Source organism: Panicum virgatum, chromosome 3N, assembly GCF_016808335.1.
Source record: "Panicum virgatum strain AP13 chromosome 3N, P.virgatum_v5, whole genome shotgun sequence".
Lineage (NCBI taxonomy): Eukaryota > Viridiplantae > Streptophyta > Magnoliopsida > Poales > Poaceae > Panicum > Panicum virgatum.
The window spans coordinates 11,838,812-11,974,247 of NC_053147.1; the positions used below are offsets into that span (position 1 = coordinate 11,838,812).

General features: G+C 47.6%; 10 protein-coding genes and 3 pseudogenes across 17 annotated transcripts; 7 read left to right on the forward strand and 6 right to left on the reverse strand.

Moving 5' to 3' along the window:
* Window positions 1-19,741: 19,741 nt before the first annotated feature.
* On the forward strand, window positions 19,742-22,456 carry LOC120664295. The gene is made up of 4 exons (XM_039943449.1): window positions 19,742-20,523; window positions 21,400-21,555; window positions 21,642-21,825; window positions 21,992-22,456. Exons 1-3 carry the CDS (start codon window positions 19,780-19,782, stop codon window positions 21,666-21,668), a joined length of 927 nt encoding a protein of 308 aa, XP_039799383.1. The 5' UTR covers window positions 19,742-19,779; the 3' UTR covers window positions 21,669-21,825; window positions 21,992-22,456.
* A 559-nt stretch (window positions 22,457-23,015) lies between these two features.
* On the reverse strand, window positions 23,016-31,552 carry LOC120664296 (MAR-binding filament-like protein 1). Of its 3 annotated transcripts, none has more exons than XM_039943451.1 (3): window positions 31,066-31,552; window positions 25,725-25,921; window positions 23,016-25,113 (listed from the first exon to the last, which is right to left on the reverse strand). In XM_039943451.1, the coding sequence occupies exons 1-3, from the start codon at window positions 31,352-31,354 to the stop codon at window positions 23,338-23,340; spliced, it is 2,262 nt and encodes a 753-aa protein (XP_039799385.1). In that variant the 5' UTR covers window positions 31,355-31,552; the 3' UTR covers window positions 23,016-23,337. The 3 variants fall into 3 exon arrangements, with proteins under 3 accessions (XP_039799385.1, XP_039799384.1, XP_039799386.1); XM_039943450.1 differs by having other exon boundaries at window positions 25,725-25,930; XM_039943452.1 differs by having other exon boundaries at window positions 25,725-25,926; window positions 31,066-31,182.
* Window positions 31,553-32,321: 769 nt separating this feature from the next.
* Window positions 32,322-34,702, reverse strand: LOC120664297 (FCS-Like Zinc finger 8-like). Of its 2 annotated transcripts, XM_039943453.1 has the most exons (3): window positions 34,487-34,702; window positions 33,262-34,174; window positions 32,322-32,911 (listed from the first exon to the last, which is right to left on the reverse strand). In XM_039943453.1, the coding sequence occupies exons 2-3, from the start codon at window positions 34,158-34,160 to the stop codon at window positions 32,731-32,733; spliced, it is 1,080 nt and encodes a 359-aa protein (XP_039799387.1). In that variant the 5' UTR covers window positions 34,161-34,174; window positions 34,487-34,702; the 3' UTR covers window positions 32,322-32,730. The 2 variants fall into 2 exon arrangements, with proteins under 2 accessions (XP_039799387.1, XP_039799388.1); XM_039943454.1 differs by having other exon boundaries at window positions 33,262-34,702.
* Window positions 34,703-40,403: 5,701 nt separating this feature from the next.
* Window positions 40,404-42,303, forward strand: LOC120667358. Its single transcript, XM_039947449.1, has 3 exons — window positions 40,404-40,574; window positions 41,613-41,664; window positions 41,790-42,303. The coding sequence occupies exons 1-3, from the start codon at window positions 40,460-40,462 to the stop codon at window positions 41,947-41,949; spliced, it is 327 nt and encodes a 108-aa protein (XP_039803383.1). The 5' UTR covers window positions 40,404-40,459; the 3' UTR covers window positions 41,950-42,303.
* Window positions 42,304-45,750: 3,447 nt separating this feature from the next.
* LOC120664298 (heat shock 70 kDa protein 15-like) lies at window positions 45,751-51,082 on the reverse strand. Its single transcript, XM_039943455.1, has 10 exons — window positions 50,888-51,082; window positions 49,312-50,539; window positions 48,533-48,742; window positions 48,311-48,406; window positions 47,999-48,220; window positions 47,494-47,688; window positions 47,269-47,415; window positions 47,018-47,167; window positions 46,708-46,838; window positions 45,751-46,381 (listed from the first exon to the last, which is right to left on the reverse strand). The coding sequence occupies exons 2-10, from the start codon at window positions 50,479-50,481 to the stop codon at window positions 46,150-46,152; spliced, it is 2,553 nt and encodes an 850-aa protein (XP_039799389.1). The 5' UTR covers window positions 50,482-50,539; window positions 50,888-51,082; the 3' UTR covers window positions 45,751-46,149.
* Window positions 51,083-70,754: 19,672 nt separating this feature from the next.
* LOC120668111 lies at window positions 70,755-71,424 on the forward strand. The gene is made up of 2 exons (XM_039948046.1): window positions 70,755-71,204; window positions 71,300-71,424. Exons 1-2 carry the CDS (start codon window positions 70,844-70,846, stop codon window positions 71,422-71,424), a joined length of 486 nt encoding a protein of 161 aa, XP_039803980.1. The 5' UTR covers window positions 70,755-70,843.
* Window positions 71,425-76,794: 5,370 nt separating this feature from the next.
* Window positions 76,795-81,991, forward strand: LOC120664299 (heat shock 70 kDa protein 15-like). Its single transcript, XM_039943456.1, has 10 exons — window positions 76,795-77,040; window positions 77,197-78,424; window positions 78,974-79,183; window positions 79,311-79,406; window positions 79,510-79,728; window positions 80,028-80,222; window positions 80,301-80,447; window positions 80,549-80,698; window positions 80,878-81,008; window positions 81,337-81,991. Exons 2-10 carry the CDS (start codon window positions 77,255-77,257, stop codon window positions 81,566-81,568), a joined length of 2,550 nt encoding a protein of 849 aa, XP_039799390.1. The 5' UTR covers window positions 76,795-77,040; window positions 77,197-77,254; the 3' UTR covers window positions 81,569-81,991.
* Window positions 81,992-83,366: 1,375 nt separating this feature from the next.
* Window positions 83,367-87,235, forward strand: LOC120664301 (annotated as a pseudogene).
* A 3,071-nt stretch (window positions 87,236-90,306) lies between these two features.
* LOC120664302 lies at window positions 90,307-92,302 on the forward strand (annotated as a pseudogene).
* Window positions 91,963-94,530, reverse strand: LOC120664303 (60S ribosomal protein L18a-like protein). The gene is made up of 5 exons (XM_039943457.1): window positions 94,308-94,530; window positions 93,044-93,211; window positions 92,725-92,857; window positions 92,536-92,653; window positions 91,963-92,408 (listed from the first exon to the last, which is right to left on the reverse strand). The coding sequence occupies exons 2-5, from the start codon at window positions 93,051-93,053 to the stop codon at window positions 92,316-92,318; spliced, it is 354 nt and encodes a 117-aa protein (XP_039799391.1). The 5' UTR covers window positions 93,054-93,211; window positions 94,308-94,530; the 3' UTR covers window positions 91,963-92,315.
* A 1,023-nt stretch (window positions 94,531-95,553) lies between these two features.
* Window positions 95,554-96,930, forward strand: LOC120664306. The gene has a single exon (XM_039943463.1). It carries the CDS (start codon window positions 95,985-95,987, stop codon window positions 96,552-96,554), a length of 570 nt encoding a protein of 189 aa, XP_039799397.1. The 5' UTR covers window positions 95,554-95,984; the 3' UTR covers window positions 96,555-96,930.
* A 90-nt stretch (window positions 96,931-97,020) lies between these two features.
* LOC120664304 lies at window positions 97,021-99,639 on the reverse strand. Of its 5 annotated transcripts, XM_039943462.1 has the most exons (4): window positions 99,095-99,227; window positions 98,392-98,518; window positions 97,843-98,271; window positions 97,021-97,754 (listed from the first exon to the last, which is right to left on the reverse strand). In XM_039943462.1, exons 3-4 carry the CDS (start codon window positions 98,224-98,226, stop codon window positions 97,161-97,163), a joined length of 978 nt encoding a protein of 325 aa, XP_039799396.1. In that variant the 5' UTR covers window positions 98,227-98,271; window positions 98,392-98,518; window positions 99,095-99,227; the 3' UTR covers window positions 97,021-97,160. The 5 variants fall into 5 exon arrangements, with proteins under 5 accessions (XP_039799396.1, XP_039799392.1, XP_039799393.1 ...); XM_039943458.1 differs by lacking the exon at window positions 98,392-98,518 and having other exon boundaries at window positions 99,095-99,639; XM_039943459.1 differs by having other exon boundaries at window positions 97,843-98,602; window positions 99,095-99,233.
* Window positions 99,640-118,463: 18,824 nt separating this feature from the next.
* Window positions 118,464-120,082, reverse strand: LOC120664307 (annotated as a pseudogene).
* Window positions 120,083-135,436: the final 15,354 nt, after the last annotated feature.

Genomic DNA, 135,436 nt, shown 5'->3' on the forward strand with positions numbered 1-135,436 from the left:
ACATAGAGGACTGGGTCAGAGTGTTCTACGCCACAGCCTGGATCGCTCCCGAGCGCAGAGCAGTACACTTCGTGTTTGGAGGCCAGGTCTTTGGTCTGTCCAGGGCGACTATAGCAGGGATTCTCGGAGTTGACCTGGTTGACGTCTCCCTGCATGAGATGGTTTACGGAGATGCAGATCCACCGCGCAGGGCCATGATTGGCGGGATTGCACCTTCTCACGAGGCGATCTCTTAGTGCTTCCGCCAGCCGTTCCCTGCCTCCTACGCCAGAGTTCCCAGCCTGCTGACCCCAGAGGCATACGCAGTACACATTGCACTCCGGAGGACTTTGCTACCGAGGAGTGGCTACCCAGAGGGGTTTACAGGTCTGCAGCAGCTCCTGCTTCTACACATCCTCACTCACGAGCCGTTTGACATAGTTGATTTTATTCTGGCTGAGATAGAGGATGTGATCACAGACGGGATCGGTGTGGTGCGACAGTTTCCCTATGCACACTGGATCAGCTATATATGTTCTATGATTGTGCCAGCAGAGTCACCCATCAGCGCTCCTTACCGTCACGATGAGGCTCCCCGGTTCCCAGTTTACCGACCGACAGCACCATAGGATCGGAGGAGGGGCAGACAGGCAGAGAGAGCTGCCATGGCACAGCTATCACCAGAGGCACAGGCCCGAGTGGCACAGGAGGATGAGGCACTGCTAGCTGCCGAGGCCCAGCTTCCCGGAGGAGATGATGAGATACATTGGTCTGAGCTTGAGTCAGACTCCTCCGAGGACGTCGAGTACTTCCCTGCAGCAGCCCCAGCTAGTCACGACCACGAGGCAGGGGGGTCCAGAGAGCCAGCCCCAGAGTCAGCCGCTGCTGCTACAGTCTCTGAGTCCAAGGTGTCTCAGCCGTCCGAGCTCACCGCACTTCTACAGCAGCTCGTGACTCAGCAGAGAGAGGACCGGCTTGCACAGGAGGAGGCCAGGAGAGCCCATGAGGCTCAGCTTGCTGCTATACAGAGGGAGGCCGCCCGAGAGCGGGCTGCGACCGAGGAGCGTTTTGTCGGGCTTATTGACAGAGTCTCTCAGAGGACAGACGCTCAGTTCCAGCAGATGCAGCAGGGCATGATGGCGATGTTCGGGATGATCTCACAGCTTTACTCTCACACCGGACTCGCCCCGCAGCAGCCAGGACAGCCAGGCCTTCAGGGCGTTGGAGCACCTCAGCTTGCAGCCACCCCAGCTCCAGCCCCTACTGCAGCTCCAGCTACCTCAGCGACACCGGAGACCATGTTCTCGATGTCCGCACTACTTGGGTCTGCCGGTCGTCCACTCTTCTCACCACTGCCAGCGACTTCACTCTTCTAGGACTCTCCTTCGGCAGTCCAGTCAGTCGCCCTCCCTGTTGTACCACAGATACTACCTTCAGGGGGAGGGGGAGAGGGTTCTTTGCTTCAGCAGTTGACACAGCCGGCAGCCTCAGCACTTACTTCAGATGTTGACACATCTTCTGCTGAGCCGGTTACTACTTCCACGGACCCTCTTCCAGGCAGTGCCAGCATGAGAGCCTCGACGACAGCTACACCTCCAGTCAGTTCAGATCCAGCAGGCAGTTCTGACCAGCAGCTCCCGTCTGTCACCGAGGGTACACCGTCCGACGACGACGACCTGGACCGCTTCCTCGCCGTGCCGCGACAGCCGGATCAGTAGCTCGCCTTTTTGGTGCTTTGACGCCAAAGGGGGAGAGAGTCAGGGGGAGTTGGAGGAGTCAGGGGGAGGGTAGAGTTAGAGAGAGCTCGTAGTTATCAGGACTTTGATATTTTTGTATCACATTTGGTGTTAGTTCATGGATATGTATATTTGTCATTTGAGTATGCTGTGGTTTGAGACATATCTATGGATTTTGTTTGAGCCGTTGAGCTCTTTGGTCCTTTTTCGAGTTTGCTTGTATTTATCTTGCTTTATCTTTATCGCTCTCTCGTTATTTATGTTTATGTTGTCATCAATCACCAAAAAGGGGGAGATTGTAAGCATCTAGGCCCTCAAGGTATGTTTCGGTGATTAATGACAACCATTATTATGACTAATGAGTTTGTGCAGCTTAATAGATCATTATCGCTCATTTGGTCATATGTCAAAAGAGGCCCCTCAATTTCATTATTCAAAAAGGCGATCTCGTATTCAACTCAAGATTATTACAAGACTAAGGATCTTTCTAGTACTAAGTGTCACAAGGTTGAGAAGGACACTTAGATTAGTATAGGTTTTATAGTTTTGTAGATGTCGCACTATTAAGAGGGGTTAAGGCCAAGTAACTTGAGCATGGACATGATCTTTCAAAAATGGATGCACACTATGGTCACTCAGGTTTCAAGAAGTTCAAATAAGTGTTTTTCAAATTATATCTCAAGAATATTTGGATTTCAATCAAGACTCAAATCAGAAAAGGCAAAATCAGGAAAAAGTCTATACACCGGTTTAACCGACGCTCTCATTTTTCTATACGTCGGTTAAACGAAGTCAGCAGAGTCTGGACAAGTCAATACACCGGTTAAACCGACATGTTTGAATTTAACGTCGGTGCATTAGTCCAGAGTTGGTTTTTCCAGGGTGTTTCAAGTTCTATACACCGGTTAAACCGACGATGTTTGAATCAAGACGTCGGTGCAATTGACCAGTGAGATGGTTTTTCAAAGGATTTCAGAAGTTGTACTCACCGGTTAAACCGACGATATGTTTGTGTTAACGTCGGTGCAGTTGTCCAGAGACTTGGTATTTCAGCTGATCAGTGGACAACTACACTCACCGGTTAAACCGATGATACGTCGGTTAATCTGCCCAAATTGTAACGGCTAGTTTTCAGAAGGGGCAGTTTACATTCATCGGTTAAACCGACGATGACTATTGGAGGTACGTCGGATTAACCGGCGCTACGCAGTTTTCTGGCAGCTTTTTCTCCAACGGCTCTATCCGTGTGAGTTGCCTATATATACCCCTCCAATGTGTCATTTTGCTACTCTTGACACCAGGAAACATCCAAACACTCATACTATAGTCAAGAGCCACCTTGAGCTTCATCATTCACATATTTGTTCTTTCAATCAATCAAGAAGCAAGACTAAGGACTTGAGTAGAGAGAAGCTTGTGTGCATCTGTTCTTGGTGACCGGTTCTTGCTCAAGTGAAGGCCCTAGCTTGTTACTCTTGGTGATTGGCATCACCTAGGCGATCTTGGTGATCGAGGTGTTTCTCGCGGAGCTTGCCAAGGATTGTGGGAGCCCGGAGAAGAAGATTGTACGTGGCTTGAGCTCCACCACGCCGGGATGGTGAACGGAGACTCTTAGTGAGCGCCCAAGTCTCGGTGACATGGGAGGTGACAAGACTCTTAGTGAGTGTCACAACGTGGATTAGGGGTGTGTGCCAACACATCGACACCACGGGAAAAAATCCGGTTGTCTCTTGCACTCTCACTCTTTTCAAGCACTTACTTTCATGCAATCTTTCATGTGCTTGACCTTAGAGATCATAGCTTAGCTCTACCTTGCTTAGTTTCATATCTTTATTAGCTTGTGTAGTTTGCTTTGTTTAGCCGGTTGGTGAATTGAGCCTTACTAGCTTTGCATAGGTTAAGGTTGTTTTAACTTCCTTAGAAATTTGAAAAAGGCCCAATTCACCCCCCTCTTGGTCCATCGATCCTTACACAAGTCACCTGACGCGGGCCATTTCGGCATCCCGGACTCCCGGTCAACTCACACCTCCGAGACTCACCCAAGTCCCTGATAACCAAGTCGGTGCGAGAAATCCCTCTCCTCGCACCTCAACTGCTATCCAAGCAGGAAAGTAGACTAGAGGGAGATAGAAAAGTATCAAGTCACTCTAACTAATGGTAGTAACAGAAGAGTAGGAAAGTACATGACCGAGTACACAGCTATACGTATAATTTTCACCCTGCAGGGGTTGTACACCTGTACCCACTCGCCCCGTCGCCAGTCAGCAGACAACTCCGACTGACTCCGAGGCACCGGTCTACTGAGAACAAGAACTAGCAGCCATGGCACCATCCTGCTTTCCCGGGTTTGGGCGCGTTCTCTCGCAAGAGGTCGCCCCGGGACTGTGAAGCCATCTAGAATAGGATTCCCAGGTATCCCGCGAATCGGGGAACGTCAGGTCCACACCTGCTTCCCCTGCACTGATACTACATCCGCCTACAGGCTTGGCACCATGCTTACTAGCCTCGGACCGGATCCACCCGCATAATGGATAAGTGGTGTGCACGCTCACAAAGTCCCACTAATCATAGTTACACCAACCGGTTCCTTATATGCCGGTTCTAGCAGTAATAAAGCGATAGCAGTTCTAGCAAGCAATGCCTAATAGGTAATCAAATCATAGATGGGCATGAACCTGAGACTTCTCGTAGTCGTCCTAGATCTTCGGAGTCTTCTCGTAGTCCGGGACGTCCTCCTAGGTCCTCTGGGCGTCCGGGGCGTCGATCAGCTCCTCCTCGCTAAGGGCCTATTCGTAATTACGAATTACTAAGGGGGCCAAAGTGCAAAAGTGCACAAAAGTATCCAAATAAGATCCAAATCACACCAAAACCTACTCTAATGGGTAGATCATGATTTTAGAAGAATTATGAAACTGGTTTCATAATTTTCGGAGCTCCGGTTGATTTATTAAGAATTTTTGAAGCTTAAAACAATTTCTGGAATTAAATAAAGGTTTTCGGAAGAACAAAAACACAGAGTGCGACACGTGGCAGCACCAGGGAGTGCCACGTGTCCTGCTGACGTCAGCATGGGGTCAGCAACTGCTGACGTCATCATGACGTCAACGTTGACTTAGTCAACTGGTCAACGTCCAGGTTAGTGGGTCCCACCGGTCAGTCTCACAGGAGACACTGACATGTGGGGCCCGCGTGTCAGGTCCGGGTAAAAGAAAAAGAGAAAGGGCAAAGGGGTGTAAACAGGCTCGAAGAGGTTAGCGGGCTGGCTCAAAGGCCCAACAACGGCTCGGCTCGGTCTACGGGATGGTTTCATGGGTCGGCTCGGATCTAAGGCCGGCTTGGGTCGGATGTCTGGCTTGGCCCGCGACGGAGCAGGCCGGCTCAGGGGTGCAAGCTCCTGGTGGATTGGGCCGTCGGTGGGTCCGGCCCATCTCTTCCTTCCTTCTTCTTCTTTTCTTTGCTTCTCCTCTTTGGTCTGGCAGGCCGGCTCCCTTGGCCGGGCCGGCTCGGTCATATTCTCTCCCTTCTTGCTTCATCTCGCCGGCGAGCTGACTCGACGGGGTAGGGCAGGGGCACGCAGACAAGGGCGGTACGGAGGTCCAGCTGCGGTGAAGAAAGGGGCAAGGGCTAGGTCGGGGCTAAGCGGCTTGGCTTGGCGCGGTCAAGGCTAGTGCGCGCGGGGCAAGGCCCGGCTGCACCAGTGCGCGCGTCCGCGCGCGGCGCGCGCATGGCGTGGCCGCGACAGCGGCGGACGACGAGCGGCACAGCGGTTTCATGTGCGCGGCGTGTGCTCAGGTCAGGGGCTCGGTGCTAGGCTAGCTGAGGGTCGGGTGGCGCGCACATGCGCGGGTTTCTGGCTTCCAGAACCGCGACATGGCCATGGCGAGCGTGCTCGGCACGGCGGTGCAGGGGTAGAGCGGCGGTAGGTTTACAGCTACGACAGCGGCGATGGGCCCCTGCAACGCGCACACAAAAGGGACTGGGGTGGTTCTAGGGGTTGGCTACGAATAGCTCATCGGCATGTCGCCGGCAGCTCACAGAGAAGGGCGAGGTCTGAGCGGTGGGGGCCTTCCGAGCTGGGTCAAGGAAGACAAGGGCGACGCCGTGGCGAGGCGCTGCTGTGTCGGGTCGGTGCTGTGCAGGCAGAGCCGGAACGTTAGCGTAGTCGTCCGTGGGCGTCGGCGCGACGTGGACGTTCCTGGCAGCGACGGTGTTCCTCCTCTCCCTTGACTCCCAGCACGACAGTGCTAGCTCGCTGGCGGCGTGCTCAATGGCGGCGTGCTCCCGGTGGTGGCGGTTCTCGGTAGCAGCTCTTGCTCATGCTCGGCTCCGGGCACAGCTGCGGCGCCCTCCTCCTTCGCGGGTCCTGGCAAGGGGCGGCGGCGGCAGCAACACCCCTCCTGGTTCCTCGGCGACGTCGGCACCGGGCTTCGGTGCCAGCGGCAAAAGACACCGGCAGCTTCCTCTTTTCCTCCTCCTTCTTCTCCCTTCTCTCCTCTATTCCTCCCTTTCTTGGCTGTCTTCCTCTCTGTTCTGCTTGTGGCGGCGGCAAAAGGGGAGAAATTCCCCACGGCTAGGGTTTGTGGTGGCCGCGGCGGGGGTTTTATAGGGGGCGCTAGGGCTTGTGCTCCACGGTGGGCCCGGACGCCGAGGAGAACGGCACGGATGGGACGGCTCGGCGTGGGGCGATGTGGGGGCCATCCAAGGCTTCCGCGGCGGGGCTTGGCGCGCAAGGCAAGGGGGACAGGGCAGCACGCTTCACGGCGGGCATCACGGTGTCTGCTGGCGTGGCGGGCGAGGCCGTTGCCCCTCCTTGGCGCGGAGCGAAGGCACGGCGCGGGCAGGTGGAGCGGAGCAGGGCGGCGTCGTCACGCGGAGGAGAAGAACAGAGGGAAGAGAAAGCTGCCGGTGGGGACGGCTCGTCAGCGGCACAGGTGAAAGGGGAGCGGGCGGCGCTGGATGGTTTGGGCCGCGCGGGCGCTTCTGCGCGCACGCGCGAGGTGGGCCGAGCGAAGGCGGTCGGAGCAGGCCAGCCGAGCGGGGTGACGAGCAGGCCGTGAGCGCAGGTTGGGCCGGCGGGAGGTGAGCGGGGCAGGCCGGGGTAACGGGCTTGGGCAGGAGGGTTAGCAGGCCGATCGGGCTGTGCGATGGCGCTGGTTGGGCTAGGTTTGTTAGAGGTTAGGGGTTAGAGGGGTTTTAGCCCAAGTTAGTTGTTAGCATTTGGATTTCATTTGAATGGCCAAATTCAAATGAATTCCCACCCACTTTCAAACAAAATAAGAATAAACTCACTTAAATTCCGATAAACATGGTAGATCCAAGAAGAGCCAAATAACTCCAAATATATCACACTAGCATTAGTGTCCTTACTTCAAACAAAGTTTTTAATTTACTAGGAATTTGAGGTGGAAAAGATGTCAACCTTATATTATTTCTAGCTATTATCACTAGCACACAAAAAGTTTTTGAAATTTCACATTTTTGGAGAATATAACATTCCGTAAAAATACGGGATGTTACAGACCTCCCACGCAGACATCGGCTGGGATCGGCCGATGGCCGCATGTAGCACGTCGGAGGTGTCAACGAGTGCAGCCTCTTCCTGCAATCCAGCTTCGTGAATAGACTGGGCTTCAACATGGATTAGGCTAGTGACCCCATCTCAGCTTGACCCTTGAGTGCCCAATTATCATTGAATTTGGCCAAATTTATGATATAAGCCTGGCTAAGTGGACTCCTTTACCGTGGGCTTCTTCTGACATTTGGCCTACCAATACTGGTCAAATTCTGGCGATAACACATACCCCCCAAGTTTGGCCAAATATGACAGAATCTTCTAAGCGCCAGCCGTAAACCAAATAAGAACATCATCTCCTCAAATTGTCTTCTCATGCCACTAATGGTCTTGCCCCCCGAGCCGATAGATCGGCTATTAGCCAACTGACTTTGTGACCGATTGCTTGAACTGGCCTCACGCCTTCCTCGACCAATCTCAATGTTGTTGCAGACCGGTCCTAGTTTTCATATTCCATGGATGGCACTGACTAATGTGATCATCCTCGTGCTTCATCGGCTCAGCATCAACACACACGGCCTCTCCTGCAAAACAATCACTTGCCGAACCGACGCTACAAAGATCATTGTGAATCGACTAAAAGCTGATGAATCATATTCGGCTAGCCAAACAGTCCACATAAACCAAACCATCATCATTGATAAAAATTTCTTCCCCCCACAAAAATATGCTATGTCATGCAAAGAGTGAGTGTGAGCCTCCAGGTATGTCTCAAAGCATTTACAAGTGCTAGCATGTATATACAGTGAGGGTATAGCATAAAGACACCGCATAGAAAAGCTCAAAAGAATATATCTATATTAGAACATGAGCAAGCAATTTTTAGGATTTTCAAAATAAAAAGCATCACCACTTAGCCCAACCAACTAGTACATTAAAGCATGACAAGCAAAAACCAGCAAGTACCTACACCAGTGAGCTCTTTTCGATACAAGGATCTTTTAACAAGCTTGATTACTCATGCCCTCAGGTCTTGCAGGTTAAAACATATTGCATTTGAAACTCAAACAAGCCTTTTGTTCTGTGCCAGGGGTTATTTGCTTATCAGGCCACTTCTTACCAACCAATGCTAAGCCTAGGTCCGTTGAACCATCAGAAGCTTAAAGCAAGTTTTGGTCATTCACATCCTAGTCCAAGTTCATGCTAAAAGTGCAATAGCAAGCAGTATCGAACTAGATCAGTGAGGGCATGGACATCATTCAGATTTTAATGTAATTTAGCACAAGATTATCATATAAGCATTGATACTCGAGCTGCATAAATGATTCCAAGAAAAGGATATAGCTACCAGGCATGTACAAGATAGTAAAAGCAAAGTCAGCCTACACATACTAGTAGCCAAGTAAAGCGGTGACCATATTTTAGATTTTCAAAAGAATAAAAGCCATGCTCGGTATCGGATATTCAACATATTCAAATGAGCCTAACCACACATGGTCACCAGCATCCACACCTCAAAATATAAACACGAAACACAAGTAGAAGCTACTAAGCATACAAGGAAGCTAGTGCAAGTGATAAACGCATATACTGTATGATGATGCAATGGTGGGTTTGAATATTACCAATCAAATTGGTTGTTGACGAGCCGATGGTTAAAATCCCGCCTGGTCTGTACTTGCCGTAATGCATTCTCATCACAACTATCGGCTGTTAGAAAGCCGAACATCTAAAGTCCAATCAGCACATCGCAATCGTCGAGAGCTCTTCAAATGCTTTGTCGACATGGATGAAGTAACCGATGTTGATCATGCGCCTGTTGCCGATGACGCTTTGGTGGTGGCAACGGCGGCCGCTGATCCTGATGAAGCAGAGGGTGTCGATGTGGCGAGGAAGGAGCACGTTGACGTTGTGGCGAAGGTGTTTGCTGGCGAGGTGGTGAACAGGCGCGGTACAGGAGCTCGAACACCGATGGCTTGTCATGCCGCCCTCTGGGAGCAGAACACTGTGGGCAATCGTCGGGGGTCAGGAGCCTTTCCATACTTTGGTTCCAGCAGAAGTGGAAGAACGGGCACTCCCAGTGCACCCTGATTCTTCCGTCATCCTGACGGGTGCGCTCCTCATCGTGGTGCCGCTCACGGTGGGGGCGTTCTTCTGAAGGCACGGATAGATCCATTCCGCAAAGAGCCGATTCAGGATCGCCGACAAGTTTGATCCCCCCAGTGCGGGTCCATGCGTAGTTCTTGAGGACTCGCTCTGCCAGGTCTGTCATGACCTAGTCATACCTCCACCAGTGCTCGCCTGTGAGGTCCTCCAGCATTGGCGGACCCAATCTTCTCTTAGGGATGAAGGCTTCCTTGTCTTCCTTGTCGGCCTTGGAACCAGGCAGCTTCGTAGGCATGGTGTCGATCGTACGTGCCGCCGTCGAGGTCTGGCTATCAGATCGGCGTGCCAGAATGTGTTTATTCTATGAGGCCAGTGGATAAGACCAGCCTCAACCCATTTTTTTCGCTTCGATCTGATCACAGTCTTCCAGTGCAATCCCTGAGATCGGCTTTTGTCCTTCCGCGTCCCAGGCGTTCATGTCTGCGAGCGAAACCTCGCTGGAGTCATCTGCACATACCACCTCCACTTCGTCACCATCCCATTGAACCAAACACTGGTGCATTGTGGAAGGAACACAATAATTGGCGTGAATCCAATCCCTCCCAAGCAGCACTGTGTACGTACTCTTACTGTTGACGATGAAGAACGAGGTTGGGACGGTCTTGCGGCCAACTGTCAACTCCACATTGAGGACGCCCTTTTCCTCCGACGGCTGCCCGTTGAAATCATTGAGCATTATGTTGGTCTTGATAAAGTCAGCAGCAGAACGACCCAATTAGCGCAGCACTGAATACGGCATCAAATTGACTGTGGCGCCAGTGTCGACCAACATCCTGTTCACAGGCTTACCATCGATGAGACCCTTGAGATATAACCCCTTCAGGTGCTTGTAGCTTTTCTCCTTGGGCTTCTCAAAGATGATCGGCTGTGGGCCAAGATCCAGCTGCGCGACGGCCAGCTCCTCCGGATGAGGTGCTCGAAATTCCGACGGGAGCACAAATACCATATTCACATCAGCCGACGGTTTCTCATCGGCTTTTAAATGCTTGGGACGCCACTCCCTCCTTGGAGGGTGCCTTGCCACTCTTTGCGGGCACCTGACTTGCCCCGTGAGATCCGGGCGCGCCTTCCTCAATATGTCAAGGTACCTTGCTTCCGCCTCTTCGAGATTGCGTAAGCGCTGCACTCTGCGCTTCTGCGAGCGACTGAGTCCGTCAGGACACCATCGTGGACGATGATACTTATCCTCCCCTTCGAGCTCAAGATCATCCCTGGATGGCCGCTCAACATGGTCGTCATGACGCGCTTTGGGCCCCAAGCGCCGGAACACCGACGTCTCGCCTGACTGGCGTCCCCGAGGCCTGCACTCCAGGCAATCATCGATAGTAGGCAATCGGCTCATGCCAGAATTCCAACAGTACCTGAAGAACGGGCAATGCCAGTGGTCGCGTATAGCCTGGCGCCTCCCCAACGTTCTCCCCGTGCGATGCTCGTACTCCTCCTCTTCCGATTCATACCGGCGACGCAGCTTGTACCGATACTCGTATTTTTCAAGAAGCCGAGTGGAAGCTGGGAGTTGATTCCGGATGTGACGCACTTGTTCTTCAGTAATATGTTGCTGCTCCAACTCGTCTTCATCCTGGGGCCGTTTGCCAGAATCGGCCTCTTTCCTCTGCTCGTCACGGCGGCGTACAGGTCCCACCATGTTAATCTGGAACGCAAAATTCTGGCCCTCAGGTCTAAGATCTGACAAATCCACCACGTTAGCCTGTGGGAACGGTTGACTGTCAACCTTCATCGTGTGTTGGGCCAGAATTAATCGGCCTTGCTCAATAGCGTATTGGATCTGCCGACGCAGCTCCTTGCAGTCATTCGTGGCATGGGTGAACGAGTGGTTCCACTTGCAGTACGGCCTCCCCCGCAGCTCTTGCGTCGTTGGCAGCTTGTGATTCTCTGGGAGCTTCAACTGCTTTTCTTTGAGCAGTAGATCGAATGTCTGCTCTGCCTTGGCCACGTCAAAGTCAAAACCCTTCACAAGCCCCTTCTGTTTGACCCACTTACACGGGACGGGGTTTGCTCCCGGGTCCACTCTGCCACAGCCACTTCTTGTTCCCCGCTAGAATCATCAGAATCATCTGCTTGGGCCATATTCACATGGCGCTTGAATTTTTCCTGGTACAACTCAGGGTGATAATGTTCATACATCGTGAGCTTCTGCACCATGTGTGCCAGAGATGTGAATTCCAACTGAAAAGTTAGATCCTTGATCGGCTTAGCGAGCCCCAGAACTGCCAAATCGACTGCCTCCTTTTCTGTGATGCGCGATGAGTAGCATCGATTCTTAACCTCTCTGAAGCGTTGTACGTACTCCGACACACTTTCCCCTCGCTTCTGCTTGACTTGGGCAGGGTCGGCAATCCCGGCTTCAGCAGTCTCTGAGTGATACTGGGTGTGGAACTGATTTTCCAGCTGCCTCCAAGTGCGGATCGAATCTGGGGCCAATGACGTGTACCTTCCAAAAGCTGAGCCCATGAGAGACTGGCAGAAGAACCGGACCCTCAGAGGATCCGATACTGAAATCATCCCAAGCTGTGTTAGGTATCGGCTCACATGCTCGATGGAGCTGGCCCCTTCTGACCCGGTGAACTTGGTGAACTCCGGGAGCCGATACTTGGGTGGCAACATGATCAAGTCGTAGTCGCTTGGGTACGGCTTGGAATAGCCGATCGCCTTTCTCTTGGGCAGAATGCCGAACTGGTCCCTTAGTATTGCGCTGATCTGCTCCACACTAAGAACTCCTGGGGCCGAGGGCTCAGCAGTCGGCCCAGTAGCGTACTTCGCTAGCCATGCTTGTTTCTCTGCATCTGCCCCTGAAGCTCCTGTACTCACCAGCTGTCCCGCGCGTGTTGGGTTGATGTTGTCAGGTATGTACACGCACGTGTAGCCGTGCGGGATCTCCTTAGGCGGCTCGCTCGGGAACTGGCCCTCCCCGGGACCACCGCCGATCTTGTAGACGACGTAGATCGGCGAAGTCTGTGGTCCTGGAGTTGTGAGCGAGTATGGCATTGGTGGCCTAGACTGAAGTGGGGCTTCTCCCCTGTGACTCCCCAGGATTGGTCCTGATGGGGAGTACTGGTTCTTGATCACCACCTGGACGACACGATGTGCCACACGCTCGAGCTCGTTCACCAGGCTTTCTGAGTGCCGATGAAGCGAGTGAGCCACCATGTAGTTCATCTCCTGGCACAGGGCTCTGGTGCGCTCCTCTGACAGTACGGACAAGTCAACGTTGTTGAGAGCACCTTCGGGTGAGAACCCCTTCTACCTGATGCCGTGGCTGCGGGTCCTCTCGAAAGAGCCGATGAGATCGGCTTCGAACTGAGCTTTGACCTCATCATACTTCTGCTGGTGTTCGGGGGTCAGCTCTTCATACGTGACAGGGTTGGTGGCCGGCGGAACCGGCGCTTGGTTCTGAGGTCCAGTCATCACGGCGGTGGACGTTGTTGCTGATGAAGGTCCCACTGGGCGTGCCAGAATGTGTTGTCGGTCAAAACCCACCGGCGAGTAGCGACAGGCAACACGAAGAGCCGGGAGGCTGCGGGGGCGCTGGCCGGCACCGGTCCCTCGGTCAACGTCCCAGATCCTGGCACACGCCGACGCTTCCGGAGATGCAGGGCGTGCCACCTGACCTATACCCGATCAGGAAGGTGCGAACGTGCTTTCGACGATTTTCCTGCATGCACAAACATGTGTAAACATTAGTCCGAGCCGTGGTCGGCTCCCCGGTACGACTCTTGCATTGGCTTTAAAGAGCCGATCGAGTCCCGGTGTCAGATCAGATTTGCATATGCGGATATTAATAGATAAAGCAAATAACTGCAAAAACTGCTTCAATTAGATCTAGCTAATCCAATCCACGACGGTAAAAGCTTCACTGCTAGATCGGAACATCCTACATGTAGTTAGGCCTAACGAGCGTAATAGATAACCAAACCTTAACCAGAATAGAGGTTTAAGAATAAGAGAAAGCCGATTCCCGGATTAATCCCTATTAAGATCAAGGCAAAGCATCTAATACGTCGCCGGATCGTCCAACCCGTTTGCAAGGCCTAACCTAGCAGATATTAAGCCGATTCTTAAGTATAAGAACAAATCATAATAGATTAGATCTACTAGATAGAAAAGAAGCAGTGTGTTATCTCTACGCGACTAACTCTATGCAACAAGAATTAGCGTAAGATTAATACATGATCACGCAGAGATAACATGATATTCGTAGATGATAAACAACAAGAGCATGATAAATCTACTAAAGGTCATACTACGAACATCAGGATAACTAGCACTACTCGCCATAAAAAACGCTTCAGTACGAGTAATACCAAGGTAAAAACAAGAACAATGCTGCCCTGATCACAAGAAGTGATCAGGACAGCATGACGCTTACTTGGATGAAACCCTAGGATTAGGGGTGGCGGTGCGCCGAGAATTGTTGTTGCGAGACGTGATGATGTTCTCCTTTTTTCATTAAATGAATAGGTACATATTTATAGTTTAGATGACTTGACCCATAAGGCAAACTCTAACTAACAAAAGGAAACAAAATATAATATCTAAATAACTAACTAAATCTGGACTCCTGCCTTCCATCAATCTAGATCTTCATGAACCTTCCAGATATCAGCCGAAACAATCGTGGCAGATCTTATTGTTTCGGCAATCCCCGTCGACTCCGAACTGTATCTTGACGTGCCCTGCTGTGGGGTCGGGCGAGGCAGACCTCCCGCGCATACGTCGGCTGGGATCGGCCGATGGCCGCATGTAGCACGTCGGAGGTGTCAACGAGTGCAGCCTCTTCCTGCAATGCAGCTTCGTGAATAGACTGGGCTTCAACATGGATTAGGTCCGTGACCCCATCCCAGCTTCACCCTTGAGTGCCCAATTATCATTATATTTGGCCAAACTTATGATATAAGCCTGGCTAAATGGACTCCTTTACCGTAGTCTTCTTCTGACATTTGGCCTACCAATCCTGTTCAAATTCTGGCGATAACAGTATGTAATTGGTTTTTTTTCAACTGTATTTAATGTTTTATGAATGTGCCCGAAAATTCGATGTAATAGGTACTGCGCAAATTTTTTTGGAACTAAACGCAGCCTATAGAGAAGAACAAAGTGAGGTAGGAAAGTGCAGCATCCGCTGCCCTAGCCCCCCTCCATCTGCGGACAAGTGTGTGCATGCAAAAGCTCTTTAAAAAATCGGAAGGCCACTAGTTTATGCGAAAGGCGCGCGCGCACGAGCCCGCCGGAGTGCACGGCCGTGCGTGTCACCAGCTCGCGGCCGAGCCGATGGTGGCCACTGCCGCCCATGATTGACTGTGGCTTCCTAATTCCGGAATGTTCACATGCCACATTGCGTGTGCACTGCAACAACCGCGAGAGAGAGGACCGAGGAGGAGAGGGGAGATGAGATCTCTTCGGAATTGCATCTGCTATTAGCGCTACAGTAGAAGAGATAGGGCCAGGAGGAAAAACTTCCGGATCCTGATCGATCGTAGACGATGATGTCCTTTTGAGTGATTTCTGCCGTGTTTGGTTACCATTCTGAAATTTTTTTTACAAAAAAACAAATGCATACATAGAATACTAAATGAATTTTATTTGTAAAATTTTTTCATGAATGAGTGTAATTCTTCGAGATAAATCTAATGAGTCAAGTTCTACCAGGATTTGCTACAGTGATACTACAGCAACCGCTCCTAATTATCCTCCAATCATACTGTCAAATGTCTTATTAGCTAGAGCACACGCTACAGTGCCATAATTATGAAAATTATTTTGTAATTAGACTTCTTTTAATACCACTAACTAGTGGTCAAAAGGCAAAAAGTTTTCACTCTCTAACCAAATACGGCCTTCATCGTGGAAGGATCGCACAGGGTGAGTACGGTTGCAGCACGGGGATCGGAGGGAGCCCCAATGCCCCATAGAACGGAAGCCGTTTCTCCGCGGACGGGAAGGGGAGGCTGCCGGTGGGCCAGCCTTCTGCCGGCCTAACCTGAAGTCCTGACCCGGGTTATTCTGCCTATGTACATCGCCATTCAACGCCGCCTAATTGACTCCAGCTAATTCATCGAATCCGCGTACGAGAATTCACCCGAATACGAATGTGCTTTCACCAACCGTACTTTGGCATGACGCCCTGGCCATTTCACCTCTGTTAGTATTTTTTTTTCTTTCAACCTTTCCTTTTAAAATTGTTTTTTCCTACATGGAGTCGAAATTCAAATGTCATGGCGATGTTGAAAAGAATTCATTCCTGCAAATGGTTTCATCGTGTGTCTATTTATGGAAAATGTTTTTTAAGAGGGTAAAACTGTAAAATATACTCTCTTTTCCTTTTTTTTAAAGATAATGTATTTTCCACCGGGACGACCCTAAAAAATATTGTTGTTTCACCTTGGAAGCAAAGCTAGCGACATGTGTCGTGGCAGGATTGATGATGCCTCCTTGTGCAGAGACTGACAGTGGCGTGCGAGTCAGAGAGGGCGTGACGATCAGAGGAATTTAAGGATCAGGTCGCCTCCCTCGAATAACTGGCGTTATTTAATTAGTAGCATTGTATCCTAGTACCACGGCAGGACTATGTGCTGGTCGTTAATAGGTCTTCTTGTTTAGTTGCAGGTTGTAAAATTTTTGAAAGAGTATTTTTCTATATTTGAAATACTAAATATAGACTACTCACAAAATAAATTACAGAATTTATCTGTAAATCGCGAGACGAATTTAATGAGCCTAATTAATCTGTCATCAGAGGTTGTTTACTATAGCATTACTGTAGCAATTTAGCACATAATTACGGCCTAATTAGGTTTATTAGATTCGTATCGCGGTTTACAGGTAAACTGTGCAATGCATTTTTTATTTCGTCTAGATTTAAGTCTCCATGCAGGTGTCGGAAAAAAAATTTGGAATTTTGAATTTTGCAACTAAACAAAGAGTAAATAGATAAATACTCATGAAATTGCACATGATAGATAAAGAAACCTGTGCAGTGAAATTGCAAGTTTCACACATGCTTTCCACTATTTTTGCGTCGTGCCAGCCGAACAGGAACAGCCATGCCAGTCTTGGCTTTGGATTGGAGCCTCGCCATCTGAGCCAATCCCAGGTGGACCGTCGTGTTTGCCCAAAGAGCAAAGCTTTCATTTTCGGAGAGACTGGCTCACCATGTCACACGCGACGACCGTGTAGCTGGAGAAAGAGAAAGCACGTGCAATGTAATGTATACCTGCGTCGGTTTAGGACAGTTTGGTAAAAAGTTGCATTCAAATCTTGTCGGTGAAGCCTGTTCATCACTTGCAGAGCACTGCTGAGGCCATGCGTGCTTCCCCGCCCGGCCCCTGAAGATCAAGGATGCGTCGTCGCTCGTCGCTGTCTTGCATTCGTGACCAACCAAAAACAGTACCATGTGTCCATGTATATTGGAAGGCTGCACTGTTTTCAGTGTTTCATTATTTTATTTGTTGAAGTAGATTGAAGAATCTACTTTGTTATTTCGTTTAAGAACCTATTAAATGTTTTTAAATCTAGTCAATCCAAGAATTTTTTTATATATAACTGTTAGACTAAATGATATATTAAAAATAAGAAGTTTCAGATATCTTTAGCGCAAGCGGTTCCAGTTCCAAAGGCTGAACACCAGTTAGCCATTAGCTATACTCTACCACTGGACGCATTTCCTTTTCAGTATCAGCGAGCGACCATTTCAGGGCCGGGCCTGTTTAGTTCCCAAAAATTTTCAAGCCGTCACATCAAATTTTTGGACACATGCATGAAGCATTAAATATAGTTTAGAAAAATAACTAATTGCACAATTTAGTTGAAAATGATGAGATGAATTTTTTGAGCCTAATTAGTACATGATTGGACACTAATTACCAAATAAAAACAAAAGTGCTACAATAGCTGAAACCTAAAAAATTTCACGAACTAAACATGCCCTCAGTGTTCTGCCGCGATAGCATTTTGCTTGCACGCTTTCAGTGTATGCAAAGAGCGATGAGCTTTGTATGCTACACGCACTCTTGCTAGCTAGTATCATCACATCTCTGCCGATCTGCATCTAGAGAGTAGAGACCTATGTAAATACGGACAAACAAAAAAATTGTTATAGGGTGGCATTTATTTGTTCGATGATATATTTAATGGATGACTGGTTATGCATGCATGCCAATCCACGGTTTGTTTGTTACTGACGGCGAAGAAGTGCGTGAGTGCTTCCAGAACTGGCCATAACGTGCGTAGCTTTCCCAGTTGCCGCACAGCTAGAGCTAGCGGCTAGCAGTTCGTTCGCTTGGTGCGCGCAGCTGGAGGGCACGAACGGCGCGTCGTGCGCGTACGGCGTACGCGCGCGCGCGCGCCCTGGCCACACGAGATGGATGGATCGATGGATGGAGGTTGGAAAAAGGAGCGGCCAAGATCTCAAACCGTCACGCGTCGACTACTATCCACGGCCGAGATCTCGTGTCGTTGCGCACCAGATTGGCAGATTGACAGCGATCTCCTGATCGATCGATTCCCCTGCAGCATCTTGTTCGTTACGGGTGTCGCCATCCTCCGATCCTAGCTCAGCTGCTGGCCTGCTGCCATCTGCATGCGCGCTGCTTCCGGCGTGCGTGCGTTGCTGCTGCGCACGCTGCCTCTGCCTTTGATCACAGCAAGGGCCTGGCGGGTTTCCGGTTGCTCGTTGGGCACGTTAGTTGTTGCCAGTTGACCGCTGCAACGGCGACATCAATGAACGAAACATCGTGGCATGGCGTCCAAGGAACATACTCCTAGCGTACGCTGATCGATCGGCCAGGTGGTCTGACCCAACCCAACCCAACCTTAACCCAACCCAGGTGAGCGAGCGAGGGAGGAAGAAGAAGAAGAAGAAGGTGTTGTGGGGCCACAGTTCGTTACGTGCTTTTGTGGGGGCGTGTACCTGCATGGCCTTTTTATCAGCAAGCACATGTGCGAAGGTTGGTTGCGCCAGCGCGCCACCGGTGCGGCGGCTAGCTATCTATTTCCGCTTCCGCCACACACCTGCTGCCGTAGCCGTAGCACGCAGGGCGGCAACCACCGGGCCATCTCTGCGGCACCAGGTTGCGGTGGGATAGAGGGCGCATGGCACGTTAGGCGTGCGCCGAACTCTGCCTGCGCGCCACTTGCGCGGCGTGCCCTGGTAGGGGTCGGCCCGTATATGGGCAGGTAGGAGGAGCGGAGTGGAGTATAATATCCAGGTGCGTCCAAAGCCGTCGCGGTCAGGCCCTGGATCGTGCGGCGGCGATCGAGCCGGCGACAACCACCACCATGGGCATGGCACCAAGCGAAACACCCCACCGCCACCGGTACTTGTGTGCAGGGTTCAGCGAAAGCCCGTGAACCAAACCGTCATGCACTCGGACAGACGGATGAACCGGTGTTTTTTAGCTTTTGTTTTTTTTTGAAAAGCCTAGCTTTTGGGTTTTCAGTTTGACTTTCAAAATTGATCATTTTTATTGACTGTTATTGATAATTATGGGTATCAGACTCTTAACACGATATATGTTTGATTCGATGATGCCAAACTCCAATTTGTCATTCCTGCAAAGATTTTTGTTTGAGGCTCAGTTGGAGGCTCTTGTATCATTGTCCAACAATGTTATTCACGGAGCCTAAGGGCTAAGGCTGAGTGGGGCTGAATTGCGAATGGGCCAGATGATTACATGGGCTGTTGAAGTGGGCTTTGCGAGCTGGACCATGATGATATATGTACGTGTACGTGCCCCCCGGGAAATCCTATATATCTTTCGGAATTTTTTTTTCTATCTTCCACTGTTTGAGATTCGTGCAAACCCTCTCATCTATTCGATCTCCTCATCCCTAATCTTCTTCCTCCTTCTTCCTCACCCTGCACCGCCGCCGCCGCCCCCCGATCCGCCCACTGCGCGCGCCGCCCCGCCCGCTGCTGCCGCTCCCGCGCGCTGCACGCGCGTGCTGCCACGCGCTGCGGCTGCTGCTCCTGCTGCGTGCCTGCTGCCACGCGCCGCTGCGCCTGCTGATGCTGCGCGCACTGCTGCTGCTACGCAGGCTGCCGCGCGCTGCCGCTGCTACTCCTGTCGTTGCGCGTCGCTGCCGCGCACGCTGCTGCCAGAGAAAAAATGTCAAGCTCACCGGAGAAGAAATCTGTTCAATATTTTTATTTTAGTATTGTCAACATTTTATGTTTCCAATTTCAATGTTTTGTCCTTACAGTTTCAACATTTTAAAAAAAATGTTGAATATGTTTAACAAAATGTTGAGTTAATTTTATTGAAATGTTGAACATATTTGTAACAGATAATTAAGTTAAAGTGAGTTTTAAAGATAATTGAGTTAATTACGGGAGCCCCATTTCTCAAGGCGGGAAGGATTACTCCTGTGATGATGTTGATATGTGGATCCATGCCGCTATCAAAGCGTAGAGCCCGCGTCATCCAGCTCGTCGGGCATCCAGAGGACGAATGCTACACTCATTTCCTGCGCGTCAACATTGTGTCCTGCCACCTCAAAGTCCTGATGCTATCGGAATCGTGGTTGAATGACAGGACGCTAAGACAGCTCTCTACTCGGTGCCCTTCTTTGGAAGTCCTGGATCTCAAAGAGTGCTGTCTGGAAGGCCGTGAGATATCATCTGCCTCGCTCAGGAGCTTAACCATTGACAAATGCATGATTAAAGAGGGTCTCACCATTGCTGCTCCAAACCTTGTATCGCTGCGCTGCGTCAAGCCGTACCACCAAGCTCCCTTGTTCCAGAAAATGGGATCAATTGCCACGGCTACTATCGTGCTTGATGACTCTTTCTTGCATGTTGATTATAAACACAAGTGTGAATCCATCCACAGTTCTCCACCACATGATGAAGGCAGTGACAGTGACTGTTCACCTGAAGATGATCCTCGCTACTGTAGTGATTCCTGTAGTGATGCAAGTACTTGTCAATACAGTGAGGTCCTAACTTATAGCGAGGATGAACAGGGCCAAGATCACTGCAAATGCAATTACGGCCCATATTGGATCCGTCGTGGCTCTGGTCGTCAAAACAGATATGAAATTTTAGGTGGCCACAATGCTCTTGGCAGCCTATCAAATGCTACAAGTTTGGAGCTATTAGGTGATGCTGGGGAGGTATAACTAAGAATCTTGTGCTGACATCCCCCCACCCCCACCCCACCCCACTATATATGTTATGTGATCCTTTTCCTTAAAACCCTCTAGTATGATGGTTGTTTTGCATTCTAGTATCAATATCGGCTCAATTGACTTGAGTACAAACAAACCTAATCAGGAGAACAGTTCTAGTTTGTTTTCCTGTTATCAAGTATTGTAAAACTAAACTGACTGAATACTTTAATTTTGTAACAGCATTGTTTTCCATTCTTTGATTATATTTTGCAAAACTTAAATTTACCGCCAAAGCTATCATAGAAGTCTAACTTGTATAGTATAGTAAGTTTCAGATAACCAAACATTCAGGGGTTAATATTCTTAGGATCTACAAGTCCAACCCTGTCTCTCTTGAGGTCGCTTGACAATATATTCTCATGAGTCATATACAGATACTGGAGGCTCACTCAGTAGGGCCCTTCTGCATTCATGTGACTCATGGGGACATGTTATCAGGTGGTCTGGTGTGCAGAGTGGTTTAGCTCCTTAACAAATTTCAACACACCTAAAATTCAGGCTAAAACTAAAGATGGATTCCATATTTTATGATTGAATCAAACCATTGCTGCATTTTTTAAGCAAAAGAGGTGGTGAGGAAATAAATTTTAATGGTGAGGTTACATTTTTTTCGTAACCATTGCTGCATTTTTTTTGGTTGTTAACATATATTATCCATAGCTTTTACCTTTTTTACATATCATTAAACTATTCTCAAGACAATGTCGCGTGCTCCTTTACCTGTTTACTTCCCCAAAAAGGTTGTTTATTCATGTGCTGTTATTATTCTTCTCTACGCACTGATCGAATTCACTTGTATGTTCCTTGTTCCATATGAAGGTGATTCTGAACAGGGAACTGAAAACATGCCCAGTTTTTAGCAATCTGAAGACATTGTCCCTTGGTGAATGGTGTATGACTGCTCACTTTGATTCTTTAGTTTCCTTCCTACAGCATTCCCCTAATCTGGAGAGGCTTTTTCTTGAACTTAAAATGGTATGTATACGGAAACATCCTGTGAATATTTCTTGATGTGGTTTTGTTTTTATGTTCCATTAATAGTGTTCTTTTTCTGCAAAAAGTATGACGATCCCGATGAGGAAATGTAAGACAACTGGCTAGTGGGAAGATCATTTGCTTGTACACACCTTAAAATGGTGAAAATCAAATGTTCGGAGTATGAAACAAGAGTCCATTTGTTGGCAGAGTTGTTCAGGTCCAATGGTGTATCTTCTGAGAAAATATACGTCCGTAAGCAGAGCACCTGTGAGTCATATATTCTCTTCATACTCTTACCATCAGGCATTTTCCAATGTCATTCAGTCCTACTATTACTATTTTGGTTACATGGCAATGCTATTCTGTTTACTTGAAGTTCTTTTCTATTTATAATCGGGGTCGATAAACTCATGTTTTCCAACGTTTACACCAGGCCACTACATCAAACCATTTTAGAATGAAGATAGAGGGAGTTTGCCATGCCGGAACTGCTGTTCTTGAATGTGATGGTCACGTTTATCATTGTGGGCAAGGAAGTACGTTTTTTGTGCCACACTGACGGACGAAATGCCAGCAGATCTGTTATGGATGGCCGTACCTCTTTATTAATGGAATGATTCATGTAAGAAACAAATGGGATATAATAGTAGCTAAAGGTTTTAGTTTGTGGACTTGTGGTGATTGCAGACTTGCAGTAAGAAATAGTGGACTTGTACAACAGGCTTTTGTGCTGTTTTAGTTTGTGTTATGTTTGGAGCATTGCCGGTGTCCGAGAAGCTTGCAGCGTGATTGTAACACTTTGTGTCTGGGGATGGTAGCAGGGAGCACTCAGCTGCCCGTTAGACTACTACTCATACCGTAAATCTGAACCTCGAAGTAACATGCATTGTGGTCTGAATTCAGGTGGATAATTTGGACCGAATACATATATATATATATATATATATATATATATATTTCGATCATCAATATTTACACCTGTACTCGTTCAGAAAAGTAAACAAGTCCAAGTGCGAGAGAGAAAAAAAAAACCGTCACGGGAATTTACAATTACAAGATAGGGAGGAAAAAATAAAAGCAGAGAGACTTGGCAAAAGGAAACAATCAAGGGCGAAGGCACTGATCAGGTAACGGGCAGCAAACTTCTCGGCACACAAGCTCTGCCGGTGCTCTGGGCCCACCTTGTTTCCTAGTACAAACCAAATAACTGAATAAGCACAGCAACCAAATAACTGACATCCCGCGCAAATGCCCAGCAGAGGCTGTTGAGAAGCCAACAGGCTTGGTCCCAATATTTCACTAATCACACCGAGTACTGAGCTCAGGAGTCAGGAGAATGTGGATTTTGTTCCAATGAAATATGGTATATGATGCCAGATATCAAAAGAATAAAATGCATTGGTATGTAATGCTGAACAAACAGATGTCTGGTACAACTTGGCCAGTATGAAAGGACATCATGAACCATAGATTCGTGATTAATGAAGCCATCTAGGAACCAAACCGCCAATTTTATTTCACGAGAGATGAACAACAGCTCTGTACACAGACTAACGTACATTCTCAGTTCTAGCTCACCGTATGGAACTACATCAATGTTCTCTCTTTCAGTAGGTTTACAACAAAAGAGCCGGCAGCACCTAAGATAGCGAGTACTGTAGAAGAGGTCTCTTGACATTACCATTTGAAAGATGGAAGTTAGAATGGTTGTTCTGATAAGGTTACTAAATAGATGAAATGAAAGAATGATAAATCTTGCTTTTGGCATTCAGATAATGCTCATGCCCCTGGTCTTCCTTTTCTCCTCCTATAAATCCGTTTAGGCGAACGAGCTACAGCACCAGCACTGTTGGTATTTTGAACACGATCGTTCACAGGTTGCTCTTTTAGAGGTTGACTGGAATTTGGTGCTGCACCTGTTTCCAGAATGACTTCTGTATTCTCAGGCCCACTTGTACTAATCTGCCTCCTCAAACGCAATATCTCACCTTTTGCCGTGGCCAATTCATCTTCAAGCTTTTTAGACCTCATTTCAAAACTCTCCCTCTCGGTCCCAAGCCTTCTGATGGCATTCTGAGCATCTTCCGTATTTTCCTGAGCTTGAACTGTACTCTTCTTTTGCTCCTCAAGAGCCTTCGATAGCATCTCTTTCTCTTCTTTAATAGCAGAAACCTTAGAATTGGTGGTTTCCAGCTGATTAGACAGAGATAGTGTACTCTGATTCACCTCATTCAGTGATCTAGTGGCCTCATCCAAGTCAACTTGAAGAGCTTTTCTTGCTTCAGACTCTATTGCTGATTGTTTCACCAAAAACTCAAGCTCCCTACTTAGAGTAGCATTGATTTTACGTTCTTTAACTAGCTCATTCGTCGTGGACTCTAGCTTCTTATATGCATCCAACAGTTCTTTATTAAGGTCACTATGTGCTTCTGAAACAGAAACTAATTGGTTAGAGATGACTTCAAGTTCTTCTTGTGACCTTTTAAGTACCCCCCTGACTGATGCCAGTTCATCTGAGAGGGTTGCAGAAACTGACTCTGCCTCTTCTACCTTTTTAGCCAGAGCCTGTCTCGCTTCACTGGCCTCATCTGTTAATTTTGAAATCTGGGTCATCAAGTCCTGATTTGATCTCTTTACTTCATCAAGATCTTCAGTGAGTTTAAACACTTCATTTGTGGAATCTCTTAGTGCCTCTTCAGTGGAATGAACAAGGTCTGACAAACTTTTCCTGGCAACAACTTCATTATCTAGCATCGTTCTGGTGGTGTCCAATTCATTGTTTAACTCGGCTATTCTAGTTCTGTCTTTACTAGAGTCACTCAATGCAGCCGAAAGTTTCTCTTCAAGCTGACTGAGCTTATCATTTTTCTCAAACAATAGTTCTGAATCGAGAGATGCCCTCTCTTCAGAAGCAGTTTTCAGGTCCATATACTGACTCGTTAGTACACTTATTTTTTCTTCCGCCTCACCTTTTTCAGTGCATAATGTTTGAACTTTCTCGTTCAATGAGTCAATTAATGATGCCTTTGATTTAAGATCATCTTTATCTGTAAGAATATCTTTCTCCAGCTGCTTTATTTGAGAATTTGCCTGTTCTAGGTTCTCTTTAGCTTGACTGTAGATCGCACTGAGGTTCTGGTAGTCCTTTTCCTTGGCAGAGAGTGATGAACTGAGCTCCCTGATGTGTTCATCCTTGCCATTTGCCTCTTGGCTAAGCAGATTTATCTTGTCGTGCAAGATATCAAGCAGTTCCATCTTTTCATTCAACTTGCCTTCAGACATATGTTTGTCCTCCTCTGCTTCTGCAATAGTCCTCTTAAGTCGATCTATTTCAAGGTTAAGCTGCTCTACTAGCTCCTTTTCCCTTTGAACTTCCTCAGTTAAAGATGCTACAGTTCTTCTAGATGAAGCCAACTTATCTTGGAGCAAGGCTTCCTCATCCTGGAACTTTCTAGCTTGTTTCTTCAGTTCTGCTTGTTCATCCAATATTCTTTTCTCATAGTTTTCCCTAAGCATAGACATTGCTGCCTCATTTTCAACCAATTTGGTCTCCATCTGGGAACAGAATATTAGATTTGTTAAATGCAAGCCCTATATTTTTTTAGCCTTGATCAGATTATCTCATTACCATAGAATAAACAACAGAAGCTGCTTGTTTTTTTAGCCTAAGAGAACTATATATTTTCTGCAAAACACTTAGAAGAAAAGTCTTGCATGATAACACCTATGAAGACATGCATATCAGAGGTGCTAAATAAAGTCAAATACTAAATGTTCAACCATTTTAAGATTAATTCTGAGAAAAGAATTCAGGCAAGTTGATCAACTAAAAATCTAATGGCATGTCTCGTAAATTAGCATCGCAATCCCAATATTTCCAAGGAATATGACAAATTGAATAACTGATTGCACAGTGGACCAGCTTTTGTGACTAAAGAAAGAATTACTAGCTTGCAGCTCTTAGTTCATCCTTTGATATGATTGTGATATGTCACAAGGTAAAAATAAATGTAGGGTGGAAAAAAGTACTAGATAGCAAAACCTAGTAGTTCCTTTGGCGCAATTTCAGTTCTGTGCATATGAAATTTAGTGCAAAAATTCTGAAGCAATAAGCAGTGGTAAAAATATAATTTCACAAACATTATTAGTGACTATAGATGACATACAGATGAAATCGTCGACTGCAAATCCTTCTTTTCCTGTTGAGAAGTACCAAGAAGTATTGTGAAAACACCAGAAGCCATAATTGCAATTGCATTCAGGAGACCTGCAAGTGGATTTCTTGCATGCGGTACTTTCACAACAGACTGAGGTAGTTCTTCCTGAGGCTGCTCATGCTGAGATCCATCAGCCTTTTGAATATCTGTTCTATCTGAAAGAAAAATACAATGTCAACTATTAAAGTTTGATATGTGCCCAACCCCCAATGTATTGATGTATGGACATAGCAACACTCGATTGAATTCAGAAAATTACTATTATTGAAAACACATAATCTGACAAGCCCAAACATGGAGATTCCACAGATATTGCATTTTGTTTTTCTAGAAAGCAATCTTTTCCCTCAGTGGCAAAAGCACTGCTGATGTCAATTCATTATATAATAATATTATGAGCATAATGCATATGGCCCAGCCATCATAGGTCGGGCCAGCCCAGCAGGCCCAGCACACGGCCCAGAAGGCCTTCGCATCAATATGGGCCCAACTCAGTTTAGATTTTTTTTTTAGTACGTTTGAGTTGGATTTGGAAGTTAGAGATAGGAAGGTGAGTCCGACGGGATTGCATCAACAAGATCCCATCGATCAGATTTCTCGGGATTCAAGTTGATGTCCTTCATATAAATATAAGGAGAGATGTAACTATTTCGATTAAGCAGAGTTTAGGGTTTTGTTCCTCTGCCTTTTGCTACAGTTTTCTAATTTCTCACCCTCCCTCTATCTCCCTACCTGGGCTGCCACCTCCATGGCCACCCCCCCCCCCCCCCCCAAAATATATCAGCACCATAACAGATTAAAGTGTTCCAAAATTACTAGCATAAAGAGAAATAAGAAAGCATAATCCTAAAAGAGAAACCATCTATTTCCCGAATTCAGTGGACTAGAAAATACAAAACTAATTGCTAAGCATGATAATTGTTTTAATCTGGTTGACCATCATATACTACAAAAAGGAAAGCTCCATATCAAATTAGCTAGAGTTGTATGCTACCACAGAAAATCTTGTCCTCATTTTCTCTCCTCCCTCACAATGTCCTTGCCACTCTACAGCCTCCATCATGTTCATGCAGAAAAGAAGCACCATTGCTGGCAGAAGGTTCCTCTCCTTATCATGTGGAACCAAGTGGGAGTGTTGGTGTATATTGAGCCCATGTATAGAGGCCCAAGTATAGGAACTATATATCCAACCCTTCTACAGTTTGGAGGAATACAAGACAATTATTCTCTCCAATATGGTATCTAGCCTACCTCTCCCTCCCTCCCTCTAGCCGCTGGCACCACCAGCCGCCGCCGGCGCCATGGCCGGCCGGCCACTGGTGCTGCCGCTGCCCCTCTCCTCCTTCCCTCCCCTCTCCTCCCTCCCTTCCCTTTCCAGTCAGCCGGCGCCGGTCAGCTCCTCTGTTCCTGCCGGCGCGAGTGCCGCCTCCTCTGCTTGGCCACCCTACGCCGCCGTCGCCCGAGCCTCCACCGCACTCGCGCCTGCGCCGGCCGCGCCGGCCGCCGCACCGGCCGCGGCGCACGGGACTGCGGGGGTCGCGGGAGGCGCGGAGGGCCCTGGCCGCCACACGATCCGCCCTTGCCGCCGTCCCTGACGGCGTAGCCGCTGCCGCCGCCGCCCAGGGCGGGCAGGGCGAGGGCCTAGCCCTTGCTCCTGGCGCCGCCGCTGCCCCCGACGCGCCGGCTCTGTCCGTCCAGGCCGCGGGCGCCGCACTCGCCGCGGGCGCAGCCGCCGCGGCGACCGCCGACCGAGAAGCCCTGGCGCCGCACCTCCGTGCGCTGCTCCTCGAGACGCAGCCGCCGCTCCTCCAACTTCAGGACCTCCCGATGCTGCCGCTCCCCGGGCAGGACGCGCGCGGGCGTGGCCCCTGCTGCTGGCCACTGCCCTGCCACCCCTTGGCGCGCGCCTGCGCCTTGCGCGGCCAGCGGCGCCTTGCTGCGGCCGGCTTCGGGCGTCTTACCGCCGCCCGGCCCCGCCGCCGCCGCCCTGGCGCCTCTCGTGGCCCCCGGTGCCGCCCCTGCTACCGCGCATGAGCGCGCACAGGAGATGCTGCGGGACGTCGTGGCCAAGCTCGCGCACGCCACGCGGGCCGCCGCCTCCCTCGCCGCGCAGGCGTCGCACCCGCCGCGCAAGTCGTGCTGGCCGCCGCCTCCCTCGCCGCCGCGCAGGCCGTGCCGCCTGCCGCGCAGGTCGTCGCGCCCAGGGACCCCGCGCGGGCCGCTGCCTCCCTCGCCGCCGCGCGCACCGCGCAGGCTGCCGCCCCCGGCGCGGGGCTGCCCCAGGTTGCCGCTGCTGCCCCGACCGCCGGATCCGCCTTTCCTGCTGTGCCGCCCCTGCCTGCGCCCGCGCCGGCCGCGCTGGCCATGGCGCGCGTGCCCGCGCCCGCGTAGCCTGCGTTCGGTATGCCGCCCGCGGTCGCGCCGGTCTGGACCCCGCCCACTCAGCCCAGCCAGCCAGCGCCATGGGGCTGACGCCGCCGGTCAGTACCGAGTGGATCGCCGACTCGGGTGCCTCCTTCCACACCACCCCTGATGCCGGTATCCTCTCTTCTGTTCGGCCCCCACACCCCTCTTGTTCTTCTTCCATCATGGTTGGTGATGGGTATTGCCTTCCTGTCACCGCCGTGGGTTCTGCTCCTGGTTCTACACCGACGCTGACTGGGCTGGCTGCCCGGACACTCGCCGCTCCACTTCCGGCTGTGCCGTCTTCCTGGGCGGCAACCTTGTCTCCTGGTCGTCCAAGCGGCAGCTGGTTGTCTCCCGCTCCAGTGCCGAGGCGGAGTATCGGGCTGTCACTAACGGCGTGGCGGAGGCGTCCTGGCTACGACAGCTCTTGGCAGAGCTCCATAGCCCGCTCGCCAAGAGCACGCTCGTCTACTGCGACAACGTCAGCGCCGTGTATCTCTCCACCAACCCCGTTCAGCATCAGCGGACGAAGCACGTGGAGATCAACCTACACTTCGTGCGCGACAGGGTCGCCGTCGGCGATGTTCGGGTACTCCATGTCCCGACCACCTCCCAGTTTGCCGACATCTTCACCGAGGGACTACCCTCCTCGACCTTCTCGGAGTTTCGCTCCAGCCTCAACATAGCAGGTGGCTAGTTGTGGCTGGGGGGGTATTTGCCCTTTGTACTTTCTTCTTGTCCAGTCTTGAACACCGCTGCGACGGTAGTTCAGACTGCAGGGGGGTGTTGGCTTTCTTGTTGTTCAGTCTTGAACACCGCTGCGCCGGTAGTTCAGACTGCGGGGGGGTGTTGGTGTATATTGAGCCCATGTATAGAGGCCCATGTATAGGAACTATATATCCCACTTTTCTAGGGTTTGGAGGAATACAAGGCAATTATTCTCTCCAATAGGGAGCATGAGTCTCGAACACCACATGCATAGCCACTATCAGTATGTCGCATGTCAATGTCCCAGTAAGGATCACAGCCAGAACATAGCAAACAATAAGAAATAGCCTACACATACCCCGATTGTTCAATGCAAGATAAATTAACTGCCTAGGTAACCGATCCATGGTTAAAACTGCCAAATATATCCAAATAGTAAGAAAATATTTAAAACGGCTACATTCAGGCTACATTGTGTAAAAAAAACTAACTAGCTAGCCATGCTGGGGTAAACAAAAATTTAAATAAATTGCATGGATGGAATAGAAAATAATTAAACTAGTGCATATGCATTGTAGTATATAGCACCCCAAGTTACCATGGCAATTGTGCTTGCGTCAATGATCTAGATGAGGCCAATGTGAGAATTAAAGGAGCTCGAGAGTTGCCAAACAATAGATCTAAGGCCCGCTAGATGACAAAAGGTCGCTGGGCACCAATCTTAAGGAACTACGGAAACACTTTTCGTAAGTTTTGATGTGGATCTAGATCATACACTTGGCATGAGCGTGGATATCGACAAATGGCACAGGAATTGCAACAGAAGACAAGAGAGCAGTTTGACTAGGAGCAAATTTGGATAAGGTTGGTATGGAGGCCTACCTCATGAGCTACTGGATTTTGAGAACCAGTTAATGTCAAAGGCTGGCTCAAGGAGGCAAAGACAGTTGAGAGTAATGCCCTCCATGTCCTGAAGTGAACAGGGATGAAGGAGCTCTTGGCGAGCTTGGAGTTCAAAGATGTTAACAGGAATTTGAACCAGCATGTAGGTCCAAAGTGATTATGGATACTAGTTATGCCCTACCTGATGAGGTTTTATACATAAGAATATAAGATGGTTCAGGATGGCATCTAGTAAACATGGTTCTTAAGGCGTCGCCTAGGCGTCGCCTAGGCGACGCCAAGGCGTCAAGGCGCTCAGGGAGGCCAAGGCGTCGCCGACGCCCAGCAAGAAGAGAGGAAGAGCAAGGGGAAGGAGCGACTGGGAGATGAAAGGAGGAGCAAGAAGGTTACCAGAACTAGCAGGCGCACGACCTCCGCCTTCCTCATCCTCGACGGCACCGGCGCCGGCGAGATCTGGCCCCCAAGAGAGAGGGTGCACGGAGAGAGGGCGGCGTACCTTGGCAGGGAGGGCGGCGACTGCTCTGGTTCCTCGCAGATCCGGGGGTCAGGGACCACGGGCGGTGGGGAGGGGTCTCGGGGAAGGAGGCGCGCCGGCACAGGGAGACCTTCTGGCGGTGCGGAGCCAAAGCAGAGGCCGGCGGTGCTGCTAACCTTGGGGGAAGATGGCCGGCGCAGGCATGCTCCGTGACCGTAGGGCGGCGCTCGTCGCAGATCTGGAACCAGGGAGGGACGATGGCGCGATTCCGAGGCGCCTGAGCCCTGCACGGCCAGGGAGGAGGCGCGCCGGCACAGGGAGAGACGGGCAGCGGGGAGGTGTCTCGCGGAGGGAGGCGCTCGGGGAGGAGGGCACGGGAGGACTGGTGAAGTGATGAGTAGTTTATGGGCTGGTAGTGACTTGGTGGGCTGGGCCTTACATTCTTCTCGGGCCTTTTCTCTTTTCTTTCTTCTTTTCTCATTTCTTTTCCCCTTTATACTGCTAATTATACTGCTAATATGCTACTTTTACGTTAGTGTATGGCGTCGCCTCGCCTCGCCTAGGCGTCGCCTAGGCGTCCAGAGGAGGTAAGGCGCCACACCTCGCCTCAACGCCTTAAGAACATTGCTAGTAAATAGGAATATATCGAATAGAATTCGATATAAGCACAGAAGGTAGCATCGCAACTGCGCAGGCAACTTAGCAGGTTTTCTTACATAAAAGAAAAGTACTAACCACAAAAGTACTAACATCATCTTTTTCGCAAGAAGGGGGTTCGAAATGAGGCTTACTACTAACCAGTGACGAGATCAACCGTCGAGCGCTGCGCCCTGACCGCCGCTGCCGCTGCCGCAGCGTCGCGGAGGCGGAGGAGCGGCAGCACGGAGACGCCGACCAGGAGCACGGCCCTCGTCCGCGTGGCGTCATCCGCCGCCACCGATGGGGACCGGGCGGCGTTGGACGCCGAGGCGAGGACGGCGGTGGGCGCCCGGGCCACGACCCCGCCGCGGGGTGCAGGGAAGAGGGGCGCGGGGCGCGGCGGCTGCGGCGCCGGCGGCGAGAGCAGGAGGAGGTGGTGGTAGCCCATGCCGGGCGTCGCCGAGACCGAAAACCCTAGCCCCCCGTCGCTCGCAGCCGTTTCGCTTGATGGAGGCGGGTGTGGCTAATCACGTGAGAGCATTCGTGGCAATGGAAATGGCGGTGATGCGTTGCCGCGTTGGGGTCGGGACTCGGGACTCGGGAGTGGGACTCGGGAGTGGCGACGCCGCGCCGCGCAAGCGGAAGCGGCGCTGGAGGAGACGGCGGCTTCCCTTCGGATACTGATGGGTTTTCACAGGCCTGATGGGTTTTAGAAAGGACCGGCCCATGGTAAGGCACGACGCCGCAAAATGGGCCCAATTGAAACAAAAGAATTTTTTTTTCTAAATGCTACGAAAATTCCTCTATGAAAATGCTAGTATGAAAATAAACTGTTTCTGTGAAGTTTTGCGTTCAGACCAATACAGCGTCTCGTGACGGATTTCATTCTTTAAAATGTTTGAATTTATTTCGAAGAAAATCGTCCCCCTAGAAAATGTATTTCAGACAGTGTGATTATCCCTAAATGTAACACAAACTATGCTCCACCATCGGTTGCACGGAACTTTCTGCTACCAAATTCTTGTCGATCACATGTCTCCAGGAACATAAGCATCCAAGTGACCTAACCTCACAAACAGTGCAAGGTGTAGCAAACAGACAACAAAATTCTCAAGAGCATTGAACCATAGATCGTACCTGTGTCTGCCCTGCATTATTGCTTAGCGACAGATCATGCAAAACTCAGGCTGAAAAGACATGGCCGTTACTTGGAAAAAAAAAACTCCCAGAGAACGAGCAGGTTTCTTTGGTTTCAGAGGGGAAAAAAAGTCTTTCTTCAGCCCCCATCTCAACAAATATAAGCTGGTACAAATTGCGGCATTTCATATGATTTGTAAACATAACCCCATGCTTCAAATCAGCGGTTCCTAGATCCTTACTACCATCACTTAGCTCCAGCTCTTTTTCATAAATCATTGAATCAACAGCAAGGCATCATCATGCCTTTGTCAAATTTGGACAAGCAGCTCAATGCCATTATCTCAAAATATTGTTGCAACTTACAGCACGCCAACATCGTCATTGCTGCTCAGGAAGAAACCAAAGAAGAGAGAAAATGAAAAGGTTACTTGCAATGCCAGTAGCCTTAGGACCAAAATTACATGCTAAAGGCAGGCAAGCTCTCCGTTCTAAAAAGCTGAGATACGAGATCTCGCCAAATTCTAGATGGAGCTTCCAATCCTCAATGAACGACCAATGCCACCGAATTTCTCAAATGCTGGAACAGAACTTACAAAACCAGCAAACCGATAAAGGTGGTGGTGAAAACTGGGACAATTGACATTATTGATCTTCTACCCTGGCTCGCAGAGCATTGCTCCAGTGTCAGGGGAGGTGGACGTCAACTGGTGCAGTCAGCACAACCATTTCGGCCATGAATATGTCATCGTTCAAGGAAGAAGATGAGCCAGCTGAGCTGAGGGAGGATATTGCTGCGATGTTCTCATCCTCTTCAGTAAGGATTTCATTATCCCTGCAGTTCCCACTGGAGAAAGCCTTCTCACCACTGCAAAGGACATTCAGCAATTGTTCATTACTAATCTATATGGGGCAGGTTTGCTTCAAAAAAAAATCTATGGGGCAGAGCGTGATTGCCTGTTCCTCTAAAAAAAGAAACATGACAAAAGAACACGTTCTATTTCACATTGAACTCCTTCGTTTGGAGAAATGCAATCCAAATGAACCATCAGATTCTTCTGTCAGCCTATCCAATTCAGGAATGCTCGACTACCAGCAAACACATTCAGAATTCAGATGCAAAATGCATGGAAGTTCCCCAAAGAACAGACACAGATCAATCACAATCACTAGTTCGTCAATATCACAACAAAAGATTATTGGGATTGCACAGCTTACCGGTAAATGCAGGAGTCATTGCCATCCAGCTTCTTGCAAGAGACGCAGGAGCTTTGGAACTCCTCGCCGACCTCGCCGTCGTCGAAGCACTTCACCAGCCAGTAGGACTCTGCTCCTTCCTTCACTTCCATGGCATCCATGCTCTCAACAGTGCGGGGCTCCAAGATGCAGTCCCCAAAGATGCGAGTAGTCTTCGGGTTAGGACCGTGCGCAATGATGCAGGTGTAGTCCTCCGACTGCTCCACCTCCGTCGCGGACACGGACCCGATGTACAGGCGCGGGCCGCCGATCGACGCCGGCAGGGACCCGGACGCCCCGAACTTGCCGAGATCGGCAGGATGCCTGCTCGCGCCGGGCTGAGCGCCGCCACCGGGCGCGGTGACCTCTGGACCAGACTTCACATCCCCGTAGGACCTGCTGCACGGCACCGGCTTGCCGGCGGCGCTGGCGCCGGCGCCGGCGCCAGCGGCGGTCCTCACATTCCCGAGCACCGGGGACGCAGCCTGGCCGCAGTCTCTCGGCTGGGTGGTGAAGGATTTGGCGAGGCGTTGCGGCAGCTTGAACGGGTGCCGCATCTGGGGCCCCAGCAGGCGGTTCCTTGCGCCGGGGGCCGGCTCGGCGAGGGCGTCGTCGACGAGGCCACCGAGCCCGACGCGGTGCGAGTCCCAGCTCCTTGGCGAGCGCGGCGACCGGAGCAGCAAGCCGCCGAGCGCGGCGAAGGGCCTGAGGTCGAGCGGCGACGTCGGGCTGCGCGCCGCCGTCGGCGAGTCGCAGTCCGGGCCGCCGCACTTGGGCGCCCCGAGCCCGACCAGCAGCCTGGGCACGGCGAAGAGCCGCGGCCTCCCTACGCCCGCGCCCGCCCCGGCGCCGTCGTCCGCCGCCACCCTCCTGAGCAGCATTCTCGCCTGAGCCCCTGGAGAGCACTCGAGCCGAGCAGTATCAGCGCGGTGACCCAGTCCCTCCCAAAACGACGGGCACCGAAAGGGAGGTGAGGCGAAAGCAAAAATCCCCCGCGAGACGCCAAACCCCAGCACGATCCAAAGAAGCGCCGGGAACTCCACCCGCAAGAACAAGGCGGCGCAAGCGGACAAGCGCCGCGCGGGGCGAACGGCGACGGGGAGACAAAGCCGGGTGAGGAGGAATCTCACCTCGCCCTCCCCTCCAAGTTGCGAGCAAGAAAACAGTCAAAGAAAAAAACACACATGCGCGTCCCATCCCATCCCACCTGATCAGCTGCGCTGCGCCGTTCCCTGTTGCCTCCCCTCCCTCCTCGCTCGTTCGTCGTCTCCCTCTCTTCTTCCCTCTCCACCGCAAGCAATGGTGCGAGGAGAGAGAGGGGGGTGGGGGAACAGGGGGATATGGAGCCTGTGAGCGCACCACAGGCGCAGTAAAACGTCACTGCGTCACTGCACAGGCCGGCAGAGGCCGGCAGCATTTCTCTCTCACCGAGCAGGCGTGGCTCCCTTTACATGTAAGGTGCGTTTAGTTCCCAAAACGAAAAATTTTGGGTGTCCCATCAATATTTGACCAGATGTCGGGAGGGTTTTTCGAACACTAATTAAAAAACTAATTTCAGAACTCACTTGAAAACCGCAAAACGAATCTTTTGAGACCTTTGACCGCATCATTATCACATATGGGTTACTGTAACACTTATGGCTAATCATGTCCTAATTAGGCTCAAAAGATTCGTCTCGTCGTGTACATCCAAACTGTGTAATTAGTTTTATTATTTAATTACATTTAGTGCTTCATACATGTGTTTCAAAGGGGAGGTGAAAATTTTTGGGAACTAAACGGCCCCTAAAGACCCTGTTTAGTTCCCTTTACATGTAAACGCAAAAAAAATTTCGACAGAATTTTGCTAATTTGAAGTAATAAATGAAGTCTATTTATAAATTTTTTTACACAGATGTGTTGTAAATCGCGAGACGAATCTAATGATGCTAATTAATTTATGATTAATCAATAATTAGCGGATGGTTAATGTAGCAAAACTGTTGCAAATCATGGATTAAGTAGGCTTATTAGATTCGTCTCGCGATTTACATTCTATCTATGAAAAAAATTTATAAATAGACTTTATTTAGTATTTTAAATTAGTAAAATTTTTTCGTAAAATTTTGCGTTTTTGCGTTTATGCCGTGGGAAGCCTTTGGCGTGCAGCGCATCAAAATCAGAGGAGGGTGGCAGAGAGCAGTGAGGTGACGGGTGGTGGGCTGCCTGCCTCTGCGGCCTGCGCCTGGGCTTGCTTCTGAAATACTCCTCCTCGCCTCCCGCTCCGCCCACTCATGGCTGCGTCGAGGGGTAGCTCCACGCCCGGCTGCCCCATAGGCCGGCCGAGCTGCGGACTCTCACTCACTGTACCCGTATAGTATACGGCCGGTGGCACGACGTATACGTACGTATACGTATGAAGGCTCCTGCATCCATTGACCATTACGGAGAAAATACCACCATATCACTAGTGACCGCGGTAAAATCTGGACGGCCAGGATGGCATGGCAGCGGCCTGATCCGACGGCGTGCAGACGGGGACGCGGGTACGCAGGAGCCTGCAGCCACGCCGGCGGACGCCGCCTAGTCCTTCCTCGTGTGGTGGGGCCCGCGTGGCAGGTGGGGAGAGATCTCGCGCTATCCAGGAGTCGTACGACTGTAAGTACGCTTTTTATGGGAGCAGCGACGGGCCGACGATGACAAAGGCCGGCCCCGCACTGGGCCCACCATCGTAGTAGGGGGAGAGGTGCTGGGCCCCGCCGCTGGATTCCTTCTGCGTCGCCCTCCTTCTACCCTCTTCTCTCTGAGGTGTTTGGATGGAGGTTTTTAAATTTTTTGGAAAAACTTTTCGGTCCTTTCACCACTAATTAGAGATATTAAATGATATATAATTATAAAATCAATTCTACAACTATAGTACTGTAGTAGTACTGTAGCTAATGAGACCTTTGATCGTATGATTAGACAATAGTTAGGCACGGTTACTGTAGCATCACTATAGCCATCATGGTGGAACTTGGTTTATTAGATTCGTCTCGAAAAATTACATCCATCAATGAAAAGATTTCGCAAATAAATTTCGTTTAGTACTCCATGCATGCATTCGTCTTTTTGCATAAAATTTTACAAAAACACGCCCCGAGAGTACGTATACATTCACAATATGAAACCGGTAAGATTACAGAAGTGTGTTGTACGCCTGTGCTAGGCATCTACATCTTCACTAAAACCACTTCACTAATGTGTGCAGAAAAATACATCAAAATGTGCACGAATAAAATAAAACAAAAATATGTAGGGCTAGATGACGAAATGTTACATGTTCTTGTAAATTTTGAATTTAAAAATCCTTGTGCAATTAAAAACAAAAAAGGATAAAATCATAATGCAATTGATGCGGGTTGCGGATCCCATGTGAACAGTAACCCCCTGTTTTTGTTTACTGTGCGTGAGCACGGGGAAAGGTAGCGGCGAGTGGTAACTGGACAGGAAAAGTGCCGCGCACATGTAAAGCGTGAGGGGGTTCCGAACATAGCACTGCGGAACGGTGCAGTGACGACAGTAAACGAAGTGCCTTTTGTAAACATTGCCTTGGTTTTTTCTTTTTCTTTTTTTTACAGTGCACAGTACTAAGCATAAAGCTGCTTCGGTTCTGTAATAAACAAATGGGGTGTTTGTTTCCGCTTATAAGCGGATTCTGGATGGGAATAAGCAAGAATCCCGCCCAAACGGGTCGATTATTTCTTGCTTCTCTCCATCGCCGCTTCTCCAGTGATCTTCGATACAACGTGGATCCTGATTTTCCCCACCACGGCTCAGAACTCACGCACGGGAGAAGCGAGTGGATTCTCCACTGACTGCCCCTCTCCGTCGGGGGAGACGGTGCGGCTGACCCAAGCCCGGATCCGCGCCGGCGCCTCCCTGATCCGCGCCGCCGCCGCCTCCCTGGTCCGCGTCGCCGCCGTCCGGAATCGCGCCGCGGCCACCCGGAATCACGCCGTCGTCGCCCTCCCCTGCTGCTGCCGCTCCTCCCGCTCGCCCCTGCTGCCGTGCCGCTGCCCTCCCCTGCCGTGGACGATGGGACCTCGAGGCAGGGGGCGCTGTCTTCAAGGCTCGTCTCATCTTCAAGGCGGGGAAGGCGGGGGGGCGAAGGCGGCCGGCCAGCGCTGGAGCTCCAGAAGCGGAGGCGGTGAGCCAGAGAACCACGACGAGTCGTGGAGCGTGAAGATCAAAGAAGAGATAAGGATGATAGAGTAGGGAAAAAAGGAGTAATAAAAGAAATATGTTTCGACAAAGATTAGTAGGGAAAAAGGATGAGTGTATTTAACTTTAAAATATATTTGATGTAATAGTAATATAATTATATAGTCAAGATATTAAAAATATAAAAATTATTGAATTGTGCTCGGACTCAGAAAAAATGAGATATCATCAGGCTCAAAGGCATTTTAAACATTTTACCACTCAACTTAGAGAATCGGGTCCAAATAATCAGGATTGCCAAACACCCTGCTTATCCAAACAGACGATTGTCTAGACAGCTGACTTGATTTATCTTAGAATCCTGATTCTCGGAAAAGCGAGATGCAGGAAAGCGGAAACAAAGGCCAAAGACGGTACACGCAGCTAATGGTTATTGTTCTTTTACTTCTCCGATCCATCCCAAGCATTGGCGTCTAGCCACCTCACCTCGTCCCTGACTCCCTGCATCCGTCGCTACCATGGATCCATCGGGCCTGCCATGTTAGGCTCATTCTAATCCCAAACATACTTCAACCCTGAATCACATCCCATAACCCCTGAAGTTTGTCACTCCCGACGTGTTCATGCTTGTAACCTAAATTTCAGGATATAATGGGATTTTTATGTGCAGTGTGTCTTCAATTGGAGGTATCACATTCAGCACCCAGCTTCTCTCCTCTTTTTTACTTTTTCCAAATACCAGTTCCCTTCCTTTTATTCTCAGCTTTAGTTTGAGCCTTACTTTTGTGCAATAGTACAGCTGCATTAGCCACGTTGTAGATGTGCTTGGAGACAAATAGAAGGGAGAGAAGCTGCATTCAGCCTTATTTTCGTTTCAAAAAAAAATAATTTTGAAACGAAAGCAGCTGCATTATCCACGTTGTAGATGTGCTTTCTTCTTTTTTTTTTGTGAAAAAGGCCCTAGTGCATGTGCGTGTTTGCTCTCGTGATCGATAGAGGATGATGTGGGGTGCCCAAGGGGAAAAAAAAAGAAAAGTTGAGTCAGATCGTGGGACATGCCTCGGTGAATGCACCGGTTCGTGGCGTCACTGTTTGAACGCTCGCCCGGCCACGGCCAGGTTACAGTCATGAAACGGAAGTGATGAGTAACTCGCTACAAACAAGCTCGCGTAATAATAAGCTTCGTCCCAGTGGAGAATCACTGTACATTGTACAACCATCAGTGATCCGTTCCATCCGCATAGACCAGCTTCGTAGCTAGTACGCGCTTTCTTTTGGTAACGCATTAATCTCAAGCCTAATATAATGTGTTCCTATTTTTTTTAAAAAAAACACTCTATTATGAAGATTGCTTTCCACTCAGCAAGCTTGTTTGGCGTCTAATTCGGAACCTTTAGTTACAGCCTTACAGGACGCCAGATGGTGGTGCTACTCCCTCCGTTCCTACGTTTTGGTGCAACGGAGGAGCACATACCAACCGAGTCCTCGTCCTCGTACCATTTTATTCATATGCACCCGGTTTTTATCGTACAAGTTTGTAAGGGGCCGTTTAGTTCTCAAAAAACTTTGGGGCCGTTTGATCACTTATTAGGTGTATTTAATATAGATTAATTATAAAACTAATTCGGGAAATCGCGAGCGGATCTATTAAGACTAATTAATCTATCATTAGAGGTTGGTTACTGTAGCACAATATTGTCTAATCATTGCATAATTATGTTCATTAGATTCGTCTCGCGATTTCACCCGGGGATTATGGAATGAATTTTGTCAGTTATCCACATTTAATACTTTAAATTAGTGATCAAACGTTGCAGTAGCGGTGAAAATTTTTGGGAACTAAGCGTGCATGAACCCGTGATCCCCTTACCTTTCCTAGGAGCTACTCGATGCATTAAGAAAATTTGTTCTGGCATGGCATGTCTATTATTTTTTTTTCTTTTTCTGGAACCATTTTCGACATGTACAGCCATGTACGAGAACCGAAACGTACGTTGCTACATGCCACTGTGACCCCCAAAGCATTCGCCTCCCTGTGGGCACGTATGATTTCACATGCTGGAGAGTGGAGAGCATAGGGGCTCATCGGCGTTGCAAAGGAACAAAGGTTGAAAGGAGCCACAGGCCTACCGAGCAGGCAAGCACCTTTGTGGTACAAGGATGGTCCATTGCTGGGGCATGCACAGGGGGGGGGGGGGGTTCAAGAAGGCACTGTGGGAAATTGAAAGCCCTATTTGATTTGTTTGTATTTGGGGTTTCAATAATCAACGGGAGGGATATGGAGGTCGGGCGGTGGATGGGCCCCACCCCCATTTCAGCATTGGACAGGACAGGGGTTGGGGTCAGGGTCACCCTAAAGGTTGGGGCCCAAACCCTAGACTTTATCTTGTCGACTAGTTATCTTATTATACGTTCTTTTTCTCCTTATAAGAATTGTTACACTTGTCTCTGGCCCTCACCCAGTCAAAAGGAAAATCTTATGTAGGTTCGTATAGCCTGGTTTTCGTTCGAAGTGATAATGGTTATGATCTGTAAGTATGATTGAATTAATTGCCCTAGTGGTCAAAATATCCAGCTCTTACTCCAAATGAAGTGAAAAAAGATAATAAACCTTGAAGAAGGTCCATGTGGAAATATGGAATTTAGCTAACTAAATATTTTTACCAGCTTCTGGTGGGTTAGTGAAATATTAGTAGATCTCGATGTAACTTGTAAGATTACGAGGAAAAAAGTTTCACTCGTAGCTAAGCCCCGATTTTGAAACCTGTTTTCAGTCTACCTGCGAATCAATGGGCCAGTTTAAGGAGACTCTCAGTCCCATCTAAAAAAAGCCCATGACTACCGTGGTAGAAAAGAAAAGGCCCATGTCTAGTTTGGGCCTCCAGTCTGTATATATACCGTCGGTTCAGATCGCATCCAGTTCACAACTCCGCAGTCTCTCACCGTCTCACGCCCACACCGCCAGTCCGCCACGCCCACACGAGCGCGAAAACGAGACATGGCCCACTCGCCGTCGGGATCGCGCGCGGCGGCGCCGTCGACCGAGGGCGGGACCTTCACCGACGCGGGGGCTGAGGACATCGGCGACTCGAAGCTCTCCGCGTTCCTCTTCGGTACGATCACACCCCTCCTAAAACCCTAGGCATTTCGTCCTCTTGCTCTCTCGCGGTTCGCTTCTCCGGTTTAATCGGCGGAATCCGCTCCTCGCTTCTGCTTAGTTTCTCGTGATCGGATCGTTTTCTCGCTCCGGTTCGTTTTCTACTCGGATCGGCTCGATCTGGGGACCTAGATTCGTTGGTGGTTGCTGATGCGGATTTTTTAAATTCATGCTTCCTTTGATGAATGTTTGCTGCCGGGAACTGGGGTGCGCAGAATTGAATCCTCGCTTTGGCGTCGCGTTGCATGATTCTGAACGAACCTTTCGTCTGCGTAGAATCGCGAGCAATCTGCCCCCCCGCCCATTCGATTTTTCCTGAGTTAGTTTGCTTCCCCCATCGCATTCTTATTTGGGGTTAATTCCCTCTTCAATTTACTCGGTAATACCTCAATTGGTGTCTCCAATTTTTACCCAAGCCCATCGAAATATATCTCAGTTCTGTCTTCCGCAGATCACTTGTTAGATTCCGAGTACTAGCACACTGTGTTTCAGATGGGCACACGCGCTGAGCTGATTAAATGTAGCAAGCCAGTAGTAAAAATGTGCATCTGAATTGTCAGTTCGATTTGGTGCTGCTAGAGTGGACGCTATTCGGACTGTAATTTTTGAAATTTTGGGTGAGGTTTTGTGCAATGTAGTTCGATTTTAGGTATGGAATCAAACCACGGACTCGTGCTTTGGGTTTTCGATTTGGACCAAGCGACTGGTTCCGTAGAATGGCATCCATCTTGTTCAGATTTTATAGAAAGCCAGGCGAAATTTCTAGAGATTGCCTCTGTTGGATAGATAATTTGCTGAATTCCAGACACCCAAGCTACTAAATTACTGGTGCTTCACATTTGGACACCTGAATTTACTTGCAAACCAGCAGCAGAACTATTGGCACCTGTTCTTCTAACACGGGCGGATATCTGATACTATTTGTGATAATACGGGCGAACTTATTTGTGCTTCTGTAATAAGGGCCTCACTGAACTGTTTTTGCATCGCGCAGACGTGTCGCAGCAGGTGCAGGTCGGTCTCCAGAACATGCTCAAGATGAGCAGGTGAGCATCAGACACGCCGTGCGCATGCATCCCCCGTTTCATTGTTCCCGATTCATGTGTTGCAAAAATCACTGTGCTGGATCGGTTTTGGCCATGACGAGCTGTACCCCCGTGACTGACGGCAGCGAGATCGAGCGGTGCGACGGCGAGATCGAGGAGGAGGTGGGGCGCGCCAGGGACGCCGTGGCGGAGAAGGGCCGGGCGCTCGACGACGAACGGGAGAGGGTCCAGAAGGCCGCCCTCGCCGCGCTCGACATCCTCAGCGGCGGCCGCGGCGCCATCTGAAGGGATGCGCGCGACAGACACCACCGCCACCGCCGACTTACTCCACGACACGCATGATACCACAAACAGTTCGTGCAAGACTCCACCTCCATCTGATAATGTCGCCGCCGGTGCGCTGTTACTGTTAGCCTTTGTATTGGTAACAGAATGATGGTAGATGGGTGATAGTAGTAGTAGCACCCGCAGCTTGTGGCTTCGTGCAGGTTAGGTTCTTGCCTGGTGGAATACTGGGTTGGAAGGATACCGTGTTACCGTGGTTGCCTCTTGTACAGCTGGAACAGAGTTCGGAACTTCAGATGTTCATGGTGTGATCGACGGTGCAGCGGAGTGCGGACTTACACGCTGATGCGTGAACACGAGTGCAGTGGGGTACACGTAGACTCTCTGCAGTACTGCAGAGAACTACTTCCGATCGACCGATAGTATGTTCCCTTGGAGTAGCAAGTATTTTTTTGGACCTGAGACTGTTGATCAAGTGGAATTGCTCAGCCTGCAAAGGGAGCGGATCGGAGTGCCCCTGGACGCGCCCCGCTGCCCCGTTTGCACAAAAGCAGGGTAAGGGATCGGCCCGCCCCTTTTTCTCGTCTGCCCAGAATAATCCACGGAGCCCCCACACCGAACCTCCCCTTCTACCACGCTGCTTGCGAAATTGTTTAGGTCGCACCATCGGACGTCAGCATGTGCCTCCAAGGCCACGACGAGCATGACTGCAGTAGTAGCCACAAGGCAGCAAGGAGCAGGAATCTCTGGAGGACCATGTGCTTCAATCTCGTGACGATGGGCCGCGAGAGTCAGGAATCACTCTGGAGGCGAGGCAGCGGCAGAGAGTGGCGATGCTAGGAGGGTCGATCCTAGAGTCTCCAAAGATCAACAGGGTCACGCTGCGGCTGCTCCTCTCCGTTTTGGGGTCAGACCGCTTCGACCCACGGATTGATTTAAGGAGTGGAGCGATATCATAAAAGGGCCGATCCGAACCCCTTGCAGACTGAGGAATTGCCCTGCCACTGTACCGTTGGGAAGGGTTTTAGTACTACGTGGCAGACGATTTCAGCTGCGGAATCGGGAGGCCAAAGCCCAAAGAAGATGGCCAGATAGCAGAGCCTCTTGCGATCGCGTTAGACAAATCAAATGTGGCTGCTAGGACCCGGGATCCTAGATCCTTCCCCTGCCTTCGTTCTGCAAACCAAACTCGTGTGACACGAGCTGTCTGTGACGAGCAACATGACTACCATGAGGTGTGCCTGACCGTGACAACGTGCCAATGCATCCATCGTTTTTTTTTGGCAGAGCCATTGCGCATGTGATCCGACGCTTCGTCCAAATAATACGAAAATAATTGCGATGGGCGGTACTGGTACTTTGCCTAATCAGATACTGTACCTGTACTGCATACTTGCACCGCAAGATCTTTAATTCTGTTGGACCCGGCGTCCGCGGCCGCGGAAAAGTCAGCCCGGGATGGAACCTTCCGGTTCTCTTTTCTCCAAGGCAGCGCGGCGAAGCAAAACGAAAGCGAAGGCGCGTCCGAGTCCCCACGTGCCTCGTCGCGCGGCAGCCGTCGTCCCTCATCGGCCGGCGCCCCCGCACGGGGCCCCGCCTCCTACTCGGCTCCTCCCGCCACTCGGAATCTGCCGGCCCCGGCTCTATAAAGCAGCCACCACCAACCTGAACTTGCCGTCGACTCAGATCGGAGACTCCCATCGTAGCAGTTGGCGCGACAGCCAGCAGCAGCAGAAGAGCACCCGGATCCGGATTAACTAGCGTCGCCCCCTCCTATTATTGCATTGCTCGCTGGCCTGATGGCGTCTGTGGAGGCAGCGCGCGGGGCGGCGGCGGCGGAGGAGAAGTCGGCGCGGGCGGGGCAGCGGCGGGCGGCGGTGGACGAGAGGGCGGTGGACCAGGCGGTGGCGTACGTGCTCATGGCCGCCGCGCTCGCCGTCACCTACCTCGTCCACTGAAGGAACGTCCCGGCCGGCTGTTTCGTAGGCGCACGCGGTGGGTCAATTGGGTTTTTTTTAGGGTGTGGTGGGTCAATTAGGGCCCGTTTAGTTACCAAAAATTTATGTGTACTGCAGTAATTTCGAATATTTGACCACTAATTAGGAATATTAAATGTGGATAATTGTCAAAACCCATTCCACAACCCTCCGGCAAAATCGCGAGACGAATCTAATGAACCTAATTATGTAATAATTAGATAATGTCGTGCTACAGTAATCAATCTCTAATGATGAATTAATTAGACTTAATAGATTTGTCTCGCGATTTCCCGTCCATCCGTGTAATTAGATTATATTTAGTCCGCCCAATCTTTGGATGAAAATTGCTACAGTAATTTTTCCCAAAAATTTTTGGGAACTAAACGCGCCCTTAGTTCACTGTGGCTCGCTCGGTGGAGCGGCCGTCTGTACAGTTTGCTACTGCCTGATGATACGAGTATTATCATAAGCAGTGTTCAAATTTTCGGCGAAATTTCGAAATTCACTTATTTCGGACCCTCCGAAATTTGAAAAATTCGGAAATAATAATTAAAATATTTTTAAAAATATTTTTAAAAATAGTCTAAATTTTGCGAAATTCGCTGATTTCGGCCATATCCGAAATTTTTTGTCAAACGAAATTGAAAACCCTGATCATAAGATGTTTAACTGATTCTAAGGCGCGTGCGATTCTGGATCGCGTTCCACAATTGGCACCTGAAATCTTCATCGGCCGCCGCTAGCGCTTGATTTCTTTCCCATGGCCGCCAGGAATCAATATTGTCTCACCGAAATCTTTCGCAATCATGCCACAAAATTGTGGTATGCGAGACACCTTGCGCGACGAGCAACGGAACCAGCCCCTAGATCAGACGCCAAATGGACACCGTGCAGCTCCAGTTGCGTAACTGCATTGCATCCCCCGCGCAGCTCAACTGGTTAGGCGCGTCGAATCGTGCGCACCTCGCGTTTGCTTCGCGGCCCCACCACCGCCGGCGGCCAGGCCTGCCTTTGCCTGAGGTTAGCGGGGGACTAGAGAACCCCCCCCCCCCCCCCCCCCCCCGCGCTGGCCCAACGTTCTCCGCGTCCTGTCATCCTCGCCACTCGGAACGCCAGCCAAGGCTCACTGCCAACCGGGGCCCACGGCATGCTCTCTGTCCCCAAACCAACGGCCTGAAGAAACTTCAGGAGAGCTGGAACTTCTCCAATGCGACAGGGAAACAGCCGAGGAAAGAACTCGCGATGCACATGCGCCCTACGCGAAAGAAAAATTCGCCGGCCGGTGACCGGCGTCTTCACCGGACCGAACGTTCAAAGCTGCTGAACAGGCGGCAGAGGGAAGAAGAAGCTTCTTTTCGAGGCACCAATTGAACACTGTGCCGGCCTACCGAGCCAACACGGCAACGAGAGAATTTCTTTCCACTCTCTGCCTAAAAAAAATAATTAAGCGAACGAAAAGCAAGAGAGCAACGGTCAGCAGTCAGCTTCCTTGCTGTCGGAGAAACACGTGCTCCATTTAGTCCTCCCCTCAAATGTCAGTGTATTTGTGTGGGCAATCAGTTAATCGCGATCCGGGCGACTTCTACCATTAAAATACCAGACACGCTAATAATCAAGAATGCAGCGACACTGCATTGCAGGGCAGGTTTTCTTAGAAAGGGGATAAAACTAAAAGGAGCTACTCCCTCCGTTCAAGTTCAAATTATTACAACTTTTTTAAAGCTTTATAAATTTTGTAATCTTTTAACTCTCTGAGAAAGTTGAAATAATAGACAATTTGAAATTGGAACGAAGTAAGTAGTTCACAAGAGGCTCAAAAGCATTTAACAGAAACTTGGTAAAGCACAACATCTGGGGACTTTAAGCAATACAAAATCCCACCAGGAGTTTCTAATTCCAAACACACCCAAACTTATTGTTCTACTTTGCTTCGAGTAGGGAATCGAACAGATGGATTGAACATCCTGTAAATCTCTAACTTTGGCCGAATCAATCAAGACATTCGGTGATGAGATTCAATGGTACAATTCGATCATGGAACATATATCTATTCCGTTTTTAGTCCAATCCAGATCGCAACAGAGGGCGAGACATATGGCTTACTCTGAACCTCCCGATCCCCAAAATAAAATAGTATGGAGAGCATCAGTTTCGCCTAACTTACCACCTACCAAACATAGCAACAGGAGAATTCAATCGAAAACGGAGAAGATGAACCCAACTATGCTGAGGCCTCAGCAAAATTCTCAGGCTTGTCCGTGTCCATTTGCTCCCCAGAAGCCTCCTGCGCACCTCCCTCACTTGCGGGCTCGCCAGTTGCACCTGCACCGTTTTGTTGCTGCTCTGGTGTTTGAGGCTCCTGTGCTTGGGTTTCAGTCTGCGGCGGAGTCTGTGGTGGTGGAGTCTGCGGCTTTGGAGCTGGCTTAGGTTTTGTCATGATCGGTTTGCAGAACCTGTAAAACAAGGTTTCAGAACCAATTCAAATTACAGTACCATACTCAGATTTATGTGCAGAGCTACTCCCTCCCCTCCCCATCCCAAAAAGAATGCAACTCTCACCTTCTGAGGAGTCCGATTTTAAGTTTGATCAAATTTATACAAAAAATACTAACATTTATGTCTCCAAAAAGATTTGGTGTGAAAATATATTGCATAATTAATCTAATGATACTTATTTTGTAACATAAATATTAATACTATTTTGTATAAACTTTGTCAAACTTGAAATTGTTTTACTCCTCAGGAACGGAGGGAATAGTTAGTATCCTTGACAACGAACCTGTCAAGTGTTTCAGCTTTCTTCTTCAGATCTGACACAAGAAGCACAGGGTTAGCGAACTTTGGTAGAGCATCCTGCTGTTGCTTTCTCTCTCTCAGCCAGTTCTCTGCCTCAGAGCACTCGTTGATGACCTGTGTTAAAAAAATAATTAGCAACCAACAGTAGGATTTGACTCTTACAACTGACTGATTACACAACTATAGGCTGTAAAAGACATCTGTAGTGTGTTCATGTAATAGGTGGACTCACACCTGCACAGCACGACTAAAGATCAAGGGATTTATGAGACAGAACATCACTATTGAACTACCTTTTGTTTCTCTGATATATCGATGTGCTCAAACTTTTGGTCATTAGACAACGCAGCCTCTCTGAAACTGTTGATGCAGTATACCAGCTGGTCAACAGCGGAACCTCTCTCGGTCCACTCTTTGTACCTTGCCTCAATAGGATCACCAATCTGCAGTCGAATAAATGTTTTGAGCTAATAGAATGCATAAAACATGCAGAAAATGATACCGAACAATAGGCAGACAGAGGCAATCAGTGCAGTGAATCTACCTTTTTAAGTTCTTCGAGTTTAGCAATATAGACCCCCTTTGTCTCATCCTCACCATCTTCATACAACCAATCTTCAACCTCCTGAAGCCTAGCAATCAGCGCTTCCTTCTCCTCTGGTGTGACAAAATCGTTGTACTTGTCGTAGAGCTAAACACAAGAAAAAGCACACAATTATAAACTGCATAAGACCAGACGAAGACTGTCAGGGAATTCATCTCAATATACCTTGTTACGCATGTCATAGACATAAGCCTCCACAGCATTTTTCTTCTCCTTGGTTTCTTCCATTACCCTGTCCTGAAGAGCCATCTCATACTCCTTCTCTACAGCCTTTTCCAGTTCAGCAGCGGGCAATGCACCATAGACCAACTCATTGACTGGAACAGAAATTTTCTTAACTTTCTTTTTCGATGGCTCAACCTAAAATAAATAAAGTCAATTAAGAAATGATTAGTCCTAGCATACAACCCAAACACATTCAAGAATACATACTAGCATCTAACTTGCTAAAATAAAATCAATATTGTAACACACATGAACGGAACAAGAATGTTGCCCAACAAATTAATCTTTTCTTTAACACCTTAATACAAAATCCTGAATCGACAGCAAGGGCAAAATATAGAAACTCATATGTAACAATCTAAAAAGAAATAAATAAATACACTAGTATGCTGCAAAATTTTTAAAAAAAACATGCATGTGTACTACTCCAAAGTTTGTTTCATACCTTTGCATCAGTTTCCATTGGGACAGATTTTTCCTCAGGATCTTGTGCTCCATTCTCAGCTGCAGTAGCGCCCCCCTCAGTGGTATCAGCACTTTTAGGCTCCTGCATATTCACGTCCGTTCCAGAAGGATCACTTGGTGCATCATCTGTGTCCATCCTTGTGGCATCCTTCAGAGCTTCATTCACAGATGAAACTGGAACTTCCACATCCTCCTCCAGCATCTGCATAAGAATACAAAAAAATGTTACAAAAACAATAGACCGATGGTGCTAATCCAAGCAAGATTACAAATACCTAGTCTTGTAACTTACCATTGCTGAATCAACTGTTACAATCCCATGGATGTTGAGACGAATTTTAACTTTCAGTTTAGCCTTCTCACCTTTGGAGGGTTGGAAAGGGCCAATCTGCAGAGTTCAGCACATCATAGCAGATCAGCAACTATTAAATACTGGAAAGGGCCAGCAGTCATACTTGAGATGAACAGCGCAAACAAAACTATTGAATAACATAAACATTAAGGCGTTGCTTACTGTGTAAGTGCTTATTTTTTGTTGAATTTGTGAGTCGCCCGTGTCAACGTACAAAACATCAACTTCAAATGTACTTGATCTATAGAAGGTCAGAGCTTTAACGCTGGGAATAGCATTCCCCTTTGGGAATACAACGGTATGCTGGGGTGCACTGTTCTGGGAATCTGACTTCCATGACAATACAATTGAGAAAGGAAACCCATCATTAACCTGCAAAAGTGTGAATTCAGCGTCATCACTAGATATGCAGGGCATAGTAGCACATGACATACACTAATCCTTGATTCATAACAGTTTTAAGATCATTTGTGTTCAAAGGTTCAGTAAAATAAGAAGTGAGAATGTCACATGGACACACCATAATTAATGCACAGGGGGGGTTCTATAACAATAGCGCATACAAGGAAAAACCCAATTGAGCAGTTCTCCCATTAAAGGCTTAAAGAACATTCTGAATAACATTTTAGCCAAACAGTTGAATGATCAACAAAATAATTCTATTTGCTAGATACTACCAAAAAAGGCCAACACACCAAATGCTGTCACCAAACTTTCAAGTACTCCGTAATAAATATCCAGACCGCAACAAGCAGATTTCAAAGGGTGAATACAGTATTAAGAGGAAATAGGTGATGATTGACACGTAAGGCAACGTACAATTATTGCTGTGCCCATTACAATCAATAAAACAATGACAGAATTATCATATCTACGACTAGTACTGCTACAATCCAACCAATGGATTACACCAAATGTGCAAAAGAGCTTATGAGTATTACCTGAAACTCCCGCACTTTAAAAGTGGGGCTGAGAATAGCACACTGAAGAGCACATCCTCGTGCAACACACTCACTAGCATTCATAGTCCTCCTTGGCTCCTTCCCAAAAAATCCTGTAATTATCTTGATTATGGCTGGAACACGAGAACCAGAACCAACAACTTCAACAAAGTGAACATTTTCTGTTGTCAAGCCAGCTTCAGCCAGTGCCTTCTCCAATGGCCCCTTCACACGTTCCAGCACTGGGGCACTAATCTGTTCAAACTCCTCCCTCTTGATGAACCCCCGCACATCCTTCTCGTCCATCAAACACTCTATATTCAGTGGTGCCTCAGGGTTGGCGCTGAGCACCTTCTTCAGCTTCTCACACGCTACACGCAATCTAAGGCATGCACGGGCATTCTGGTACACATCGATCTTATACTCCTCTTTGAACTTGGCCGCAAAGTGCTTAAAGAGAGCCTCATCAAAGTCCCTCCCACCAAGAGAACGGTCATATGCATGCGACAGCATCTTGAGCTGTCCCTTCTTGTAACCTACAATGCTGACCTGCATGCTAGCATGACCGACATCAACAAATGCAACGTTGAGCTGGTCATGCTCTGGGAGATCAGTCTTGTAAATACCATAAGCCAACGCTGTGGCAGTTGTCTCATGGAACAACCGCAATGGACGGAGACCCGCAATAGTGGCAGCATCCAGAACAGCCCTGCGCTGAAGATCACTGAAGTACACTGGGATACCGATGCAGCAGTCCACAACCGCAGCATTCAAGTTACCCTCAGCAATGCCCTTCAGATTCGACAGCACCATGGCAAGCAGCTGGGTGGGGGTGAACGTCCGCTCCTCGCCCAGGAACCGCACACGGACCAGGGGAAACCCGTCGGGGCCCTCCGTGACACGGAACGGGAAGACGGCGAGATCATTTTGCAGCTCAGGGTCAGAGAACTTGCGTCCCAGCAATCGCTTGATCTGCGAGATTGAGTTCTTGGGGTTCATGGTAGAGGACGCGGAGCCGGCGGTGCCGATGAACCGCTGCTTGTCCCCGAAGCAGACGATGGCTGGGGTCTCCCGCTTCGACTCCTCGTTGAGGACCACATCGATGCCGCGCTGCCGCGCGACGGCGACGATGCAGCTCTCATTGCCAAGGTCGAACCCCACCACGCTCATCGTCGATTCGCGCTCAGCTACCGACCAGTACAGGCTAGATCTAGATCACAATCAAACCCTGCAAACAGCAGCGAGATCTACGGGTTAAGCGCACCAGCAAATAACAGTCTCCGCATGTAAACCCCATCACCCCCTCAACAACAGAAAAAAAAACTAAAAAAATCATCGATTCCACCCGAAAGCGCCACAAAACCCGATCTAAAACCCACTAGCCCGATCCTTCCACAAAAATCCCAAAAACACATGCGAAAACTCTACCACGGTGATTCATTCCACAACGCAAAACTCGGGGGTAAAAAAACCAGTCCGATGCCCAAAACCCAGGGATATATCAAGCACGCAGGGATCGGCATCCAACCATGACATCACGCTCTGGGTGGGGGGAGGCGGAGGAATCGGATCGTACCTGCGGCAGGGCGGGGCCAAGGCCTCCGGAAGCTCGGTCGTAGCAGCGGCACGGCACCTCGTCTTCGCGCTTCGTCGACTCGTCGTCGTCTCCGCAAAGCGCTTTTGCGAGCAGACGGGAGGCAGCGGGGATGCGGCGATATATCTGGGCTGGTCCTTGGGGTCGGGGGCGGGCGGAGCGCCGTGGTGTGGCCGTGAATGTTCTAGGGGCTCCAAGAGATCTTGTTCGGTCTGACGTGTGGGCCCCCGGCTCGCAAGGTGCACGTCGGAACGTTCTGGGCTCTTCCGGACTCCTCCGTAGTCCGTACGCACAGCGAGGTGCCGAGGTCACGTCGTATTTGTCAGGAAAATTCTTATTAAGAGTTTAGGCTCTGTTTAGCTCCCACACTATAAATCCTGTAAATAAAAAAAAATGTCACATCGAATGTTTCGATACATGCATGAAGTACGAAATAAAATCTATTTACAAAACTTTTTGCATGGATGGGCCGTAAATCGCGAGATGAATCTAATGAGCCTACTTAATCCACGATTTGCAACAGTGATGCTACAGTAACAATCCACTAATTAATAATTAATCATGGATTAATTAGTATCATTAAATTCATCTCGCGATTTACAACCCATCTGTGCAAAAAGTTTTGTAAATAGACTTCATTTAGTACTTCAAATTAACAAGATTCCATCGCAAATTTTTTTTTTGCAAAACATCTAAACATAGCCTTAGATCTAAAATTCAAACTTTCAAAAATGTCACATCAAATATTGCGCCATCTGCATAAAGAATCAATATAAATAAAATAAAAAAACTAATTGCACTGTTTTGTTTGCTTGTAAATTGTGAGATAAATTTAATTAGGCTATTATTAGACGTTATAGTAACACATGATCTAATGATGAATTAATTAGGCTTAATAAATTCATCTCGTAATTTATAAATGAATTATATAATTTGATTTGTAATTAGTTCACATTTAATACTTCAAATATGTGCCGGGATATCCAATGTAATATTTTACACCATCTCAACAAAACCTGGGTGATTAGGTACTGATTAATCACTTTGATTTGTAAAAAAAAGTGTTTTTGTGACGGGGACATGCATGTGCAAACATGAAAGGAGTATAACACAAGTGGTGCTGCATCTAATCAATTTTAAATTTAATCAAACTTATATAAATATATTCACATTTAGATCTCTAAATAAATTTAAACATAAAATTATTACATGATTAATCTATCTATTAACACTTATCTTATAACATAAATGTTAATACTATTTTTTATAAATTTGATCGAATTTTGACTTCTTAAAAAACGAGAGTTGCAACTTTTTTGGAACATAAAGAGCATCATCTGAGGAGTCTAATTTTGAGCGGAGAGAGCACGAACTTGATATTTACAAGTGGGTGACAAGTACGAGGATTCAATGTTTACTGAACGCTATGTGTGTCGATTTAGCTCGTCATCTTGATCCGATGTGTTAGCTTAATAAAATGCATGTCAAAACTCCAAAGTTTGTTTCAGTTTTGGTAGAACTCTACATGAAAATAATTGCGGTATGGTTTATCATTTTTATGTGAAGCTAAATAATTGGTTTTAGGCTTCTTTCATGTTTCATCTCAATAAGGTATCTAGAAGCTATATAAATTTTTTTAGTTTATTGGAGCTCGAAGGGGATGAAAATAATTGTACCTTGTGTTATGTTTTTTTGTTATTATTGAATAATTTTATTATGTGTGATGATGAATTGTTATTTACTAAATAAAACTCTTATTTATTACAGATATTTTATTTATTATAGATATTTCAGTCATAGCTCCAGCCCAACTAGTTCAGCCAGTCGAGGAATTTTTTTATTTTAATTCTTTTTAATCTAATATTTTAATAATAACACGTACAGATCTAAATTTCCAAGAACTAACCCTTTTGGTCGCGCCAAGTCCAGTGGCGCGAGTCCCTGAAGGATCACGCCACATGCCTCAGCGCGACCGAGCTGCCACGCTGGCACACGCGTTGCAGCGAGCCTGACGTGGCAAGGCTGAATCGCGCCACATGATTTGGCGCGACTGAGTCGCGCCATGTGCCGTGGCGCGACTCAGCATAATACAGGCCCACCCGGCCAGCCTTCTCTTCCTCCTCCTCCTCCCATTCTTTTTTCCTCCTCCTCATCCCATTCTTTTTTCCTCCACTCCTCCACTCGACCCGACCTCCATGGCGCCGCCCCTCCCTCTTCCCCTCTAAATCCACTCCATCTTCCACCCGATTCAAAGGGGAAATGAAGGGAAACCGATCCTTAAAGGTAACTCCTCCATTCTAACCGATTGGTTTTCCTCCATTTCGCGGATTTTTTAGGATTTGAGTTGGTTAGGGTTTTTGTAGGATTTCGCGGTCGGGGTCGTGGTCTCCGGTACCGAGGCGCGCCTCGACGTCGCGGTCGGCGCCGACCACCTCGCCACGCTGCTCGCCAAAGAGCTCCTCCCGCTCGACCGCGATGGCGGTGACTTCGTAGCACGAGCGGCCTCGCCTCGGCCAGGGAGCGTGGGGGTCGTGGCGAGCCCCACCGTGGACGAGGAGGCGACCAGGAAGCATAATCGCGGGAGCAGGGCACTAGTGGCGCCCGACACGGTGGTGTTCACGAAGGTGGGCGGCCGGACGCTCAGTGGGCGGCTGCTACTGTCGGCGCGACGGCTCTTCCGGCACCTCGCGTGGCACCGCGCTAGGCAGGTTTAGTCCTCCTCGCATTTCCTTATGCTCTCACATCTGACATTGCTAAGGCCTGAGGGCTGACGCCGAGCAGATAGCTCTCTGTTCATGATATTGCGAGCGATTCCAGGCGTTAGTTCAACCGTCTGTGTTTAATTTTGTCAGACAGATTATGCAACTCGATGAGCCAATTGAGGTTAAAATTTACGAGTGGAACACCAGGGGTCTACTAACAAGAATCGAGGCAAGGGATCTGTGACACCCTAGGTGTCTGCACAGTAGTTGTGTATCTATTGTATGCATCATGTTCTTGAATTGCTTGAAAAAGGATCTTTTTGTAAATATAAAGGTTATATGTGTAATTATGATTTTATGCAAGGTCCTTTCTGCAGTTATATTGAACAGGTTGTGAAATTATAGCTTTTGTGGAGGGTGTTTTTGCAAAATGTGGTGTAATCATTACATGGCAGGAAACTTTTCAATTCAGCCTAAGTTTGAAGTGAAATTGCATTGAAAAAGACAAAATTCCTGGAATTCAAAATCCCTCTTATGTTTTCAAAATTAGCTCTTGAATCTTTGATCAAATAATTTTTTGCACAACAACAAAGTTGTAGATCTTGAAAAGTTGAACAACTTTCATGTTGGGCACTTTTTCATTTGAGCCCTATTTTAAAAGTTATCTCTGCTTTACAGTTTGGTCCCTGGAAATTTCAGAAATTACGTTTGGGTCCTTTTCCCCTTCCTCCAGCTAGGCTGTCTGCTTTGTTTTTTAGCGCCGGCTACCGCCGCCGCTGTGCAGCGCCGCCCGCCCGCCGTGGAGAGCCAGCTGGCCCCCTCTGCTTCGCGCTGGCGCCCACGCGTCGCTCCGGAGCTTCTCCACCGCCGTTGGCCTCGCGCTGGTGCCCCTCCCTTCGCCACGCCGCCCAGAGCCGCCCGTGCGGCTGCCACCTCGCCGCTGCGGTGGCGAGCTCACTACAGAGGCCGCCGCCTTCTCCTAGTGCGCGCACGAGCACTACAAAAACCCCAGCTCCCCATTCCGCCTGCTCTTTCACCTTCTCCTCGCTCCCACGCCACAGAACACGATGTCGTTCCACCCGCAACGCCGGCAAGCTCACCCTCACTGCGGAGCCGCCTCACCGCAGTTCCTCTGCCCGCTCTAACCCCCTAGCGAGCACCGCCGTGACCCCGCGCAACTCCTCGACCACCTCCCCACGCCCAACCCTCACCGGAGCACCCTAGCCGCCGTCGAACTTCCGCCGCCGCCGCCCTACTCCGTCGAGCCGCCGCCTCCGAGCTCCTCCCCGCACCCCAAGACCACCCAGAGGTGAGCCTTGGAGCTCTTTAGCTCCCACTCCTGTTTCCCCTCGCCGCCGGTGATCCCCTCGCCGGGATTTGGCCGGTCAAACCCCGCGCCCCCCCTCTGACCCGGCCAAGGACCTCGGGTTGAGAAGAATCAAAACCCCAGGGGGTTATTTGAATAGCCGTAGACTCAATTGAATAGTAGCAGCAAGGGCTCCTTTGTAATTTTTGCAGTGAACTTTGAAATTCAATATAAATTGATTTGTTTGTTGCAAGTTTTTGCTGTACAAGTTGATTTGTGTCACTAGGTACATAAAGGCTAGTTGTTTTATCTTTTCCATAACTGATGATTGAAACCTTGTTATGCTCTGAAAATGTTATGGTGGTTTATTCTTGTAACTCTAGTATTGCTATAAAAATTTTGTGATCAGTTCTCATGTGTAGCTATTTCTTTGATTTAATCCTTGTTTAGTAGAATTTAATTATGATAAATAGTTTATACTGATGATAAATCATGGAAATATTTCTGAGTGATCTTTTTGAATAGTTTAGCTTGTACATGAAGTTTGAGCCCCAGTTCATGACTAGAACAGGAGCTAAAAATGAATCTTGTTAATCTGATGTATGTTTTGTTTTTTTCTCAAAATTAATTCGGTGTAGATAAAATCATGAAAAATTCACAGTAGCTAATTTATCCCTGTGTAGGTCTGCTGTTAAATTTTGAGCTTCTGTTTTGCTCTAGTTTAATCTGTGTAATTCAATCTTGTTCTAGGTGTGGTCTGAATGATTGTTTTGTTATGAATAAATGGCTACATGTTTTAGCATGAAATTTACAGGATAGCTTACTCTATTCATATTCTGTTTAGGGTAATTTTTGCTAAATTTATTACTGTTTTTGCTCTGAGTTGTTTATTTATTAAACCAACCTTGATTTAATTGCTATATGAATCAACCACCACTCACTTTATGAAGTTAGTATAGCTTTCATGTGCTGTTGATCATGATGCCTTGTGTAGTTAGAAATATTGAGTTACTACTCTATAAATGATTGCCCATGTGTGTTTTAATTTTGTTTGCGTAGCTTCACCACATCGTAAGTGTATTTATAATACTGTTCTTGCATTACATATAGATACGACTGCTTTATCGGACGGGACGTACGAGCTGATCCCGGATTCCGAAGGAGGTGATCTCGAAGCTAAAGTGAACACTGCGGTACTAACTGAAGCCCCGGACCAAAGTTCGGAAGAGCCCAGGGCTGAAATAGTTAGTGACTACCGAGAAGGCAAGCCCCGGATATAACCTATATTTCAAATTATTATCATTTACTGTTATTACTTACTTGTGCATTTACAGTTCTTAGGATTTGAATTGAAACCCTAGAGGCATGATCCTAGGAACCTATGTACTGAACACTAGACCTGAGTTCGAATAATTGCTAAGCTTATAGGACCGGTAAAAGTCGAGTGATTACCTGTCACTCGCGAGTTCTATAGGAATTGCTTGTTTACTTTTTGTTATCAATATAAGGACGACGGACGGGGTTGTGTTTGATATCATGACCTTATGTGAGACCCCATCTGTGTTGATGAACTTGCTAAGGTCGCGGTGTGTGGTAGTTCTGGTTAAGTTTTTGAACGTACTAGCCACATGCCGTAAATATGGTACGCGGTAAGCCTAGTAACCGATTGGACCGGTGAGTGGATATACCTCTCACTCTCTCTTAGGGATATGTTTTATTTTTATGTTGCGCAACACTACGACTAGAAGGGACAAGGTTGGACCTTGGAGCCCTGTAGTCGGGGAGAGTGACTCTGTCCACAAGCCGGAAAGAAAGGTAAACGGTTGTTTGGGAACGACCCGACGGTGTTCCAAACGTGTGTGTTAGTCTGCCTGGCCAGGTTAACAAACGCGATTCGAATCATCTGCTTCCCACAGTTTGAGACTGCTTGATCTCTTTGCCACACAGAGTAATATGAGCAACAATATTATGATCAATCTTGATGTTTGCTTAGAGTTCTACCATGATTGGATAGTAATTGCTTACATAGAATGATTAATCTACTAGAATCTTGAAAGCTAAAACTTGAAAGTAAGGATCTACTCTTTGTTGCTTTTCAGCAAAAGGAAAACAGAGCCTCACAGAACCTTGCATAGTCTACCTAAAGTGGGCTACGTATACCCGTTGACGGTTAAGTCTTGCTGAGTATTATAATACTCAGCCTTGCTGTTGAAAACCTTTTCAGGTATGAGTTTTGAGGAGCAGATCGCTAGTTTGACCTATCCCTGCTCTTTGCCTCCTGGCTGGTCCGTAGAGTGGGATACGTCTTCGGCCGGCAATGACCATGACGAGTGATACCATGCTTGGGCTAGCCTGGTATACTTTTGCGACGTGTTGTAGTCGTCGTGTTTTATCTTCCGCTGTTTTAACTCTGAAGTTTTACACTTAAGGCTTGTATAACTGGTTTACTAAGTTTGGTTTTGTAATAATGGTTTGAACTGGTTTGTAATCATTACTTTGCCTGTGTTGTAAAAATTGTGGTTGTAATATCTTTGGACTCGCCTTCGTGCGGGGTATGCTTGTTCAATCCGAGAACCGGTGGTTGTATCGGGACGTTACCCGACAGACCAAGAATTGTTCCGTTTGAAGTGCGTTTGAGCTGGTGTTGCCTTTATGGTGATGGCCTGCGCACTTGAGCCGGGATAATTCTGGTGATTCTGCCACAGGATCTATCCCCTTTATCTGTTGTTGATGCATCTAATCATTAAGTTTATGTTCAAGGCTAAGATTTAGGCCAACTTAATTTCAGGAACTGAGAGCATTCCTTCCCAAAGTTGAGCTTATGGACAGAATAGGTACATTTATAGACTTGAAAAACAAAGTAAGGACCATTTGAAATTACTACTTAATGCCTAAATCATCGTTCAGTTAGCGAGGCATATGTCGTTTTATGATATTAAGCTACATGGCTTGTTACTTCTTGGCATACAGGTTGGCTGCAGCATTCGTGTGTGCATTGCAAGGCTCGATGAAGAAACTAATGACCTGATAATTAGTGAGAAGAATTTTTGAAACGAAGGGAAACCGATCCTTGAAGGTAACTCCTCCATTCTAACCGATTGGTTTTTCTCTATTTCGCGGATTTTTTAGGGTTTGAGTTGTTTAGGGTTTTTGTAGGATTTGAGTTGAAATGGGGGATTGAATACGAATTGGGTCATATTGTGGCCGCTAAGCTTGGCATAGGGCAAGCTAAGATGAGTCCAAAGCTAGGGAGCGAGGAGATGGTAAAGCAGGCTCAGACGGAGGCAATGAATGCTAGGGATGATAAAGGAAAGGGGTTCGCTATTGACAGCAGCAATGATGACGATGATTGAGGTGATGACAAGTTTGTGACAGAACCGCCCAAATTAAACCGGCTTAAGTGCGCTAACTATCATTTTAAGTATTAATCAAGCCACCGTGCACTTAAAACGGTGTAATCCGGCAGCCTGCTGGGTTAAGGATCGAAAACACCAGAAGTACACGTGTCCCATGGTACACGGTTATGTCTAACCACATAACAGGTCTTCACCTCGTAACATTGCCTTACGAGATGGCCGTGATTACAATCACACGGTGGGAAATCCGCACTCTATATCAAGCGGCAGATAGCGACAGGCTCGTTTGAATTGAACCTTATCACCTCCTCGTATGCTCACCATACGGGACCCGCGCACGTATGAAACATGTGGGCTATTCTAAAGGACTACCAAGAATGCTTACCTTGCTTACTTGAGCGTAGGTGCGTCGTTACAGAATGTTAGATACCAGTTGTGCAAGAAAGTAAGTTTTAACATAATGTAAAGTGCTGGAAGTGCTGGAATAAAATAAATATATAGATGCCACCATAGCTAATAAAACCTAGATAGGGCATACGAGCTATCTATCTTATTCCTTAGCGCAACTAGCGTCAAACTTTCGAAACCGAACCTTTTGCAAGCCAAAAAGTTAGTTTTAAACTTAATTAAGCATACAAGTAATCATCCCCAGTGCGTTTCGGCTCTGATACCAGCTGTGACAGCACCGCCCAAATTAAATCGGCTTAAGTGCGCTAACTATCATTTTAAGTATTAATCAAGCCGCCGCGCACTTAAAACGGTGTAATCCGGCAGCCTGCTGGGTTAAGGATCGAAAACACCGGAAGTCTCACCCGAAGGCGAGCACAGATGATTACATGCAAACAGAAGTTTCTCAAATTTAAATTACAAAATAGAGCTTAACAAAATGAGTTTATCTAAAATATCAGAGTTCAAAAAGCAGCGGAATTTAAATAGAAGTTTGATTCAAAAATCACGATACTACGAATACGTGAGGATGTCACATCGAGCCCATCAATGTGAACCCTGGTTAGCTCCAACCAGCAGCAGCTACCTGAAAATAGGGTAACAACAAACCCTGAGTATACTAATACTCAGCAAGACTTACCCGACACGGGTATACTTAGCCCACTATCTAGGCATGCAAAGCTTTTTAGCTCTGGAGTTTGTTTTGCTGAAAAGCTATTAATACTGGATCCTTACTTTCAATATTTTAGCTCAATTTAAGTTTATCAAGTACCAACTAGATTTGCCTGAACATCTAAAACAAGCATAGTTGATCACATTAATCTTTACAGAGTACCACAAACATATCTCATCATACTTCTCTTCTCATTTTCACTTCTTTACTACGATGTGACACAATGACCAAGTTTCTCTTAAACGAGAGAGACGGCGAATCGATCCGATTTAACCTTGCAAGGTGGACCTAACTCACAGGACACGTGCAGCCACACCGGATCACATATGTCAACCGTTCCCATCATTACCCCGACGTCTGAATCACGTCTGCCAAAACCCGGGTGAGGAGCCCCACACGGCGAACACCCAGTGGACCCGAGGGCGACTACAACACCCGCCATCATCCCACTCCCATAGTGTGGCAGTACTGCCCAAATTAATCTGGCTCAAGTGCGCTAACCATCACCCTAAAAGTAATCCCGGTTAACACGCACTTCAAACGGAATAATCCGGCAGGGCTGTCGGGTAAAGTCCCGAAAAATCCACCTGAGCGTCGATCGAATCCAAAGCTTACATGCAACTCACACGAAGGTGAGTCCAGAGAGTACAACATTTCACAAATACATTACATTACAGAGTCTTAACTTAATTATTACAAACCAAGTTCGAAATCTCAGAAAGGTACTTGAAGTTCAAATTGAAAGTAGTTCAGAGTTCAACTGCAGCGGAAAATAAATCGAGTTCTAAACGACGATACAAGATGTCATGATGAAGACCGTACATGACATCACTCGGCATTGTCATCGTTGGCCGGAGTCGTATCCCACTCCACCGACCAACCAGGAGGTAAAGTACACGGCCAAGTCAAGCTAGCTATCTGATCTTCAAACATATCACCTGAAAACAAAGTTGAGCCACAAGCAAGGCTGAGTATACTAATACTCAGCAAGGCTTACCCGACTAGGATATACTTAGCCCTCTAACTAGACATGCAAGGCTTTTGGCTTGAGGGGTTTGATTTTGCCGAAAAGCAACAAAGAGTAAGTCCTTATTTTCAGATTTTAGCTTTCAAATTCTAGTTTGATTAACCATTCTACATTAGCATCTATCCAATTATTTTTCATCATTCAACCATATTCCTCGTCATCATTGTTCCACTTCTTACTCTATGTGGCAAAAGGGTTAAGCAGTCCCAATATCCGTGAGAGGCGGACGATTCGAATCGAATTTGTTAACCTGGCCAGGCAGACCTAAGCACACACACGGGAACCCAGTCCCCACGCAACATTTCCCCTTTTTTTTCCGGCTCGTGGATCAGGGGCACCCCTTCGACTACAAGAGCCCCACGCCACGGTCGACGCCGGGTCGTGACCACGCTTGCACCCGCATGTGGCCGCATGAGAAACAACGTTCAAAGAGGGTGAGGGAAAAGTTCACTCCCCGGGCCGATCAGGTACTTAAGCTTACCGATTACCATATTTCTCGGCATATGGTTAGTACGTTCAAACGCTTAACCACCACTACCACACACTGCGGCCTTATCCATTTTTACTAAAAGGACGGGGTATCACAAGTACCACAACCCTGCCCGTAAACCTTTTGATTGCAGCATGTAGTAGACATTCAGCTCCTATGAGCTCGCGAGTGACAGGAAATCACTCGACTTCTACCGAACCATTAGCATAGCCAACTAGCGACCTATACATGCTAGTATTCAAACATAGGTACTTAAGATTATGCAACTAGGGTTCCAAACAATTCCTACAAACTTAAATGCACAAGTAGATAGGAATATAAGCAGTTGCATAAATTTAAAATAGAAAGGACATGCTCCGGGGCTTGCCTTCCTGAGCGGAGTTAGCCTTGGGCTCTTCTGAACTTTGGTTCAGGTCTTCAGTAATTTCAGTTAGATTAGCATGAGCTTCACGCTGCTCACTCTCGGACTCCGGCACCAGCTCGTACGTACCGTCAGTGAGAGTAGTCAAATCTACATGAATGCATATGCGTGAGTTGTGGTGATGGTAATAAACTTAATTTAATTCACTATAGAGTTGTAAAATATTTTCTTTACACCTCCTTGGGCAATCATTTATAGAGTATTATCTAGATTAACTATTTCTTATTAAGTAAGTGAGGGTTTTGTTATTTTTAGAAAGATTATTTTCAAGTGCAAGCATGAAATATTCCAAACAGCTGATGGGTATAGCTTCCGAAGATGAAATTTTTATGGAGAGTCAATTACTTAAGTACAAACCTGCCATAAAATTTTCAGCTATTTTCATTGAGCATATTAATTATAAAAAATATATTAAACAACTACTGTTAGGATTAAGATTCATTTATATAGAACAAACCCTACAAGTAAAGATGCTACAATTTTTACTGAGTGCTCCTAAACTTAGGGTAAGTCTACTGTAAATTTTTCAGATTTAAAAGAGCAAGTAACAGAGCATGAAAAATAGGACAAAATAAAGCTACATTAATCTAGTTTAAAATCTACAGACAGTTATAGCAAGTCCAGAGCCTCATCTTTTACCAGCATGGTTAGAGCATCTCCAAGAGTTTGCCATATTTTACTTGGCATATCTTGTGTTTTGCCAACTTCTAAAAAGATATGCCAAGTAAAAAAAAAAGCTTATCTCCAATAGTTTGGCATAATTCACTTGTCAAATCCAGATCTAACTTACATCAGGAACCCTGAGAGAGAAACAAAATTATATTTATGCCATTCCACCTCTTGAAAACTTAAATCAGGAACCCTTCTCTGTTATTTATTTCTTTTTTCACCCTCCCACCTGACTAGAAACGACGATGCCAACCGCGCGCCGCGCACATATATTTACGCGCTGGAGGCTGGTTTTTCCCAAGTTGCCAAAAATTGTCAAGTCTTTTGCCAAACTGTTGGAGGAGTATTTTTAACGTTTTTGCCAAAAATCAAAGATGGCAACTCGATTTGCCAAACTCTTGTAGATGCTCTTATATACTCAAAGTTAACCCATATAAAAATTATTAGAATTTTACATGTGCAGGAACTATTTTTCTTGAATTAGCACATTTACTCATGCTATTAATTTGTGGGGCCAGTTACACTTCCCTAAAAAAGTTCCAAAATTTTTCTACCGTAATTATATCATGGCATAGATACACTGTAGAATTTTCAGCTGAAGAAACATAGTATAACAACTTGAATAAATAAATCTATTTAACCTAGGCATAAATCAAGACCTAATTAAACCTATAGCTAAACATGTCAAATATCCACAAAACGTTTACACAAGGCTATTCATCTAACATGTAACACACTGACCAAAAAGGGCCAACAGATAATGCATGTAACTTGCGATCTAATAAAAGCTATATTTTATTTGTATTTTAAATAAAGCAAAAACTATTGAGCAAATGGAAAAGTGCATGAAACAAAAGTTGTAGATCTAGTCACAAGGATTCCAGAACAGTTGAGTTTGCATTTTTCTGATTTTTATACAATTTTTAAACGAATTTACAAGTTCACTGTTAGAAATTGAAAACTGAAAAACGAGATTTGCAGACAGGCCCTCGACTTTAGCGCAAAACCCCCTGGGATCTAAAAACAAATAGCAACCAGGCCCTTGGCCGGAGGTAGGAACAGAGGAGGCGGCAGCGGCATTTCCCGGTGAGGGAGCTCGCCGGCTGCGAGGGGAAGTGGGGGAAAGGATAGAGGAGATCGAGAGCTACTCGTAGGTGGTCTTCTCGAGGTCGGGGGCGGCCGGGAGAGGGGTCGGCGGCGGTGGCGAGCTGCGGCGCTCCGGCGTGGGAGGGAGGGCGACGACCGGCCGGGGAGCTTCACTGGACCACGAGGAAGCTCTCTTGGGGGTCGATTTGGGTCGAGGAGGGGCGGAGCAGGGGGCTCCGCGGCGGCCTATGGAGGACCGACGGAGGCAATGGCGTGGGCGGCGGCATTCCAGGGCGCAGGGAGGGGAGTGGGGGCTTGGAGTGGGGTGTAATGGAGAGGGGAGGAGCGGGAACACGAGGTGGCGAAGCAAATGGGGAGGAGAGGGGCTGCAGAGGGGGGTTCACGGCGACCCGCTAGGTGCGGCCATGGCGGACGGCGTCCCTGGCAAGGGAGAGGAAGAGAGGCTCTGGGAGAGGGAGGGAAGTGGAGTGGGGGTGCGAGAACGGCTCCTGGGAGGCAAATAGAGAGGGGGAGAGCTCGGCAGGAGAGGGGCGCGGGGTGAGGTGCTGGGCGACACTGGTGGCCGTCGGCGCCGAGAGCGCGTCGTGGAGCCGGCGTCGTGGGGCGGCATTGAAGCCGAGCAGGAGCGCAGCGAGGACGGTCCGTGGGCGTGTGCACTCGAGCGCGGTGTTTATGGCGCGACCTCGACAAGGCAGCAGCGCGGCGGCAGCGGCGCAGCGCGCGCGGGCGTGAGCGCTCGAGTGGCTCAGCGTGCGCAGAGAAGCCAGGGAGAGCTAGGGAGAGAGAGAAAGAGAGTAGAGAGAGAAAGAGAGAGGTCAATGTGTTGACTCGGGATTTTCTCAAATTTTTCCATGGAAACTCGAAAAAGTTTGAACACGAAAGTTGTTCAAAATTCAATTTCTTACAACTTTCCTTTCAGGCCAAAATTCGTTTGAGCAATGATTTGAAAGTTAAAATTTTGAAATCAAGTTTAAATGAAAACCCCCTAAACCCACTGTTTTTCGGGGTTTTGTCCAAATTTTATGTTGTAACTTGAAAAACTTTGAATACGAAAGTTGTTCATCTTGTCAAACTCTACAACTTTTGTTTTGGGCAAATGTTCATTTGAGCTAAGGTATGAGAGTTGACTTTTTGGTTTATTTAAACGGATTTCTGGCTTTTAATTAATTGAAAATGGGGGGGTTAACTTGTCATTTCACATTAATTGCATGTTTAAATAGCGCTTAACACCGGAGGTGTTACACAGAGTAGCAAGTCGTGATTCAAAGTATCGTTGCAAATCAGGTATTTAGCTTACCGGTTTCGACTACCTCCTACTTCCGACATGTGGTTAGTAAGGATGGATCTAAACATCCGAATTCTTAGAACAAATTTGATATTTTAAAATAGATATGCTTAAAATTTTATACTAATCTTATTTTTATATTATCAAGCATATTATTACACATAAGAATAAAATTTTGTATAATTTTTTTTATGTATTATTTGCTCCCTACAATTAAAAAAGTGAAAAAAGATTCGTATCCGTATCCGATCCGTATTCGAATTTTTATATCTATTATTTGAGAATATATATGATAAATTTGAGGTTTAGTTTTTATGAATCTTTACAAGATCAATGTTAAATACAAGACTATGAATTTACATAGTAAATTCTATATCTTATTTGTCCATAATCGAAAAAAAATAACTAAAAATCTGACATTCGAATAGACATCCGAATCCATCCTTAGTGGTTAGTACTGTTCAAACTCGGTCAGCAATGCCAACAACGGTACGGTCCTCAATCGACACAGGCGGAGGCTTACTTTCCATCCATTTCATATCCATAACCAATTCATCTCCGCCCGGTCTTCATTTCTCTTTCCTCATTGAATCATTCTCAAACCACATTGCCACATGTAACAAGATCTTAAATCTCGCGAGTGACAGGAATCACTCGACTTCTACCGAGATCCTACTTAGCAGAGCATTTCTAACGACATCTGCATACTAATATTGACCCTCAGGTACCTAGGGAGAACATGCATACTAGAGTTCCATACAACTCCTAGAACGTAAATGCACGAAATACTTAAATAAACATTGAATACTTAAAATTAGGGTTATGCTCCGGGGCTTGCCTGGGTTTGACACAAAGTCAGTTAGTTAGCTTGTAGTCTTGCACCGGCTTGACATCATCCCAGTCCAAGCATGCACTCCAGTCGGTCCTTCCGTCTTCTGGATTGGTCCACCCGTGCACCATCTTTTGGCTCGGCTTCAACATTGCCCTCCGGTTCCACGTGTCGCACATTTAGCGTACCTAGATGATATGCAACAATGCAAATGCAATGCAATTAAAGGAAAGACATGACTGGGCAATCATTTATCGAGTAAACACAACAAACAAACTCAAAAGGCAAAAGGGGTTGGTGCTGCAATAAGAGAATTTAGGTTCAAATTATTTTAGCCTGAAGTGTTTCCTACAAGAAGTATCACTAACCTATTTAAAGAGACTAAGCATAGGCAAGGTAATAACAACTGGTCCTAACAGGGTTAACATTATTCACACGTGAACAAGAAGTTAGCTGCTGCATTTAAACACGCAGAGAAGCAGTAACTAGCAACCATTGGAAGGAAAAACTCTAGCTAGGAACTAAACAAAGGAGAAAACATAACTTGCAGCCATAACATGGTAGCAAAATTTTACCAGAAGGTTAAGGTATCAATAAAGCATGCAACAAAAATTTACCAATAATTATTTATAACCGGAAGCATTTATTTTAGCCTCAACAAGACAAACTGAACAAAAATAGATTTACACACATGTGCATAGCTTTTGGACATGAAATTTTTACAGTGAACTAAGCATGCAAAGAGTAAGCTACTGCATAAAATCCATAATTTTTGAACATCCAGAACTGCAGATATTAAATAAACAAGCTTAAACAGGCATTATCCATGATTAAATCAATACATCATAAAAACATTGAACAACCGGCAGGTTAAATATTTTTCCTAAGTTCTACATGCTAAAACAAAGCTAACCCAACTTGTTTTAAATTTTCTCACGCTCCTAACTTTATTTAGGTAATTAACAATCTACAAAAGCATTTATCTAGCATAAATCACAAATTAAATTGAACATGCAGAGGACATTACAAGGAACTCATGAAAATTGGATTTACATCAAAAGTATTTTCCTAGAATTAATCATAAATATATTACTTTTCAGCTACTCTAACAAGATAAATCAGAAAAGGCATGCAAACTTAACCAAACAAATCCAAGAGAATTATCATAGAAACTAGGCATGAAAACAAAGCTAACAAAACTAGTTTCACTATTTTGTCACTTTCCATAAAAAGTTATGCAATAAACCACATTTTGGACAGCAAGCACGAGATCGAGATAAAACCCTAACAACAACAAGGAAACATATGAGAAAGTCGCACCACTGGAAAGAACATTTCACAAGGAACCTAACAAAACTTTAGTTTGGAATTTTTAGAGCAATACCCAAATACATAAGCATTTTAATCACTTTTGCAAGATCAAACTAAAGATAAATTCACAGCAAGGTAACATGCAAAACAATATTTTTTTTGAATATATCTAAACTAGAGGAATACAACAAAACAAGTTTCACATTTTTCTGAGCTATACACGAATTTCTACGAATTTTGCAAAATTGCTACTCAACTAAACACCCTGAAAAATGCTAGATGCATCCACAGCCGGCCAGCCCAGCGGCTGACAGGCGGGGCCCACGGGCCAGCGGCCCACTAGGCCGGGTCAAGGAAAAGCCGGCCTTGACCACGGCGTGGGCGCGGCCACGACAGCGCGCGCGGCGACGGCGAGCGGCGGCGTCGCAAGACGACGCAGCGAGACGAAACCGAAGAGAGGCCGGGGGCGTGAGCACGGCGTGGAGAGGATGGAGGCGAGCCTCACCAGCTATGACGCGGGCGGAGAACGGCAACGAGCGCAACGGCGCCAGGCGGCGACGGACAGCGAGCTCTGCCGGCGACCCAGCAGAGAGGAGGAGGAGGCCGGGTGAGGGCCCAAATCGGTCGAGGATGGGGAGGGCTAGGTGGCGCGCACGCTAGATTGGAGAGGACCTCACCAGCGGCGACGAATTACGGTGGCGACGGAGCTGGGGGGCGGCTGCCATGGGGGAGCAGAGCTAGGGTTTGGGTGGAGGGAAAAAAGAAAGGGGGCCGGCTTCGCGGACAAGGAGAGGGCGAGGGGAGGGCGGATAAGGATGCTCGCGGCATGAGGATCATTGGCGCGTGGCACGAGGTTGGCCGGCGGCATGGCGACGCGTGCCGCGGTAGAGCAGAGCAGGGAAGAGGAGAAGAGGAGGCTGACGGGTGGGCCCGGGCGAGGAAAAAAACAAGTTTGAAATTCAAAACGGAGATGTTCTCGGGTTCAAAAATTCACCAAATTTTTACAGGAAATAGATAAAATAAACAAGAACACAATGCATCAAGAATCACCTGAAAAGCTTTTGAAATTTGGTCGCAACAAAAAGAACAAAGAGACTACTTTTGGAATTTCCTAGAATTTTGTGTCTCATTTGAAAGGTCACAAAATTCTGCAAAAATATTTTTAAATCAACATTTGAAATCTAGTATTTGAGTAAAAGTTTTGGGGTCCAATTTGTGTAGAAAAATTTAAACTTTCTTCACAAGCATTCATTCAAACAAGCATTAATTTAAATTTCAAACAAAAACTCACATACACATGATGCTCCATTATGCCTTGATGATGCTTACGATGATGTTATTTAAATGTTAAGCATGCTTTTACATTTGGACCTAAATTAACACTGGGGTGTTACAAAGTTGCTTTACGACGGCAATTCCGACTAGGTGAAGAGAGCGTCTTTTTGTGCACATGGACCTTGTTTATCTATCATGGACTGTTGTAATTCGAATTATTCTTGTAGTGGACTTGTAATGTGCAGTTTGTAGTCATGTATTGGTACTACTATTATTAGACGTGTAATGAACGACACTTTGTGCAATCGAGTATATTGTAATATCCTATCAAACTAGTAATGTGTTATCTATAATCTTGTGATGGGCAATCAAGTATCTTGTCTTGCAAGGAGTCGGGCCATTTCCCTTGGCACCAAATTATCATGAGTCAAATCTGGTCAGCACCAATGTGAGGTAGTCGCGCCATTTCCCTTGGCGTGACTAATTGGCGCGTAATTATCCTAGTCTAGATCTGGTCGGTGCTGTCGCGTGACGTGACTCCTATACGAGTCGCGCCGAGTGGCTTGGCGCGACTGTTCAAAGAGTCACGCCATTTCCGGTGGCGCGGCTCAATGAGGAGTCGCGCCAACCTTTGACCCCGACCAGATTTGGCTCAGACCAAATTTTTGCTAACTAGTCACGCAAAGCTAAATGGCGCGACTCCTGATAACTGAAAAGAGTATGAAAATAAAAGAGTATGAAAATAAAACATAACAACAACTTAATGATTATTCTTGATCGACCTCATCTAGATCGGCCTCATTATGAAAACGATCAAGTTGTTGCCTCTGCAAGTGCACAGGTCACACACAATTTATTCTGTTGGCCTAAATCTTAGCCTTGAACAGAAACTTAATGATTAGATGCATCAACAACAGATAAAGGGAGAAAGATCCCTTGCCTCGATTCTTGTCAGTAGACCCCGGTGTTCCACTCGTAAATTTTAACCTCAATTGGCTCATCGAGTTGCATAATCTGTCTGACAAAATTAAACACAAACGGTTGAACTAACGCCTGGAATCGCTCGCAATATCATGAACAGAGTCACAGAGAGCTATCTGCTCGGCGTCAGCCCTCAGGCCTCAGCAATGTCAGATGGGAGAGCATAAGGAAACGTGAGGAGGACTAAACCTGCCTAGCGTAGTGCCACACGAGGCGCCAGAAGAGCCGTCGCACCGACAGTAGCAGCCGCCCACTGAGCGTCCGGCTGAGCACCTCCGTGAACACCACCGTGCCGGGCGCCACCAGTGCCCTGCTCCCGCGATTATGCTTCCTGGTCGCCTCCTCGTCCACGGCGGGGCTCGCCACGACCCCCACGCTCCCTGGCCGAGGTGAGGCCGCTCGTGCCGCGAAGTCGCGGTCGAGCGGGAGGAGCTCTTTGGCGAGCAGCGTGGCGAGGTGGTCGGCGCCGACCGCGACATCGAGGCGCGCCTCGGTGCCGGAGACCACGACCCTGACCGCGAAATCCTACAAAAACCCTAACCAACTCAAATCCTAAAAAATCCGCGAAATGGAGGAAAACCAATCAATTAGATTGGAGGAGTTACCTTTAAGGATCGGTTTCCCTTCGTTTCCCCTTCGAATCAGGTGGAGGATGGAGTGGATCTAGAGGGGAAGAGGGAGGGGCGACGCCATGGAGGTCGAGTCGAGTGGAGGAAAAAAGAATGGGAGGAGGAGGAAGAGGAAGCTGGCCGGGTGGGCTTGTATTAGGCTGAGTCGCGCCAAAGCATGTGGCGCGACTCAGCCTTGCCACGTCAGGCTCGCTGCAACGCGTGTGCCAGCGTGGCAGCTCGGTCGCACCGAGGCATGTGGCGTGACCTTTTAGGGAGTCGCGACACGGGACTTGGCACGACCAAAAGGGCTAGTTCTTGGGAATTTAGATCTGTACGGGTTATTATTAAAATATTAGATAAAAAGGATTAAAATAAAAAAAAATTCCGCCAGTCGAATAGGCCGCGGAAAAGTAGAAAGGGATTATTCAGTCAGCAGAGATGGCACTTGCCACTTGTTCCAAATGGAAAAGGATTCCAGTCCGTGACGTGGGGGGCGAATGCCCGAACTCTGGACTGTAACGAGTTGTCCTGTTGCAGTGCATACGGAGTGGAGCCATTGTCCTGCACTATTTTCCCTCTTTTTTCTCCCCTCACAAATCCAGCAAACATACGTCACGAAATTGCACTGCTCCATAACCGGTATCCACTATCCAGGACGCACAGTCGCACAGCCATATAAGAACCTTTTGGATCGTGTCCAGTATCCTTCTCTTCGGTGCCCTACCCTGCATCTTGACATTCCACGATGAAAACGTCTTGGACTCTGCAGAAATAAAATTGATGGTGATGGTCAAGTTTGCAATTGATGGATGCCAGGTCAAAAGAGACGGTGGGGGACAAATTCCAGGGGTCGATGTGTGACTTATCGTCCTTTTGAAACCATGCCAAAAATTGCTAGCGGCACAATCATCAATCAATTCAATACTAAAACGTGACCAACATACATTTTATATGTTACATGGTCGTAATTTATTAATTAAAATATATTCAACACGGAACTATCTCTAATATACTTGTGAGAAATATAGCATCATTTTTAAAAATATATAGGGTGTACTCCCTCCGTCCTAGAAAGACCGTTGTTATAGGACTGGGTGTGAAAACCAAGGAGTGGTGAGAAATTACGAAAATACCCTTAAAAAGGTAGTCTGACATGTTACAGGTGTGGTACTGTACAATTTGTGAATCATTACAATACTAAAAAATTGTGGCTATGAGAGCCACACGTGGCACTAAATAACCAGCCCATGAGAGCCCCCGAAGCAAATCCTCCTAGCTCCTAGAAACTTCTGGCGAGAAGCTAGCTACCACGAGTACAAAATTTGAATTAGGAGCCCATGTTTCTTCCCGCCTGTGCTGCCACCTCTCATCTCCCTTGTATAAGTGCAAGACCCACACGATTGAGCATCCATCCATTAGCCGCCTACAAGTCATTTTCATCACCAGCCATGCCAATACATCTAAACAAGCTACCACATATAAGAGGAGAGTCCATACCTAACTTGAATGAAGAACCAGCACATGAGGAAGAACAGGAAGATCAAGTTCATCTCCAGGTCCATATCCAAGGTGGTCAGCCCATACCTAACTTGCATGAAGAACCAACACATGAGGAAGAACAGGAAGATCAAGTTCATCTCCAGGTCCATAGCCAAGGTGGTCATCCCTTACCTGATCTAAATGAAGAACCAGCACATGAGCAAGATGAGGAAGATCCCGTTTACCTCCAGGTCCATCTCCAAGGTCAGCCCTTACCTGATCTAAATGAACCTACACAAGATCAAGGAGAAATCAATCATTGCCATGAAGGTCAGTTCTAACATCTCAAGGAAGATGAATAGATTACTTCACTTCTTAGTTGAATTTAATGAATCAGTAACCTCATCAGGCAAAACTTTTTTTAGACATGATGGAGGAAGACATTGCTGAAGGGCTCAACTTTGACTGTCCGGTTGTACATGACGAATTTGATTTCAACTTTGGAGTTTCTGATCAGCAACAAGAGCTACAACAAGTTATCAGTAAGTAGATGATCACCAAAGTTTTTTATTTACTTGTCTCAATTTAGCATTCTGTTTTTTATACTACCTTTCTATTGAGCAGCCTCACATGCTACATTCCATACAAAAATGGTGGTAAGAAAATCTGTAAATCAAAACTAGTGATCAGAAAAACTTGTAGTGCAAAAGGCCAAAAAATATAAAATAATCAAGTGTATAATTAACCTGAGACAATAGATCTGATTGGTTTTATATCTCATTTTAGTTAAATTGTTTTACACATCTGCAATAATTGCTCTCCAACTAACCATGTACTATGTCTTTTGTAGATATGATGGGTGACATGCATGAGTATGGTGTTTACGCTGATGCCGTGAACATAGCCTTCGATGACGTAGAGTTGGAAGACTCGGACGATGAACATGCTCATCATGGAAATGAAAATAATACACATTCATATAGAAATTTGACGAACGATGAACGGCAGCAAATCTATGCAGCATTGCTTGAACAAAGTGTCTGTGGAAAACTAAAAAGGAAAAGCACAACTATAGTTGCTCAAATGTTCCATGTTAGTAGGCCTCAAGTGCAACGCATTTGGCAGCAAGCAAAGCAATGCCGTTTGCAAGGACTGCCAGTGGATGTTAGATCCTGGAAGTCCAAAAAGTGTGGCCGCAAAAAGACGCAAGTAGACATTTATGCGGTTCTTAGTGTTCCCTTGCATAGGAGAAGCACTATTCGCTCTCTAGCTAAGGCCATTCGTGTAAAAAGGAGCAGTCTACATAGGTGGTTCAAGCAAGGACTACTAAGACGTCACTCTAGCACGCTCAAGCCTTTGTTGAGGGAAGAAAACAAAAAAGAGAGGCTGCAATTGTGTGTTTCCATGTTAGATCACCGTACATTGCCAAATGAACCAAGGTTCATTGAAATGTACAACATCATCCACATGGATGAGAAGTGGTTCAACATCACATCAAAATATAAGAAATATTATATGCTTCCAGAAGAGGAGGACCCACACAGGGCCGTGCTAAATAAGAATTGCATTGGTAAAGTTATGTTCTTGGCTGCAGTTGCAAGACCTATATATGACGATGAAGGTAATTGCATCTTTGATGGGAAGCTAGGAGTCTGGGCATTTGTCAAAAATGTATATTTTACAATGTTTTACTTTCATACATCATTTTGTGCCACTCATTTGTGATTCTTACTTGGTTTCATTTCCTATAGGAATCAGTAAAAAGAAGAAGCCACAATAGAGGAAGGGGAACCCTAATCACCAAGCCGATTAAGGTAGATCGAAGTACTATGAGGTCTTACATTATTGGCAAGGTTCTAAAAGCTATTGTTGAACGATGGCCACGAGAACATGTTGTAAATACCATTTGGATTCAACAAGATAATGCTCCTTCACATCTCCTGGTAAATGATGAAGAATTTGCTGCTGCTGTAGCACAAACGGAGTTTGACATACGACTCATCAACCAACCTACCAATTCCCCGGATTTGAATGTCCTAGACCTAGGATTCTTTGCGTCTCTTCAATCCTTAACCAATGAACGAGTTTCTAGGAACTTAGATGACCTTATTGACAATGTACAGAAGGAGTTTGATAACTATGATCCAGCAACTTTGAACAGGGAGTTTCTAACACTACAAGGGTGTATGATTGAAGTGATGAAAGATGGTGGAGGAAACAAATTCAAGATTCCTCACATGAACAAAGACAGGCTAGAGGCACTAGGCATGCTACCTAAAAGTCTTAGTTGTGACCGCCAGCTATATGAGGATGTGATCGCAGCGCTAGGACTCTAATTATGCACATTAGGACGGGTATATTCATCGCACAAGTATTTTGCTAAAGATGTAATATAAGTCATGAACATTTTGTAACTGTTGTAATATAATGTCATTTGCATTTTGCTACTGCTGTAATATAAATAGTCATGACCATGTTTTTACTGCTGTAATATAAAGTCATGTGCATTTGTTGTAATTGTAAAAAGCTATAAAATTTATGTGTGTCAGCTATGTAAGGTGGTGGTGCAGCTATACTTTCAGAAACCTATCTATGACTGCATAAAAAACAAGATAGAAAATCACAGTAAACCAGAGAGAAAAGGAAGGGAATTTGCATGTAGTACAAATTTATAAAAACACTAATTTTACTAGCTAGGATAATATTTATTTACCACAACTAGCATCTCATTGTGACACATACAGATTATAGTAGCTCATATGACACAACAAGTTAACAGTTCATAGTCACTCCTAGTACCTAATCTGCAGTTCATATGACACAACTAAGTAACAGTTCATTGTCACCACTAGTACCTGATCCATAGACAACAGTTTAGCAACCATATGAACTAGGGACAGAAGAATATAGGGACCAAAACCTTGTACATGCTGACAAAGATGTCATGGTAGATGGGATCAACGTTGGCGAGGACTTCCACGTCAGAGTCTTCATCCTCAGAGTCGAGCACATACGGGATGCCTTCGGCGTTGACGCGCAGGCGACCCCGTCCTATAAGGTGCTCGCGCGCGCAGATCGACGTTGTGGCCTCACTTTGGAGCCCAACGTCGGCGGCCTTCATGACACGGTGCAAGCACCATCATCGCTGCCTAGACCCTCGACCAGCTGCAGGCCGGCGACCCGTGGCTCCTCCCGCCTGCCCGGCGTCGCTCCCCGAGCCGGTTGCCACTGCAGTCCCGCGCCTGCTCTCCAACGCCGGCCGCCGCCTCTTGTGCTCGCCCGGCGTCGGTCCCGCAAGCCGGCTGCCGCGGCTCCCGCGGGCCACGCACGGGCTGCCTCCGTCCTGCTGCTCGCGTTGCCGCCGCACCCCGTTGTCCCGTGCGTGGGTCACTCCCCACGGGCAGCAGGGAGAGAGAGGAATTGAGGGAGAGAGACAAATTGAGGGAGGGGAGAGAGGGGCAGTAGAGAGCGAGAGGGGGATTGGGGAATAGGAGACCAGGAGTTCTCGTGGAAGAGAGGGGATCCTGTGAGTGGATAAGATCAATAGAGAGAGGGGTAAGGCCAATCCCAGTGGGAAGTTTCATCGAGTTTCATTTTCATTAATTAGCATGCCACATAAGATTTCTTGATGACATGACATCAAATTTAAGAAGAGAGAGATGAAACCAGTTTCATCTAGATGAAACTATGTGTACACGGATACCAACTCTTGTTGAGTCATAAAATTAAATGCTATTTGAAGCATATGAAATTGTGCTATGAAATTATGTATTGTAGAGGTAGTTTCATACACCATTTCATTTCTTTGTTGCTTATGTGGCTACCTTAGAAACATCACTATGAAACACCCCACTGGGATTAGCCTAAGAGAGATGGAGGAGATGAATGGTGATAGATTTTTTCAGACCGCTGGCTGGCTGTGGCCATTTATTTATTTTTTTCCAAATGGTGGCCGGCTCCGAGAAGTTTCCCTGCGGTGGAATGGAGGTGGGTTCCATAAATGATGAATTCTTTCAGTAACAGTTTTTTTGGGATAAATTTTAAATCCTTCAACTACGGTCTTTCTGGGAGGAGGGAGTATGAATGTAGCATCTTTTTGGACAATTATCCATTCATCTTCTTCTATTTACGGCTTCCTGTGAGATTTTCTATTCTATCCTCGTGGAATCCTCATGTTCTCTTTCCTAGGATATTATCAATATCTTTCTTGTTGCCCCTTAAGCCCCATCCACGATGTGATACCCAAATACTCTTGCTCTATTTTAGGCATCACTCTCCACACTACAGCTATCATGCCAAAATGAGGCCAGGGCTTGAAAATTCTGGAGCGATGCAAGTTGAGGCTCTAGTGCCCTATCAATAAAGAAAGATTTTGTGCAGTCCATAAGAGTAGAAGCACTTTGTGGTGGCAGTACATAACAAACAAATGCGGCTGGAGTTTATCTTATATGTGGTCCCACGCTTGTAGCAAGGTTCGGTGCCAATTTTATCAATACATTGCAGCATGCGACGATGATGCTTGTTTTTTCACTCTGGGTCTCACTTTTTTTCTAGCTTCACTGTCACACAATGGAGGTCCCTCCTCTCCTTTCTTCTCTACTCCATTCAGATTTTTTTTTCACTCTTTCTTCTTATTCATACTTCTTTTCCTCCTCCAGTGTGTTTAGGTTGTGTGTGGGATGGGTGGGGACCGGAACTCCCCAACCCCATGCTAGACCTCTCCCTGTATGTGCTCTTCCTTGTGAACACGTCCGGCGATAAACCTCGCACTCGCCCGAACATCCCGCAACGAACGCGCGACTACGAGTCACCGCCAGTGTGGAGTTCGAAGAAATGAACTGCTCATCCGTGATTCGACTCCAGCGGGCTTCCCATCCCGTCCCCGCCGCGGTAAATGAGACGCTGGGCGCACTGTTCACGCGCCCAACGGATTGCCCATTGCGTCTCGGAAAAACGGGGTACCTCCCTCCCGTCCCGCAGATCCGCGCGAGCCCCCCCGGCCTCCCATCCCAACTGTCGCTCCCGTCCTCCCCTTCTCCCTCTCTGGTGCATCTCGGGCGGACGGAGCACCGCCACCACCACCACTGGCGCGGACGGAGATCCGGCGCGGATGGACCACCCCCACCGCTTCTCGGGCGGACGGAGAAGCAGCTGCAAGAGCCGGCGGCGCACGAGGTCTTCTTCACCCCCCAGCGCTGGATCTTCCACTGCCCCGGCACCATCTGCAGCAGGTGCTCCTCGACTCGCCCCTCTCGATCTCATCTCCCGCTGGTACGTTTTTTTGAGGAGGAGCGATTTTTGGGGAGCATCGATGCATACCTCCGTGGTGGAGTTGGAACAGAGAAGGAACGATTTTGGGGGTGGGGGGAGAGCGCCGCCGGGAAGGAGCTGTCAGACCGATTTGGGGACGACGACCCGAGGGCGCCGTCGGGAGTGCTGCAGCGCCGGCAGGATCTTGATTCCGGCTAGGGGCTGTACGCGCCGGCGCGACGCCGTCGTCCACCGGAACCCCTCGTCGCCTTCAAGGTTCACGCGGGAACCAACGGCCGGCGGCGGAGTGGACGGGGATGCGACGGCCGTTCCGCAAGCCGCTGGAAGGAGGCCGCGGTTCTTCTTTCCCAAAGGGCGGGCCCCACGCTCTGCGTCCCGGGCGAATGCCGATCCGCAGCCGCGAACCGTTGGAGTCGGTCTAAAAAGCGGACGCGGAGCCGCGTTTGAGAAAACACTGGCACGTTTGTGGTTTGCGGAAACAAACACTTTATTCAAATGCGCTGTTTCGGCTAGGCTGGCTGAGCTGGTCGTTGGCGCAGCTGGCGGACCTCCCCAGTCCCACCGGCCAGGCACTCAAGCATCAACCAGCGCTGGCTGCAGCCGAACGAGCTGAAACAGGGCCATAGCCCCCGACCTCGAGCCCTGTTCAAACTCGAACACCACATCCAACCGTCCGTGTGACTTCCCATTAAACCAACGCCTCAGATGGTGTCTGGTGGCTCAGGAACGGAGCGCGGAGGGTTTCTCGTTCAGACTTTCTAGAAGATTCCCCGGCCCCGGCGGCGCCCCACCGTATATCACCGCCGCCTCCACCCTCCTCCGGTCTCCAAAGGAAAGCGCTGCCCCGTACTTTCCCGCTGCGGCGCTGCGAGCTTCCACCGGCCTCGACCTGCAGGTACGAGTACGATCTAGGTTTCAATTTTTCTGGTTTTTTTGCGGGTTTGGAGGCGTCGGCTCGGGCGGTGGTTTTGGGGTCGGCGGCTGGGATTCGTGGTGCTTTTGGCGAAAACTTCATGGGCGCTTAACCCGTAGATCTCACTGCTGTTTGCAGGGTTTGATTGTGATCTAGATCTAGCCTGTACTGGTCGGTAGCTGAGCGCGAATCGACGATGAGCGTAGTGGGGTTCGACCTTGGCAATGAGAGCTGCATCGTCGCCGTGGCGCGGCAGCGCGGCATCGATGTGGTCCTCAACGAGGAGTCGAAGCGGGAGACCCCAGCCATCGTCTGCTTCGGGGATAAGCAGCGGTTCATCGGCACTGCAGGTGCCGCGTCCTCCACCATGAACCCCAAGAACTCCATCTCGCAGATCAAGCGCCTGCTCGGCCGCAAGTTCTCCGATCCCGAGCTGCAGCAAGATCTCGCCTCTTTCCCATTCCGTGTGTCCGAGGGTCCTGATGGGTTTCCGCTTGTCCATGCACGGTATTTGGGCGAGGAGCAGGCGTTCACCCCCACGCAGCTGCTTGCCATGGTTCTGTCCAATCTGAAGGGCATTGCTGAGGGTAACTTGAATGCTGCGGTTGTGGACTGCTGCATCGGTATCCCAGTGTACTTCAGTGATCTTCAGCGCAGGGCTGTTCTGGATGCTGCCACTATTGCGGGTCTCCGTCCATTGCGGTTGTTCCATGAGACAACAGCCACAGCATTGGCATATGGTATTTATAAGACTGATCTCCCGGAGAACGATCAGTTGAACGTTGCATTTGTTGATGTTGGTCATGCCAGCATGCAGGTCAGCATTGTTGGTTACAAGAAGGGACAACTCAAGATGTTGTCCCATACGTATGACCGGTCCCTTGGTGGGAGGGACTTTGATGAGGCCCTCTTTAAGCACTTTGCAGCCAAGTTCAAAGAGGAGTACAAGATTGATGTGTACCAGAATGCCCGTGCATGCCTTAGATTGCGTGTAGCGTGTGAGAAGCTGAAGAAGGTGCTCAGCGCCAACCCTGAGGCACCACTGAATATAGAGTGTTTGATGGACGAGAAGGATGTGCGGGGGTTCATCAAGAGGGAGGAGTTTGAACAGATTAGTGCCCCAGTGCTGGAACGTGTGAAGGGGCCATTGGAGAAGGCACTGGCTGAAGCTGGCTTGACAACAGAAAATGTTCACTTTGTTGAAGTTGTTGGTTCTGGTTCTCGTGTTCCAGCCATAATCAAGATAATTACAGAATTTTTTGGGAAGGAGCCAAGGAGGACTATGAATGCTAGTGAGTGTGTTGCACGAGGATGTGCTCTTCAGTGTGCTATTCTCAGCCCCACTTTTAAAGTGCGGGAGTTTCAGGTAATACTCATAAACTCTTTTGCACATTTGGTGTAATCCATTGGTTGGATTGTAGCAGTACTAGGTATATATGATGTCTGTCATCGCTTTATTGATTGTAATGGGCACAGCAATAATTGTACTACGTGTCAATCATCACTTATTTCTTTTTAATACTGTATTCACCCTTTGAAATCTGCTTGTTGTGGTCTGGATATTTATTATACTTGAAAGTTTGGTGACAGCATTTGGTGTGTTGGCCTTTTTTGGTAGTATCTAGCAAATAGAATTATTTTGTTGATCATTCAACTGTTTGGTTAAAATGTTATTCAGAATGTTCTTTAAGCCTTTAATGGGAGAACTGCTCAATTAGGTTTTTCCTTGTATGCGCTATTGTTATGGTTCCCTGTGCATTAATTATGGTGTATCCATGTGACATTCTCACTTCTTATTTTACTGAACCTTTGAACATAAATGATCTTAAAACTGTTATGAATCAAAGATTAGTGTATGACATGTGCTATTACGCCCTGCATATCTAGTGATGACGCTGAATTCACACTTTTGCAGGTTAATGATGGGTTTCCTTTCTCAATTGCATTGTCATGGAAGCCAGACTCCCAGAACAGTGCACCCCAGCATTCCGTTGTATTCCCAAAGGGGAATGCTATCCCCAGCGTTAAGGCTCTGACCTTCTATAGATCAAGTACATTTGAAGTTGATGTTTTGTACGTTGACACGGGTGACTCACAAATTCAACCAAAAATAAGCACTTACACAGTAAGCAACGCCTTAATGTTTATGTTATTCAATAGTTTTGTTTGTGCTGTTCATCTCAAGTATGACGTTCTGGCCCTTGCCAGTATTTAATAGTTGCTGATCTGCTATGATGCGCTGAACTCTGCAGATTGGCCCTTTCCAACCCTCCAAAGGTGAGAAGGCCAAACTGAAAGTTAAAGTTCGTCTCAACATCCATGGGATTGTAACAGTTGATTTAGCAATGGTAAGTTACAAGACTAGGTATTTGTAAGGTATTTGTAATCTTGCTTGGATTAGCACCATCGATCTATTGTTTTTGTAACATTTTTTGTATTCTTCTTATGCAGATGCTGGAGGAGGATGTGGAAGTTCCAGCTTCATCTGTGAATGAAGCTCCGAAGGATGCCACAAAGATGGACACAGATGATGCACCAAGTGATCCTTCTGGAACGGATGTGAATATGCAGGAGCCTAAAAGTGCTGATACCACTGAGGGTGCTACTGCAGCTGAGAATGGAGCACAAGATCCTGAGGAAAAATCTGTCCCAATGGAAACTGATGCAAAGGTATGAAACAAACTTTGGAGTAGTACACATGCATTTTTTTTTGCAGCATACTAGTGTATTTATTTATTTGTTTTTATTTTGTTACATATGAGTTTCCATATTTTGCCCTTGCTGTCGATTCAGGATTTTATATTAAGGTGTTAAAGAAAAGATTAATTTGTAGGGCAACATTCTTGTTCCGTTCATGTGTGTTACAATATTGATTTTTTTTAGCAAGTTAGATGCTAGTATGTATTCTTGAATGTGTTTGGGTTGTATGCTAGGACTAATCATTTCTTAATTGACTTTATTTATTTTAGGTTGAGCCATCGAAAAAGAAAGTTAAGAAAATTTCTGTTCCAGTCAATGAGTTGGTCTATGGTGCATTGCCCGCTGCTGAACTGGAAAAGGCTGTAGAGAAGGAGTATGAGATGGCTCTTCAGGACAGGGTAATGGAAGAAACCAAGGAGAAGAAAAATGCTGTGGAGGCTTATGTCTATGACATGCGTAACAAGGTATATTGAGATGAATTCCCTGACGGTCTTCGTCTGGTTTCAAGCAGTATATAATTGTGTACTTTTTCTTGTGTTTAGCTCTACGACATGTACAACGATTTTGTCACACCAGAGGAGAAGGAAGCGCTGATTGCTAGGCTTCAGGAGGTTGAAGATTGGCTGTATGAAGATGGTGAGGATGAGACAAAGGGGGTCTATATTGCTAAACTGGAAGAACTTAAAAAGGTAGATTCACTGCACTGATTGCCTCTGTCTGCCTATTGTTTGGTATTCTTTTCTTCATGTTTTATGCATTCTATTAGCTCAAAACATCTATTCGACTGCAGATTGGTGATCCTATTGAGGCAAGGTACAAAGAGTGGACCGAGAGAGGTTCCGCTGTTGACCAGCTGGTATACTGCATCAACAGTTTTAGAGAGGCTGCGCTGTCTAATGACCAAAAGTTTGAGCACATCGATATATCAGAGAAACAAAAGGTAGTTCAATAGTGATGTTCTGTCTCATAAATCCCTTGATCTTTAGTCTTGCTGTGCAGGTGTGAGTCCACCTATTACATGAACACACTATAGATGTCTTTTACAGCCTATAGTTATGTAATCAGTCAGTTGTAAGAGTCAAATCCTACTGTTGGTTGCTAATTGTTTTTTCAACACAGGTCATCAACGAGTGCTCTGAGGCAGAGAACTGGCTGAGAGATAGAAAGCAACAGCAGGATGCTCTACCAAAGTTCGCTAACCCTGTGCTTCTTGTGTCAGATCTGAAGAAGAAAGCTGAAACACTTGACAGGTTCGTTGTCAAAGATACTAACTACTCCCTCCATTCCTGAGGAGTAAAACAATTTCAAGTTTGACAAAGTTTATACAAAATAGTATTAATATTTATGTTACAAAATAAGTATCATTAGATTAATTATGCAATATATTTTCACACTAAATCTATTTGGAGACATAATGTTAGAATTTTTTGTATAAATTTGATCAAACTTAAAATTGTTTGACTCCTCAGAAAGTGAGAGTTGCATTCTTTTTGGGATGGGGAGGGGAGGGAGTAGCTCTGCACATAAATCTGAGTATGGTACTGTAATTTGAATTGGTTCTGAAACCTTGTTTTACAGGTTCTGCAAACCGATCATGACAAAACCTAAGCCAGCTCCAAAGCCGCAGACTCCACCACAGACTCCACCGCCGCAGCCTGAAACCCAAGCACAGGAGCCTCAAACACCAGAGCAGCAACAAAACGGTGCAGGTGCAACTGGTGTGCCGGCAAGTGAGGGAGGTGCGCAGGAGGCTTCTGGGGAGCAAATGGACACGGACAAGCCTGAGAATTCTGCTGAGGCCTCAGCATAGTTGGGTTCATCTTCTCCGTTGTCGATTGAATTTTCCTGTTGCTATGTTTGGTTGGTGGTAAGTTAGGCGAAACTGATGCTCTCCATACTATTTTATGTTGGGGATTGGGAGGTTGAGTAAGCCATATGTCTCACCCACTGTTGTGATCTGGATTGGACTAAAAACCGAGTAGATATATGTTCCATGATCGAATTGTACCAATGAATCTCATCACCGAATGTCTTGATTGATTCGGCCAAAGGTAGAGTTTTACAGGATGTTCAATCCATCTGTTCGATTCCGTACTCGAAGTAAATTTCCTTGAAGCAAAGTAGAACAATAAGTTCGGGTGTGTTTGGAATTAGAAACTCCTGGTGGGATTTTGTATGGACATGATTCTGCTTGAAGTCCTCAGATGTTGTGCTTTACCAAGTTTCTGTTAAATGCTTTTGAGCCTCTTGTGAACTACTTCCTTCCAATTTCAAATTTTATATTTTCTCAACTTTCTCAGAGAGAGTCAAACTATTTTTATATTTGATCTAAATTATAGAAAAGATTACAAAATTTATAACGCTTTTAAAAAAGTTGGAACTATTTAGAATTTGAACTTGAACGCAGGGAGTAGCTCCTTTTAGTTTTATCCCCTTTCTAAGAAACCTGCCCTGCAATGCAGTGTCGCTGCATTCTTGATTATTAGCGTGTCTGGTATTTTAATGGTAGAAGTCACACGGATCGCGATCGACTGATTGCACACACAAATACACTGACATTTTAGGGAAGGACTAAATGGAGCACGTTTCTCCGACAGCAAGGAAGCTGACTGCTGACCGTTGCTCTCTTGCTTTTCGTTCACTTAATTCTTCTTTTTTTTTTCCTTGAGGCAGAGAATGGAAAGAAATTCTATCGTTGCCGTGTTGGCTCAGTAGTCCGGCACAATGTTCAATTCGTGCCTCGAAAAGAAGCTTCTTTTTCCCTCTGCCGCCTGTTCTGCAGCTTTGAACGTTCGGTCCGGTGAACACGCCGGTCACCGGCCGGCGAAATTTCCTTTCGCGTAGGGCGCATGTGCATCGCGAGTTCTTTCCTCGGCTGTTTCCCTGTCGCATTGGAGAAGTTCCAGCTCTCCTGAAGTTTCTTCAGGCCGTTGGTTTGGGGACAGAGAGCATGCCGTGGGCCCCGGTTGGCAGTGAGCCTTGGCTGGCGTTCCGAGTGGCGAGGATGACAGGACGCGGAGAACGTTGGGCCAGCGGGTGGGTTCTCTAGTCCCCCGCTAACTCAGGCAAAGGCAGGCCTGGCCGCCGGCGGTGGTGGGGCCGCGAAGCAAACGCGAGGTGCGCACGATTCGACGCGCCTAACCAGTTGAGCTGCGCGGGGGATGCAATGCAGTTACGCAACTGGAGCGCGGTGTCCATTTGGCGTCTGATCTAGGGGTTGGTTCCGTTGCTCGTCGCGCAAGGTCTCTCGCATACCACAATTTTGTGGCATGATTGCGAAGGATTTCGGTGAGACATTATTGATTCTTGGCGGCTAGAGAAAGAAATCAAACGCTAGCCGCGGCCGATGAAGATTGCAGGTGCCAAATGTGGCAAATAAGCTCCTCAGGAGTAGAACCAGAAAATTCGCCAGCAAGCAATATGGAAGACAACAAAAAGAAAGCTCGTTCGTTACAAAATCTGGCAAACGCAGTCCAGAATCGCACGCACCTTAGAATCAGTTAAACATCTTATGATAATACTCGTATCATCAGGCAGTAGCAAACTGTACAGACGGCCGCTCCACCGAGCGAGCCAAGGTGAACTAATTGACCCACCAGAATGATGTGCGTGGGTTCATTAAGAGGGAGGAGTTTGAACAGATTAGTGCTCCAGTGCTGGAACGCGTGAAAGGGCCTTTGGAAAAAGCCTTGGCTGAAGCTGGCTTGACGACAGAAAACGTGCACTTTGTTGAGGTTGTCGGATCCGGTTCTCGTGTGCCCGCCATAATCAAGATAATAACTGAATTCTTCGGGAAGGAACCTAGGAGGACAATGAATGCTAGTGAGTGTGTGGCCAGAGGTTGTGCTCTCCAATGTGCTATTCTCAGCCCCACTTTCAAAGTGCGGGAATTCCAGGTATTTAACTCACTATCTTTTTACATTGTAATTCCTTTTTTGCTGTTATTTATGTTTTTGGTATTGTAAAAGGTAGCTCTTGGTTTGATATCTTTTGTTAGAGGCATGGATACCTTCGTCTGTTTTGACGGCACCTTCATCTTTAAATATGTGAAATATTTGTCTATTTGTTTCATTATGCATCTTATTTTAGTTGACTGCTACATTTTGCATGTTGGTTTTTATAATATTTATTTTTTATAATTTTGTTGTCCACTTGTATGCTTATGATATTGTTCTCATTTTGTTATTTGTTAACACAGATCAATGTATGTTCACTAGTTATGCTTGGTGAATTATCTTCCTTGAGAGTAATGTTCTTATGTAGTTAGTATTGTATAATAGATGTTTGATTCTTAGATAACTGTTATATTCTTGTCCTGAATTATCTTTTGAGTGAATGCTTAATTGATTACATGTTATTTGCCCCTTTTGCCTTTATGCATCTTGTATAACGATGCTTCATTTTTTGCAGGTTAATGATGGGTTTCCTTTCTCAATTGCTTTATCATGGAAGCCAGATGCCCAGAACAATGAAACACAACAAACAATTGTATTCCCAAAAGGGAATGCCATCCCTAGCACCAAAGCTATGACCTTTTATCGAGCCAATACATTCGCAGTTGATATTGTGAATGTTGACACAAATGATGCACAAATTGAGCCAAAAATTAGCACTTACACGGTAAGCTGCTCTAGCCAGTATGCTTTTAAGTAAGTTAGCATTTTGAGAGTATAGCTGGGCAAAATTCAATCTGGTCGCAGAACAGTTTATTTTACTTATTTTCTATCATATACTTGCAGGTTGGCCCTTTCCAATCTAGCAATGGTGAAAAGGCAAAACTGAAACTGAAAGTCCGTCTCAACATACATGGGATAGTCTCAGTTGAATCAGCAACGGTAATTTGATCATTTATTGTTTGTCATCCTCTGGAGTAGCATGTAATGTCTTCTTTATGTTGTTGGTGTAATGTGCTTTGTGGTTGGATGCAGATGCTGGAGGAAGAGGAAGTAGAAGTTCCAGTATCAGCTACTAATGAGGCTCAGAAGGAAGCTACTAAGATGGACACAGATGAAACACCAAATGACCCTGCTTCTGGAACTGATGTGAATATGCAAGAGTCTAAAAGTGCTACGGACACTGCAGAGGGTGCTGAAAATGGAGCACCAACTTCTGAGGAAAAATCTGTTTCAATGGATACTGATGCTAAGGTATGGTTTTACCGTTTACAAAGTTTGGGTTTGGATTTATTACATTGAGATGGTCTAGAGTGGAATTAGTGTCCTGTGGTGCCTTGATATGACATTTCATTACTGTATTAGTTTCCAACATGGAAGTACTTTGCTGATCATTTAACAATCATTTTCTTGTTCTAAAAAAAGTTGAGTTCCATAATGTGCATAATGTGGTTCATGATTGTCGCAAGTCATATATAACAAGAAGAATACAATAGAATTAAAATATATCCCTGTTCTGTTTTTGCACGCTTGAATTTTTCTATTTTCCCTTTGTCAAAATGGGAGACTAATTAATGCCTTTGGAATTGACTTTTCTTGTTTTAGGTTGAGCCATCGAAAAAGAAAGTTAAGAAAACTAATATTCCAATCTCTGAATTGGTCTATGGTGCTTTGGGGGCTGCTGAGTTGAATAAGGCTGTAGAGAAAGAGTATGAGATGGCCCTTCAGGACAGGGTAATGGAAGAAACCAAGGAGAAGAAGAACGCTGTGGAAGCTTATGTTTATGACATGCGTAACAAGGTATGTTGATCTGCACGTTCCAATATTCTCCAATAAAATTTGTGAATAGAGCCTGAATTTGTTTTTCTTCTATCCAGCTCTATGACAAGTACGGTGATTTTGTCACACCTGAGGACAAGGAAGGTTTGATTTCTAAGCTTTAGGAGGTTGAGGATTGGCTGTATGAAGATGGTGAGGATGAGACCAAGGGAGTCTATATCGCTAAACTGGAAGAACTTAAAAAGGTATGCCTAAAGTACACTACATGTATTAAATGTAATCTACTGATACAATTTTTCTTCTGATTTAATGTCTTAGATGATGGAAGTTTTTTCTTTTTTCAATTGTAGGTTGGTGATCCTATTGAGGCTCGTTTCAAGGAATGGGAAGTTAGAGATTTTGTTGTGAACCAACTGGTATACTGCATCAACAGCTTCAGAGAAGCTGCACTGTCTAATGACCAAAAGTTTGAGCACATCGACATATCAGAAAAGCAAAAGGTAATAACTAATTCTAAATAGAGATAGTGTAATTGAGTTAATTCCTTTTCATATTCCCTTGATAAATTTGTTTTTTCTTCACCAGCAATGTGCTACACGATATTTGAGTAGTAGTGTAGTACTAGGTCATTGGCTTGCATTTCCTGATATAGCTGTTTTCAGTTCCAAAACACAAGGGTGTCTTTTCATTTTTGTATTAGTTGGCAGTTGCAATGTTTATGTGGTAAATGGTGGTAAGCAAAAGGTAATAACTAATTCTAAATAGAAGTAGTGTAATTGAGTTAATTCCTTTTCATATTCCCTTGATAAATTTGTTTTTTCTTCACAGCAATGTGCTACACGATATTTGAGTAGTAGTGTAGTACTAAGTCATTGGCTTGCATTTCCTGATATAGCTGTTTTCAGTTCCAAAACACAAGGGTGTGTCTTTTCATTTTTGTATTAGTTGGCAGTTGCAATGCTTATGTGGTAAATGGTGGTACTGTTGTCAGTTACTAACCCTTATTTTCTTCTAGGTCATTAATGAGTGCTCGGAAGCAGAGACTTGGCTAGCAGAGAAAAAACAGCAGCAGGATGCCCTGCCAAAGCATGCTAATCCTGTGCTCCTTGCTGCTGACCTTAAGAAGAAAGCTGAAACACTCGACAGGTTAGTATATGCCTATGCCCTCCCTTTTCTGTGATTGGCCTACCGCCCTACCCTAATTGTTTACATGCACGTGTAAGGACAACCTTCTGAGAAGACTAATCCTTGAACCTTGCTTTACAGGTTCTGCAAACCAATCATGACAAAACCCAAGCCAGCTCCGAAGCCACAGACTCCGCCTCCAACTGAAACCCCAGCACCTGAACCTCAAACACCGGAGCAGCAGCAACCAGATGGTGAAAACGCTGCCGGTGAACCAACCAGCGAGGAAGCTGCTGAGGAGCCTGCTGCCGAGCAGATGGACACAGACAAACCTGAGGGAGCTGCAGATGCCTCAGCCTAGAGCCTTTTATCTTTGCACAATCGACCTTGTTACCAGCTGCTATATGATTGGTAGGGGGACCAACTGGGCGAGATGGTTGTTTGCCGCATTTCTTTGAGGATGTATTGGGATTTTGAGCTATGAAAGATGCGTTCCTTTTCTTTACAAAGGAGGTGGTTGGATGGACGATGAAGGATAAGGGCAGTAAGGGGCACCCTTTCTCAGGTTTTGGTGCCCCACGGGCTCCCTGTAATTGCCATTGATGATGGTCTGTAAGACCATGACATTCTAGATTTTTCGTGTTTTTATTGTAAAGGGTTACTTCAAATTCTTGCTAGAATACCATTCTTCAATTTTCGTGCGTTTGTATGTTGGCCGTCTCTTCTTAGTAAGGTGAAGGTGATGTCCCGATCTCCTTAGACTGTTGAATCAACAAGTAGCTGGGCGCTCAATTGCATAGAGGTATATATTCATGCAGCCAAGTTACTCCGGTGTTGAAATCAGAACACCTTGGCCTTACGCACTAACTTGGCCAGAACCAGAAGAGGGGTTTTGACAGGCTCGAAATGCCCTATTAAATGCAAATGGTGAAATGGGGTGAAAAATAACAGCCAAGTCATCTATTCCTGGAATGCAAATGGTGAAATGGGTAAAAGAGATGGGGGAAAGAAACATGGAATATTGAGATCCGGACAGAGTCACACTGTCCAAGCCTATGGAATGTTGAGATCGATCCGGACAGTGGAAACAGGGCTGTCGATCGAAACCTGCCTGTTGCTTTGGTTCCCTTGGTCAGCCATGAGCAAGGCTTACAAAGCAACAACAGGAACAATGATACAGTCAATCACCCGCAGGCAGTGGCACTACTGATTACTGAATGGTGCAGATCAAAGATGGCAGGCTCCACCAAGCTAGACTCTGAAAGTTCAACGCTGACAGCCCCTTCCTCTCCATGTAATCGATCAAATCTTTTGCGTGATCATCCTTATAGTCTGCAACTAAAGAATGCTGCAAGAAGACAACCGTTCCAAACTAATGCGTTCAGTAGATTACTCAAGTTTTTGGTGGAAGGCGCAGCCCCTTTTTTTTTGCAGGTAAAGAGAGTGCTTTATTAACTAGACACCAGTTTGATTACAATCAGTATTGATGAGATCAGTGACACACACAGGTGCCTGTCTCAACCAAATTACTGAATGGGTATTGCGCGTAGCTAATGCAACTAATTCATTTGCCACCTTATTACTCTCTCTTCACCTGTACTACCTTCCATTCCACCAGGCACCAGGAGCTGGGCTAGCTCTTTGCATTCTGTAATGATGAAGCCAATTTCTGATCTGTCAGTGTGCTTGTTCAAAAGGGCTTGTACCACTCTCTCAGTCCGATTCCAGTACAATTGGTTCCTGACACCATTGAGATGCCAGACGGACACCTTCCACGCAGGCCAATGCTTCAGCTTCCACCGCACTGCCACAGTGGAATAGCGCCCTCCAGGCTGTGAACTTGATCATCCCTGCACTGTCCCGTCCTATAATCCCTGCACCTGCACGCCCTGTTTCAGCAATAAACAATGCATCAACATTGATCTTTACCCACCCGGCCGACGTTCTCAACGATGTTGCTGATTCTCCAAGTTTTTTCCTAGCCTCCAATGCACTTGGTGACGGGCTTTGCATTTGACCTTTGTTGGAACTGTCTACTACCTGTTGCCGGATTTCCATCGGACTCGCTTTGAGACTGAGCAGAGCATGTATAGATATTGTAACTCCTGATGGGCCGGAGTTGTGGGTGATGTTGTTATGCACCGACCAGTCTATCCATAGCATCAGCAGCGTATTCTCTTTCGGTTCAGGATCACACCAGTCCAGCAGCAAGAGAAGCCAGTCCGGGCCTGAAAACACGAACTGTTCCTCATCCGGCAATAGCCAGTAATTTCGCATTGCTTGTCTAATATCATTAGCTCTTGGGCAGGACACCACTGCATGGAAGCTAGTTTCTGACGCCAGCCCACACAGGTCACAGGTGTCCTCTACCTCCAATCTCCTCTTATATTTGTTTTGCTTTGTAGGGAGGATATTCTTGCTCAATTTCCAGGCAAAAAATCTGACTTTTGGTGGACGTTTGGTCTCCAAATGTTTGACCACAACTTCCTTTCACCATCAGGACAGCTGCTAGAAGGGGTGGACTCATAGTTTCTCAGCTTCAAAGCAAGGTTATAGACACTTCTCACTGCAAAAAGACATGTCTTCTCGAAGTGCCAAGCTGTTGTCCTTCTTGCTGGAAGTTTGATTTTAGCAATGGCCTCTACGTCAGCAGGATTAAACAGAGCAAAAATCTGTTTAAGTCCCACTCCCGTCCCTCTGCATCCGGGAGTTCAGATACCCAGCGAAACCTGTGCCGTCCTCGCTTGTAGTAGTTGACCACAATGTGAGATCAGCATCCAACCGAAGGTCTAATTTTCTGGATTAAGATTCATCACCATTTTGTATTGGGTATGAGAAGAATAATCCGCTGGATATACCTAAACAAATCCAGATTTTGAACACGACTAAATAACTTTTGGAACCGAGATTAATTATAAAAAGCACCAGTGGTCTAGTGGTAGAATAGTATTTTAACCCGGGTTCGATTCCCTGCTGGTGCATTTTAATTTTTATCCACTTTCAACTTCTTTCTTTCTTTTAAACCCACGCCGTGTTTAGTTCCAAAAATCAAAATTCTAAAAAATCCACTTTCAACTTCTTTCTTTCTTTTAAACCCACGCCGTGTTTAGTTCCAAAAATCAAAATTCTAAAAAAAATTTCGGCACCTGTATGGAAACTTAAATCTAGACGAAATAAAAAATGCATTTTGTGACTGCTGCTTGTAAATCGCGAGACGAATCTAATAAACCTAATTAGGTTGTAATTAAACACTAAATTGCTACAGTTAACCATCTCTAATGACGAATTAATTAGGCTCATTAGATTCGTCTCGCGATTTCCAGACGAGTTCTGTAATTATTTTTGTGATTAGTCTATATTTAGTACTTTAAATGTAGAAAGATGTCCTTTCAAAAACGTTTTACGAAGGCAACTAAACAGGGCGCCAGCCTCCTTTTGCCGTTGACCTTTGTGTGCCTCTGCCTCTTCGTTCTTCTCCTTGCTGGTCGGAGAAGAACAAGAAGCATAGTCGTAGCAAACCGTCCAGTCCTCGCGTCCCCGGCTTCCATCACAGGCCTCGCATGAAGCAGAGTACTGGCCTTGCATTAGCACACTCCCACAGGGAACCCCCATCGCGCGCGCATCACGCCATTGTTGCCACATGCTCCCCTATCTATCCATCCTATCCATGCCATGCCAACCCAAAGCTGCAACGCGCATGGAATCGAGCCTTGGTAGTAGCTAAGCCTTGCCCTTGCATGCACACTCAGCCATGGGCGCCCTCCGGAGCTTCCTCCCCTCCTACCCCGAGCTCCTCCTGGCCGCGCTGTGCTTCCTCTCCCTCGCCGCCCTCCGCCTCGCGGTGCGCGCGCGGCGGCAGCGCGCGCCGGTGAGCTGGCCCATGGTGGGCATGCTCCCCTTCGTGCTCGGCAACCTCGGGCGCCTCTTCGACGCCACCACCGACGCGCTCCGGGAGTGCGGGGGCACGTTCGTGTTCCGCGGGCCGTGGCTGGCGCGCGCCGACTTCCTGGTGACGTGCGACCCGGCGGCGGTGCAGCACTGCCTGGCGTCCAACCACGGCGGCTACGACAAGGGCCGGGACTTCGCGGAGATGTTCGACGTCGTCGGCGACGGGCTGCTGGTCGCGGACGCCGCGTCGTGGGTGCGCCAGCGGCACGTGGCCGCCACCGTCTTCGGCAACCCCTCGTTCCGCTCTTTCGTGCTGTCCACCATGGCGCGGCAGACGGCGCGGCTGCTGGTGCCGTTCCTCGACCACGCCGCCGCCGCCGCGTCGCCGGACGGGCTCGAGATCGAGGACGTGTTCATGCGGTACTCGCTCGACGTGTCCTACGCCTCCGCCTTCGCCGCCGACCTGGACACGCTGTCCGTCGCCGCCGGTCCCGCTGGTCGGCCAGGCGACCCGGGTGGCCAGCGAGGCTGCGCTGTTCCGGTACATCGTGCCGGCCTGGTGGTGGAGGATGATGAGGTGGCTCAACGTCGGCACCGAGAGGAGGCTCGCCGAGGCAAAGGCGGTCCTCGACGAGTTCGTCTACCGCGAGATCGCCAACCGCAAGTCCGAGTCCCTCGACGCCGCCTCCGGAAGGCGAGGAGGCGGCAGCGACCTCCTGTCCCTGTACATGGCGTGGCCGAGGGACCCCGGCGTGACCGAACGGCAGCGGGACCAGTTCCTCCGCGACTCTGCCGTCGGCTACATGTTCGCGGCCAAGGACCTCATCGTCGCCGCGCTCACCTGGTTCTTCTACATCCTCTGCACACACCCGCACGTCGAGGCCAAGATCCTCCAAGAGATCAAGTCCCTCCGCCCCAGCGCCACCCTCAACGCCACCGGCGGCGGCGAGCACGCCGTGTTCGACTCTGACGCGCTCCAGGCCGCTTCCTACCTCCACGCCGCGGTCCTCGAGACGCTGCGGCTGTTCCCGCCGGCGCCGTTCGAGGAGAAAGAGGCGGTTGGCGACGACGTGCTGCCGGACGGCACGAAGGTGCCCAAGGGCACCAGGGTCATCTTCTGCATCTATGCCATGGGCAGGATAGAGGAGATATGGGGCACCGACTGCCATGAGTTCCGGCCGGAGCGGTGGCTGTCCGATACTGGCCGAGTCCGGCACGAGCCGAGCCACAAGTTCGCCGTCTTCAACTGCGGCCCCAGGAACTACCTCGGCAAGAACCTGGGACTCAGCAACATCAAGATCGCCGCTGCGGCAATCTTATACAACTTTCAGGTGGAGCTTGTCGACGGTCACGCGGTCGAGCCGCAGAACTCAGTGGTGCTCCACAGCAAGAACGGGATGAGGGTTAGGATCAAGAGAAGGAAGGCAGCATGATGCATTGTGCTGCCACGTTGCATCTATTAAACCTCCAAACAAGAAAAGGAAAGGGGAAAAAAAGAGAAGTGAAGTGATCGAGAGAATAAAGAAATGAAGCACACATTCCAAATTGGTCTGCTTCTGCCTATGTAATTTCACCCTGATTGGATACACGGTCTGAGTTCCGATCAGGCAAAAGTTATCAGTACAAACAAGTTCACAAGTTTCATGAACAGAAGGAATTTCTGAACATATCTTCAGGTATGCCCACAAGTTCAATAATATGTACTCATGTACACTTACAGGTAATACATGAGACAATGTATCATGCTAAAGACAATCCTTGATTTCCCTTATGCAGTCCAACAATAAATGGACCAAAGAATGTAAAGAATATTTCTGTCAGTAGTTCGTCCGCCAAAGCTTTGCAATTGATATCTTGTACCTATCATTCAGGTCAACTCGCACAGCTATTCAAGAACCGTTTGTTTACACAACATATCAGCAGAACAGAGAGGGCTATAATAGCTGCAGCTGTAAAGATGACTGCCTGCACACACAAAACCAGAGGATGTGTAAGAAACAAAAATATGTCCTTCTACATGCCTAAATTTGAAGTTCCCTTATATAGCTTAAAGAAGGTTACGCAGAAAATATGTGGTTGTTCTGAAACTAACCAGGACAGCAGAAGCAGCGAGTCCAGGCCGCTCCCGAGGGTCCCTATTGTAGTACTTGCAGCAATAAAGAAGAGCTGCAACGTACCAAATAATAGGGCACAAGAAACCTAAAAGAAAACTGCAATAGTAATATGTTCAATACAGCATGCAACCCTGGAAAAGAGAAATTGGAGGTATACACTGACTCACCAAGACCAGCCTATTCCACAGCCAAAGCAGGGGAGTCGTCTATCAAAGATTGACAATCGTGGATTTTCTTCATCTCCAATTAGTGTGTACTTCCCAAGGCACGCCTGGCAACGACAAAATTCATCTGACCTTCCTGTGAAATTCAGAAGAGTGAATGAAGTTAATGCAAGATGGTTCCAAGATATCTTTGAAATACTCTTCGTTATACAGTCTGACCACACTTATTTTGAAATGACAGTGAGACTTCTAATGTCTAACCAACATGTTAATAGGTATTGTACCCAGAACCTGAGGGTATGTAAGGTATAAAAGAAGTTACCTCCCCTCATAAAAACAAGGCACAACACCCAGGCAGCAACAGTATTATAGCTGCCTGTCAGAGGAACATCCGATGACTTTGAAGCCTTTCAGCATTTGCAGATATCTCACTGCTGTTGTAATGGCTTAACGAAAACTTGTGCTAAGAGCTAGTCATGTCAAGTAGCAGCTGCACAGATCAGACATGAGAAATTAGCATGAAAAATCTGATGGTACCTAACTTGTCAAAAGCAAAATTTTGTAGAAGAAAATGCATTTCAACAATTAATATTTTAGGCAACTCAGTGTACAGAAACTATGATGCCGTACTGTTTTTTCTCAATTCAAAATCAAGCAGCACAGAAATCTTGAAGTTCCTTTTAGCCTGTTGTCAGCTGTTTAGCTTTGGCTTGAACATATAAGCACAAAAAAGTGTGGATATCTTTTATGTATACTTCTGAATGGAAGCCATGTGATCTTTTTGGTTTAACTATTTATTGATAGGTTGGTGCTTGCTGTAGGCTTGGCGATCATTGGCTGTAACTGTAACTGTAACGGAATTGAGGCATTTAGATTAAATGCCCTATCCTTTATTTAGATTTAAAAGTGCCATATTTTCTATGATGAATAATAATATATAACGGATTTACCATCATCATATGAAAAGTTAGTACGTTAAACTAGTATCCAGATGCATTAGCCTATGCAAGAGGTTAGTCACAAAAGGAGAACAGAGAAGCTACAACACGAGATGCAGCTATATCTGTTACAAACTTATGCTTTACTGGGAATATTAGATTGATCATCAACCTGAACTCAAGGCTCTGGTGCTACTCTAACTGAAGTAGATCTAAGGAAGTTCGGCTTGCGGGATATACTGACAATTACCAGAAAACCAGAGCAATCTCTTTCCACCCTGTTTAGCCCGAAAACGAAGAGCGAAAACAGGAGTAGCAACAGCCAGCCAGCCAGCCACAGATTCGCTGCCCAAAGGCTCTATCGCAGCTCCGGTCAGCCATACCGTCGAGCATGTTGCGCTCGCAAGTCAACGCCCCGCCCCAACGGGGGACAAAGAACCCATCGGCCCACAGTACCCCAGCCTCTGCAACCGCGCAGTCCCCGGATAATTCAGCAGTAGCTGCATTCCCAGCCGTGAGTCTAGCAATGCTCCCGCCGCGCCCAAGAGAATAAAGGACTCGCATCGATTCCGCGGCCCGCCAAAGCAAAGCAAGGGGAACCTTGATACCGCCCAACTGCGCGATCGAAGATGGGTCGAAGAAACTTACGGCGGTCGGGTCGAGGCTCATGCGAGGAAGGAGGCCATGGAATTTCCTCCGCTTGCTTCGAGCTTCGGTCGGCTCGGGTGGGTGGAGAGGGACGCGGGGCGTGGGGAACGAGCTGGGCAAGTGGTGAAGGCGGAGGAGGTGCCGAGGTGGAGCCTGGAGGTGTGCGCCGCCCGGTCGGCCCGTGCTCTGCCTGTCGGGTGGGGGATTATGGTTTCGTCAAGTCACCGGGCGGGATGTCATGTGGCCACTTGAACGATCAGATCTGAACCTTGGTCTCGCAAACAAAAAAGAGATCTGAAGCTGCTAAGACCAGGCCACCAGGGTAGCTGATGGAGATAAACCAATTTCAGAGGCCTGAATTTGAATATTATGGTCATTTTAGATGAACCATTCCTCATGCAGATTAAAGGAGATCGAGAGAGAAATAAACTAACTTCTTTTTCGATCATCCCAAGTTCCCTCCAATCCAACTATTTTTTCATCTCCAATCGTCCCGATCCCCTTCGGTCTACGCGGAAAATGGATGTATTCAAACAAGCACTAAAAGTTGTTCTAGATGAAAACGTTTAATTTCAAGGCCAAGCTAGAACTGTGGTTCAACGTGGACTGCCTTGGTCGAGAGTCAAAATAACCAGTTTAGTTGATCTTTTGCTTAGGGAGGCCGGTCCCTAGATAGTTTATCTTAACCTACCTTGTGTTTGCCACAGACGAGCGAGGTTAATAACGCTGTTTAGGCGATCAGCTAGTTTAACGATCTAGAGGGAATTAAAAAAAAGACGAACACCTTGACTATGGAGCTAAACACGATACAACCTTTCCTTTCAAAAAAAAAACGACACAACCTGTGAGTTCTATACCATGCATGTTCGTACTTGGAACACTAGGCGTAACTTGAAGCACTCGTAGTACACTATACTAGCGCTTCATGTTATTTATTTAGCCTTTCTTGCCGGAGCTGGTTCAACAAGTGCATGCTAACCTAAGTCGTTAAAACAAATCACGTACTACTAGTAACTCAGAACACGACCGGCGATTCACGTCTGTAGCAAAGCTAACACGAACCAAGCAGCAGATTACTGGCAATCGCACGCGGTTTCTTACCTAGTCCACCTAGCCACGCGCCTACGCGTGGATTCAGAAATTTCGATAGACGCGCCAAGTCTCCATGAAGTCAACGCTTGTACGTGCTTCAGTACCACTTGATCATACGACTGACCGTGTTCGATCCTGATTCGATCCCCAGCCTGATCACCCCTGCCTGCGATTTGATCATAGGACAACGCCGCAGTGTTGAAGACGATGGAGCGCCTAATTAACCAGTCATGTGAGTCACTTCCACACCACACGGCCAAACATAAGAAGGAGCCATGGATGACTGATAATAACAAGACAGCATAGGATGTTAACAGGCTCAGACTTTCAGAGGTCTTGCTCTTGCCGCGTAGTTGAGTGCCGAAAGCAAAGCGTGCAATTTCTGTGCCGTTGCGTGATTCCGCGTGGACAAATCCTTGGCGCCATGAATTAAAAGGGGAGGATGCATGTCCATGGGACCTGTGCAGGCAGCGAAGATCGAAGCATCAGCTGAGACGAGCGCAAGCAGGCAACAAAAGCTCCTCAGAGACGAGCGCAAGCAGCTCCCACTCAATCGAGGTCTCCCACCGTCACCTCTTCTTTCTCATGGACAAAGCCAGCATCGCCGCTGCCCCTCCCGCCGCCGCCGCCACCGCCGCCGCTGATCCCCGCGCGCAGCCGCCGGAGCAGGAAGCAGACGATCAGGCGGCCGCGCGGCTCCAGCGCGCCTGCGCCGCGTGCCTCCGCGCCGCCGCGCTCCTCCTCGTGGGCTACAGCTTCGCCGTCACGGCGTGGCGCTCGCGCCACGAGCCGCGGGACCTGGCGTTCGTCACCGGGTCCTGCGCGCTCCTGGCGGCGCTGCTCGCGTGCCTCCGGCGCGCGGAGAGCCTGACGCCGGCGTCGCCCGCGGGGGAGAGGCGGCTGCTGCAGGCCTCCGTGTGGGCGCTGTCCACCGCCCTCAGCTGCGCGTTCGCCTACCGTGTCGCCGCCGTCATGCCGCCCGTGCTGGCGGCGCTAGTTTGGTGCATGACCGCGTCCGTCGTCCTCACTGGCTTCTTCATGCTCGTGCTCTGCAAAGACCAGCAGCAGTACCAAGCCATGGACAATGTCGACCGTGACGCTGCCGGAGAAGGCAAACAACTCGACAAGATTAGCACTGCTGATGAATTGGTGTAAGGAAGTACTCGTAACAAACTGACGATTCTTTCGGGACGCTTGCCGTATCCTTATATAGCATATACACAACGTGTGTGCAGAGAGAATTTTACCAACCTTTTAGGAGGGCGTTTAGTTCCAAAAAAAATTCCTACAGTATCCATTACATCGAATAAAAAAACTAATTACACAGAATAAAAACAACTAATTACACAATCTAACTGTACAAGATGAATCTTTTAAGCTTAATTAGTCCATGATTCAACATTAATTGTCAAATAACAACGAAATATGCTACAGTACCAAAATTCAAACTTTTTCGCAAACTAAACACAACCTTAAACGGTTGAAGGTTGATCATCGTTTTCTGCAAATGAATTGGTCATTTGTTAACCCACTTCGTTTGTTTGTTTACCATCGTTGCCTGTAACTTACTCCTACATTTCATCGGTGGATTAATAAATTCACTGGTTTGATATAGATGAAGTGTTAAAAGTACGTCATGGAAGTTTGACATAACCATTTTAGTAACACTTCATGCACCTATAAATGAATTGTTTTCCTTCCACATGATACAAAAAATTCCTTCTGTATTCTCTGATCTACCAAAAGTTTCCTACACCACAATTACAAGGACCAGCTTGAGTGGAATACAAGAGCAGGTGTGCATCTCCTCCCGTCCATGTTGAGCACGATACCAGGTTGCACAGCAGCCTTCCTGCTCAGATGCAAATTCAGATAACCCTCTACCTGAAACCGTTGTGGTTTGGCGTCAGTCCCTCTCCGCAAGCTCAAACCCCATCCTAGTTCATCCTCTGGGGTATCTGATAGTGTGAGAGCCCATCTCAGTGACCGTGGGTTTGACTTCCTGTTGATCTCAATCCAAGCCCCGATTCTGGAGCCCTCATCGAACTTAAGCTCAACATCAATGCAACCTCCAGCAGCAGGTTTCCTCTTCCGAGGAATCACACTTGGTCCGTGCCAGGCAGCAGATAAAGTCAATTTTATGTCATCAGGCATCTGATATGAAAATTGCCCGAATTCTGTGAAAACTCTACTAGCTTCACCAGGAGCATTTAGTGTCTGCCCAGCTACTGAAATCAACTCAGCAAGAGAAACAGAAAAGTTCTTCGATCTCAGTATCAGGCCACCAGCATATTTGTAACTTTTAATCAGCAAAGGTGGCCTCAACGAAGAATGCAAGCTGGCCAGCCAATGTTCCTGTCAAGCAAACTGTTACCTTATACATTAGCAGGCAAAAGGATAGCAACGGAGGCATCACTGGTTGTCTAAACTCTGAAGGAGTTACCTCTCGGAGATTTGGATCGGTGGAAAAATCATCACACCTTGCTCCAACTGGTACGGCAACAACAGACAATGAGTCATTGATATTTGACAAGTACATCACCTTTGACAATACAAGAGGGCTCCCAATATGATCATTTTCTTGAGACATGTATCTATGATCAGAGATGAGCTCTGCAAAGAGGTAATCCTTCTTTCGAACAGTGGTCTGAAACACAAACTGTGAACTAATATCAGATTCTGCTTCTGAACTATCTCTTGATAACGATCCAGCGACATTGATAACTCCCTTGACCTGAGTGCTTTCTTCTGCAAATGGACCAACTTTGGAAGCTTTGAACAACGAAAGCACTCTTTCAACTTTCTCTTGTCTCTCCCTCAGCTGCATGATGTCATAGAATGCTTGTCGCTGCAAACGCTTCAAGATATCAACCTGAAGCAGAGAAATAATGGAAGGCATATGAATCAGAGATTCAAAGGTCCCAAAGGACATGTCAATCAAAAACAAAAGCAGAAACCCATAATTTCAATGAACATCAAGTTCACCCCTTACCCGAAAGCTGGCAAATGAATGTCAGAGTTACAACAGGTATAAGAGTGCATAGAAGAAAGTACTGCTGCTTCTTGCCTTCCTCTTACTGAAGCAATACTGTAGCAGGCATTTCATGTTCCAAACATATCTGAGGGATTAGAGTGCCACACTTGTTAATCCTCTTTTATGACAGCGACAGCACACGCTTCTATTGTGTGTCCTTGTGGAGCTACTGGCACAAATTGACCATGAGGAGGCACTTTGAGACAAATTCCGACTGAAGAAAACATGAATTGGTAACAAAAACAATCCATATCACAGGTCACCTAGGGAAGCTGTGCGGCCTCATTGTTAAAGGGTGTACAATCAAAATTTAGACCTTGAAACTATGTCTATATTGTGTAAATTAACACTCAGGGCAGCCATTCCAAACATAACACATGTACCCTTAACCGCCCTTCAGATAGCAAAGTAACTCGCTAGAACACTACAGCCGAAATGGACCATGACTAGAATTGCGGTCCTAATTTCTCTGGCAAAAGAAACCCCAAAAACTTAAAAATGGAACTAATCACAAAAATGCCTCAGCTTCCACAAAACTGTACAATATTTTAAAATGGAAAGTTAGGCTTGTGCGTTGTGCCTAATTGCATTCGTGAAGTCCTACCTCTACGCCGTCGATTTGGATAGCGAGAAGAGAAGAGAAGGGTGTGAGTTCACTTACGGGGTTATGGCTTGGATGTGGCGGCGGTCGCTGCTGCTGCTGCTGCTGCGGTGGGCGGCGTAAGGAGAGGAAGAAGCGCTTGGTGGAGTCAGCCATGCCGGCAGCTCGATCCACCGCGCAAGCCCATGCTGCTTCCATCCTCTCTCTCTTTCCCTCCGATGATTCCACGCTTCCCTTCTCTCTGCAGCAACACTGGAGTGAGCTGACCACCGAATGAGCTGAGGTTGGAGTTGCAGATGGGGTCGCCGGAGGCGATCAAGCCGAGGTGTAGCGGTCGGAGACGGTGAATAGAGCGGCGGCGGTGATTTTGGGCCCAAACCCTAGCCGCGGCTTGCCAGCTTGGCAATGCGACGGACGGAAGGAGGTCAGGGAGCCTCGTGGCCTGCACACAGAAAGGAGTGGAGGCGGCAGAGATGGGAGGACGGGCGCCGGCGGAAGTAGGAACGGAGCGCCGGAGCGGCGCCGCTACGGACGAGTCGCGGCGGCCGGGGGCGTCGAGAGGGACGAAACGCCTGGAGCTTACGGCTGACTGTGCTGGAGGCTGATGTCAGCTTGATGGGCCGTAGGTGGGCTGCTTTTCTTAATTTCTTGAGTTCACTTCGCGCCATACTACCGAAATTTGTTTAGGCCCAATCCAGGGTAATCCTGGGCCTAACCTAGACTTAGACTACCCATGGCATCCGCCCAAGTTACCGTAGTAAAAGAAGGAAAAAGTCATTTTTGTCACCCTTAACTTTGAGCCGAATCTGATTTTCCTCCCTAGATCACAAAACCGTTCATTCAGCCTCCTCAGACTCACAAAACCATTCACATAACCTCCCTGAGCGGTTTGAGGTTGAGGTGACAGCGGTTTTTCTATTTTTTCTTTTCTTTTTTATTTTAACTAAATCTTTGAAAAATCACAATAAAATCATAAAAGGTAAAATCAATTTTGTTGAACTCCATGTAACTAGATCTACGCATTGAACATATTATATGATATAATTTAGTATATTTTTTCTGTAGTTTTAGATATATGCTTTTCTGTAATTAATTTATAGTTATAGTCTCCATCATCAAATTACGATGAAAATTTTATGGTGGGCTAATCATTATATGATTGAGCTATAGTAAAAAATTTATAATTATTAGATCATATTTGACTGAGCTATAGATTTATCTATATAAACCTAGATAAATCTAGACCAATCTATAGTTAAACCTAGATAAATCAATAACTCAGTCATACATGATTCGATAATTATAAAACTTTTACTATATCTCAATCATATAATGATTATACCACCATAAAATTTTCATCATAATTTGATGATGGAGACTATAACTATAAATTAATTACAGAAAAGCATATATCTAAAACTACAGGAAAAAAGTTGTACTAAAGTATATCATATAATATATTCAATGCATAGATCTACTTACGTGGAGTTCAACAAAATTGGATTTTACCTTTTATGATTTTTTTTGTGATTTACTGTGATTTTTCAAAAATTTAAACAAAATAAAAAATAGAAAAATAGAAAAACCGCTGCCACCTCACCCTCAAACCGCCCAGGGAGGTTATGTGAACGGTTTTGTGAGTCTGAAGAGGTTGAACGGACGGTTTTGTGGTCCAGGGAGAAAAATCAGATTCGGCTCAAAGTTGAGGGAGGAAAAAGGGAGTTTTTCCTAAAAAGAAAAAGAAAAAAAAACTACTTTTCCTCTCTCAATTATAGTAAAAATATGATTTTCGTCCCTCAACTATAAAATTGGATATCTATCCTCCCTCAACTATCAAAAACCGTTTCAGCGGTTTTGCCTCCAATTGTTTGGTTGCAGAACGCGGCTGGTAGACCTTTTCGTTCGTTGTTGCTTGGTACCGAGTACTAGCGAGGAACGACTCTGCCAAGGCTAAGACATTGACAAGTAACTCAGGGTGAAATTGTGGCCATCGTTGACTGACTAAATCCTAACCCGCAGCCGCGTGAACACGATCAGACCCCCTAGAAATTTCGGAGAGTGAGAGTAACCGGGGAAGGAAGCAAGAAGCAAAGTCAAGCTGCTAATGGTGTAAGAACCAAGCCGAAACCACCGCACACCATCTCACTTATTGATATCAGTTCAATCTAAAACCAATCCACTAGTCCAAGCCACAAAACCAAACCAACCCGATCTGGAGATACTCTTGAGACCAAACCAAACCAATCATTTTTTTATAACCACGGCTTTAAACTTTCAAGGAAGCAGGAAGAGAGAAAAGCGGCGGCGGCTGGAGAGCCACGCGCGACGAAGGGTTCACAGCAATTAATGATCTCGCCTGCGGCGTGGCGACGGATTCGCCGGAAGTGCGCGGCGGCGGCACCAAGTGCGGCGGCCGGCGAGCGGCGACCTCGCTCGTGGCACCACAACGGATTCATCGGAAGCATGCGGCGGCGGCACTAAGCACAGTGGTGCGTTGGCAACAGAGACGACGTGAATGTGTCTGGCCAGCGGCACTAGCGGCAACATTGGTAGAAACTGACGCGAACGAAAACAGTCAAACCGCGTTCAAACCAAACCACACCAATCTAATTATCTAAACCATTTTGATTGCTAAATCCAACTGAACCACACCGTCACACAACTCAAACCGTCTACCACCAAACTAAAGCATACCAAATAAGAAACCAAACCATCAAAACCAGTTTTAAACCAAACCGTTACCAGGCTGACCCGTAAGCCTTGGCGCGGCGAATAGAGTGTTGACACTGTGAAGAACGAATATAGTGCTCAGGGTTTATCTAATTAAAGGGAGTATATTGTAATGTGATTCGTATAATTAAAGTAATGTCAAGTACTAAAAAATTATTATACGGATAGAGACATGTATGAAGTCAATTAAATACTTAAATACATGCTATTTTTCTATTTTCAATGCATTTGCATTTATTAACAATCTTTGGAACAAATAAACAGAGCGGTTTTCAATATGTTATAATTAATTAGGGATAACAAGGTCATTTCTCGCTACCAGTAATGTGTTTGAATTTTTCTAAATGAATAGTCTTTGTGGGACGAAGGCATGTTCCATCCAAAAGTCTAAATTGGTACTCCATCCGTTCCAAATTATAAGTTATTTTAATTCTATCCTAAGTCAAACTTCCGATATAATGACCCATCTAGCTTCCATCGTCCTTGTTTAACTCGAGGGTGAGAGAGAACATCAATTAAGAATTCAAGGAGAAATAACTATTTTTCTCAAATGTTTAGTTTCTCCTTGGTTAAGGCCGAGTTGCTTCAGAGTTACAGCCTGTGGCCGCCCTGAGCTAGATGTTGTACCCTTTGATTAAAGGGTTAATTGGATTTGTGCCATTACAATTTCTCGAGTTCACTGATCTGCCATTACAATTCACCTATTTGGAGATATGCCATTACAATTCATTCTTTACTTGAGATGTGCCATTTTATACGTATTTGATGCTCATGGGTCCACTCGCAGGTCTCCATATTTCCGTATGGTCCAAACTGCCCCTGCTACCTCTTTCTCTCCACTGGCTGACATGTGGGTCCCACATCATCTTCTTTCTCTTTCCTTTCCTCTCCAACTGGTCTCTCTTCTCTCAAGCGCCCATGGTGCGCCTCTCCTCCCCCGGCGAGTCCCCTAGCCCCCGCGTCGCAGGCACTGCAGCAGCGGCCGCCGCTGCCGTCGCCGGGGCACGCTCCGCCTGCTCCGCTACTCCAAGAGCGGCCACACCTCGTCGCCACCCGCCCGCGGCGCCGGAGACGCGTCCCCGGACAGACCCGCCGTCCCAATGGCGACGGCAAGTTCACCGTCCCCATCTCCTCCCTCTCCGATTCCTCGCGCACAAGCCTCCCCCAACCACATCCTCCACCTTCCCCAAACATTGGCCGAGCTCCTCTCGACTGAATCGATGGGAATCGATTCCGCCGCCGCCCGCCATTGGAGCCACCCGAAGCTTCTACTCCCCGTCGAACCCCCACCTCTGGCCCTCTTCCTCGCCCTTCAACCTTAAAAACCGAATCCTCGGTGAGCCCTTGACCATCCCCGACCCTTTCCCTTTCCGCGCCGCCAGGAACGCCCCGTCGCCGCGCCGGCTTGCCCGCCGCCGTCGTGTGCCTGTCGTGGGACACCTCTGTTTGTGCGAGCTCTGCTGCTGCGCCGTGGAGCTGCTAGCTGCTGCCTCGCTGTGATTAGCGGTGTAGAACAACCTGCTTGCGTCCATGATGCCGAGCTGCGCCGCCGGCATGCTCTCGAGCAGCTCGGCGAGTGACGCAACAGCTACGGCGAGAGCAGCGGCGTGCGGCACTACGGCGAGTGACGCAACAGTGGGAAGCAGCAATGCGAAGCGGTAGTTCTCTTAATTTCATTTTTCCCTTTGCATCAGCGAGCCTGCAACTTATCCAAGCCATCAATAGCTCGAGTACTACATTCTAATGTGTTTGTGCGTTGATTTGTGCTTTGATTTGGACAACAAGATTTCGATTTGAACTCTAGGGACGACGATTGTTCCCTTCAATTTGTATTGCCGGCTAATTTATCCCTAACCTTGCAGCGGACGCCGTCTTGAGGTCTGTGTTGCCCCACCCCTGCGGCAGCATCCCTTGAGCTCGAGCATGGCCTCGGCGATGGCCTACGGAGCTGGGAGGGGAGGGCGCGGGAGGAGGAGCTCGGGAGGCTTGGAGGGGCTGGGAATCTGGAAGGTTCTGGGGCGGGTTCGGAGGCGTCCGGTCATGGCCGGCAGCAGCGGCGGCGAGATGAAGAAGAAGCAGAGGAAAGAAGAAGGGACGGAGGTAGGGGATGACATGTGGGGCCTTAATGTCAGTGGGTGGAGAGAGAATAGAGGCAGCAGGGGCAGTTTGGACCATACGGAAATACAGAGACCTGCGAGTGGACCCAAAAACATCAAATACGTACAAAATGGCACATCTCAAGCAAATAACAAATTGTAATGGCATATCTCTAAATAGGTGAATTGTAATGGCAGATCAGTGAATTCGAAAAATTGTAATGGTACAGATCCAATTAACCCTTGATTAAATGTTTAGTTTCTCTTGTTGGCTTGTATATGTGAGTTCTCTTGGTTTTATGTAATCACAACATTGTAACTTCCCGCTTGTTTCCTTCTTAAATGCATTGTAGTGCTCCTGTATTATTTCAAAAAAAAACTATTTTTCTTCATGTTAAGCTAGCCAAAATTTAAAATAATATAATTTTAATAACATCTTTTGACCTTAGAGACGAGCTGCACATGAATATATTAAGAACCTCTATCTGAACAGAGTATAGCAAAATAAAGACAAATTGATTGATGATTGTTCGGCCAGTAAAATGCTGATTTCGGCTGATTAAACAATGTTATGTAAGAGAAAATAAGTCGAAATCTAGATTATCTGTTACAAGAATGAATATTCGTACGGAATATGCTATTTGGGATGGATTTCACAATCTCCTTTTGAGCGACACAGGACTACTACATATTTCTTCATGTAAAACTGGGCCATACAAACATGAGTCTCCATGAAGCACTTCATTTGAATTTCCTACATCTTCTCAGGAAATGGATTGGGAATGTCACTCTCTGGACCTGTTGACCAGTCAACCTAAGCTAGCGCGTACCTTTAATTTCTAGAGTCCCTTGGCACAAAGTTTCTTGTCCTCTTTGCGGTTTAATTAGCAGCAGATGCACTTCACCGAAACTTACTCACCGTGCATGCAGTTCATGATATAAATACATAGTGCACAGCACCATCGCACATTCGCACGCGGCACAAACAAATAGCATCCAGAGCAGCGGTACTTGCATTGGTTGCTCCGAGGAATCATCTTGCTAGTTCATCGAACCCTCCTGTCAATGGACGCCGTGAAGAAGAGCAACGCCGCCGTTGTTCCTGATCTGCCGGATGGGCGTGCGGCGTGCTGCAACGCCGGCGTGCCGGCGGCGACCTTGCTGACGATTTTCCTCGCCTGCACTGTTGGAAATCGAGCTCTACCACTCCAAACACTCACGCCGGACGGAGGTTGAAGAAGATGAACAGTAAACAGGCGACAATGGCGACGAACGCCCGTCCACCGTCAGGGTTTACAAATCCGACCGGTCCGGTCAAACCGCCGCCCTCCGGTAGCGGTTTACCGGACCGGTTTGACCGGAAACCGGTGGAAATCGGTTGAATTCAAATCCAAATTCAAAATCGCATGTGCAACCGGTTCCGACCGTTTTGACTGGTTTACCGGCCGGTATGACCGGTTTGAGATTTTTTTTCTACTTTTGAATTCAAATTTGAATTTTGAATTGGGGCCGGTAGACCGGTTTACCGGTCGGTATGATAGGTTTGAGAATTTTCATTTTTTTGAATTCTGGGGCCGGTTTGATACTGGCCCAAACCGTAACCGGGCCGAACCGGTTTGACCGGTAACCGGTCAAACTGGACCAGTTCCCACCGGTTTCGTTAACCCTGGCCGCCGTACGGCCTGTATGTTGGCTATTTGATTGATAGAACGGACTCGACTCAGGTTACAAACAAGATGCACATGGCCTTTTGTAGCTCCCCTTTGGCGACGCAGCGCCCACACGATCGGCGAACTTTGTGCGCACGCATGCACTCCTAGCGACCCGGTCTCTCCCACGTTCTGGCCACGAACCTCCGTGAGAACCGGTCCTCCAGCTGCCGATCTGAGCCTAGCGCTCCTCCGTTGCCGCCAGCCGCCACATCGGCCATCCCTGCACCTGCAACCCTATCAACCACGCGCCGTACGCGACAAACTTGGCCACGGACCCGAACGCGAGCTCGAACACGCGCCGTCCTGGCCGGACCCGCCTGGAACGTGGCTACACCAATGTTCTGGCCTAAACGCTATCCCTGGTGCGACTCTGAGCCCAAACCGTGCACCACGGACACCACAGACTCCGACTCCAACAACCCTAAGACGCTGGCTGTCATGACCGCCCGCTTGCACGCGATGGACACGACGCCGACTTGACACGCACACGCCACGGCCACGGCCACGAACACCATGGCGTGGTTTATTCCAACAAACTCCCCCTAAACCACGACACCGCCGCATGTCCTGCCCTACAGGAGCGTCGGCTCATCGTCGGCGCCGGCAAACAACGCCTCCTCCTTCCTTGGCTTGGGGCACTCCCTGGAGAAGTGGCCGCGAACGCCACAGTTGAAGCACCGCCCCTTGCCGGAGCTCCGAAGACGCCTGTTCGCGCCCGAACGAATGCTGCTGCCTCCGTCGTTGTCGTCATCGTCGCTGTTGTCGACACGGCCGCTGCTACGGCCTCCCTTCTTCTCACGCCCACCGCCGCCGCACGCGCGCTCCCTCTCGCGGCGTTCCCGCCGGCGCACGTCCCACTGCTCCATGGTGAGGAGGAGCTTGCCGTCGGTGCCTGGAGGCGGAGCACCGTCGTCCTCAGCCTCGGCTTCCTCCGCCGCACGTAGCCGCCCGGTGGCATCCTCCAGTGTCAGCATGGCGAGGTTTGCCGACATTTGGATCGCCACGGCCACCTGCCGGAGTGACTTGGGGACGGTGCACAGCAACTTCTCCACGACCCTCCGTGGCGGGATCGTCTCCCCCACAGTCTCGAGCGCGGCGACGATGTTCTGGAGCCGCAGTGTGTAGTCGTCGACGCCCTCGCCGGCGTTGAAGCGCATGTTCTCAAACTCCCGTAGGCGCCGCTGCGTCTATGTCCTCTGCACCTGGTCGCTGCCGACGCGCCGCTCCTTCACCGCGTTCCATGCCTCCAACGCGGTCCCCTTCGCCGCCAGCGACGCCGCCAGCGACGCCACCCTCTCCGTCGGCACGGCGCTCGCGATTGCCTCGAGTGCCATGCAGTCCTCATGCGGCGCCACTCCCCGGGCTCGATTACTTCCCACAGATGACGGGCCTTCATCTTCAGTTTCATGAGCAATGACCATTGCGTGTAGTTGGTCTTGGTCAGCATGGGCCAGCTCGTCATCCCGCCGAACTCACAGACGACGCGCACAACCTCCCCCTTGCCGCTGTTCCCGACGCCATCGCCGCCGAGCGGCTTCTTGGGAGAGCCTGGAGGAGTCTTCTCGCCAGCCATCTCAAACGCCCAACGAATCGCCGGATCACGATTCCACCGATGGTACCTGGTCGCGATCGACTCCGCCCCAAACCTTGACACCGTCACGCGCTGGGCACAACCAGCACGTCTCCGGCGCCTAGCTCGTGGCCCTAACCTGGCTCTTGATACCAATTGTTGGAAATCGAGCCCTACCACTCCAAACACTCACGCCGGACGGAGGTTGAAGAAGATGAACAGTAAACAGGCAACAATGGCGACGAACGCCCCGGCCGCCGTACGGCCTGTATGTTGGCTATTTGATTGATAAAACGGACTCGACTCTGGTTACAAACAAGATGCACATGGCCTTTTGTAGCCCCCTTTTGGCGACGCAGCGCCCACACGATCGGCGAACTTCCTGAGCACGCACGCACTCCTAGCGACCCGACCTCTCCCACGTTCTGGCCACGAACCTCCGTGAGAACCGGTCCTCCAGCTGCCGATCCGAGCCTAGCGCTCCTCCGTTGCCGCCAACCGCCACATCGGCCATCCCTGCACCTGCAACCCTGTCAACCACGCGCCGTACGCGACAAATTTGGCCATGGACCCGAACACGAGCTCGAACACGTGCCGTCCTGGCCGGACACGCCTGGAACATGGCTACACCAACGTTCCGGCCTAAACGCTGTCCCTGGTGCGACTCTGAGCCCAAACCGTGCACCACGGACACCACAGACTCCGACCCCAACAACCCTAAGACGCTGGCTGTCATGACCGCCCGCTCGCACGCGATGGACATGACGCCGACTCGACACGCACACGCCACGGCCACGAACACCATGGCGTGGTTTATTCCAACATACACCAGGTCCGCGACAGGCCCCGGGACCTGGCCTTCCTGGCCTTCGCCTACGCTGACCTGGCCGCACTCTTCTTGTGCCTCCGCCGCGCCGAGCGACTGCCGCGGGAGCCCTCCCCGGAGGAGGGAGCCCAAGAGAGGCGGCGGCTTCAGCTCGTCGTCTGGACACTGTCCGCCGCCCTCAGCTGCGCGTTCACCTACCGGGTGTCCCTGGTCATGCCGCCCGTGCTGGCGGTCGCTGTCTGGAGCATGACATCGGTTGTCGTGGTCGTGGGTTTCTTCGTCCTGGTGCTCTAATTGCAAGGATCAAGGGCGCCGTGCCTTGGAGGCTGGGACGACGACGGAGCACGCAAGGGCTTGCCGAAGGAGAATAATAGTAATGGTGGCGAATTGGTGGTGTGGGGCTTAGCTAGGATTTGTTTATCGTTTAATTTATTATTTTCAGATAGGTTTGTTTCGTTAACAATAAGGCCTTGGATTTAAAACTTGCACCCTAGCTAGAAATGTTTCATCCAATTTTTAGTTACAGTATACTAATAATGTTGAATTGAATCTGGAGCGTTGTAATTTTATCTTGTTGGACACTTCCATCGCAATTTCGGAGCTTAATCAGCGTTCCCGTCCCTGATGTGCAACCTCTGCACTTGCAGGGAAGGAACACACTTGAAACCTGAAGGTGAACTGGGAAAAAAAAATCCGGAATATAATGGTCACTAGTCACTACTACTAGTTTGCCGTACAAAGTAAAGGAATAACAAGACCTGGCGTTGACGACGGTCCTGTGCACCGATTCTTCTGAGCTTTCCAACAACGCCACCACGGCAACCAATTCAGAAACCTGCACGTACGTGTAAAAAAAAATCATAATGCATTCCAAGCAGGTCCTCTCGTGTTTGTCACGCTCGAGCTATGAATTCTCCACTGATCGATCGATCCATGTCACGGAAAGCGCCGGGCGGCGTACGCTTTGAACCGTACGTAGCCCATACGTCGCGCCCCAACTACGGGACGGAGGAAGAGAACAGTTCAACGATGAACAATCAAACCACAATTGTGGCTGCAAAACAGGAGTAGACTTTTTTTAAAAAAAATGAAAAAAATGGCCAAAGTCCAAAATTAGCAAAGCTGAGACGCGCGCTCGCTCCCAGCAAACAAATGAAACAGGAAGGAGGGGGAAAGAAAAAGAAGAGAAGTCGCTGCCTTGCTTGTCTGAATTTTTGCTTCAAACGAACTCGGCATGACAATCAAACATGCCGCTGGCCCGCTGGGTAGAATCAACCTGTTGTCCAATTTATCGCCGTCTCGCGATGCTACTAGTACTTGTCAGCAAAGGCGGCGTTCTTGACTAACTGCAGTAGCGTGCACCGACCCACTGATTACTGGAGTTGAAGAATCAGTCAGTTGACGACGTGTGATTATTAGTCTACGATCAACTACTCCGTCTCGATCGTTAGCTGCATAAATTGCAGCGGCCTGCTGGCCCCGTCCGGTAGGCACACGACGATCGATCAGCAGGTAGCTAGCCCAAGAGAAAACGACGCCGCAAACACACGAAACACAGCGATCTCAGGCAGCTCCATCCATGGGCTCCATGGACAGCAGCGCCGACAAGCTTTTGCAGCGTCCACCGCCGCAAACCGCCAAGCTGCCCGCGCCGGCGCCGCCCGAGGGCAGCGGCGGACGCCTGTTGGGAAAGATGAGCGGCGATCGGCTGCGCGCCGTGGCCGCGATGCTGCTCGTCTCGAACTACTTCATGACCGTCTCCCGGATCTTCGCGGAGGCGTCGTACGGCGACGACGCGCCCGGGGCTCCGCTGCCCTGGCGCCTGCCGGCCGCCTTGGCCCTCGCGTACGCGGCGGGCGCGGCGGCCTTCTGGTTCGTCGGACGGCTGGAGCGGCGGCGGCTGCCCGATGGCCACGCCGGCGCCGCACGCTGGGAGAACGGGATGAAGGTCGCGGCTCGCGTCCTTGCCCACGCCATCGTCGGCGTGCTGGTGGGCTACTCGGCCTCTGTGACGCCGATCGCTTTGTACGTGTTCATGTGGGCTGGGTCGTCACGTGACCACATTTACCTTGCACTCGAGGTACACAAGGAAGAGGGTGATGAAGAGAAGCCATATGAAGAGAGTGTTTGATTGACTTCTGGCAGATGCATGTGTGTGTTCTCTCTTCGTTTGCGTTTCCAAGTACCAGATCTGCTTTGTTTCACAGTACCAGATCTGCAAACCTTGCGCCTTTGCAGAATCACTGGTTGGTGCCTTTCTTGGCGCATCTCAGTCATGCATGTACTGTATTTGTATTCACTTTTTTTTTTTTTTGGTCCTGGCACTTCCAGAACAACTTGTTTTTTTTGTCATTAACCTTACCCTGTTTTTTTTTCTTACATGTAAATTGTTCTGAGGATCAATTTATTATGGATCATGACATTACCAGTGTTTAAACTTCAAATGCAGCATTAACTGATTTAGTAACTATGGATTATGTATCCCAGAGAAGTTAGTTACGGAATAACTTTATCGCCACCTTTTGTTGTTCGTGTAAATTGTTCTCTATATGAACTAATTGTTGCGGTTCATTGCAATCACCATTCTGTTCGACTCCATTGCAGCATTACCAGGAGAAACGTTGCAGCAAGACATATATATTTTTTTAAGAAATCAGGTTAACGATGAAACCTCTGCACAAGATTGGTCTATCCAAAGACTTGCAGGATCGCTGCACGCCATTCAGTATTAGAAACCCACGTGGAATGAAGTTCAGTACATTCAGTGCATTTCAAAAGGCAGCTTGCCTGTCGAACAACAACGAGTGAGTTGGACTCTTGATCTGCGGCAAGTGTCTTCTGAATTCATGTAGAAAAACACATAAAAAAATGAAAGTGATACCTGTGTGTTTCGTTTATGCTGGAACACACACGAATTCAAGCATGGACGTCACACTTGAAAAGAAAAAGAAAAGAAAGATAAAAACACTGGAGAATGGAGCTCCACACGCTAAATTCTTCAGCTTGCAGCCTGGGATTTGTTTTCTGATCAACATCAAGGCCCTCAAATAATCTTCAGAAAGGGCATGTATATATGTAATACATTCTACCCCGAGTCACAATAATCCATCATTTTTGCTGGTCTGGTAACGATCCTACAAGGAAGTCACGCGGACACACACAGGGGCAGGGGAGTCAGCATTAGAAGCTAGCATCATTCGAAATTAATCAAGCACACTAATATTACAAACCTTTGTGATAACTTTCATCCGATCTTCGATCTTATTTCAAGCATGATAGCCGCCTTCTGATTGCATATTCCCATCCTGGCAGATCAGGCGGTGATCATAGATGATGTTAGAATGTATACATGCAAATGAACAAGAAATTGGAAAAGTGCATATATAGGGGTTTGCGATCCAATAGTAAGATTTGTAAAAGGTGCATCATTAATTTGTGCCTAAAGTTGCTGACTAAACTGTACGTATTTAGATATACAAATGTATGATTCCGAAAGTTAAATGGTTTAGGTTGCACAACTGCACATAAATATAGGTATCAAAATGGCACATTGCACTCGATGTATGTATCACCAATGGCTGGCTAGAGGCTCTTAACACTGCTAAAACTTTTTTTTTATCACTAAATTGTGCCACATCTTGTCATAATAACTAATGGTATGCTCAAGTCACGGGTTGCTTTTTAGGAAACACCAATTGAGCTCCTGGTCACTTATTAAAAGAAATGAAATTTGAAACTGGAGGTTTACCTTCGTAACGGGTGTCTAGCCTTTTCTCATCGAGATGATCCAGACGCTGCTGTAGGCTTGGGGGAAGCAACTTTATACCAGGGCAAGATTTAATAAAAAGAGATCTAAGAGATGAGTAAGCTTGAGGCCCATTCGGCAAGGATTGCAGGCTGCTGCAATAGTAAAGGTCGAGGACTTCCAGTGACGGGACCCTTCCTAAGCATGACTCCAGCGATTTCAATTCACTGCACTCCGAAATATCTAATCACTCTGTTCGCTGGGCTGGAGCTAGAGCTGGTGGCTGGAGTGGTGTGAGAGAAAAATATTATTGGCTGGTTGGTGGCTGGATGCTGGTGCTGGAGCTGGGTGAGAGAAAAACACTGTTGGACTGGAGGCTGCTGGAGCTGCCGAATAGAGTGAATGTTTGGAGGGCATCCAGCTGTCCTGATAAGGAGCGAAGATTGCCGCAATAAAAAATATCCAAGGTCTTGATGGATGGAGGAAGATTGGCAACCTCTGCCAAGCCACCACAGCTCTGTATCATTAGCGATTCTAGGCATGGGAGGAAGGAATGGTTGGCTGATGACGACAGCCAGGGCTCTGCCGGCAAAAAATGGGGCCCTGTGCGAAAATCTAAAGTGAGGACTAATATACTAGCCAAATAGAACAATTAAATATTAAATATACTATAGTATATTATATAGGAATGAAATACATCAAAAATCGTACCTATTTATTCTTAGTTGTATAGTCTTTACTGAAACAACTTCATTCTTGTCGGGTTTCTTGATATGAAATCTTCAATGATAGACTTATAATCAATCTTCTCTAATATGTCACTCTCAAGTACTATCATGGCCAAATCATTAAGTCTTTCTTGGGTCATTGTAGAACACAAGTAGGACTTTAGTAGCTTCAATTTAGAAAAGCTTCGTTCTGCTGAGGCAACAGTCACAGGAATAGTCAATAGAACTCTATATGCGATAGTTGCATTGGGAAAACAATCATGGTGCTTCAGAAACTTTAATATCTCAACAGGGCCCATATTTTCTTTTGGAATGAAATCTTGAAGAAATTTCAACTCGACATAGAGATCATTAGCATCAATATATGATTTTCCATCTTTTGAAAGGGCAACCTCAAGATTTTCACAAGAAGATTTCAGAATCTGATTATCCAATGACTGTAATTCATCAGAAGTAAATAAGAAACCAAAATTCTTTTGGTAACCTTGATACTGCTCAAATCTCGTTGTAAGTGAAGAAATAGCTTGATCAACAATAGATAGAAAATAGCTGATTCTAAATGATTCCTCTGGAGATTGAGTTGAAGCATTTGTGTCATCAGGGTTCTCATCAAACTGTCTCTTTCTTTTAATTTCTCATTTCTTGCGAAATGTTGTACCAATATCCATGTCAAGTGCAATTCCTTTGGCAACCTCCAATGCCTCTAAGAAACCAATTTCCCTATACCCTTTGAAGAAAGAAATCAGCCCTTTCACTTTCTCAATAGCAACATCTATAAGCATATATTTTGCCTGCAACTGTTTGCTTACTAAATTAATGGCATATAATACTTCATACCATATGACTATTGCCACGATAAATTCATACTCTCCAAGTTCATTATTTGCCAAACCTTTAGCCTCACTGCTATTTTTTACATCATTATCCATATCAGATACTGAGGAATGAGCAGTACTCACTCCTGGCTGTGATGAGTGAATTGTCAACGTGCGATGTGATCGTGCGCTTGGTCTTTGGATTGCAGGTACACGGGCGTCGAGTGTCGACGGAGAGTTGCCGTGGAGGAGCTCAGGCCGGGCGGCAGCTGTGGCGTCCACTCCTGGATCGAGGGCGCAAGCGGCGACGGAAGGCGGGTTTCTTGGTTTACGCCACAAAACCAAGAAGGCGGACGGCGGTTGAAGACGCCAAGTCGTGGAGGCACGGGCGTTGGTCTCGGGATTGACGGAGGCGACGGGCATCGACGGCGTCTAGGGCCTCGCTGCGGGTGAGGAGGTGACGGGCGTCGGGCGGCGTCTAGGGCCGTCAGGAGGCCGAGGCGAGAACGACGTCTAGGGCCACGGCGTGGAGGCGGGAATCTTCCCGCGCGAGGAGTTTTGACGGTTTTCTCAAAACCGGCCATCTACCCGGGTTTCACGGACCTTCCAAAACCGTGGACCAGATCTTCATCAAGATGGCGGCATCGTGGAGAAGACTTCGTTCCGAAGAAAGAACCTCAGCCGTCAGATGAGATCGTGTACAGGGCGATGCTGCAGACCAACCGGTCTGACCGGTCCCTGGCACCGGTCTGACCGGTCTAACCAACCGGTCTGACCGGTCCATGGAACCGGTCTGACTGGTCTCGGCGGGTATAAATACCCCCACCAGCCCGTGGCTGGTTGAGTCTCTTGAGTCTTTTCGAATCCTTTTCGTTTTCCCCCTTTCCCTGCTCCAGGTTAGGGCCAAGGACTCCAACGCAAATGAGGGTTAGGGTTTAGCTAATCTCTCAATTTTAGTGGGTAGGATGATGGGTGGATGGCTCTAGCTTTGTATAGGTGAATTCCTCTGAAATTTATGAATGAAATCTTGTTGAGATCATCTATGTGTGCTGAGTATTCGTCCTCTCCTTTCTCTTTTGCGTTTTGGGTTTGAATTCTCCTCTTTTGGTGTGCCTTGTGTTTGGAGGAGAAAACCCTGTGGATTTGTGGTTTGCTGGACTCTCTGTGATGATTCTGATCCATCTAGCCTAGGGCTAAACCCTCTTGAATAACGAGTTCACCCGAATTGCAGTTCTTGAGTTCTAGAGAAAACCCCAATCCACTTTGATCTTTCCTCGATTTCACACGATCCTTTAATATTTTGGGAGAGATCTCTTGGGGATATGTTCGCATGATAGTTGCGGAGATATCCTCCAAGTTTCGTTGGATTTGGACTTCGTTTGCTCAAGATTCTTCATTTGAAGGCTTGTTCACGGGCTTTTCTGGGTGCTACCGGTCAGACCGGACGGCAAGACCGGTCAGACCGGTCTCGATCTATTTAGACTGCCACGACCGGTCAGACCGGTCTAGGCAGACAGTTGTGCGATTTATCTCGTTTTGCTTCCGCGAAGTTTCCTAGGGTGTGCTGCTGTGAGATAGCTAGTCCATAGCTATTCTCTCGTACCTTAGGTTGAGGGCTTGCGGTGATTTTTGGAATATAGGCCGACGGATCGATTTCAGAAGAAATTTTGATCGGCTCCCATTCACCCCCCTCTGGTCGCCGGCTTCGGTCCCTCAGATACCTCAAGTAGAGCCTCTCGAATATCTCCACATTGAAATCTGATAGCTTTAACACTTTCAACACGACTCTCCCAACGTGTAGCTGATACTGATTTGAGAGTCCATCCTTTTATGTTATCTTTCAGAATCCATTTCTTAGTAGAATTAGCAAAGGTTGTGTAGATCTGTTGAATGATCCCAAAGAAATCTTTTGCTCTACCATAGTTCTTGGCCATGTCACAAAGTGTTAAATTAAGGCTATGTCAACCACAAGCAAAATAGAAAGCTCTTGGATTTACAGCCAAAAATTTCTTTTGTACCCCTTTATTGCCTCCTTTCATATTTGACCCATTATCATAGCCCTATCCTCTCACATTATCTATATCAAGATCAAGCTGCTTTAGTTGATTCTGTACCGCATCAAACAATCCTTGCCCAGTTGTATCTTTGACATCTATAAATCCTAGAAAGGATTCTTCAATGCAAACACCACCTGAAGATAAATCCACATATCTTATAATTAAAGACATTTGTTCTTGGTGGCTTGCATCTGGGGTACAATCAAGTATGACAAAAAAATATTTTGCTCTCTTTATTTTCGTAATAATCTCAGACTTAATAGAAAAAGCAAGCATGTGAATCAACTCATTCTGAATCTTATGATCAAGATAATGAACATGGGTTTCTTCATTTGTAATACGATGAACATGCTCTTGAATAAATGGATCAAATTCAGCCAACATCTCTATCAAACCCAAGAAATTCCCATTGCTATCATCATATAGTTTGCTATTAGTACCATGAAATGCTAGACTATGCTTGGCAAGATATCTTATAATGCAAATAATTCTGAATAGAATCTTTCTCCAGTGATCCTTTTCTTTCTCAAGTTGTCGCTGAGCAGCCTTATCAATAGTTTGATCTTTTTGCAACCTACTACGCAACTCATACCAAGTGGTCATATTCAAAACATGATCTGCACTTGTCTCATGTTCTGTAAGTCTAGTACCAAGATGTGTCCAATCATTATACCCCTCATTTGCCAACTGTCCCTTTCGGTATCCTTTTGTAAATAATTTACAAGCAAAGCAAAATGCTCTACCGAGTTCCTTAGAATAGACAAGCCAATCTCTATCACAATACTCTCCATTTGGTAATTTTTGGGCCCTAGAATTTTGGGGGCCCTGTGCAGCCGCACGGGCTGCACCCCCTTGGGCCCGGGCCTGACGACAGCTTCAGTACAGATGCCCTGGCCTCACTGCTGGACCCTTGAATTAATGATGGCGTATCCTCCTGCTGGCCGAATACGATAGACTCGAGATTATTGCAGTCCTGAATATCTAATGTCTTGAGAGATGGCGGTAGGTTGGGAACCTCTACCAAAGATGCACACCAATATATCCGTAGAGACTCCAGACATGGCAGGAGTCCACTCTGTTCTGGCGGTGCAGATTGCTCAGAAGCTTCTCGTGTGCGTCCGGTCAGGTTCTTGCAGATACGAACATCTAAGTTCCTCAAGGATACTAGGGGCTGGAACTCCTTTTCCGGCCAGTACACAAGACCATCACAATCCCAAATATTTAAATCTACCAGCTGTGCAAAACATGTCCATAGCACCAGTGCACTTGAGTGGGAGAACAAAAGGTTGTATGAATATAACTGCATACGTGTCGGGGGAGATTTACGATCCCATTTCTCCTTGCCATGCACCAGCTCACTTAAATTTTGATCAACCACAAAACCTATTTCTTCGTTATCGACAATCAAAGTCAGGCTGGACAATGAAGCGATATATTTGCTAGCTGCCTGTAGGGACAATATTTGTTGGCTGATCCCACTTACTTTTAATACACTTAGCTTCGGCGCCTCTGGTAGAATAGTCAACTTTGGGCATCTTTGAATTCTTAGTACCTCGAGCCAGTGAAATGTTAGCTCTTCTTCTGCAGTTCCTTTGCCTGCCTCCCATCTGTCAAGGGTTCTCAAATCAAGTAGTACTAGTTCCCTCAGTGCTGGAAATGCTGAGCGGCACTCGGTCTCAACCCCTCCAAATGGTGGTTCAATATCTGATGCCTTCGGCAATGCAGCTAGACTTTTACAATTCCTGATTGACAGCGTCTCAAGCCGAGGAAATATTACATGTTCTTCTACAGTTGCTTCATTTGCCTCCCATTGCTGAAACATCTCTAGGTCATGTAATGCCATTACTCTCAATGCTGGAAATGCAGAGCGGCACCCAGTCTCCACCCCTCCAAATGGTGGCTTAATATCTGACGCTTTCGGCAATGCAGCTAGAATTTTACAATCGCCGATTAACAACTTCTCAAGATGAGGAAATACTACATTTTCTTCTACATTTGCTTCATTTGCCTCCCATTGCTGAAACATCTCCAGGCCACGTAATTCCATTTCTCTCAATGCTGGAAATGCAGAGCACCACACAGTGTCAATTCCTCCAGATGATTCTATAATCAATGGCGCCATTGGCAATGAAATCAGACTTTTACATTCTTTGACTAACAGCTTCTCAAGCAAAGGAAGTACTGGATTTTCTCCTCGTACCTCTCTTTTGTCCCACCATGTCTCAAAACTTGGCAATTTATACAAGTGAAGAACTTTCAGAGCTGGTAACTGCCAGACTTCAGGAAGCTTCTGGAGCTTTTTGCAATCAAATAGCTTAAGCTCCACTATGGCTTGCAACTTATTTAGCCATGTTGGACTAGTGTTGCCATTGTAAGAATATATGCTCAGAACCTTCAGCCCATCATGTGGTTTCAAACCTTCCAGCACCTCTTTATCACTATTTTGTGCCACCTTGTTACCATCAGTCCATCTTAATATCAATCTGGCCAGTTTTTTCTTATTTCCAAGATTTGCCGCATATGCATCTGCTTCTGTCACATTTTCTAGCTCCCTTAGCTCCAACTGCCCACCAAGGTCATTTAACCGCCCCAGTTCTCCCACCTTACTGCAACCAGAGCCTGCACCTGCTACAAAGCATGTAAGCGTCTGTAGGGAAGTGAGGTGTCTGAGGCCAGCTGGCATTCTCTTTAACTCATAACGTCCATGGGTGTACAGGTGATGGAGGGTTGTCATATACTTCATTCCCTTGGGAAGTCGTTTAAGACTTTGATAGTAAGAAAGGTTCAATGTTTGCAGATGATATAGGATGCTTATGTCTTCAGGAAGCGATTCTATACGACTATCTGAGAGATCAAGATACCACAGGTGATGAAGACATCTGGGTTTTAGGAATGAAGCTCGCTTCGTCCCTAACTCTAAACCCAACATGATCCTTGATGCCGAACCTCCTTTGATCCTTAATGCTCGTGCATACATATATTTTGACAAATGTTGTAAGTCTCTATCTACATCTTTCTCACATATTATTGTTTGTATAACTGAGGAGCCTTTCTCTAGGGAAGCATTCAGAAAGATTTTTGGTTCGTTGATTGACAATAATAAATGACGAGCTGAATGTGAAAAATCCTCACTTTTACTCTTTTTTGTAGTTATAGCAGCTCATTCTTTTCCCATTGAATCCAATGCAACATCATGCATCAGGTCATGGATCTTACATGTAACTCCAGAATCGTCAATATCATTGAACTCAAATGGAATCCCCTTCACATCATGGAAAAATGACCTAGATGCCAACTCATTGAAAATGTTTTTACCAAGAGTTTCAGGATGTACACCTTGCTGCATCGGGATAAAACCATTAGCCATCCATAATTGGATCAGCATTTCCACATCAATCACATAATCCTTGGGAAACATAGCACAAAAAGCAAAGCACTGCCGCATATGTGATGGCAAGCAATTGTAACTGAGCTTAAGTACTGGTAGAATTCCATTTTCTTCATCACAAATTGTTCTTTTATTTAACACATCATTCCATTCATCCTCTGTGGTCTTGGTACTTAACACAGAACCCAATGATGTAGCAGCCAAAGGAGAGCCAACACATTTTTGTGCAATGTTATCAATAATTTTAACTAGCTCGGGCTTTTCTTTCCGTGAACTGAAGGCTTTTGTCCTGATAATTTCCTTTATAAACCCTTCATCCAACCTCTTGAGATCGTAGGCTTCAGTTGTACCCATTAGATGAGCAACTTGTCTATCACGAGTTGTTGTGAGCACTAAGCTACCATTGCCACCATTTTCCCCACTTTTGTGCCTCACGGTTCTAGACATCATCCAATACGAGGAGATATCTCTTCCCATTCACTACACTCTAGAGCTTGTCCAATGCTGAATTTCCATTCACTTGACAACCATTCTTGACAGCTTCTTCCACTATACCTTTAGCTAGAGAATCCACATCAAAGTTGTCAGAGACGCACACCCAAAGCCGCAGCTGGAAATGCTCCTGAATCTCAGGGGCACTGTAAACAAGCTGTGCTAGGGTGGTCTTCCCCATCCCACCCATTGCGACGATGGGAAAGATAGTGAGATTTGTAGTGTTAACTTGATCAAGTAACGCATCAACAATCTTCAGCTTGTCTTCAGCTCTTGATTTTCTAGCAATGTTCCTAGGGTCCATGATATCAGGACTATCCTGCCCCAAGTAATTTACAGGAACTGGTGGTTCTGGTTGGAATTCGAACCTGAAGGCACTCATCTCTGCGATAAGGATATCAAGTTCTTCCAAGATCATGCGGAGCTTGCTGCCCATCCTACGATGGAATGCAAGATGGTTGTGAGAAGGGAAGAGCTTTATTACATCCATACCGAGCTCCTTGTAGTGCCCCGCCTCCTTGGCTTTGCGGCGGACCACCTCGTACTTGAACTCATCCAAAACATCATTCGCCTGGTAGGCCGCCTGTCGGACCTCCTCCAGCCAAGCTTTCGCCCCTTCTCTCTTGGCTGCCGCTTGCTCCTCGGCGTTAGCAATGACGTCCAGGATGGCCGGCATCTTGCGCTTGAGGAGCTTGTGCTGCTTCTCCAAGCCCTCCATCACCTGGTACTGATCCAGGAGGTAGTTGGAGGCCTTCTCCTTCACCATGGACACCAGTGGCCCGACCACCATGGTGGCCAGTACCTCAGCCATCGGAGCACTGGGAGCTCACAACATGCGTAGGACACAGGGAAACACAGTTGCGGGGTGGAGATGGTGGCGAAGCTAGACCATGGGTTTGAGAAGCCGCTTTTGATGGAACGTTAGGAAACCTTGCTATGTTTGCCTTGCACAGCGAGGCTTGCCTCACCTGGCTCGGCAAAGCGAAGTAAAATTCCTTGCTCTGTTTGGCTGTTTGGTTGCCTTGACTTGTAGTTCGTTTCTTCTTCACCCAAGCGGAGGGGCCCCTCATTGAGAGAGATTCAGAACAAAGCGAGCGAGGGATCGCAAGGAAGAGCGGACATTGCTTGTGGATGCCGCGGGTTGGAGCAAGGTCTATAGCGAATGCCGGTGGCTTTCCTGTAGGTCTGCTGTGCTAGCCTTGTCCAACGATTCTTGCCTCACCTGACTGGCAAAGCAAAAGCAAGAAGCTTCGGTGACCTGCTTTCTAGTATTTCGGGTGTGTTTAGTTGGCGAAAAAGTTTGGGTTTTGGTACTGTAGCACATTTCGTTGTTATTTGACAAATAATGTCCAATTATAAACTAATTAGGCTTAAAAGATTCAGCTCCTGCTAATCAGTTAGACTGTGTAATTAGTTTTTTTCGACTACATTTAATGCTCCATGCATGTTGTAACACCATGACCGGATACTCCGGCCGTAGACCCGGAAACTCCGGGCAAAACGGATGAGGTGTCTTTAAACTCAAGTCTTAGCCTTTCCACTCTCACTCAGCTCTCTCTTCTTTCTTTCTTCTTCCTCCATGAGCTGGGCTCGTTCCCCCACCGCCCCCCCCATCGATCTCCACCTTGGGCCATCGGATCGTCGATTCCTTCCACGAGCATCTTCCTCTCCTCGTTCTCCACCTTTCCCCAAGCCCGTTTGATCCATTCCTCGGCCGGAATCGGCTCCCCACGGGCGTCCTCCATTGTTGGCCGCTTGAAGCTCCGCCTCACGCGTCGAGCCCCATTGTTCGGCCTTCCTCCGCACGAATCGAGCAAGGGGTAAGCTTCACCGCATCCTTCTCGACCCTCCTCGACCTTTCTTCCACACTTTTTTCCTTGCCGGCGCACTGGGAATGTCATGGGTGCCGCTGCACCCCGTGACATGCATGTTGTTTTTGCCCTTTTGTTAGGTCTGCCCGGAGACTCCGGTTATAAGCCCAGATATTCCGGGTTTGGAACACTCCGGGGGAAACTCCGGGTATAAGCCCGGATACTCCGGGTTTGGAACACTCCGGGAAAACTCCGGGTATAGGCCTGGAAACTCTGGACTTGGGGGTCCGGACAGTCCGGATAATGGTCCGGATATTCCGGATATCTGAAAATGTCGTCAACTAATATGGGCGTACCTTTGGGTAGATTAATAGTACCTATACTTGTGCAATGACTAATTTATCATTACTAATTTATCATTACAAATCATAATTGCATTCCTCATATCATATGCATACGTGTAGCAGCCACCGCGAAGGAGGTTGTTTACGAGGTGCTTGCGGAGCCACGGGAGCCGCTAGAGCAGACCCAGCAGGTGGAGAGGCGTGAGAACCAGGCCCAAGGCCCAGTTGACCCCGGTGCTGAGCAGCAGACTCAAGGCAAGCCCCGGTGCACAATCTATTAATTTAAATTATGACACCTATATATATATCTATTACTTGAGCTTGGCTGACTATATGTCGGTGGGGCAGTTCTGTAGTTCGAGGCAGGGAGGGGAAGGGTTGGTGCGTGTGGTCCGACGGGGCATACACGTGCCGTGTTGGTTAGGTCCACCTTGCAAGGTTAAATCGAATCGATTCGCCGTCAGTCGCTCTCGGATATGAGCACCTTGGTCACTGCGTCGCATCGTAGTGTTATGATGGAATAATAGTTATACCTGTGATGATGAACACAATGAATTATTATTTATTGCTCCACTATGTTTGCTCTAGATTTGGTTATGCAAATATTAGGCTATGATTAATTTATATAGAACTTGGGCTAAAATAAGGAAAGTAAGGAATTACTTTAGTCGCTTTTCTGCAAAATCACCACCAGCCCAAAAGCCTTGCATGTCTAGGTATGTGGGCTAAGTTATACCCATTGGTCGGGTAAGTCTTGCTGAGTATTAGTTGCTCAGGGTTTGTTGCCACCAATTTTTATTTCAGGGCACCCAAACGTTGACTTTATGCCCCTGCTACGTTAAGTTTATCCGCAGAGATGCAGAGGGATGGGAGGTGGTTGAGCGAGACCCATAGACTAGCGAGTTGGCGGCTTGTACGCTTTGTGGGCAAAGTGTGCAACTCTTCTGTTTTGCTTAGACCGGTCTGACCGGTCAGTGGACCGGTCTGACCGGTTGAATAGAAACTGAACTAGAGTAGATGGTAGAGTTGTAGATTCCTTTTCATTTGGACTTGTCTTCTCCGTTGTAAAAGTTGTAAGTTATGTATATATTTGAACCAGCTTTGCGAAACTAATGTATTTAAACTCGTGTTGTAAAAGTTATGTTTTATCCCTTTATGTCGTTTTGCCATGTATTTTCAAGTAATTGTCGTGCTTGTACCATCTGCGCCCGCCTTCGCGTGGGACTACCGGTGTTGTTTCGATCGGGCCGTGGGTTGCGAAAGTACCGTCAAATTAAACCATTAAGCGAATGCGCCGATGTGTTCAAATGACGGCCATTACGCTTAATTTAGAAGTTTTAATTTGGCGGTTCTGTCACAGCTGGTATCAGAGGTGAAACACATCGGGGGTGGTACGAGCACGACTAATTTCGAAGTTCAAAAATTTTAAATAAATTTTTAACCTAGAATAGAAGTGGTGTAGAGGTATGGGTGGGATAACTCGTACTAGCCCTATATAGTTTATGTTAGTATTTAGATGCTTGGGTTTCGTTAAGAGGAGAACGTAAGATGCTCATGCATCATGTCATTGTACTTTTCAGTTGCATTTCGAAGTTTGACATAGAAGTTCATGCATCATATCATGCATCATGGCATCTATTATTTTCAAATTTGCATTTGGGGATTTGGTTTAAGGGTTTGGTACACGACTTTAGCTTTGAAATGGTATTCCTAGGCAGGACCGGTCTGACCGGTTTTGGCCACCGGTCTGACCGGTTGGTGCAGACAAAACTATGCACAATGAGTCCAAATAATTTATTGTCTGCAATTTCTTCCATGATTTGGATATTAGTCGCTGTCAAGATTATTTTTATGTAATCAAGATATGTAACTAATCCAATCATGGTTGGAATGCAGAATGGGCGAACCACCGAACCCTCCTGATTTGGCCCAAGCCATTGCGGTCATGCTCACCGGATGCGATGAGCAGACGGCACTCCTCCGGGAGATTGTGGAGCAGGGCAGAGCGCAGCGGCACGAACATCACCACCAGCCACCTGCTCCTGGATATCCAGAGTTTCTGGCTACTCAACCACTGCTCTTCCATAAGGCGGATGAACCACTGGAGGCGGACAGCTGGCTTCGGACTATCGAGTCCAAATTTACCCTGCACCCATACAGCGATGGGGATAAAGCAGGATTGGCAGCCCAGCAGTTGAGGGGCCCCGCGCGCACATGGTTGGAGAATCACGTGGCCATGTTCCCCGAGGGCACCCAGTTCACCTGGGCCCAGTTTAAAGAAGCGTTCAGGGCACATCACATTCCAGCAGGGGTGATCAGAAGAAAACTCACGTAGTTCTTAGCCCTGAAGCAGGGTAATAACAGCGTGATGCAGTATGTCCAGGCCTTCAACACACTGTCACAGTACGCCGGATATCACGTGGATACAGATGAGAAGAAACAGGCGTGTTTCTGGCAGGGGCTTAGCAGCAAGCTACAGGATCGCCTGGCGATGATTAAGTTTGACACTTTCAGTGAGCTAGTCAATGGGGCTATCATTCAGGAGGATGCCCACCTAACTCGCAAGGCAGAGAAGAAAAGAAAGGTGCCGGCAGCGGGATCTTCAAGCAGCGCTCCCCAGAGGTTTCGATTGGTGCAGTCGGGCCCGCAGCGAGCCCCCTTTCAGCACCAGCCACAACAGCAGTGGGGGTATCGGGCCCCTCAGTACACACAGTCGCCGGGGATAGTCAGGCCTCCTGTCCCTCAGTAGAATGAGAAAAAGGTGTGGGTGCAGCAGCCAGGGATGCGCCCAAATTTATTTCCCTGTTACAACTACGGACAATCGGGACACTTCGCCCGTAACTGCCCAATGCCACCAAAGCAAGGCCAGCAGTCCGATCAGCAGAGTCAGAAGCAGCAAGTGGCTCATTTCAAACCCGGGCGCGTGCACTACACCACCCTCGAAGGTATCCCAGAGGGAGCTCCTGTGATGTCAGGTATGTTTTCTATAAACGATCAACCCGTTACAGTGTTATTCGATTTTGGGGCATCGCACACATTTATTAGCAAGGGGTGTGCTACTAGACTTGGATTGGAAATTGGAAATATGTCGATTCCGTACAATATCCACTCACCTGGAGGGCAATTAATAACTAATCAAACTATTAAGCAAGTGCCTTTGAAGTTCCAAGGAAAAATCTTTGACACTCATCTGATTATGTTACCGACTCAGAAAGTGGACATTATCCTTGGAATGAATTGGATGAAATTTCATAGGATTCTTCTGGATACGTCATCATATATGGTGCACGTAAACTCTCCTATCCATGGGTCTATGACATTATCTCTAATGAACCATAAGTCAATGACCCCTACTGTGCACCACATCGAGAGCAAGAACCTAGCCAATATACCAGTGGTGTGTGAATACCCGGATGTTTTTCCAGACGATTTGCCTGGCATGCCACCGTATCGAAATGTGGAGTTTGCCATTGAGTTGCAACCGGGCACGACACCCATCTCTAGAAGACCCTATCGTATGCCACCCAATGAGCTAGCAGAGTTGAAGAAGCAATTGCAGGAGTTGCTTGACAAGGGCTATATTCGTCCTAGCACTTCACATTGGGGCTGTCCTACACTCTTTGTTAAAAAGAAAGATCAAAGTTTCAGGATATGTGTGGACTATCGGCCTCTAAATGCTGTCACAATTAAGAACAAATATCTCCTGCCCCGGATTGACATTCTGTTTGATCAGTTAGTCGGGGCCAAAGTATTTTCAAAGATTGATCTCCGCTCTGGATATCATCAGATCAAGATCAGAGCCAAGGATATTTCCAAGACGGCTTTCTCTACTAGATACGGGCTTTATGAGTATCTGGTCATGTCATTTGGGCTGACAAATGCCCCTGCTCACTTCATGTATCTCATGAATTCGGTATTCATGCCTGAGCTAGATAAGTTTGTCGTGGTTTTCATTGATGACATTCTTATCTATTCTAAGAATGAAGAGGAACATGCTGAGCATTTTCGCGTTGTACTCCAACGCCTCAGAGAGCACAAGCTGTATGTCAAATTCAGTAAATGTGATTTCTGGCTCAAAGAAGTTCAATTCTTGGGCCACATCATTTCGAAGGATGGAATTTCTATGGATCCTGGAAAGATTCAGGATGTCCTGAATTGGAGTGCTCCCACCTCTGTTTCGGAGATCCGGAGTTTCATGGGGCTAGCAGGGCATTACCGATGGTTTGTTCCGGAGTTCTCAAAAATTGCTAGGCCCATGACGGAGTTGCTTAAGAAAGGGGTGAGATTTAATTGGGACGACAAATGTGAGCAGGCTTTTCAGACTCTGAGAAGGCTTCTGACGTCGGCCCCTGTCCTGGCTCAGCCGGATATTACTCATCCTTTTTGATGTGTATTGTGACGCATCTGGTACAAGTCTCCGCTGTGTCCTCACCCTTGTTTAACTCAGCCGGCTAATACTCGGTCTTTGATGTTTATTAAATGTAACAGGTACGGGCCTCGGCTGTGTCCTCATGCAAAATGAACGGGTGATTGCTTATGATTCCAGATACCTCAGACGACATGAGGAGAATTATGCTACTCATGACCTGGAGCTGGCAGCAGTGGTACATGCATTGAAAATCTGGCGCCATTACCTTATGGGCAATCCTGTGCATATATACTCAGACCACAATAGTCTCAAGTATATCTTTACCCAGAGCGAGCTGAATTTGCGCCAGAGACGGTGGTTAGAACTAATTAAGAACTATGATCTGAAGATTCATTATCACCCGGGCAAGGCAAATGTTGTTGCCGATGCATTGAGTCGCAAGGCTAGTTGTAGCTGCGTCTCAGCTATAGTTTTGCATGAAACTTTGTGCCAAAAAATGGAGAAAATGAATTTGGCCATTGTAGCGGAGGGTACACTTACCAACATTACCCTCACTCCAACACTGCAGGATCAAATTATTGCTGCTCAGACAAATAATATTGGCATGGAAAAGATTAGGCAAAGACTTAGAGAAAGTGACCCTCGTGTGGCATGCTTCCAGCTAGATGGCGAGGGTGTTTTATGGTTTAAGAACCGGTTGGTGGTACCTAAAGATTTGGGACTTCGGAAATAAATTCTTGATGAGGCTCATCTCTCTAGGTACTCAATCCACCCGGGCAGTAATAAAATGTATCAAGATTTGAAACAGCGGTTCTGGTGGACAAGGATGAAGCGGGAGATAGCTCACTATGTTTCTGAGTGTGACATTTGCCGAAGAGTTAAAGAGAGTCACTTCAAACCCGCCGGTATGCTTCAGCCTTTGGATATTCCTTCATGGAAATGGAAGGATATTAGTATGAACTTCATTGTTGGTTTGCCTCCCACCTCAAAAGGATATGATTCTATTTGGGTTATAGTTGACCGCCTCACTAAATCCGCTCATTTTCTTCCCGTGAAGACGCGTTATTCATCCCAACAATATGCAGAGATTTATATGGCCCGCATTGTGAGTCTTTATGGTGTACCCAAGACGATCATATCGGATAGAGGCTCACAATTCATTGCGCATTTCTGGGAACAATTGCAAGCATCTCTGGGTACTCAGCTTATTCGTAGCTCAGCATATCACCCCCAGATAGATGGTCAGACTGAGCGAATTAATCAAATTCTGGAGGATATGCTTAGAGCCTGTGCGCTCTCCTATGGCAAGAAATGAGATGGATGCCTACCATTAGCAGAGTTCTCTTATAATAACAGCTATCAAGAGAGCATCAAAATGGCTCCTTTCGAGGCATTATATGGGCGGAGGTGTAGAACTCCATTGAATTGGTCAGAAGCCAGTGAAAGGAATGTATTCGGCCCTGATATGGTCAGTGAGGCGGAAGAACAAGTCCGGGTTATACAGGAGAATTTGAAGATAGCCCAATCCCGGCAGAAAAGCTATGCGGACAAGAAACGTCAATCAATCTCGTTCCAAGTGGGGGATCATGTCTATTTGCGGGTATCTCCAATGAAAGGGGTCCAACGGTTCGGAGTAAAGGGAAAACTCACACATCGCTATGTTGGGCCTTTCCCTATTATTGAGCGATGTGGGCATGTAGCCTATCGCCTAGAACTTCCTCCATATTTATCCGTGGTTCATAATATATTCTATGTCTCCCAGCTCAGGAAATGTCTCCGTGTTCCAAGCAAAGTGATTGACATAGAGAAGCTACAAGTGGAGCCCGATCTTTCCTATCCAGAGCGTCCCGTAAGAATTATTGATCATAAGACTCGCGTCACTCGAAATCAAACAGAAGCTTCTATAAAGTTCAATGGAGTAATCACTTCAAACGGGAAGCGACATGGGAAACTGAAGAATTCCTTAAAACCAATTATCCGGAGTTTTTGGCCATTCACGAAGGTACCCAACTAATTCCACCATCTGCTTTTCAATTTAATGTTCGCACCCCAAAATCTCGAGACGAGATTTCTTTTAGGGGGAAGGATTGTAACACCATGACCGGATACTCCGGGCAAAACGGATGAGGTGTCTTTAAACTCAAGTCTTAGCCTTTCCACTCTCACTCAGCTCTCTCGTCTTTCTTTCTTCTTCCTCCACGAGCTGGGCTCGTTCCCCCACCGTCCCCCCATCGATCTCCACCTTCGGCCGCCGGATCATCGATTCCTTCCACGAGCATCTTCCTCTCCTCGTTCTCCACCTTTCCCCAAGCCCGTTTGATCCATTCCTCGGCCGGAATCGGCTCCCCACGGGCGTCCTCCATTGTTGGCCGCTTGAAGCTCCGCCTCACGCATCGAGCCCCATTGTTCGGCCTTCCTCCGCACGAATCGAGAAAGGGGTAAGCTTCACCGCATCCTTCTCGACCCTCCTCGGCCTTTCTTCCACACTTTTGTCCTTGCCGGCGCACTGGGAATGTCATGGGCGCCGCTGCACCCCGTGACATGCATGCTGTTTTTGCCCTTTTGTTAGGTCTGCCCGAAGACTCCGGGTATAAGCCCGGATACTTCGGGTTTGGAACACTCCGGGGAAACTCCGGGTATAAGCCCGGATACTCCGGGTTTGGAACACTCCGGGGGAAACTCCGGGTATAGGCCCGGAAACTCAGGACTTGGGGGTCCGGACACTCCGGATAATGGTCCGGATATTCCGGATATCTGAAAATGTCGTCAATTAATATGGGCGTACATTTGGGTAGATTATTAGTACCTATACTCGTGCAATGACTAATTTATCATTACAAATCATAATTGCATTCCTCATATCATATGCATACGTGTAGCAGCCGCCGCGGAGGAGGTTGTGTACGAGGTGGTAACCAGGCCCAAGGCCCAAATGACCCCGGTGATGAGCAGCAGACTCAAGGCAAGCCCCGGTGCACAACCTATTAATTTAAATTATGATATATATATATATATTACTTGTGCATTACGTATAGAAATTAGTTGAAACCCTAGTTGCATGATCTCTAGGTTTCCTTGAGTTTATACTAGTATGTTAGGACGATAGTAATGCTATGCTTAAGAGTTCTCGGTAGAAGTCGAGTGACTTCTTGTCACTCGCGAGATATAGGATGTTTAGAAGTCGAGTAATTTCCGGTTACTCACGAGATATGAGATTTATTTATATTTCGACACATGAGTTGTTGAATGAATATAGAATGCATGGAAATTTGAGACCGGATGGGAATTGATGATGATGATGTATAGGTATGGCAGCAGGACAGGGTTCCTGGGTTTCTTAGTCCCGTCTGAGTCGGTTAAGGACTGTACCATCATTGGCCCTGCTGATCATGTTTAAACTGTACTAACCACATGCCGGGAGTAGGAGGTAGTCAAAACCGGTAAGTCTAGTACTGCCTCGTTTCGAAAGTACAGAACTTCATCACCACCCCTTAGGGCGAGTCGAGTAGTCGCGGAGAAACGGGATGCATATGTTTACTTTTGGTGGTCTCTCGTTGAGCTCGGCTGACTATATGTAAGTGGGGCGGTTCTGTAGTTCGAGGTGGGGAGGGGAAGGGTTGGCGCGTGTGGTCACCTTGCAAGATTAAATCGAATCGATTCGCCGTCAGTCGCTCTCGGATATGAGCACCTTGGTCACTGCGTCGCATCGTAGTGTTGTGATGGAATAATAGTTATACCTAAGATGATGAACACAATGAATTATTATTTATTGCTCCACTATGTTTGCTCTAGATTTGGTTATGGAAATATTAGGCTATGATTAATTTATATAGAATTTGGGCTAAAATAAGGAAAGTAAGGAATTACTTTAGTCGCTTTTATGCAAAATCACCACCAGCCCAAAAGTCTTGCATGTCTAGGTATGTGGGCTAAGTTATACCCATTGGTCGGGTAAGTCTTGCTGAGTATTAGTTGCTCAGGGTTTGTTGCCACCAATTTTTGTTTTAGGGCACCCAGACGTTGACTTATGCCCCTGCTGCGTTAAGTTTATCCGCAGAGATAAGAGGGGTTGGAGGTGGTTGAGCGAGACCCATAGACTAGCGAGTTGGCGGCTTGTACGCTTGTGGGCGAAGTGTGCAGCTCTTCTGTTTTGCTTAGACCGGTTTGACCGGTCAGTGGACCGGTCTGACCGGTAGGCTTAACTAGAGTAGATGGTAGAGTTGTAGATTCTTTTTCATTTGGACTTGGCTTCTCCGTTGTAAAAGTTGTAAGTTATGTATATATTCGAACCAACTTTGTGAAACTAATGTATTTAAACTCGTATTGTAAAAGTTATGTTTTATCCCTTTATGTCGTTTTGCCATGTATTTTCAAGTAATTGTCGTGCTTGTACCATCTGCGCCCGCCTTCGCGTGGGACTACCGGTGTTGTTTCGATCGGGCCGTGGGTTGCGAAAGGACCGTCAAATTAAGCCATTAAGCTAATACGCCCGATGTGTTCAAATGACGGTCATTACGTTTAATTTAGAAGTTTTAATTTGGCGGTTCTGTCACACATGTGTCCGAAGATTCAGTGTAACTACATTTAGTTTTTGAAAACTAAACAGGGCCGCATTTTTCTTCTTTACCCAACCGGTGAGCTCCCTGCCATTCAGAGAGACAAAGCCCGAATAAGAGCTAAAAGTAAGATCGGAAGGAAATGCCGGGTAGCCCCGCCAAGCTTGCTCAGGAAAGCAAAGGTTTCCTGTGGTACCGGAAGCCTAACCTTGCTAGGCAGGCGTGGCAGGGCAAAGCAAGGGAACCAGACGTAGTTTAGATCTAGGAACAAGCAAAGAGGAAAAATGCTATTACCTCAGCTTGGTGCGTGCAGTTGCTTCCCTGGAGTGGAGGAACAGCAGGCGTCCTGGCTCGAGTAGTTCGTCTTCGGCTCCGGCCGCGCCGTAACTAAACGAACAGGGTCGTCCCCTGCTTCTGGCTTGTCTGCTGTCAGGCCATTACAACCGGAGAAGCGATCAAGAGATAAATAAATGGAAATTTTCCTCTTCGGTCAGCACACATACGAGAAACATGAGATTGCCCGGATGTCCAACCATTCTGATCAGACATCGGCGTGCTAGCGTTACTGGGGCAGCTTCTCCATCGCCGTGCGGCCTTCCCTTGTTCATACGGTAATACTATAGCAGATGAGTGACAGGACAATCTGCATGCAGCGCCATATGCTCCTTGCAGGAAGCAAATAACCCAGGAGTTCTGCTGAATTCGTGTTGGAATTTCGTGAGAACAGTTCAACTCACGTACAGCAGGTATTAGGATCGATCGTCAGACTAAGAAACACTGGCTAGTACCTTGCTTCTTCTATTTGTTTTTTTAATTTACTCCCACAAATAGTTACTCTGTTTCTCTGATTGTGCAATTGCAAAGCACGTCAACAATGCACCTTCATTTATAAAAAAAACAGATTGATAAGGAGAGGTGGACTTGAACCTAAGTCGCACCTGCAGAAATAGCAGACGGTGGCTATTTCCATACCTCAGTTGACTTCGACTCCATGCAGTCAACGGGCTTAGGGCATAGTTAGGGAACTCGAAAATTTTACTTGTGGGTTTTGACACGTTCCCAAAAGGATGTAGTAGATGGATTTAGCAGTTCTGTCATTTTTCTAAATGAAAAAATGTTTCTAAATGAAAAAAAAAACTATCTGGACGGCTCCAACAGCTCAGGCCCATATACTTTCTCACAAACAAGGTAGGCCTAAACCAAACTGGGCTTTTTTCGTCCCAATGGAAAAAGAACTGCTGACACTCCACGTTCACAAAATGTGAGATTAATCCCAAACAAAAAAAAAAGTGAGATGAAACATGGTTGGATAGACTTTCTCGTTCAAATGAAACGGATATGATCCAGATCAATAATGCGGTCTCGACGCTATTGTATCCAATCTATCGCTCTCAAGACAAGTACAGTATGTCACGTGATCTTTACCCACGATTTTGTCACGGAATGCGGCTCCTGTTTTTAACTACAGCAGCGTAGCCAGACCAACGTGGAACTGTGGAAGAATCAAGGGTTAATTAGAACTGTGCCATTATAATTTTACCGTTTTTTGAAGCGCGCCACTACTTCTCAAGAAACTACGCTTGTGCCATTACAATTGATCTGCTGTTGGAAATACGCCATTTTCTACGTCTTTTACCGTCTTAGGCCCACATGCAGGCGTCCTTATTTCCGTAGGGACTAAAATACCCTTGCTACTGTTCACTCCCTCCTCACTGACATACGGCCCCACACGTCATCTGCCTCCTCCATTCTTTCTTCTCCTCTCCCCCTCGATGACCTCCCGGATCTTGACGAGACCTTGTCCCGGCCCTCGAGCATCTGCCCGGCGCCCTCCACCACCGACGCCCCGTCGTCGCCGTCCCCCCCCCCTCCACCGGGAGGCCACAGGGCAGAGGCACCCCGAATCGGCGGCCGAGTAGCAGATGTCGGCCTCGTCGGAAGTGCAGGTGCAGCTCCTCCTGGTCGCACACCGGTCCCTCCTCGTCGGTTCCCCCCACCATGGGCTCCTCCTGCTCGCACACCGGTCCGCCGCCGCGCTCCTCTTGCTCGCGTGCTGTCGGGCCCCCTGCTCGCCGCCGCATGCTCCTCCTGCTTGCCGATTCCGAGCTCCGGCCGCGAGCTCCGCTGGTTCTCGCCGCCGCCGCCGCCATGCAAGAAGCAGCACATCCCAAAGCCGCCACTGTCCTTCATGGCGGCGCACACCACGGCGAGCTCGGCCGCAGCCTCCCGCACCTCGACCTCCCGCTCGCCGGTGAAAGGGGCACACCGCGGCGCCAGGAGGAGCGCGCATGGCGGCGAGCAGGGTGGGTGAGGCGGCGGGCGAGCTAGAGGAGTGCGGCGGCGGGCGAGCAGGAGGAGCGCGGCGGCAGACCGGCGTGCAATGTTACGAGTAGGAGCCCATGGGCGGACCGGCGGATGTGGCATGTGGGGGAAGGAGAAGGATGGGGATGACATGTGGGGGCCACATGTCAGTGAGTAGAGAGATGACAGTAGCAGGAACATTTGGGTTCATATGAAAATACGGAGGGGGCGGGGCTGTATTGATACACCTGCAATTGGGCCCAACATGGTGTCGGGCGTACATAATGGCGTATTTCTAACAGCAGGTCAATTGTAATGGCACGAGCGTAGTTTTTTGAGAAGTAGTGGCGCGCTTCAAAAACGGTAAAATTATAATGGCACAGTTCCAATTAACCCAAGAATCAAACGATTGAACAAGCAAGATTAGTATTTAATCTACGACGACTAACTCCGGTGTCCGGCGAGCCCAGGCAATTCCTGCTTGCTAGCCGCACAACTAGGGATGAAAGCGGTCGGAAACGATCGGGAAAATACCCTAACTATTTTCGTTTTCATATTTTTATGCGGGAGCGGGTACGGAAACGGGAGTGCTCGGTCGGGAAAATGAAATCGGTTACACGGGAAATCGAAATCGAAACAATTCGATCGGAATCATGTCGGTAACAGTCGGAAAACGGTATTTAAAAGCGGAAACATCAACACATGTAACCACTTCAAACGTTGAACTCAATGCAATAGATTCAACCATACATACATAATAAAAATAGAAGTAAAACTATAATCCATAGATAGGTAAATAGCATCACAACATAACATTAAGTCATTAATATAATCGATAATATGCCATAGTCTCATATTGTCATAACCAATAATATGCCATAAAGGACAACAGAAATCCACACTCAAGCAAATGAAATAACAGGTGCACTGTCCACAAACAATCACACCGACACACACAAGAACATGACGGCTTCATGCCTCTTGACATCTCAAGTGCCAGGGGCAGGGGCGCAGGCCGCATGGGCGCAAGGGCACAGCTTCAGGGGCCGCGCCTTATCCACGGCGACGACCCATGGTGCGTGGGGGGCAGGAGCCGGCGGTGCAGTGGATGGGGAGGAGGAGACAGTGGCGGGCCTGCGTCGACGGCGACTCGGCGAAGGGGAGAGTGAACGACGGCGAGGGTCCGGATCGGTGGGAGTGGACGGCGCCGGCGTGTGCGCGGCCACGGAGCCGGACTGCCTGCGGGCGTGCTGCACTGCTGCTGTGCTTGTGCGGTGTGGAGGGGGGGAGGGGAGGGGGCGATTGGCGTGTGCGCCTGCAGGCAGCTGGTGCGCGGTTGTGCGGCGCGGAGGGGAGGGATCGATTCGATCCAGGCTCTCGGCTCTCGCTAAGGGCCTGATTGGTTGTCTTCTCCCACCGGCCTGGCTCGCATTAGAGATCCAGGCCCTCCGTGGCCTGGCTGGGAGCATGCAACAGCATTGTGTTTGGATGCATGTGTCAGTAGAGCCAGGCTACACTGAGAAGATGATTGGTTACTCTGATGAGTGAAGAACACATGCACGCCAACAACTATGGAAGTCCACCCACACACTCGACGCGCATCACGGCAGCCAGGCTCTGGAGAAACGGCCGAAATTTTCGTATCTCCGGAGCCAGGCCCGCGCGCTCGGATTGCATGCCGCCAGCCAGGCTGCAGACCCCAACCAGGCATCCAATCAGGGGACCCTTGCACCCCACGGGCCTGGCCAAGGCTCCATCCGGGCAACCAATCAGGCCCTTAGGGTTTGGGGGAGAGGGAGGAGGGGGTGGCCGGGTGGGCCGTGGGCCGGTGGTGGCATGAACTGGGTGTAGGTGGGCCGAAATTCGGGAATACCGCGGGAGAATCCCGTGAAAAAACGGGATCCGCTAATTCGGTCAGGAAAAATCTCATCCCGATTTCGATTCCGATTTCGCCGAATTTTTCCGAATTTTTCCCGAATTCGTTTTTTTTCCGAAAATGCGGTATTCGATCGGAAAAATCGGGATACGGTGTCGGTCGGCACGGAATCCCGTTCCTGCTTTCATCCCTACGCACGACTGCACAAAAGACGAAGGCACGAAACAAAACCACACCAAGGCAAAGAAAGATATCGATCGCCATGGGCGGCTCCTCCAAGAGCCACGCCGCGGTCACGCTCCTAGAGGCAGGCGCCCCGGCCACCTCCGCCGACGAGCCGCCCGCGCCTGCTGGGGCCGTCAAACTCGGACGCCGGCTTCTCGGCGCCGCTCGCGTCGCGTGCGACTGCGGGATCATCGGCAGCCACATGATGCTGTCGTCGCTGGACGTGCGCGAGGGCCCGTGGCGGCGCCTTCAGCTGGCCCTCGTCGGCCTCGCCTACGCCGCCGTCGCGGCGCTCGTGTGGTTCGGCAGGGGGCTCCCCGCCGACGGCAGCGCGCAGGGGAAGAAGCTCGCGGCGACGCTGGCGGCAACTGGCGTCGGCGGCGTACTGGCCTATTGCACGAGCTCTGCGGTGCCGTGCGGTCTGTTCTTGTTCATATATATACTCTGATGTGTAGTTCAATCTGCCGGCGGTCTGTTTTTGTTCAAATAGACTCTGATGTGTAGTTCAATTGCTTGGGGTCTGTTTTGACGAAATAAGTATGCAAGATTTTCGCAGGAATTTCACCAGAATATGTTCAATCTCGCATGAATTAGGATTTATTGTGCCGTGCAGGAATCTTCTCTGCTCCTTGCTGCATGATTACCAAGGTATCACCATTCTGGTTGTCCCAGTTCCTGCTCCTTGCTGCATGACTAGTTGACTGCTCTGTTTTCAGATTTATTAGATCCTGCAGTCTTTTGGTTAAAAAGGTGCATGTGTG

Bases quoted from the DNA above. Each gene is read 5' to 3' on its own strand.
- LOC120668111 (XM_039948046.1), top strand. From the start codon at position 70,844: ATGCCAATACATCTAAACAAGCTACCACATATAAGAGGAGAGTCCATA. The intron at 71,205-71,299 runs GTCAGTTCTAAC...AACTTTTTTTAG, and splicing joins AATCAATCATTGCCATGAAG to ACATGATGGAGGAAGACATT.
- LOC120664304 (XM_039943458.1), bottom strand. From the start codon at position 99,232: ATGGAAGCAGCATGGGCTTGCGCGGTGGATCGAGCTGCCGGCATGGCT. The intron at 98,272-99,094 runs GTAAGTGAACTC...TCTCTGCTTCAG, and splicing joins CACATCCAAGCCATAACCCC to GTTGATATCTTGAAGCGTTT. The intron at 97,755-97,842 runs GTAACTCCTTCA...TTTGCTTGACAG, and splicing joins CCGATCCAAATCTCCGAGAG to GAACATTGGCTGGCCAGCTT.
- LOC120667358 (XM_039947449.1), top strand. From the start codon at position 40,460: ATGGCCCACTCGCCGTCGGGATCGCGCGCGGCGGCGCCGTCGACCGAG. The intron at 40,575-41,612 runs GTACGATCACAC...TGCATCGCGCAG, and splicing joins GCTCTCCGCGTTCCTCTTCG to ACGTGTCGCAGCAGGTGCAG. The intron at 41,665-41,789 runs GTGAGCATCAGA...GACTGACGGCAG, and splicing joins AACATGCTCAAGATGAGCAG to CGAGATCGAGCGGTGCGACG.
- LOC120664306 (XM_039943463.1), top strand. From the start codon at position 95,985: ATGGACAAAGCCAGCATCGCCGCTGCCCCTCCCGCCGCCGCCGCCACC.
- LOC120664297 (XM_039943453.1), bottom strand. From the start codon at position 34,160: ATGCTGCTCAGGAGGGTGGCGGCGGACGACGGCGCCGGGGCGGGCGCG. The intron at 32,912-33,261 runs GTAAGCTGTGCA...TGTCCTTTGCAG, and splicing joins AATGACTCCTGCATTTACCG to TGGTGAGAAGGCTTTCTCCA.
- LOC120664303 (XM_039943457.1), bottom strand. The intron at 92,654-92,724 runs GTGAGTCAGTGT...TTACTATTGCAG, and splicing joins TGTGGAATAGGCTGGTCTTG to TTTTCTTTTAGGTTTCTTGT. The intron at 92,409-92,535 runs GTTAGTTTCAGA...TTGTGTGTGCAG, and splicing joins TCGCTGCTTCTGCTGTCCTG to GCAGTCATCTTTACAGCTGC.
- LOC120664296 (XM_039943450.1), bottom strand. From the start codon at position 31,354: ATGGGCTACCACCACCTCCTCCTGCTCTCGCCGCCGGCGCCGCAGCCG. The intron at 25,931-31,065 runs GTTAGTAGTAAG...TTTTTCTTTCAG, and splicing joins GACGGTTGATCTCGTCACTG to ATAGAACAGATATTCAAAAG. The intron at 25,114-25,724 runs GTATGTCATCTA...TTCTGTTCCCAG, and splicing joins TGCAGTCGACGATTTCATCT to ATGGAGACCAAATTGGTTGA.
- LOC120664295 (XM_039943449.1), top strand. From the start codon at position 19,780: ATGATGTTGATATGTGGATCCATGCCGCTATCAAAGCGTAGAGCCCGC. The intron at 20,524-21,399 runs GTATAACTAAGA...TTCCATATGAAG, and splicing joins TATTAGGTGATGCTGGGGAG to GTGATTCTGAACAGGGAACT. The intron at 21,556-21,641 runs GTATGTATACGG...TTCTGCAAAAAG, and splicing joins TTTTTCTTGAACTTAAAATG to TATGACGATCCCGATGAGGA.
- LOC120664299 (XM_039943456.1), top strand. From the start codon at position 77,255: ATGAGCGTAGTGGGGTTCGACCTTGGCAATGAGAGCTGCATCGTCGCC. The intron at 80,223-80,300 runs GTATATTGAGAT...TCTTGTGTTTAG, and splicing joins TCTATGACATGCGTAACAAG to CTCTACGACATGTACAACGA. The intron at 80,699-80,877 runs GTAGTTCAATAG...TTTTCAACACAG, and splicing joins ATATATCAGAGAAACAAAAG to GTCATCAACGAGTGCTCTGA.
- LOC120664298 (XM_039943455.1), bottom strand. From the start codon at position 50,481: ATGAGCGTGGTGGGGTTCGACCTTGGCAATGAGAGCTGCATCGTCGCC. The intron at 48,221-48,310 runs GTAAGTTACAAG...ATTCTTATGCAG, and splicing joins TAACAGTTGATTCAGCAATG to ATGCTGGAGGAGGATGTGGA. The intron at 47,689-47,998 runs GTATGAAACAAA...TATTTATTTTAG, and splicing joins CAATGGAAACTGATGCAAAG to GTTGAGCCATCGAAAAAGAA.